General features: G+C 37.4%; 2 protein-coding genes across 2 annotated transcripts; both read right to left on the reverse strand.

Moving 5' to 3' along the window:
• Positions 1-15,487: 15,487 nt before the first annotated feature.
• On the reverse strand, positions 15,488-118,901 carry LOC139739393 (uncharacterized). Its single transcript, XM_071650013.1, has 15 exons — positions 116,812-118,901; positions 102,888-102,944; positions 95,901-96,044; positions 46,300-46,360; positions 42,786-42,861; positions 38,828-38,931; positions 32,959-33,054; positions 25,962-26,045; positions 24,939-25,007; positions 23,214-23,322; positions 21,892-22,029; positions 20,814-20,913; positions 18,876-18,989; positions 16,928-17,033; positions 15,488-15,950 (listed from the first exon to the last, which is right to left on the reverse strand). The coding sequence occupies exons 1-15, from the start codon at positions 118,899-118,901 to the stop codon at positions 15,795-15,797; spliced, it is 3,504 nt and encodes a 1,167-aa protein (XP_071506114.1). The 3' UTR covers positions 15,488-15,794.
• LOC139739349 (uncharacterized) lies at positions 75,355-77,268 on the reverse strand. Its single transcript, XM_071649966.1, has one exon. It carries the CDS (start codon positions 75,854-75,856, stop codon positions 75,497-75,499), a length of 360 nt encoding a protein of 119 aa, XP_071506067.1. The 5' UTR covers positions 75,857-77,268; the 3' UTR covers positions 75,355-75,496.
• Positions 118,902-144,179: the final 25,278 nt, after the last annotated feature.

Genomic DNA, 144,179 nt, shown 5'->3' on the forward strand with positions numbered 1-144,179 from the left:
ACCAAGTTACGGGCGCACTAGAAAACAAAAGAATCATTGCGGCACTATAAGATAACGTCGTAATTAAAGCATAAACTGTCCAATTTGTACATACGATAAGTTTCTATGCGAAAACACGGAGGCCAACAAACTGCTTCAAGAAGTTTTCCTGGGGGCATTTCATGAAGCGTTTTGTCTGTTTTATCTGACAAACTGTAATAAGCTATACTGGAATCCTTTATTACATCTGATTGGCCAAGAGAAAATTTAACTGACAACTTTGTCGGATAAAACGCTTCATGAAATGCCCCCTGGTTTGATAGTTTCTAGTATAAATCCTCATCGATGAACAGGCTTTGACTCTGACTAATTATACTCAATACCTGAAAGCAGCACGTAATGCAACTATACAACTTATCAACTCAATATAATCCCATCAGGGTCACTCACCGATCAGTATTAAAGATCTGCCGTGAAAACAACAATCTATTAAATGGCCAAAGTCAACTGGTCAGTTTGACGTAAACTCATTTCTATACCAAATTTGGTGTGACTATGTGTGAGTAAACTTACAAGTACCAGGAAAGATGTCTCACCTCCCTGCTAGTATACGTTAAACATTATATGCACAAGGTAAAACCAGGGAGGTGGTCTAATCACCTCCCTGGTAAAACACAAACATCATAGTACATGTACAGAAAGATTACAGGCACCGCCAGCAGTTTGTTCAAGCAGTCTATACTGAAACACGAACTCATAACTAGTTGTTATTTATCGATAGCAGCCATCATGGGTGAATGTTTTAATGGCCGAATATTTAGGGTCGAGCTGTGCGAGCGCCAGCAGTGATTACTAGTATCTTCCTCGTGCATGCATGGTGTCATGTGTTGTGGATAATCATGTGACAAGCTGATAGGTTATCTTCAACGTGACGTATTTAGCTATCATATACTTGTAGACCATTGTTCGACCTGACCGTGTCCTATCTTTGCTTGTTTTTGTCCTTTTTTTCTCTCTCTCTCCCTCTCTCTCTCTCCCTCTTTTTTTTTGCGCGCGTAGTGCAACGATGCCTTGCTCATCCAATGAAACGTTGCTGTCATTCCCTCTATAGATATACCTATCATGACATGCAACCACATCCTCTCAAAGTTTAGTCTAAACTTGGCAGAACTGTGACTGAAATAATTATTCCCATGCAGTGAGTTTGCAAAATATTTCCCACGTCCCTAGTACTGTATATCCTATAAATAGTGCACAATCAAATCTGCAGAAACTGTACAATTTGAGCTGTCATGTCACATATAGGTCTAATTTCACCTTCTTTTTTAATGAGAACCTAGCTAACATTTCCTCAACCTCATAGTCTAGAATGTTCTAGCAAGTTTATGCAAATAACATTGTTCTCCAGCCATGCCTTAGAGGAGATCAGTGTTCTTCTGATGTCATATTAAATATTTTCTTAGAAAAATCCTTGCATCTTTTAATGACTTTACCATTGTGACACTGTGGCACAAAATAAGCGTCTGGAAAAAGGCAGCACATTTGAATTAGCCTAAACCTTTAATTGAAAATTCACAACTGTTTAGCATAGTTGTCTGAGTTTCCTCAGATTTTCCCGAGTGTTCCACAAGTATACTTGCATACTTTGAATCCACACACATGTTTTGGGGGCATCCCCATTTGATCATCTGAATGAGACTTACTTCATTCTATACAGAATAAAAAATGACCTAATTGAAATGCAAATCTAGACAATTGATGGAGGTCTTATTTGTGTTTTAGCATTTTTCACTCGGTACAAAATAATATAAGCCTAATTCTTTTTTTTCCCTGTATGAAATAATGTAAGCTTAATTCAGATGTTAGAATCTTCTACAGTAGATTTACATTTTGAGTCTTTTTTTTCTTTGAACAAACTAAAGACTAACTTTAATTCAGCCTATCATGTTACATGGACTTTTTCCCCTTAAAATAAGTTGTTCTCTTGCAAAACTACATATGAGCTTTAGATTTTTGATTAACACATCATACTCACTTTTTGTGAAAAACAAATAATTTTAAAGATTACACCTGACTTGATATATAAATTGTCTTTATATAAAAAAGAGAGTCATAGGCAGTATATTTCTCTATCAGCCGACAAAAACTTGATCTATCATGGAAATATATGATCTCATTTTCTCCTTCAAGTCCTTATTATATGCCCAAGTTCTTTGATATCATTGTATTCAGTAGAACCCCAGTCTCATTAATCACTGAATTGTTGAACACTAAATGAAGAGGGGTAATTAAAGAACCTAGCATATTATACTAGTGTACAACAAACACATTTGACTGTTATGTTTATTGAGACTCCACTTCCCTGCATGCCTTGCTAAACAGATGATATGAAGTGTGTGTGAGAGAGTGTAAATCTGCTTCATACAATCCAGCACATGTCGATCGGGGACCATAGAATGATATTCATCAAAGTGACCATTTATACCTCCTGCCAATTGTCAATATGCAGACAAAGGATCAAACAAATGAAAAAGGGACAAGCAATAAAAAGATAAAGCTGTGGAAAGAGAATCTAATATACAGAGTGGAATGCAGCACACTAGCAGATTGAATACGCATATTGTATTACAACTTAATAGTTTCAGTTCAGTTTTCAGTTTCAGTAAGTTTTATTTCTCCTCTTGTATAGAACAAAAATAAATATGACAATATCAAATATATTCACAAATCATGGACATATAAACAGGAGTTTTAGTGCATAATCATGTAAATAATACATATATTTCACGACGACAAATCTTTAAGTATACAGGTGGAGCAATAAGCAAATAGAATGTAATGTGTGGTATAGGCACCTAAAGGTATATGTGTGTATAATATATATATATATATATATATATATATATATATATATATGTATTATATATATATATATATATATATATATATATATATATATATATATATATATATGTATATATATATATATATATATATATATATATATATATAGAGAGAGAGAGAGAGAGAGAGAGAGAGAGGGGGGGGGGAGGGATGGAGGGAGGGGGAAGGGGGTTAGGAATTGACAGAATAACAGTGGATATAATTATGTTCCTTGGTATTTTAACTGCCAGATTTGGTTCTTCTTGAAATGTGCATTAGCAGATTATACCCCTCCATTAAGGATTTATAGATTTTTGATATTGCTCGTTTGTGCAAATATCTTAGCAACATTTAGATAAGATCTAAACATGTGACTTGCAACAGATAAATCTAATGACTGCCAGTTGTAATAACATAGATTGTTTACTTTTGTCAGATGGCACACTTCAAAATATTCTACCCTCCTTGAGGTACAGAGTGGAAGATTGTGTACACATCTTAAAGAAAAGAGATGCATGTACGTACAACTGGTGATAGTATATTCACGTATGAATAGCAAATAAGAGATAACTGACACTTCAATATTGAATGAGTACTTGTTTGTTAAAGATCATGACGACATGTGAATGTAAATAATGAGTTGGATAAAAGCTAGTCCTTTCATCATATGAATCTTTTAAAACACACACTGGAACAGTGACAGTACTGCTCTATGCTTTGAAGCCTGGGAATGTTAAAGTTGAAGCAAATCAGTTTATAACACTTTTGAGATGTTGTTAACCAAGCTGAAATTATGCTACTATCAGCTACAGTATCGTTGACTTTTAATGATGTACCGGTACCATTATTATGGGTATACGTCCTAATGGCCACAAATTTGTTTGATACTGTGACACAAATCCTTCACTATATCATTTATTTTTTTTTTAGTTATTCTTTTTGTTTTGTCTTCCCTTGGATATACAGATATCTCTTTACTTTTGTTCCTAACCTCAGAAAAAAAAAATGGGCCTTGGAACAAATAATTTGTGAGACAATGAAAGGCATTTCGAAATGGCCGACACTTGTTTTCAGTTGATTACATTGTCTGTGATTCACAAGCATGATTTAGATTTACTTTTTATTTCATCATACCATATATACAGTTGTTGTTTTGTTTTTTAAGGCAGAAACTCTGAGGGGACATGGGAGCAAGACAATCTGGGAACAAAAGAGAGCACACATAATCATGCTCAAAAGAATTTTGTTCCATGACTTGAATATCTCCTAATAACAAGAGTTTCATCCATTTCTGTTTAATTCTTTTGTGAATACTCAAATAATGATAGTTAGGCCTACCATTAATAATATATGCAGCAAGATCTTATGACAAAGATAATGATAATGATAATGATAATGATAGTATTATAATGATCATCATACAGATAACAGCAATGGCGATAATTATGTAAGGAAAAGAAGAACAAGATCAAGAACTATAGGAGAAATACAGAATGGAAGAAAAGATGAGATGATGAACCACACCAAGAAAAAAAAAAGAACAAAAAAAAAAAAGACAAAGAACACCTCATGGCATCTGTCATTGTGATAGCAGTTAAAATTTATTAGTGATAACAATATTGATAAGATGCATGTTTCCACAAACAATATGTGACCGTGCCCCACAAAACGAACAAAAAGTTTGGGATCATAAAATGAATAGGAAAGTGCATATTCGGCAGTTATTCTACAACCCTTTTTTGCAAAGTAGTGAGATTAAGTATGCCTTAGAGGCCCCTTTTCATTTCTTCATAATTCTTTGCACACTCTTCACTTTCAATCCTGATAACTTTTGAAGAGATAATGCTACTGCTTTGAAAGTTGGTATGGACAGAATGTGTTAATAGAGCATGCTCAATATCAAATTTATCCAATAATCCCTTCATTGTTGTTGCTCCAGTGGTAAACGTCCTGTTTTTTGTCCCACTCATTCCACAGCTAGCACGGTTGGGTATTCAATTCAATTCAATAGAACATATTTCCAGATCAATTCCTGTAAAAACTGTTAACAATTCAGTAATGATAAACTGGAGGTGACAACTCAGGTAAAGATTAAGCACTTGAATAGACAGATAGACCCTGTACTTCACAGCCTCTTTTCTCGCTTCCCACTTTTCCAGAGTGTGTGCTTTCTAACCAATATTAAGATAGGTTAGGAGAGTCCATTTCAGTTGAGCTATACATCATTGTATAGTTTATAGAGTCTGCTCTTTCAGAATCTGCCCTTAACTAAAAATCCATGTCTGGCGAGTTTTTGTTGGTTTTGTGATGCAGGGTTACATATACTGATACCAAGCTATAACGGACGATCATTCAAGTCTTCTTGAGTTTGACACAAGATCACACATCACTTCAGCATCTTCTCTTCACTGTCTGGCAAGCATTCTTTACATTTCTAACACACATCAACAGACTCATTCCTTCCATTACACAGCTTTCACAAAAAACTCAACTCTCTGAGAAAACTCTCATCTATACAGTGACTATAAATGGTTGTTATATTCTTATGGCACCATTTTCCACTGAAGGTCATTTTGCCTCACCTAATTAATTCTAAAATAGAAATCAGAAACTTCCTTTATGAGAGGTTTAGTTTGGTTTGGTTTGGTTTCATTTTCCATCTGATAAGATGGCTGGATAGTCCATATCCTGGATTCCGCTGCATGCTGGTTTTCTGTGGGGGTCTCCTTACAAGTACTTGGGGCATACCATTCCACTGGGTTATACACCCTGCTCTTTGTAATGACATAATGAAACAGTGTCTTTTACTTGCGTGGGTTGTCACTCTCACACACACAGCACACTCCATGCCTACATGATGGCATGCAAATTTAGCCACTAGTTGCACAGAGCGTCTAGCACAAAATGTCATTGGACCGATCATCCACACTTTTCATTAAATTCATTTCAGTTTTGCCACTCCAGACACCATTTTCATGTGAGTAAATCTGTGTTCTATGACATTCTAAAAAGAAAAAAATGCAAACGAATAAACACATATAATCATTCTGCTCTTCGGCTACCATGAATGCTAAAATGTTCTTCTCTGGATGCCACATGTGCAAATTTTCAACTTTCAACTTGCAAAGCTTTTTGAATACCCCCAACTCACATTAACACTCATACCAAGTTTTGCTAGAATTTGACTATCACAGTTAACTTTCCACTCTTTTCATCTCATCATATCATGTACCAGCACACAATTTCTCATCACAAAACACACACATTACACTTATGAAATAAACTACTCAAAAGATGCGCTATAATCGAGATGACAGAGCGAATTCTCTTTGTACATTTATTTCTTGAAAAAGCTTGCACTAAAGTGCAGCACGTGGCACAAAACATCACTCGATAGACATTCTGCTAATGTCTGAAATAAAGAGCAGGTAGGACCAGCCACTGGTAATAATTCCACTACAGAGTGGCTTCACCATCATTTTGTAATTACTGGAAACACACTCATGTCACAACATCATACAATTCTTTATGTCAAACATAAAAACTGTGTATGCCTATTCAACACTTTATCAGCACGACAAAATGACTGGCTACATAAAATCTCTGCTTCAATGGATACACACAAATCTCCTACAGTATAAGCCTATCCTTTCACTTATCAACAAATGAAACAGTAAGAATTACAAAATCAAATAAAGTAGCAAACCAAGATACAGTCGTAAGTACAGTTTTAAGTAGTGTTTTGCTATGGCAAAGTGAAAAAAACAAAGTTGAGGAAAAAGAATGCACACTAACTTGAGCCATTGGGGGCTTCCTTCTATGTATCAGTGAATGTACTGTGGTTGATTGTACTCACTTCGAGTGGCAATGAAGCAAGCTACGGCTCCATTCAAGCATAGTGGGTCCTATTTCTTTGTCCCCTCTCGTGAAAACACTTAGGGTTTGGCCCACAGACTCATATCTCTCGCATTACATCCTACTCCTTTGCCTGATTCACCAACATATAGGCTAGCATCTTTCCACAAGTTTGAGTCTCTTTTTTCACAGCATAAATGAAGAACTGGAAAAAGAATATCTTTGGATGGAAGTACAGTACATGGGCTATTCAAAGAATGATTACTGAAATCTTACACACAAGAATGTATTTCAAGCAGGCTGTATTTGCTTCTGAAGCTAAATCATCAACAATATAATAAGTAGAAATTCCCCCAAAAATTAGAATATCAAATGTCATTTGTCACATCAATTTAGCCTGAATATGATCTTTTTAAGTTTGTGGTTTTTCTGCATTTTTCCACTTTAATTTGACTGTGTATATAATGTATATATTTTTCTTTTGTTTATAAATATTTGTCTAGGTAAGACATTTTTCTATCTATCATATGTCGAAGCTCCCTATAAAATAACATATGATAATGATATGGTCTTCCTCATCCATGGTAGCCTTTTTAGTCTTGCCACTGCTCTGACAGAGGGCCCTGCCATTATCATAAGCCTGTACAATCACTAACCAAAACCCCTTGCATGTGAATATTAAACACAATCATGAAAGAAGCACAGATCAGACAGAAACAAAAATTCTACACAACTTTCCATTTACAGCTGTCACATCAAAATACTTTTGGCAGCTAGTATTTTCTCTATTGCCTTTATAGAAATCTCTTACAGGACCTTACTATCTAATCCACGAGGGATGGCACAAATCACCGGAAATGTTATTTCAGTACAGTCCTCTGAATGACCACTTCACTTGGGGTACAATGACAATAATACAAATGTAAATGGTATTTCAGTGAGGTGCACATGGTTCAGTCCTAACATTCTCCCTTCTTCATTTTAGCAGTTAAACATGAAATCATTCATTTTTTTTTTCCTGTTTTAGTGACATTTTTACATCCTGAATCCTGATCAGTTAGCTTCACCAGACTTTACCAGAAGAATCGTTTTAGATCTGAATGTACAGAGCTAGAGATTTTCATAGGTTTTCTTTGCATCTAAAGAAACTGATTGACACAAGAGGTCGCTCTGATTTTTGTGGCATACAGGAGGTTAGCTGCTCTTTCCCGTACACTTATTTCGCAAAATGGAAAACTAGTTGATTTCTCATGTCACACCAATACTTCCAGAAGTGCAAAACAGTTCTAAGCAGACCTCAATATTACATTAAATTCTCTGTCCTTCCAAATAATGGAGAAACAAAGATAAAAGTGCTTGTGTTACATACTGAAAACATGAGGAATGGTTTTCTCAATACAGGTAATACTGATTAATTCAACATGACTCTTTCCTACTTTCATAAACAACAGCAACGAATTTCCAGAGGAAAAACTCTTACCTCACAAACTCTGTGCCTGAGTCTGGAGTGAAGATAAAAGGAATTGTCATCAGAGCAGAAAGCACACTTACATTGACTGTTGTAAGTCTGTGAATATGTGTTAAATGTCACGGATTCAAAACATGGCACATATTGGTTCCTATAATCACTGACTGTAAGATCCCTACAAGCGTGTTGCCACACACTTCATACTATTTAAGGCTTCTTTCCTGATAGGCCGTGTATGATTCTTGAAACTAGGCATAGAACTATTGAAAACTACAAACTACTTATAAAGTGACACTTTGGAAAGTAACATAATCTTGATGTGACTATCAAGCATGTATTTTGATAAAAGCAATAATCCTGCAATCAAGTGGAAACAGCCTGTGGTTCTTTGAATTTTAACAAGCCTACAGGTATAAACTGCCACAGACAAAAAATGTTTTCTGCAGTAAGCACTCTAGAAAACAGCTAAATGTGATTGTCATAGTAATGTTTCATTATGTTTTTACATGACAAAAAAAAAATCTCTATCTTCCCTCTAGATAGAATATGCTCAAGAGTCTTACAAAGTATGCAGTTCATCAGTATAGTTATAAATTGTATAATTCATACAAATGATATCTACAGTGTATATTGCATGCACTTACTCACATAATTCTCAAGAGAATATCCTTTGACATTACTGCTGGGAGCACATGCACTATTCAAAGTAAGATATTACTGTTCAGAAGGAGCTTCATCATTTCACTCTTTATTGACATTTTCACAACACAAAGATTGTACAATTCATGATGCAGTGATATTCAAAGATTAGTCTATCATAAAAATATTCAATCGATTTTAAATTTCCTTACAACACAGTCTGCCATAGACTTACACTTGAAATCAACTTTATAATCGATTTTAACTCTTCATAAAACAGGACCCTGGAATTTAAAATAGAAAGTCATTGATGCACAGTCCTATTTTTACATTAATATTCTTGGCTGCACTGTCTGGCTTTACTACTAGTAGTACTTGACCGTAGACTATGTGTTGCTATATTTTCCAGTGAGAGGCGTGATGATATACAGAAGAGGTTAATGTCATACTAATACATTTGTTTTGTTTCTTGTTTTTTTTTCAACATTTCTGTGTATATTTACTTAACATGGAGGTTTTCAGACTCCACTGGATGCAATAACACAGATCATTCTTTTCCAAAATTTTCAGTGATGCTACATTTAAAGATGAAGACAAAAAGAAACAAGAGACCCGCGGGTCACGCGCTCACCTGAGTATCGCAATTTCACCTTCCATGCATTCTTGCACACTCTTACCTGAGAACATTGGAAACTTAGGTCTGCATATGGATCCCCCCCCCCCTCAACTCCAGGGTGGGGGGGGGGGGGGGGGCAAGCAGCCCTGGATCTGCAATGAACAAACTTGGAACTACACGTAAAGTCATCAATGTACAAACTCATGGTATTAACTATGCTTTATCATTTCTGGTTCTAGAGTAGAAGATTTTAAATATTCCTTAATGTGGGAGGGGGGAGGGGGTGGGAGGTGGGCCCAATAGGGGCCCCCAAGAGGGACATGGTGCCCATTTGAAGGAATTGAGATTCTATCCCCCGAGGGATGCTACCTGCTAAGTTTGGTCAAAATTCATCATGAGGTTTTTAAGAAGAAGATGAACGTGTACAATTCAGGCCCCATTACAACTGTAGTGTAGGACTTCTCTCCATCCCCTCTCCTGGGTCCCAAGGGAGGGGGGGGGGGGGTGGTACCCCTGATTCCGCCAATCCCATGAACAAACTTGAAACTACAGTCATCAATGTACTAACTCATAGTGTTATCTAAGCCCTATCACTTCTGGTTCTAGAAGATTTTTAAAGATTCCTTAATTTTAGGGGGTTTGGGTCCCCCTGGGGGCCCTCCAGGTGGGCCATGGTGCCCATTCGAACAAATTGAGATCCTATCCCCCTAGGGATGCTACCAACCAAGTTTGGTGGAGATCAGACATGGGGATATCAAAGTGAATATAAAAATGTACGATTTAGGCCCCATTAGGACCCCTCCCCATCCCCCTCCCCTGGGTCCCAAGGGGGGCACCCCTGATTCCCCCATGAACAAACTTGAAACTACAGTCATCAATGTACTAACTCATAGTATTAACTAAGCTCTATCACTTCTGGTTCTAGAGAAGAAGATTTTTAAAGATTCCTTAATTTTAGGGTGTTTGGGCCCCCCTGGGGCCCCCCAGGTGGGCCATGGTGCCCATATGAACAAATTGAGATCCTATCCCCCTAGGGATGCTACCTGCCAAGTTTGGTGAAAATCGGTCATGGGGTTCTCAAGAAGAAGATGAAAATGTAAAAAGTTTATGCACGACGGACGACGGACGACGGACGACGCACGACGCACGACGCACGACGCACGACGCACGACGCACGACGCACGACGCACGACGGACGCCGGACGAAGAGCGATCGCAATAGCTCACTTGAGCCTTCGGCTCAGGTGAGCTAAAAAACACATGTAAAGTAACTGCAGAACTAATACATGTAATGACCACACACAATGAATCCTTGCCACAATGTACAAAAGCCAGTGACCAATTTGAATAAATTTGTAGATAAATTCTAGAATTGCACAAATAAAGAGGCATACATTAATGAGCTACAGTGTTCACAAACATCAATCCAAAACTGAAATGACATTTAACAACCAATGAATATATGCTAATAATTTTTCACAAATGACTCAAATCTGTAGAAAAATACGTGTCACAAGTTAGCAACTTACACTTTAGAGCTCTAATCTGAATTATAAAAACAAATGCAGAATTTGCTTGGAGCATACATGATATATGAATATATATTTCTCGTAATTCTTTCAAAGATAATTAAAATGTATTGTCATTACGTATATCAGGTAAATCAAAAAGCATTTTCAAATATAGTATTCAAATATTTTTTCTATTAACAACTAATCTGATTCGTTCGATAATACAATCTGTGATTATATAAAAAAACTTTCTCTAGCCATTTCCTATGTATGATTTGAGAGTAATTCGTAAATGGAAATGATTATGAAAGACTTTGGCAAATTACTATCATCCACAAATGGCACGAATTCCTCCCATACAAACTCAACATCCTGCTCTTTTAAAACTTGATTCCACACCACAAAGTAACAATGTCATGTAATTTACCTCATTGATTGCATATCTTGTGCATACTAACTGCAATGAAGATAAGAATTGAATAAGTATTTTTTCCCCTTTTGTCGCTATGTCAAAACCGGAGTTTTATAGACCTGATGGTAATTGCATTCTAGCTTAACTGTCGTTATCAATGATGAAAACACATGGAATAGAGGTGGGCTTGCAGTACGTGTCATCTCCCACAACACTAACATCATGTTTAGTTTATACCACTAGCTCTACACCAGCAGTAGCCTGAAAGGTATATATGTGAGTTTGGTAATCACAATGCTAAATCACGAAGACTTCAAGCATGATGATACAAATGAAGAGGGAGTGACCAACCCCCGGCTCACCAGCCCATGCGATCATCTTTGCCAGACATCATGACAACAACAAAAAAGTACAACTTAAAGTGAACCTCAGGGTTAGCAGTCCTTGCCTGCACCAGAAGTGAGAGGAGCCCTTTAACTCCAAATGGTTATCAGGAGTGCAGAATCTCATTTCAGAAACGTTCCATTTATAACGACAACACCGATTCCATGGTAATTATGTCAAACATCCATATGACACATGACTGGACACCCTTAAAGACTACACAGGGAATAACAAAATATTCAAGGAATGCAATCTTAACTCAAAAATTTTGACCAGAAATTGATTCCAAAACATGATGCATGCAATTTTCATGCTCATTTTATCACAGAGAGATGAAATATTGAGGCAGTCTTAAAAAACAGCTCGTCATACTGTGTAGGTTAAACCTGTTAACAAGCATTTCACACATCATATGGGACTGTTTGGTACAATGTCATACTGCAACACATATCCACTGCATGGAGTCATATGGAGGCATTTTTTGCTTTATGTTTTCTATTTTATTCATTCTATGCTGTTCTCTTTATTTTGTTTTGCTTTGCTATGGAATTGTTTTGAAAAGTACATAAAATTGTTAAAGAACTTAATAACGAACATGATGTTAGCCTTTCCATGTAACACATTACATAGGGTCTGACAACAAAAAAAAAAGTCAAATTTTGTGGCTTGATTTGATGGTAATTACTGGTCAATGAACTTGTCATTCAGAAGCTATTCTATGATCCCAATGGAGCACTAAAACAGAAGGGGAAATATCGTTTTCAAGAGAAGTATGTATGCAAAAATGTCATGGCCATTACACATAGAGCAAATTAATCTCACGTTACGAGTTGAATCTGGACACAGTATTCTCACTCAAAGTATCATTTTATTTAGACAAAATGTGGCAGAAACTGGGAAAACTGCTAACAAAGGGTTTTCCATTTTAGGTGTACAGATGATGATGATGATGATGATGATGATGATGATGATGATGGTGATGATGACGGTGATGATGACGGTGATGATGACGGTGATGATGACGGTGATGATGACGGTGATGATGATGGTGGTGATGATGATGACAATGATGACGATGATGACGATGATGGTGATGATGATGGTTATAATGATGATGATGACAATGAAGATGAGGAGAATGACAGTGCATGATAGTGACGAAGACAATGATGATGCTAATGATGTTAGTGTGAAGACAGTTGAATGGAATATCGGAATTTCATGTGAACTGTCATAAGACATGCACCCAAATCATATCATAGATAATATGAGATGCAATATTGGTACAAGACTTATTTCATGTATTGATGCACTGCATGTCTCAAGTGCAGAAATCATCGCAGTGATTATGAGTGGAGTTTTTCATATCAGAGTGCCGTGACCTGCGAAGGTAGTGCAAGACACTATTTCTATGACAGATAGAGAATCAAAAATGTTTTGGTTATATTACATTAAAGATTAATCTAGAAGATTCTGATTGAATAAAAACTGAAATTCACTATATCTGCACAGCAAGTATAGCACAATGCATCGATAATATTTGCTATTTGTGACATTAGAATTTAAGAGTAAAGAATTGTGTAAAAAAAACCAAATATCTTCCCTTGAATGGAATGACTGCTCACCGTATCACAGAAACATTCATATAGTAACCACCCTTGATTACAATGCTTATTTTGTATATGTATATCTACATCCAGTGAGTTGTGTATTTCAGAAGTTTTTCTGGCTAATAATGTAGAATTTTTGATTGCATACAACATCACAGCATACACTAATGAATAGTTAAGTAGCTCTTTTAACTTCATTACTGACTCGTATGTAAAATAAAGAGCATTCAAATATATATCTTTGCCAAATCTTTAAGTGCAGCTGGAATTTAAAAATGATATGGTATGAAACAGTTGGCTGGTAGGTTAAGGAAGGGCCATGCAGTATAATTATAACTTTTGTGGTCACATGGCCAAACTCTTGCTACTAAAACAGGTAAACACGAAATTTGAATACAGGAGAAATCTTGTGCATTTGTGACCCACATCAGATAATTTCAGTAAACACAATTGATCACTGTTCGGAGGAGTCAACATTGCATCCAGTCATCACAGCGAACATCACAGTATCTACTCTACTGAGAACTACCGACTTCTCTAATATGCTGACAATTGATGCTACATCAACATATCTCTCTCTGGACTTGATTGAAGCGGTGCACAAGAATTAAAAAAAAAAAATGCACTTGGACCTTATGTCTGTAAGTAAGTGGCATTCTCTTCATTTAAGTAGGATGAACAATACGTACTTTCATTCCAAACATAGAACATTTCTTTGATGTTTACTTCCCTTGTTTTTTTCTCTCTCTCTTTTTCACAGCACATTAATTTATATGTTAACTTCTGTGAATAAAACAGAAATTAAGACATTTGTTTTTCTTTTTTTTTAAGGAGAATTTTACATCCCAGCTATATTTGTCCTGAGCATTGCCCAAATGAAAAAAAAAAGACAAGAACTAAACAAACATTAACCCAACTAAAACTTGATGAATACACGTGCAGCAGAGTGCTGTGGCGTCTGTGAATCGGGGAAGTACATGAGTGCCAAGCATTTGGGAATGCATGATGAAGTTGAGGTCAAAATATGTGCACAGGACAAAACTGATTGTTGCAACATCTCTCCCAAGCCAACAATATTTCCAGAGTGTAATTTCACCTAATGCTGCTCCAATTCCTCCTACATGATTTGACCCTTTGTGTGTAATTTGCACAGAAACACCATGGCATTGTACACACTGTCCAAAGTTATGACATAGAAAGGGTTAAAGCAAACACAATTTTCTCATCATATACACACAGGAAATACGATGACTGCAAATGGACACATGAAAACAAAACTAAATGTCGTTCAGTTACAGTACTTAAAAATACTGCTCTAAAAGAGAAAAATGTGCATACTTCATAATATAATCAACTACTACACTACACAACGACTGTTGCTGTGTGCAGATTTTGAAGTGAGAAATAAGACTGTACTGAAGTTCGGCCAGTTCGCTGACAGCTTGTTGATTGAAAGGCCTCATAGATAAGTTTCACCACTTATGATTGTGATAAATGATTGTGATAAAATAGTATTGCACAAGAATATTTGTTGGCCATTTTTACTTGAAGTCATCATCTTCATATTTCTCTCACCCAAACAACACAATGCACACTTGAACGTAAGTAACTAAGGCCTGTTTGATGACACGACATGACAAATTGTCTCGTATGTGACACAATGAGAACATCAAAACATCATGAAGAGGTATGAAAAAAAAAGAAAAAGAGCTAAATATACACACAGAAAATTTACTGTACGAGCATGTGAATTGAATCACAAAGACTTTGTGTATGATAACATGGTAACAAGTCTTCTGGCTTTTCTGAGAGCCAATTAGAGCGATCATTTATCACAAGAAAGTCCATCAGACTCAGGCTGGCTTAGCAACCCCTACTCAAATACTGTCCATCAAATGCTGCTGGTATGGTGCTTTCATATCATACTCAAATTACTGCCATCGTCCATTTGTATTGCATTGCAAACTATTCTGATAGTACATTAGAGAGAACACACGATGGGCAAAATTGCTGATCGAATAATACAGAGTAGTAGCACCGGATGATTTTTCTCTAAGACATGGTGCGTACAGTACAGTGAGAATGAATGATTAATCGATCATGCATTCTCAAAAACAAACAAACAAACAAACAAACAAACAAAGACAAGATATGATCTCATTTGTCAGGCAAATATGACAAAATCATTAACCATCCACGGCGGGATTGCCGAGAAAAGCGTCCATGAAATGCAGAGACGAGAGCTTTGTTTACTCCTCTGCCTCCATACTCTGTGTGACCCAGAGTCTCTGAAAAGGCGTGGTGGTCCCTTGCATGGACTCTGTGACGATCGGTGGGATTGGTAGGTGATGGTGATGGTGGTGGTGGGAGGGGGGGGGGGGTGGAAAGGGCATATGTTGGATGAAAGATGGGCCCTGTAGCAAGGCCACAACCTTGGCTATAAGTCCTCCCTTAACCCCTTCTGTGGTGATGTTGAAGGTGGTGGGTTGACCTCGCTAACTCTCCCCGGGGCCTCTGTCCCCCCTCCTCCTCCTTCTCCTCCTCCCGGATCACCTTGAGGCCTCTTGTGGAGACTACTCAGAGAGGATTGCACCTGGGCAGAACAGTAGAGGGAGCATCATCACATAGGGTCATCAAATGATATAGCTTCTTCATTCATTGCATGACATTACGCAGGCTCTCAGCATAATCAATGGCCGACATTAACAACAGACAGCTGTCTTGAGACATGCATTTCTCCTAAAACTTGAGTCAAATTTCCCACTGGATTTGATTATTTCTACACAGCTGTCTGATATTAAAAACTTTTTGTCACTACTGGTTTTTCATGATTAAAGGAAACATCATTTAGAAAGATTCAATCTGTCAACTACCTGCACTGAGCTTTTATCAACAGATTAGCTCACCCATTTACTGCTTTTATTTTTTTTTATTCATTTTTTTTTTGAGGGGGTAGTTGGCATTTGGCAGAAGAGACATGAAATTGACTTTCAGTAAGAAGAAATTACATCCTGATGTACCTAATTGCACAAAAAATGGTATGCATATGGGACTGTCTATTTGGTGTACCAAAACTTACTTCTGTGTTGTTTTTTCTTTTATTGGTTTATTTGTGGTGGTGTTGGTGTTTCCTCCTTTTATTTGAACACTGATTTCTTATCACTGGAGGAGATGTTGATTGGTATGAAAAACAGAGCCTTCAAAGAAGGTGTCTGACAGGTGGACATCTTATTCACAATCAAATATACCTATTGGCACAAATGCAAAGTATTTTCTTTTTCTTGTTCTTTATACCACTTTTCTTGAGGGGTATTGTAACCACTCATGCCAAAGTCAACACATGATCACTAAATCTAAGCTTAATGATCTATACAAGCTTTAGGATTTACTGCATTGACACAGAACTCGTGATAGCTGTGGTCACATGCTCTTTTGTACACTAATCTGCTTTGTAACATGTCATGGTACATCGCATCACAGCTCTCGGAAGTCGTATGCGTTTTTATATTCATCAGCCCAGCCCTAGCCCTCCTTGACCACTGGGGGGAAGTGTTGGTGTAAAGCGCTCACCTGTAACAAAGCTTGGAGGTTTGCTGTCAGCGTGTCCTGTATGTGGGATACCTTCTGCTGGTGTTTGTGCTGCTCTGCAATGAACAGATCTCCCATGTTCCCCATGCTGCAGTTGAGATGAGAATAAATAAAAAACAGTGAGTGTATTGCCATGATCGAGGGTGTGGGCGGCATCAAGATTTGACGCTATCAACCATGATGAAAACGGCGACTGGTGGTGGGAAAGGGGAACTTACAAGATATTCCCTCTGAAGGGTTTGAAACACTTTTTAGGGACTTGTTGCCTCCTTATTAGAGCACCATTTCAAATCATGACATACATAATTCCAGGCACCATAGGTCACCATCTATCACACTGCATGGGCTAATATAGTCACATTATTTTGAGAACAAATACTCTCAACACCAACTTTCAGTGGTAGCCACTTCAATAATCACATCTACACTAGTCTCCAATACTTGAAGACAGTCTGGAGAAAATGCTTTATTTCCAACCAAAATCTACCCAGTTGTGAACAAAGCATTGCTTTTGAGCCTCATACCGTATGTCCAAAAAAAAAATTACAACGGGGCCCTACGCAATGATATCTTTAAAGATATTGCATCAATCTAAATACAAATTCAGGGTATGAAACTATAACTCATTTCCCACATCTTACAGAAAACTCCATTCGATTTGCTTCAGTGGTCAAAGAGAAATGAGGAATTTTGTAGAGGATGTCGAGAATCTCTTTTGTCCAAGTTCTGTCTATTGTTCACACACCAAATCATCGAAGTGCTAAACTTGGAAGAATCAGACTCATGACATGCTTTACTACAATCCCCATTTCTCTGTAACCGCTTAATCAAATCGAATGGGGATTTCTGCAAAATAGAGCTAAGATGTTATATTTTATGACCCTGAAGTAGCATTGAAACAATAATCATATTGGATGTTATCAATGCGACAATCTGATTATAATTTTTGTGGGACATACTGCAGTATGTCCCTCAAAAATAACAATCAAATTTTCGAATTGATAACATCCGAAATGATTGACCTGTCAAAGTGCTACTTCAAGGCCTTAGAATATAACATCTTAGCTCTATTTTGCAGAAAACCTCATTCAATTTGGTCAAGCGGTCACAGAGAAATGTAGATTGTTGTAAAGCATGTCATGAGTCTAATTTTTACAATTTTAGCAATTCGATGCTTTAGTGCGTGAATAATAGACAGAACTTGGACAAAAGAGATTCCCGACATCCTCTACAAAATTCCTCAATACTCTTTGACTACTGAAGCAAATCGAATGGGGTTTTCTGTAAGATGTGGGCAATGAGTTATAGTTTCATACCCTGAATTTGTATTTAGATTGATTCACTATTTTTAAAGACATCATTGCGGGGGGTCCCGTTGTAATTTTTTGGGGGACATACTGTATACTACATTCAACACATGCTCCTACGATGAATCACATATAATTTCTACTGGCATCACTAATTTCCAGTCGCTTGGTTTATGACATTAAACAGAATACAAACAATCTTATCTTCTTTTCACTGAACTCCTACATTGTATAACTGTTCTATTGTGTAAAATCATTTTGCATTTGTTTACAAACAAATTTCCTACAATGAGAGAACATTATGCATGTTTATCGAATCCCACACATGTACCTGACTATTTATACCCACATAACATATCACATTAAAGCATTGCTTATCAGAGCTGGGTACATCATGAACAAAATCTATCAGACTTCTAGAATCTCTTGAGTAGAAATGAAGATCTGTGTGTTGTTACATAACTATAAACTACAAAACTCAAAACTATCAATGATTACATGATACATGAAAATACCAATCTTTTTCTCCTTTTTTGTGTGTAAATTCATATAACAAGAGAAAAAAAAATAAAATGTTTCATATTTGACAGTGGGGTACTTGTCGAGCAGGTACAATAGCTCACCTCTCAAGGTGGACGGATTCGTGGGGCGAAGTCTGGGGGAGGGCAGTGGTGTGGGGCTGTAGACGCCAGATCCTGATGGTCAGTACTGCTGCTGAGAAGGTCAGGCACAGGAGACTGGACAGAACAGAGGCAAGACAGAAAGACAGAAAGACAGACAGACGGACAGATGGACAGACAGACAAGCAGAGAAAGAGAATTAAAATGGAGAAAGATGAGAACTACAATGAGTAAAAGAATACTTACACAATACTGTAGCACAAGATAAAAGAGAGAACTATTGAGCCATAGTCCACATGAATGCATGACAATTTTGTCAGTATCCTAGTTTCCATATTTCCAGTATTGATTCAATAATTCTAACAATCTATGCACTGTACATGTAGCTAAGAAGTAAAATTTGAGAGAGTTAATTCGAAAGTAATGTTGTTGTGTGAGGCTGGGTGTGTTCTTTACTATCAAGCAAACTTAAACACTCTTTATCATAATACCTTTAATATTTCCCAAAACAAAAAAATTGATCCGTTTATGAATTTGGCATAAAGATAATATGCAATCAAACTTCATATCTTATACTGCATCATAGTTTGGCATTTATACCTAAAATGATAATAAAGAAAACAAAAACACACACACAGTTTCTTTCTTTTTGTTTGACAAATCTTGGATTTTGTCATGTTCAAGTTATCAGAAATAATATCTTTCCTCATTCAATTACTAATTGCCATGATTATTTTAATCAACTGATTTCATGCCATCAATATCATTGGAAAAACTCTAATTGAATTACATTCACACACAAAAATATGTATATCTTTTTTTTTCTTTTGTCAAATCGCATCCCATGAGCAGCATGTGTGAAATATGAAGAGTTCATACTATCTTGAATGATATTTTACAGCACTCAAACCCCATGCATACTTCTGACGGACAGCCGGCTAGTTGTATTGTATATAGATCGGCCTGTCAAGGTGTTTGCAAAATTCTGACAAATCTTTATGATATCTGAGGGTCACTATGACAACTACTAAGACTACATCGCATAAAAACCAACTGATGCATTTGCAACTAAGATACATATTCATAATATGCAAAGTAAGCTGGGAGACGGTAAATTTCAATCACAGTGTCCTTACTGTGAAATGTATATTGTGCTGACCACAAGGTTGAGGTATCATCTTCCTGTACATTACCTTTAATGTCACAGCATATGATTTCACGTGAGTCTTGCATTCACGGAATCCTAATGCAATTGCTACGTGCTGCGTTGGACTCTCTTTTGTCACTTTTCTCTATTAATCCATGTCATTTTGTACTTCACCTTTCCTTTTTTGTTTTTGTTTGCTTCTTCATTAGAAATGCATGCACTAGTTTTGTAAACTTCAGGGGGATATCAAAACCATAAATCTCTTTACATGTGGACCCTTCACACTACACTTGATGCCTGGCCATGTCCTCAATGTGAACCCAGGCTTTCAGTCATGAAAGAGCGAGCTTTAATTCTACAGGTTATTGATGTCAATTTGCATGTGAACAACTTTATTGCACATTAGTTACGTGTACATTCAGATAGTGATCTTAACCTCAAGGACAAGCTTGTAGTAAAGTATGGGGTGCCAAGTGTTGCATGGTTTCTTTTATCACAAAATTATTTTTTGTGACAACATCAATTTTGGTTGGAATTGTCATTTCATTGACAAATTGCAATTTCATTGGCGAAATTGACGTCACTTGTCAATGAAAAAACAATTTCCTGACAAAAGAGATCATGTGACACTTGGCTACAAGCTTATCCTCAAAGTTACCTAATCATTGAGTTTAAAAGATCACCATCTGAACAGAACTAATGCCATGCGCAATGTGTTCTGACTTGTCGACCCGACAAGCAACAACGATATCCCTCATGTAGTAAACCACAGTGATACGGCGGAGACCACTTACAGGATTCCTATGAGAAGTAAGAAGGGTTGGTACTGAGGTAGCCTCTTGAGGGCGCCCCCCATTCTCATGATAGACTTGAAGATGCTGACTGAACACAGCACTGGGGAAGGAGAAACAAATGGAGATAACAATATTTCACTAAAGGGAGGAACTTTTAGGAATTTGTTTTAGAAGAAAGATATTGACAAGACCACAACACTGTGCCATTGTTAGCAGGTCACTCCCGATGACTGCTGCTGAATTATTTTGTTTGATAGGATTTATGAAGATGAAATACATGCATTTTAACACAGGAGATCTATACATACACACACAAAAACACTGAAAAATTATTATCATTATTATTATTATTATCACCATTCTTATACAGCGCAGAAAGATGCTACTAAATCATGACCATGGCAAATGATTACAACCACTGTGGTTAGTATGATTATATAGTGTCATTTAAAAAAAACAACAGTTAAGGATTTACACATTTGGTAGTGAATGGTCAAATTTATTCACAATACATTATGTAAAGTTCTAAAAAGCAAGAGAAACAAGCAATACTTCCAACCAGCAAAACTATGGGTGTGAAGGTGAGTTTTTCACCATCCTGAATTTGATATTTCATCATATTACTTCAAACCACTGCTGTTGATATGTCCACACAAAAATACACTTCAGGACGGCTAATCACGATGAGAACATACAATCTGGTTGGCAAGCGAAGCCATATGTATTATATTCGTCCGGTAATAAGATGAAAAAAATGCAATGATTTGCGGATGATACAAAAATGGTGGAACCTTTTGGTATCAAATCATAACAGGAATAGGGAGCAGCAAAAACAAAGACTACATATAAACAGGATGCAAAACTGTAACTGCACCAGGAACTGCCACAAAAATAAACGAAGGTGACTTGTTCTGTTATTTCACACTCCTTTCAAAAATGTTTTTCTTTTTATCTGCCCTTTATCCCAACGGCTCTCTGTGGCGACCTCAAGTCAACAGTGAAACTGAAATCTGTGTGTCAATGCCACAGAACATATCACTGATGGATCCAAGGCACTGGCATGTGGTCTTCCACTCACTGTGAGCGAGATGGCGGTGGCTGAAGCGAGAGCACCGACTACGCCCTGCCAAATCTGCCATGGAATGTGGGAGGTCGGAGGTCAGGCGCAGTTGCCGCGGACTACTGTGATGAGAAGAGGACAAGTCGCTGCGGAGATCTGCATGGGCGGGGTGGAGGATGACAGAGAGAGGGAGAGGATGCGGGGTGGAAAGAGGATGGGAGGTTTGAAATGGAAATGGATGTTGATTCATTACTGCGTATTATGTCTTCAATAATGACAAGTTACATGATCATAATGCCAAGTCACATGATCAGCATGCTTCTGTAGGAACATTATACCCTAAACATATACCCGGTATGACAAACTGGGTCCCATTTCATAAAACTTGTTATCAGTGACAACTGCCACATTTCTATGACAAATCTGCTCTCAGCCAATCAGATGCAAGGATTTCAGTAGCTTATACCAACTATGACAATTTGACACTGATAACAAGTTTTATGAAACGGGGTCCACATTGAAAAGGGAAAAAAACCCTTGATGTAATGATTACCCAAAAAAAAAATGATACAAATGATATTAAAAAAAAGTGTTACTATAAAGCATGGAAATGACTGAACATGTTGATAGATTGATTACATGACTCACAACCTCCTGTGAAAATGAGATTAGTGATGAACAAGCCTCCCACCTTTCCAGGTCTCTCGATCTTTGGGCAAATGATATGGCAAAAGTGAAACATTTTACTTTGGACAGATTTATGAAATGCTCAAATAAAGCTGTCATGGCACTCTTAAAAAGGGAAATTTCATCCAGGCAGTCATTATGTTCCTTTGTATGAAAACAGAAAAGAGAAGCAGATCAGTGAAAACTTGGGACAAAAATTGGACTTATAAAAGAGTAACAAATTGTTGAAAAGAGTATTTGGGATCAGACAAAACTTATCCTCTGGGGAGGATATGCCAAAAATTATTTCTCTAATCATAGACCATGAACAGGTCTGAAGAAAAATTCTCTCAAGAGCAAAATGAAAATTGGTGAATTTTTGAGTACAAGCCACATGGAGAGCCTCTTAACACCTAGATCACACACAGCTACCAATTTGTCCTACTCTCCACACTTTCAAAATATATATATTTTTTTACTGTATCTAATTTTCCCCAAAATTCGTACAGGTCTACTTCTCTGATTTTTCTGCCATCTTACAAAGCAACGTGATATCAGGATGAACTTTCCCTTTAATCGGTCATCCTCGCATGCATGGGGGAAAACATGAGATGGACCCCCAACTGGAGGATCATCCTCCAGTCATGAGGAGAGTGATTTGTAGCACCCCTTACCTGACCGCCTGGGAGATTCCCGTCTTTGGTGACCGCCGACCGACGAGAGCATGCTGCCATTTTGGATCTCATTGGCATTGCCGTCTAGACCATCATCGCTCTGTGAACTCTGGAAGAAGCAAAGTGGAACATAAAAACAAAGCGAGAGAGAATTGAAATAGAGTTCCAGTACATACATTTTATTGAATAGAAGTGAATTTGTACCACACTCATATTTGTACTGTCAGCCAGTTTGGCGTACATTCTGTGCATGAGCAGATACATCACCTGAGAAAAAAAAATAACATGAGACACAGAATTGTAATATGAGTAATGGCATGGACAGTGCCTGACTTCTACTACTGGTAGTTTCTCAATCTTGTAGTGAAGAACATCTTTCAACATCCAAGGAAGCTTGTTTACATAAAAGCGAGTTGGAATACATAAATGGGTGATATCTACAAACTTTATAAATGTTTGTTTTGATGGTGTAAAATTTAGGGTCATTTGAATCATTCATTGCTCACTGATGAGTGATGGAGTGACTTTTAGTTGAAGTTTACAAATTAAAAGCTGAAAGCCTTACTGAGGTCCAAAAAAAAAAAAAGAATTCAGCAGTAGCTATATATTGAATTGCAACTGACCTGCATAGAGGTTGAATTCATGAAAACTCAATTCAAGCAATAGTCCAAATTGAGCAGCATAAAATATACACTGGTATCGGTTCAAGTTGTGGACCAAATGAAGTTGAGGTTAAAATGAAATTGAGTTATTGTTTGAATTGATAAATACTTTAAGCATTAGTTTTCACATACATGTCAATGAAGGTATTTAACAAATTTTGAATATCACTGAAATGGATGTACAAGATGTGGAGCAAACAATGTAGGTTCATCTAGTACAGTAAACCTAATCAGGGTGTATGTTTCAATTGAGTAAAACTGTACTTGAGTCAATTATCTGGTCATGAACTTAGGGGTTGCATGGCATTTAATCGTTGTTAACGGCATTACCATCTTCTAATAATGCTGGAAAATACTTTTGTTATACTGACTATTTCAACCAATCGGGTGATTTCAAGTTTGGTGCTAGTGCTGGTATCAGTGTCATTGAAACACTAGCACCAACAATAATCCTGAACTGGAAATCAGTCGGTTTTAGCAGGATGACCTCAAAATTATGGTGTAGTTTCAGTAGCTGGCTTGACTCAGAGCTGAATGTCATCTGCTGAAAAAAGCTCCACCATACTTTTTCAAGATTTTTTTTTTCAAAGCACACCACTACCCAACACATGGCCATTGTAAATCTATGCCTGGAAGAAAAACTCAGTTTGTCGTATTTCAGAGATGTTACAAAATTAGTGGCAATTTTATTCTAATTTTCCCACATCACTTGCCTAATACAAAGCATTCATGGCTCTAGTTTTTCATATTTGACTAGAACCAAGTGCAGCCGTTTTTAAATTGTGTAATTCCTACGCAACTTTACAGTGGGAGAAAGATAAGACTAGTGTCGGGAATCTATAATTGTGAGTGGTACCACTTGCATTAATATGACCATCTGTATTGGAGCTTCAATTTGAGGCAGTCGCTTGGGAGATAACATCAGTGCCAGCACTAGTACCGAACTTGAAACCATTCCACCTCAACAAGAGGAAAAAGAGTGATACTGCAAGCAGAACCGGTACATTTGATACACGCTACACCTATCGCATTCCCATAACCTTTGGAAATGCCCAAAACTAACCTCGTCACAGTTATCAGGAATGTCGTCTCCATCACTCTCGCCTTGCTGGCTGGAATCGGGGGTCATCGACTGGTCGATCCAGTCATGCGTGGAAGAGAGAAGAATCAAACAATGGCAATTTTAACTCTATTAGAAATGTTTGTAATAATGAAACAAAGAATCTTAAACCACAAATCCTGAATCTGTAACCTGATTTTAAAACCACGAAGCTATAAAAAAAAATGTTCTGATAGATGTGTAAATTGTGCTCCATGCCAAGTTTGATCACGTTCTATTACTTATCACACTTCTGGAGTCTCTGTGTTGATAAAACGTACGGTTTTGCATGTGAAACAGCATCATTTCTGGCTGGTTATTTCTGAGTACTGCAGTTGAGAATACATTTTAATTCAGCAAAGAACATACCTACGTATTGTAATACATGTACACTGACTTCATGGACAGAAGAAGAGATTATCACATATAACAAAATATAATTTCCCTTAGAAGTTTGTGGGTTTAAACAGAACAGCAGGGAATTGATTTCTAACCTTTGACTCACCCTGCCACACATGTATATAACAGTAAAATGATTCATAGCAATACCTATTACAGTCGAACATCACATTTCTAATTTTGATAAGATTTTGGCAAATGCTTCTTCTGTTGCAATAAAGAAGAAAATCATGTGATCAGAGAGAATTGACAACCATAAACAATGTCCCACTCAAACCTATATGGCATTCTACAGAGATTTTACAGAACTTTTTTCTCCTAACAGCAGCAATAAAATCATTTCCTTTTTTTATTTTTTGGGGGGGTTTCTTCATGATTATAACATGACAGACGTAATTCATAGAAATTGATTAAAAAAACAACAACAACGTTCCACATTTCTATACTCATCACTGCCTTTCGGCAACTTTTTAAGTATAAACACATGAATTCCATCGACTACAATCCAATCTCAAGGAGTGGGATGCCACTGTCTTAATTGCACCTTGCCAAGCCTTACTGTGGGCAGGACAATCTTTTTCCAATTACCTCTGTCTCTCCCTTGGCATTCTTCCAGACTCTGTACAGGAGTTGATAGGTGGAATGTCTCGAAAGTAGTGATCCAAATATATGCTGCAGCAGAGAGACAATTTAGGAGAGAGAACCAAGCAAGAAAAGAACAATCAGAACGGTAATCTTGTAGATCTCCACTCAGACACGCCTGCAGATGATTGGTTAAATGTATTGAAAGTAGTGATCTAAAAATACGTGCCAGCTAAAAAGGCAATAACACTAGCGGGACATTAAAAGACAAGCACAGTATTAAAGACGAGTCCATTCGAACATGTTTGGTGATATTAGTCGGCATCACCTTTTGTTAGGTGCTGGCCACCTAGATAGTTGTGATGTTGTGTGAGATCTTTAGCAAGATGGTGCAATCATATGTTTACAATGTTACCCTGATAGGGTAGCAGAGCTTTACAACAAAGGACTGCAAAAATTGCAGTGACTTGGTGGGGGGGGGGGGGGGGGGGGGGGGTAGAACTTGATACTCGATCCAGAATCAAAAGTTTGTTTACTTTATTTAAATACATCTGCTCTAAATTTATTTAAAAAAAAATGTTATGCAGCTTGAAACTCTTATGTTTTTTTTTTCTTTTTAAGCATGTTACTAAACTGTCTCTTTGATTTGATCTCTATATGCTTATCTCGTCTCCTGCTAGCTTGGCTGAATCTTTGTTCTTTGAACTTACGCCCCTATTTTTTTTCTGATGATTGGATTGTTTTCTTTTCCTAGCATGTTCATTTTCTTTATAAAATTGGACACAATGTTTTTCACAGGAAAGCTTGGAGTATGGAGAATTCAAAATATTGTATCCAAATCACAACATCTATGCTTTATCAAACTTTCATAGAATCATGACAAATCTACAGTATGTGGATTTGCCATGTGTCAAGATTTATATCTTGTAATTCTGAGAAGTGGCTGCAGGAGATCTTAAAGCGCGAATCCAGAACATTTTACATAACTTTTAATGAACACACAGCACAACTGTACAACTGGAAAGGCAGAGTTTTAGGGAAATTGAACATAAGATAAGAAAGAAAAGGAGTTTTAAAGTTTTGCATGATCCTGAAAAAAAAATAAACAAAAAGTTAGAGCTATTATCAGTCCTAACCAGGCATATGCATGATAGATGAAATGATGACATCACCATCTGAGATCTCTCCCACTAGTGTGCACATTAAAATATCACTGAAGTTATGCCCTTGGAGAAAAACTTGGCAACTATATATAACCCTTTTTAATCACTGACTGTTGTCTTTCCCAGATTGTTACAACACAACAATGATTTTATGTGAACGATACAAAGTTTGTTTTGCTGTTCCATTCAAAGAGAAAACTTATATAACATGAAAATTCTCTGCAGGTCATTCAATGGAAAATCAATTAATTCATCTAATATGCATGCATATTTGTGAGTAATATCACTGTCTTTCTAAAAGAAAATGTGAGAAACCAATACAATTTCATTACATCCCCAATTCAAGTTTTTACGAAAATCTACCATTCTGATTCAAGGACAGTTTCACTCTTCACAGAGTTAAATTTGCACAAGGAATGGAATCACACTCCATGGTTACAATCTGCATACAGCTATAGATTTACGAAAAAAGGGGGGATATGCAAGAACATGTGGTGGGCTTACATTTACATTGCAAATGGCTTTGATATGAAAGGAAAATGAACATAGAGAGCCGAGGCATACAGTCGGACAAAACAAACTACTGTGCAGAAAGAGGTGCTTTCAAAGTATTCCATGAGCAAGCACAAACTTTATATTTAATCTTAAATCATTCTGTACAGGTTTGCTTTGTTTCATTTTGTTAAACAAAAAACATCAAACACTGTTGTGCAAGTAAATCCTTTCAAATGGTATTTATTCCATCTGAATGCCTTCTGCTGCTTTATGCTAAAGATGAATAATAACTCCTGAGAAATTTTGCTGTCATTTCTGATTTTCTAATAAATATCTAATGTCATTTCCAATAAATTTCATCAGATAAATAAGTCTTTCCCTCATTGTGTAACTTCCATTCTGTCAGAGACTGCTGTCCTCTGCATTTTTAATACCAGCTCTCGGCATTTCCAAGTAAATTTAATAACTTGACACATTAGATCGAGGGGGGGGGGGGAGGACATTTCATGATTTTGCTCGCAATTTTTCTCACAGTATCTTGCTTCATTGCATTGATTGACAGAACTTAATGAAAATGATGTGAATGATTTCATATGTTTTTTAAAAGAACAATTTCCCAGAATAGCACAAAAGGCATCAATACATTATGACAATGCACTGCCCATGTCTAAATGCATTATTTATCTTTAAAAAGAAATAATCATCAAAGTGGCATAAACACAAACGGTGCATGTTGCTGCAACCAACTGCCTAATACAGAAATCCAGGGGGTATTGTATAAAAGTCTAGGTGGGGATCTTAAAACCTGGGACTAAATGGGCTTATAACCAAATGAGGAAAGAAAAAAGGGCCAAGATTTAGTCATCAAACAACATATCAACGTATGGCTAGTTCATATTCAATAACGTCTTTTCCAAAGAAATTGACAAGTCTTTCTAGAGAGTCGATTATATTAATTGTTATACCAATCTATCTTGGATCACATGTGCAATTACATATCACACACTTATAATGACAAACTCTGAATCAGAGTAATCACCATTATACTGGTATGTGGTGCAAGGTGAACATTTTCTTAATTTTCATTGTGTAAGAGTTTTCTTCTGTAGGATTATATTAAATCCACAATTTGACATCTTCCTCTATGAATAATCAAACATAGAACTTTTTCGGGTCTATAAACTGACTATTCAAATATCTATGGTCCTCATATTCTTGTAACTTTAAAGGGACTTTACAGTACTGGTTGAGGTAGGGATTCATGTTTTGAACATTCCTAAGTGAGATAATGAAAAGCCTCTTATGAAATATGAAAGAGCATGTAATTTTAAGAAGGATTCAACGTTTATTTGATGAAAATTGGTTTTCAAATGGCTGAGATATCAAAAAAAAAGTGATAATAATAGAAGGCGACATGCCACAACTTTATTAGGATTTCTTTGTTTCACCTTGTTTTTGGATATCTCAGCCATTTCAAAACCGATTTTCATCGAATACACTTTTGATACCCCTTAGAACTGCATGCTCTTTGACATCTCATAGAGTGGTTTTTGAATATCTCGCAAAACGTTAAAAGCTAAATCTTCACCTCGACCAGAACTGTACACACTCTTTAAAGCTTACATTCTCCATTATTGAGAGTTACATTATACGTAAAATTGTATGTATCTATCAGATTCATGAGACATCCATTAATGCACAATCTACATATGTAATAGAGATGTTTACCGATGTTTGCCATGCCCCCTCAGACAGGGTCAACCAAAGTTCAAAAAACAAAAGGACATTGTCAAATACACACCTAGTTGTGCTCTACATTTGAATAATTCTAGACACCAGTCATAAATCTTACAAAGCAGAACAATGATGTTTACAAAGTCTTTTTCCTTCTTATTGCACCTCTATTGAATATACATTCTCCACACCGCAGTGAAATATTTGAAACCATTAACCACAAATGCACTACTAGGGACTTTCTTTCACACATGTTTATCTTTGGAACTGAAATCTTTTGGTTAAAAAAGCTGATCAAATTTAACAATGAGGGATGCCTGACAATATTTGATATCACAATAGCAGTCTAACATCATTTTGCACACAGGCAGTGTGGTGGTCCATAGCCCTCATCACTAATTTGAATTTTTTGGGATATCAACAATGTGTGCTTGTGTCCTGAATTTAATCACAGGGTGAAAATTTTCTGAGGCGAAATTTAATATCAAAACAATCAGAAACTATGCATAGCGATATTTCATGTTTGATTTCCTTTTTTATCATTATTTCTTGAACAAATAAATCTTTAGGCGACAGGGCCAGATGAGGAACTCATGCTTAATGAGATATAATGACATACCATAGAATAGCAAAAAGTCAATTGCAAACAAATTATAATAGAGTTTCATACTACACAATGACTCCTTCATAACAAATTTTCTCTGAGGAAAAAAAAATTAGACAAATCAGCATAAATGGTCTAGTGTATTGTTCTGCTGTCTGCTATTTCTGGGTGAATTTGAGTTCAAAAATGCAATGAGTCACATTGAGGTCACACTACATACTGTGAACCAATTAGAGAGAAAACTGCACTAGTCTGACACCAGATTGATTTCCTTTTTGACTGACTGTGGCCTGCAGCCTGCATGTCAGTTTGAATATCATGAATCAAAAGAAAACTGCAAGCCCAGATGCATAACATCTGTGCTATTACATCTCTTTCATAACCTACATGTATATATAGGTTTAATATTCAAGTACCACATCAACAATGGACTTGAAAGCAGCCTCCCAGCAAGCAACAGCCCCTCTACCAAAAACAAACAAAACAAAACTGTTTTCCTCCTTCATATCTAATATTCAACCAGGTGAATTCATCCTTTTTGATTCTTGATGGATTTATCACAGATGCAGTGTACCTCCCCAAACTGTTTTTGTTGTTGTAGCTGTTGTTATTGTTTTTGTTGTTGTTGTTGTTGTTGTTGTTGTTGTTGTTATTGATTGTTGGACTGAAGTCCAAGTTCAATAGGTCAAAGGGACAACTCCAAGTCAAAATAATTTTGAGCAAAAGCACCCAGCAAAGGATATGAATGTCAGACTAAAAAGAGGAAGGGGAATGTGGAACTCAGTGAAAAGCTATGTGGGAGGTCAAAAAATGTACAAATTCTGGTCATCGATCAAATTCATAATCTCTCTCTTGAATCTGATCTTGGCAAGCCATTGCAATATTCCCCAAAGTTTCTTCTGTGGATAGTATATAGCTAGCATCAAAACAATACTGGTATATTTTCATTCATCAACTGAAATGATGAAACATGGGTGGACTCATTCTAATCATTCACTTTAAATGTTGACTGTAGGCCCTATCATTTATATTGATCTGCACTGTAGTGATGCATGTTTCCTCATAAACACAACAACTTGTTCATGGATGAAATAATCCATACATACATATGTATCTGTTTAACTTTTCATAGGGGGGGGGGGGTCAGTGAAACCTCATTCATCCACATTGCCTTATGGCTCATCACCATTCTGAGAGCTGCAATTGTTGACAATTAAGGCAATTCAGCATGAGCCATTTGTATCATTGCTTCTTTTCAAACCACTTTCCCAAACACCTAGACAATAACCTTTCCCTTTGCTCTGTAGTAAACAAGTGGGTTATGGAAAGCACAGTGCGACAGCAGCATCTATCAGTGTCTATCTCGTTGTGTAGCAGGCCACTTTAGTTTTTGAAGGTACGAGTAATTATGGCATGCCTGCTCCTGAACCCGTGAGGACACGGAGAAACAATATTGGATATCCACAAGGGATGGGCGGAGAAGGCTGAATTATCACTCTCAGGAGTGTCATTTACAGCTGACTTTATACAAAGAGGTGTACACCCCATCATTGCACACATACAGAAAGTGGGTCGTCAATATCTCATACACACAATTCTCAATACACAGCTGGCCCAAGGGTAGTGTATGTGATCAAAGCACTTTCATGTATTATAGTCACATGATCTGAAAACCTGTTTGCTTAGTTTTGTTTTGTTTTGGTTATTGTTTTTATTGTTTGGTTGTTTTTCTTTTGTTTGATTGTTTTTGTTTGTTTGTTTGTTGTTTTGTTTTATTTTGTTTTTGTTTTGTTTTTGTTTTTTTGTTTTTACATATGTTTCTAGACCCTCAAGTCAGGTGAGATTCTGAGTATCACATTGTTCCTCCCTCCAAAGGCTGAAAATACATTTATGGGGTGAAAGTTTCTCATACCAAATGTAAAAAGCAGTGTTCATGTTGATAGACACAGGCTTCACAGAATGCACTCATTTACTAAACATCAAGAGGGGATTCTCGGAAAGGGGGAGGGGCTAGGGTAAGAACAAATTCAAGGAAAGTTCGTAGCATCTGCAGCTCCTTATAAGGATGCAAACACAGTTTCACTTCCAAACCATTTTCATTTCGAAGCATTATTTGAACTCATAAATCAGTCCCAAAGGCAACTGAAAAATAAATTTCATAATTTCTAGGAAATTATGGGAAAGTCAGTAACCACTTTTCTCTGTTGCAACTGAACCTGACAGCCAGTATGTGGTTTAACTATCGCCTGCTATGTGGCATGTGCCATTTTGCCAAAAATCCGGTGGAATCTAAAGACAGACATTAGTAGAACATATTTAGCAGCATTCACACTTATCACACACAAGTCACAACTTCCAAGGGGCACATGGGGTCATGGACAACTGCACATTAAAATTTGAAAATGTTTCCCTGAAGGTAGACAGCCTATGTCGCAATAACTGCTACTTTCACTCAACTGTCACTTAGAGGGATGTAAAGATGCTATTTGGTATAAAATAACAGCATTTGCCAGAGTTTAGCTTGAATGTAGAACCTTGTAGGGCAGATTATTCTGTTAAAATTCTTGTATTTTATTGGAGAGTCAAATGGTTCTATTTTTTCAAATATCATCTTCAAGTACATGTATATGTAGACAGGTCCACTCTATTAAATAGATATTGTCCCATAATGACAACAAATTCAACATTGCAAAGAAGCTAGTAATCACACTGATGCAGTGTCGGCATATTTCTCGTCAAATACTGCCTCTCCCACGTGTACTAGAGAAAATAAAGACTGTTTCGCCCATAGTGGTAATAGCTTTATAGTTCTCTTGACTAAGTCCATAACAGATATCTCTGAGTAAGTTCAGAATAGATATAACGACTCATCAAAAAGATGAATCGCAATGTGAGAAGGTAAGCACATTAGGAAAGTTCAGGCCAAAATCTGATAAAGGGCATTCTGATTACCAGGAGGGGAGGGCCATTATTTTCTACTGAAATACGATAGTTTTTGTATACCCACCTTTTCTGTATCTGTGTGGATTCCGATGGCATTTGGGACGACAAATGCAGTCCGCTCTTTGGTTATCCTTGAGATTGTTTCAAATCGCAGGGCAATCTGGGAAACAGGATCAACAAAATCATCAAATCAAAAATGCTCTACGGATTTCCTTCCATTCCCTCAGTAAAGTATGGAAGATAAAAGCATGTTCTGTTGTATTGTTTGTTTGTTCGTTGTTCACAGATAACTATCGAAATACATCCATTATGTTGGTGGAATGCTATTAACATAGGCACACATTGGACTGCACACAAACAGGTGTGCCCTTTCTGGGACTCTGTACACTATAGACAAGATAGGTTTAGATTTCATACTGTATCAATAGAAGACAAGGAAAGAATACTGTAAAAGTGGATATTTTTGCGCGACTAATTTTTAGCGCTTCGCCAGATGAAAAGAGTTTTGCATGTTTTTAATTCCGCGGAATCAAGACATCAATCACTGGAACATACGGCATCCAAAAATATTCGTGCGCTTTTATTTTCACGCTTGTTTTTGGTTGCGCGAAATGCGTGAAAATTTCAACACTGCGAAAATTTCCACTTTTACAGTAAATGTGAGACATGTTAGAATCCATTTGAGGTCATCAGTAAGGAGAACAAAATGTCGGCAAATTTTTTACTAATTTTCCAATCGAGCAAGCATGCACTGTAGGTAGGAGGGCTGAGACAGTATGCCTACCGACATACTACAGGTGTAGTTGCACCCTTCTGAGAGCTCATGAAGACTGTTGAGGTTTTCATTTTGGAACTAAAAACTTTAGTGCATGACAAATGGTTATTGCAAGATATTTCACGACCCATGAATGGGTTATGTGATTGTTCTCTGCATACACCATGCAAACAGAATCTTTTAAACTTTGCACCCTTCAGCAGTTTGCCACATTTCCCTTGCCTTTCATAATGAATTGTTTTTCCTACATGGAATGACACATGATGAGACACCATTCCATTACTTTTTTACAAACATAGTAATATCGTTCAAATTCAAATTCATCATACATCATACACAAAAGTTTGCTACGTTGTAATTGATGAATCACAAAATCTTGTTGCACGTCCTGTCCCATGAAATTCAACAATACTGAAAAACACAAACCAATCAACACTAAACCTCCTGCACATTTTCCTCTTGTTGTTGACACTACAATGTAGATAGTCTTGTCAAAAGTCACCCATAAACATTATATTTTCCTCTGAGCATTGAATTTTAAATTTTATCATATATTGACTCTCTCTAACAAATGCAATGATCCCCTCCATCATCATCGACAGTGGAATAAATGCAAAGCTCTAAAGACGGATTCATTTTGCATGTGACGGTTTCGCCATACTTCGACATGGGCTTTAAAGGGGCACAGGTGGTCATAGGAGATGAGCAAGGGAGTAGCGTCCCTGCGCACAGGGGACAAATAATGGATGAGGGGCTCGATGAATAGATGACGTGGCCCCGGGGAGGGATGCAGAGGTGTGATACCCGCATCTCTCCCTTTACACGTGGACTGAGCAGAGGACCAGGCTAGGAGGACTTTCTGATACATCAGGAGGATGTTTAATGAGGATGAGGGTAGGAGGTATAGAGAAGACTCCAACATCAAGGTGGAAAACAATGACTTGAAATACAGATGAATGTGTGCGAGTGTGTGATGATGTGTGTGTGAGTGCCATGGTGTTTGTGTGTGTCATGGTGTCTGACTTTGTGTATGTGTGTGATGGGGTTTGTGCATGCATGTGTCTTGGTGTCTGTCTATATGTGTCATGGTGTTTGTGTGTGATTGTGTTTGTGTGATTGGTGGTGTTGTGTGTTTGTAATGGTGTTTGTATCATGTGAATAATTGTGAGTGTGATGGTATTTGTGTGTGCATGATGGCATTTTATGTGTGCATGATGGTGCATACAGTGTATGTGATGGTGTTTGTGTGTGTGTTTGTATGAGAACTGTCCTATTCTTGAAACACCAGCTAGTATTACAGGCCAATCTTCGTGGTGGCTCATCTTTCTTTCGACCTCCTTGCAGGAAATCTCTGTCTGTGAATTTTGATCTTTTTATCCACCCAAACTTCTTCTTTTAAGTATAGTCCCGCACTTCAATATTGCAGTGGTACCGCATTTCTCGCATATCTTTCTGATATGAAAATCTCGAGATACTGCCTCTTCATTTCTCCACTTACATGCAGCACGCTGATCCTGACTGTAGAGGCCAGGTAAGCTGTACATATTTTGGGGGTAACCTCGAGAAAATGCAAGGTTGACCTCTGCTTTTGTTTCACAATCATGTGACTAAAAGCACAATATTACAGTCCTGCATGGCCAGATTTGAAAGAATATCATTACAGGACTGACATTTTGACAACTGACCTTCTTGCATATTAATTTTCTGTCATAACAGGGAAGCAAATACATTGTTCCTCCAACACCACACAAACATGCCATACTGACAAACAGGCATGTTCATTAATTTCAGCAAGAATTATTAATTCATTCTGATGGCCTCATCAGTCAAGGATATAATTCTCTTCAGCCAAATGGTTTAATATCTCGCTTAGGGGAAAAAATCTTCCATGATGATGAAGGGGTGGTGTGCAACTGCAAAGCCAAAACCATATTTTCACAAAATGATAGCACTGAGGGTTTTTTTCCCAAAGTGATTCACTGTGAATTTTTTAACAGCATGGATCACAATCTATATTTCAAAATGGCCTAAACACAAAAAAAAATATTGGAAGAAGGACAAGCTACAATGTATATCATTCATTATTGGTAGCTGGTAATTTTTGTCTTCAGGCCAACAGGCAATGCTCAATGGCGAAATTTATAGGACATAGATATATTTACTGCCAGATTAAAACTGTATTCTCATTTCCCAAGCCATCAAAAAATAGGAGAAGGTGATATATGTGACCCGCTACAACAAAAAGGTCCTAAAGTCGCGCACGGTCGAAGCCGTGAAAATCGAGTTTGAAGTCAGAGCATTAAAATTGGTCAAAACTTACGATTTTCTGATTTTGATATATTATTGGAGTCTAACATATCTTCTATCATCTGTCGAAATTTTGAAGCAAAATGATCAAAGGAAAGACCAAAAAATAGCGTTTTTCTGAGCCATGTTTTTTGGCGTTTCAACGAAGCAGAAACTGGGTCGAAAATTTGGATTGAGCGCCACAGATAGGTTCCGCCCCTAACAACGACCAGAGTGATCTCATTGGTCAGTTTGCTGCTTGCTGCTAACCGAAGCGTGAAGCTCGCACACTGCCCAGTCGACTGGTGCGTGCGGGCGGGGTGCGCTATGCTCAGCCGCTTCTCACATCCTGGTCACTGATTGGTTGGTGAGGAGACCGCCAGCGCTGATGTGCTTGAATGAACTCTTCGGGGGTTGCTAGGGCTTACCGTCTATTGTCCAGACGTGAAAACTGACTTGCGTGTCCCTTGATCGCGATTGTTGAAAGGAAAACTTTTAGGGCGCTTTTCTCGAAACAGTGATTTTCCAGACGTCTGGACATGCTCTCTTTTAAACATCGATATCTCCGCAGCCGATTATTTGTATAAAATGTGTTATATATCAATTTAAAGCAGAAAGATTAGGGGATTATATCACGCAATTTTCAAATAATCGACCACGCCCGACTTTAGGATCATTTTGTTGTAGCGGGTCACATATGAATAGAGAGACACCTACAACAGATACATCAAGAGTGTAAGAAAATAAGTTAAGAGAGAGAGAGAGAGAAAGGAGGGAGGACAAGGAGATATTATACAGACAAAAAGAGACAAAGAAAGAGAAAAAGAAACGGATGGCTATAAGTATTATGTGTTTATTTATGTGTAAGCAAGGGACAGGTAAAGATACACTGACAGAAACATGTGAACAACCCCTTTAGATGAAAATGAACTTCAGGTGTTTTCATGTGCAGCTGGTAGGTTGTTCTGGGCATATTCAGCAAAGCTTTCCATGACAGCTAAATTGTTGGTGCTTGAGGTTACACCTGCTACAAGCACAATGCGGGTTCATCTGCAATTGTGCTTAAAAAGGGGTGGATGGTAGTCTACAGTTTATTTGAATATTTTCTCCTATTTTTGCCATTTTCAGCCTGATTCTATGGGGCTTGGTGACTATAAGGTTCACAAGGCCGACTCATACTTAATACATTTAACATCTCCAGCTGATCATAGCAGGGGAGCAAAAAGGTATCAACATAATGCTTGCAGGGTTCTACCTTACTCTTTTGGATTTACCACGTTACCACAAACCAGGAAGCAGCCATCTGGGATCTGATAACTTTTGTTCTAAAGCAAGTCACAACATGCCAATATTGTCAGTGTAGCATTGAATTTAGAAATTTCATGTTTCAGTCCAACAGAGACAACAAAATGACCCAGCACTTGGAGTAATTCAATCAAATTAAAAGGACAGAAATAAATTTCATATGGCAATCAATCATAGCAGATATTGAAAGAAAGGAAATCTCATGTACACTGTAGGTGACAAAGTTCATTTTGAATCTTGCTATATTCACAGCCAGTTCTTACACCCACATGAATGTCAGCAGTTGTGATAGTATTGGTATAACCTACAAGAGAACATATTTTTCATTAGGTTTTGTTCATCAAGACAGTCCGGTTGGCTGGATTATGAAATTTTTAAAAATACATCTAATCTTTCCTCCAATTTCAATTCACGAAGAATTAACATCATACATACTTCAATAATTCACTCTCCATCATGCATTTTCTCTGTCTATTTTGGGCACTCCTGTCGATGAAACCCAATCTCTTAGGAAGTCTGAGCAGAGAAAAGTTTCAAGTGGCTGGGACGGGGAATGGTAAGGAACTGGCAGAACAAATCTACCTTCATTACCAGCCGCACTGACAGACAGCCGTAAGATGAGAACATTGAGAGTACAGTCACCCCCTACAGAGATGGGACCATTTTCAACATCATTGGCAGGCTTTGGACCTGGCTAATGTTATGGAGTTGGCAACTAGCATTCCAGAGAGCAGAGCCAGCGAGATTAACATCAGAGACTAATTTTGGGAGACAGTGGAATTTTGCTCTGATACCCGACATGGTATACAGTCAGTGGGGATTAAAAGAAGATTGCTGTGGATTAAGAGATATCTTTTTTGAAACAAGAATGAACATTGAATTGTGGAAATTCTGTACTGCACCAGAAACCGCTGACAAATGTGTATTGATTTACAAGAGATACTATCCTGATAGAAATGAATGACTAGATCTTGTCTGATCGCCACCAGGTCCCCCCCCCCCCCCTCCACCAAGATAATGACATTGCATCTGTCACTATGCAGTGCTCAGCATTTTTTATCTCTTCATACTGTGTTCTGGCAAATCCTGACCTGTCTAAATAAAAAAATAAAAAAAAGCCATGGTAGTGGGCTCAAAAGCAAACCGAACAGTACCGTGCATCACCATGCCAAATTGAGAGCATTTCAGCACTCTGTGGACATATAGCGTATAACTCATGAGTTATGTTTGAATTGAAGTTAAGAGGGGTCACACGCTGTGTAGCGATGGGGTCAGGCACCTGGTCACTGGTGTCCTTAATGTTAATCAACTCTTTGTACTATGACGTAGTGTGTGCTATGCGCATATTATGGCATGGTATGCTTTTGGACCACTTAGCGTTCAAGCCCTCTCTGGCATGGCGTGATACGGTACGCTTTGGGAGCACATCCGGAAGTGGTCCACTTTTGGCACGGTTTGGTACAATATGGTACATTTTGGGAGCATTTGAGCGCTTCTCTGGCACGGGTACAAGTACGTTATGGCATGCCTTTAGGAAAGCACTCATAAAACACACCCAGAGTCTTACCTGCTTTTCATACATGAAGATGTTGGAATGGAAACACAACCAGTTCTCTGACACAAAGAGTCTTCCCTGGAGAAGAATGTCTTTGACTAAGGCACAGGAATACGCTGTAGAGGAAATCATAAAACAGACATAAATTCAGAGTCAAGTAAGATTATTAGCTACATGATTAGAAAACTTCAATGGTGTGATGGATGTAGTTGTATAATATGACATTAACAATAGTTTATATATCTTTCATATAAGTTTGATGCTAATGGTATATATGCATGGTGCTCAAATTAGATGAAAGAAAGTACAAAGATACTTTTAATAAGTGTAATGTTTTTAACTCATATATTTGTCAGCTAACCACGATGAAGTATGATTTAAAGTATCAAGAAATCTTGTCAAAAAAATCAGAGTCTGAAAAAGAGGTCTAATAATAACTTTGAACGTAAAATACATTTAGCCAGCTCAACTTTAATAGGACTGTGCACACAGGCAAAATCGGAGAATTGGGATTGCATTTTAAAAAAAAAAAAATCACCTTCAGCACCCATCCACAAAATGGCAAAACTCTTCCTAGTAAAGCAAGAATGAAGACATGATGGGATAGAAAATGGCAATCATGCACTCATGATTCATTCAAAGCCATGATGCTTAACACATTCTTCTTCTCACCTCATACATCACAAGCCTTTTGCAATTCAAATGCTTGCCACAAAAACTTATGATGCAATCACAATTATGACGCCCACAACTAACATGTGAAAATACTGAAATGTCTCTTGCATTTCAAAAATTCTGAAGTTAAGCATCACCTACTTGTGAATTCACAGCACTGAGGCCGGGGCCCCAGTTCATACATCACCCTTTATGGATAGCATGCTTTATTAATTGCCGTTTCCAACGCAACACCTAGGCAATGGCTTATCCTCACTTAAAATTTCAGTTGATCTAAAGATGCCTGCAGTAAGTGTCTCTACAATACTTGCATTTCCCTCCATGAAACGAGGTCAGATATTTACTCTCATTTCAAGCCAAACTAATGCCTGTTAACTCTTTATGTGCCACGTTCGCACGTCCAACTCAGTCGACAGCGTGCCAACTTCGCATATTCTGCTCAACACACAAAGCCGCTTCCTAAACCGATTGATAAATCGCTAATCCCGTGGTACAATGAAAGCGTTTCTCGTGCTTTTGTTCCTCTCACATACGGTTTGTATTCTATGTGGTGATTAACTATCAAGCGGTGTTTCTAACTAGACTTGCGTGTACATTCTAAGTTTCTGTTACGGTTTTATGTGCAAAAGTCATGCCTTTAAAGTAATGTAGCGACTAGTCATTCAAAAGAAAAACTGAAAATAGATTTGTCATACAATTTATATCGAAGCAAAGTTTGGCATTCCTCTTTAACTTTGCTCACTACTGTGTCCACCTTAACAGAAATTTGTAGAAGTTATACAAATTGAAAAATACCGAATTCTTTCTGAAAGCATGACTACCTTCGTGTCTCAGAATAACGTGGCACACAGGGGGTTTCCACCATGGCACATAAAGAGTTCATGAAAACCCGTAGTTTCAAAAATCAACAACGGATAGAACACTGCAGCCTGGTAAGAGTTACTGATAGTTTGTAGTTGTTGTTTTTTCTCTCCCTCTCCCTCCTCAATTTCCATAATATTTCTTTAACAGGTGACACAGCAGAGACCATACATTCTGGCTCTATAAATGAAAAGAAGACAGACTATTTTTACGTCGATCTCTCTCCTCAAACAGCCGAGACATTGCTTCATGAGCTCTCCTCGATGAAAGTGATTAACATTCTTCAAATCTTAAATTTGCAGATGAAACTTTGGCAATGGCAGACTGGCAGAAATTAATTCAGATTATTTCATCTCTCTCACACTAAACCCAAGCTGTCGGTGTGAGAAGAAGACAAAACAGCATCTCTTATCACTCCACCCGAGAAGACGATTTATCGGTGTCTGAACTCTCATTCTCAGTTTACAAGTTGGCCGTCATTTTGCGGATTATTTCTGATATTTACAGTCCGTCTTTGTGGGGCTTACAGAAACAAATTGATCAAATACCTCCACATGACCTTTCGAGTATAATGACTTGTGCTATTTGGATGGCTGAAGTCATTCGTGTGATAGCTACAGATGGGTCTTTTCTGAGCTGCGAGGCAATTTTCATCAGTAGGAGATAATGGCAATGCTCACTTTTCAACTATGGGGTGAAATGAATCAATAACCATGGTTCCCATGGCAACAAAGAATGGGCCGCCTTTAGGTCACTCGGTGATCAAAGAGGCACGCTACATTTGTTCAGAATGCAAATTGACAGGTTAAATATGCAAGTCTGGAGAATCTGTGCATACAACCTGCATCAAATGAATGCAGGAGGGTTCCATTCTGTTTCGATGTTGATGTTGTTGTTGTTGTCTATAGAATAAAATTTATAATTGTCTGTAGAATAAAGGTTATATATTGTCAAAAGAAGATGCTGTTGAGAGTTTATGTACAATGTATTGTCAAAACTTTGCTGTGTCTTTAAATAGCCACATGTCGTGTCTTTAAATAGCCACATGTCGTGTCTTTAAATAGCACTTGTAATGAGGTCTCATCTCAAAAATTCCAATGATGGATAATTACAACTGCGTTCATTTGGAAATCGTGACTATGGGATCTGAATGTGATTCCAAAACCTGTTTGTTTGCTCTTTGAAGAATAAAACTGACAGGAAAAAAAATCAATATGATAGATGAATTTATCTGAACAAATAAACAAGGCATTGAGGTGAGTTGTCATCCTTTTTACAACCATCTCATGAAATGTGTATGTTGGAGAGATTAACCACCACAACGTCCATCATCTGGTCTGGATTTCTTTTTTTAATATGGAAACAAAATCAAATTTGTGGCCATGCATTACAAATAAAAAATTAATGCAAAAACACTGATGGTTCTTTTGGAATATTTGGATTTTACTTCAAAACTCATCAGCCTTATATAGCACAATACAAAGAGTACACTGAAGGTGACCTACTTTTGACAGCCAAAACAAGGGAGAATAATCGGGCACACTCCAGAAACAGAATGCACCCTAATTTCCTTTGCTCATAACACAGCTGCAAGTAATCATACAGTCCTGGCTAAAACACTTGTCCGAAGTTGCCTCTGACACGCAATGTGACAATATACCTGCCGCCGTTGTCGCTAACGATGCAAATTTTGATAAAAAGTACCCTGCACAACTGGCTCTTGTTCATATCCGTCAACAACTGTTCAAGTGTTTGATGACATTTCCTACAGGCCAATTTCCATATCAAACATCAGGTATTAATTCACTCTTTTTACCAACAAAAAAAAGAAAAGCACTTACTGCTGCCTTTTAGCTTACAGTGTATGCATTTATTCATTAACAAACCTGATCTACTTTCTTTTCTTTCTTTTTTTTTTATTCAGGTCCAATATCGCTCCGAGACAGACAGCTTGAAATGGGTTTCAGAGTAACTGGTGCAATCTGGGCCAAAATTGATGCCAGAAACTGATGATTTGGTTGGTACAGTATTATAACTTGGGAAATAACATTTTGTTACATGGAAGCTAGCTGATTAAAATAAAACAAAACAAAAACAAAACAAAACCACATAAACAAAAGCATTGTAATTATAATTGTTTGTACTATTGACTCGGTACATTTCGTTCACCAGCACCTTACTAGAAATTACTCTGATCTCTCTCTAGCTCTCTCTCTCTCACACACACACATATCATATAAAATTTTACATAAAATATAGTATGTATGTTTGTGGGAGACAGAGAAAGATAAACAAACTGCTGCATCCCATCTGATATATTGGGATAGTTCCATTTATTCTTTTTTTTTCCCTGAAATATGTAAAAACTAGCTCTAACACAAAAAAAGGTAAAAAAAAAACAAAGAAAAAACAAGATGACAGAGTAAATACTTACAATTTATGACAGGTTCTGTGTCGGGAACACAGGGGAACAACTTGTGGAATTGTTTGTTGCGGCTATCATGGCCCATCTGTAGAGAAATGAGGCAAGAAGTATTGGTAAAAAAAACGCCTTTAAACATCACTCGGCTGGAATTCACTATTCCCTTCAGAGCACATTGAGCGGCTCTTTGGGACTGTCTATACACAACTCCTGCCGGTAACTGATCTGATACATCAAGTCATCAGTATGAGTGGAAATGGATTGGTCAAAGCATGCTGAATAGTAAATGGATGTAACATTCAGTGAGTAGAAATGAGCCATTGGTTTCATCGCATTATGACACTGAATGGACCGCATCCTCTCCGTAGCTGTCTAAGCACGGATACATCAACTCTCAAAACACCATGGCACTGACACGAGCCTATCTCTATCCACTAAATAGGAACTGGGTGCATGTCTGTGTCACGTGTCCATCACTACATTCATCTGTCTCTCTGTGCCAAACTCACTGATCATTCCATCCATCCATCCATTCATCAATCTATCCACACATTCATTAATCAATCTATTAATCTATCTCTTTATCTATCCAGCTATCCATCCGTCCATCCATCCATCCATCCATCCATCCATCCACCCATTCATCCATCTATATCCATCTATCTCTCTATCTATTCACCCATATCTATCTATCTATCCATCTGTCTGTCTATCCATCCACCCATCCATCCATCCATCCATCTATATCCATCTTTCTCTCTATCTATTCACCCACATCTATCTATCTATCCATCTGTCTGTCTATCCATCCACCCATCCATCCATCCATAAATCCATCTATCTATCCAGACCTATCCAGCCATCTATCTATCAGTCTATCTATCTATCTATCCAGACCTATCCAGCCATCTACCTATCAGTCTATCTATCTATCTATCCAGACCTATCCAGCCATCTATCTATCAGTCTATCTATCTATCTATCCATCCATCCATTAATCTATTCATCTATCTATCCACCAATCCATGTACGGCTGTATCTATCTATCTATTGCTATATCTATTAATCCATTACTCTACTCATCCATTCATCTATCTGTCTATCCATCCATCCATCCATCCATCCATCCATTCCCTATCTTTTCTGTCCATCTCTCTGCAGTACGCTTAGCCATATTTGCATTTATCCATTAATCCACTTTTAAACATACTATGATTTATTTGGAACACTGCTAGTTCTCAAAGAATATGAAAAAGAACTATATCACATTGCATCTGGTCTGCTTGACTGCACACCATTCACATTTCTCAAGGTCTCCATGGCGACTTCATACCCCAGAATATGAGCCCCGATGATGACAGTATAAACATTTCGATTCCAATTCTACATACACAGATAATAACAAAAAGGAATCTACAGTTTCTCGATGCTGTGGACTTGACAATTCTGCTTCGTCATCTTTGAGGTGTCATCTTCAGCTCTCCACACAGTCAAGCCCAGGATCTCTCTGACACCCAAAGCTTTTCAGCAAATAGACATCGAGGCTGCCATTAATTTTCTCTCACTGTTTTTATCACTGGATGCTCTTCTCTGTTTGCGGATGAGATTTACTCGCGTCATCCCACATTGATCTGTTAGATTGATCTGGTTTTTGTTGTCCGGTGGAAGCACAAATATTTTTAATTAGCTTCCATAAGCACTTCTACCCTTCACTCCAAAACACATCAGATCAGTATCTTGGGAACTATTTGCTCATTTCCTCTCCCAATGATCATTTTCTCCTTCTTTTTTTTTCTTCTTTTTTTTTTTGGGGGGGGGGGGAGCTAGATTGTGATACTGAAATACTGCTAACTACTAGAGTATCACTGCAAGTATTAGTGTCTGAAATCTAAGCTAGCTTGTTATACAACAGCACTTGCAAAGATACAAGAATGGCAAGCTAGTTTTATCAGCCACAAAGGCTGTTGATTACAGACTTTAATACACATTGATTCTCATGGCAAATGACAGTTGAACTTGCAAATGATTGACAAATTTCCCTGCATTGATATTTGAATAAGCATCAATTATTTTAGACAGAAGTCACCATGATAAAAATTCATACGCGTACATAATCGGGTTGGACTCGAACTAACGATCTTAATAGACACATGCATAAAGTACAGCCATGCACAGACACACACACACACGCACACAAACAGTCAACTGACCTCACTATATGATGCAGTATTTGGTACCCCACTGCACCAACTGAAAATTCACCATTTTCCTGAATTATCTTTTTTTTTCAGTGCTCTACCCTAGATCCACAAAAATCAAAACAAATCTGGTGAAGGTATTTCTTTTGCACTTTATGGAAGGAAATTCAACTGTGATAGTAATCTTAAAGCAATAAAAATAACACTAATTTTTTTTCCCTTTCTCTGATTACTGTACTGAATAAATGGTATTATGCTAAAAGCCCTGCCACAAGAGTAGCAGTATAGGCAGTGCATGCACCATGCAGCTTAGCAGCAGCACTCAACAGCAACATCAGTACCACAGCAGTATGCAACATCTGTCCAACACCTGTCCACGTACATAGCTGGTGGATTTAATACAATGGTCTCTATCTGAATGACTGGCTGAAATTACAATAACACTTTCTGAAAAGATCAAACAATTATCATTATTGTAATTACATACATTACACAACATATAACAGGAATGAATTGTGATTGGGATCGCTACCATTAATCACTGCAATTTGGCTGCTATGACAGCAGTGGACAACTGTACATTTTAACCCCTTCCTTACTGAATTCCGAAATCCCCATAGACTTAATACACAAGCCACCAGGTTCCCGTATGGAACGGGTTAAGAAAAGGAGGTGGTCTGAGAACACGGTAACCAGGGGTACATCAGTAACCCGGGTTATTAGTATGCCGAATCATGGGTGTATTGCGTGCATGTACAATGTTAACTCTTTATGTACCACGTTCACATCCCCAACTCAGTCGACAGCGGGCCAAGTTGACACATTCTGCTCAAATGCACAAACCTAGCCAAACTGAGTGATAAATTATCAAATGCCAGAGTACAATAAAAGCGTTTCTCCCGATTCTGTTCCTATCACATGTAGACACTTGTAGCTTCCATTTTATGTGGTGATTGAATATCAAGCGGAGTTCCCTACTTAAGAGTGAATTCTAAGATTCTGTCACTGTTTTGGGGGAAAAATTCATGCCTCTTCAATAATTGACTACTGGACGATTGAAAGAAAAATAATTACAGATTTATCATATAATTTACATAAAAGCAAAGCTTTTTCTCTACAACTTCGCTCAAATTAAATATCCACAGTAACAGGAATCATAAAAGTTACATAGATTTGAAAAAGAGAATGTTTTCCCATTGAAGCATGGCTACGTTGGTGTCTCAGAATAATGTGGCACACAGGGGTTTCCACCATGGCACATAAAGAGTTAAATGTCTTTTGAGATCATGGCGGTGGTGAGAGGGTTAAACAGGAAGAAGTCATCTTACCTCCAGCTTGGAGACGGCATCAGTGAAAGCCTTGGACACCGAGTTACCGAACGACTTGGATCTGGGTAGCAAACAAACACAAGATAAGAAAAAAAAAAACACAATGTACGGCAAGTCTTTGATAAAGTGATGAATACTCTAACTACACGTAGGCAATGGTATCAATGTTTGTCTCAGACCACAGACTGAAAACATCATTTCTCAGAATCTACGTTGGAGGAAACGGAAAACACTTCGCTGCAAAAATAATTTCAGTTTTCATATTAGTAGAAGCTCATCTGTATTAGAAATATCTTGTATTGAGATCAAAAGTTAAACAACAAAGTCAATTTCAGTTTTCATTGCATATTATTAAACATAGAAACAAAAACAAAAAAAGGTGCAGATCAGGGATTTTCATCGGCAAAATATGGCAAGGTCATTTATGATGCTCATGAAACTCACCCCTTTTGCAAGCTACCATTTCCTGATCGTTATGTCAACAAAACCACCATTCAGATTCATAACTGAAAATTACCCATACCCATTTTTTTATTTGAAACTGGATGCATTTGAAGTCATAGATATAAAGCTGATTCCACTTATGGATATGCTCTATGCCCACAGGAATGCATAATTTTCTTTAAAACATTGAATTACAATCACCAATGCTCAACTGGGAAAACTCAGGAGCAAGACCAGTGTCCAAATAAAGTGACTGTCCTCAATAATAATAAAAAAAATAAAACAAAAAAATAAGAAATTTATTCATCTACATACTCTGGTACCCAAATACACACACAAACACATCAAACCCAAAACTTGTACACCCACAAATATCACTGACAATCCCAGACTATGTATGTACTCATATATGCATTCATCAAAGACATGTATGTGTTTATATCAAATCTGTAAAAATGGCAAACTTTGCTTCAATTAATGTATACAATCATCCAGGCCATCTCTAGACAAAAGGATTACACAGTATCCGTTGTATACTCAATTCCGTCAGTTGCTAGTGACAATGTACATGACGCAATAAATTTCAAAATGCATCATATTTCTTTGATTTGCCAACTCTGTTTAATTATAACGTACAGCCACTGTCCTACCGTCTGAGCACAAGATATTATTTTCAAGACAGGTTGAACAGTAGAGGTACAGAACTTTAGTAGTTGTGCCAATGAGCTTGGTTGTGTATGATGCATTATACGGCACTACATTCTGGGCTACTGGCCAATGGGCAAGCAGGCACATCTCTGAGCAAGCACAATTTGATTATTGAAATTAAACTATTCTTTGGCTCAGAGTGGCCCAGGTAAGATTTTGACTACTAACTGAAGAAGAGTTTTCATATGCAATGACACTTTTGATCACTGAAAGATATTCAAAAATGCTTTCATGTTCTAAACTTATCAATGTTAAATGCCATGTGACTGCATAATGCACATTTTTCTTCTAAAATTTTACACCATGAAGTACCAGTTTGCATCATACTGTGCGCTTTAAATGCAATTTTCTCATTAACTTGGGCCACTAATATGTTGGGATTACCAGTGGGTCTGAAAATGTTGCAAACTTCACTGACCCACATGGGTAAATCATTTCTAACAGCTAAAAAAGAGGCTGGCGATAAAGCTTATTCAGTCAGCCATACCTAAATACAGGGTATCTCCGCAGGGTGCCACATCTCACCAAGAGAGGGCGAAAAGAAACTGCAACCCTGGGGCCGTGGCGGGGCAGGACTCCATGACTTTCAGAACCTCTCCTGCTACTAACGAACATCTATGTACAACACTTGAATAGTCCTCCAGGCTACTCCACAAATGCTGCCTCTCCAAAACAAGCTGACTGCACCAGCACACACACTACGGGGCATCCCCCTCAATTCCTGCTAATTTCACTCCAGCAGTTCCACAACTAAGCTCAAATATGCAGGAGGGAGGAGAGGGCAAAAATGATCCACAACACTCCCTTAACACAGCCGCTCCATCAATGCTGTGAAGGTAGCATTGTCAGCCAGGGTATCACAATAGAATGTTGCATACAAATTAATCTTCGCTGGTTTCTGACAGCCCATAAATGCTGATGAAAATATACATAATGATGAGGAGTTCTCTTCCGCATGCTAAATATACGCATGACTGCCGCACGAATTCCTGGTACAGTTCTGTACCACGCATCATCCCCCCAGTGCAATATTGGCACAGTAAATAGAAGCAAGAGAGATGACTGAGCGGAACTGAGTAAACATAGTGCCAGTATTGACATGTGCCTGTATTTTGACAACCATCGCCATTCTATACGCTATCATACCAGTCTTACTGCTCGTGGAAGTAACAAACTCCCATCCACCCCCACCCCCTTTGTGGACAATTGAATATAACGGTAATATTTTTTTGTTCACTTATCAAAGCAAGATTGCTGATCTACAAGAGGCACCAAAAGGAAATACAATTGGGTTCTTTTAATTAGCACTTCTACACTGACCCCATTTCTACCAGTCTGTTCAATTCTAGCAGCTAGTGCTGGATAGATTCATTACATCATCAAGTACCATGTATCTAAATTGTTAAATGCATCAATCTTCTTTATGCTACAAAGCTCTTTATAATTGTGACATGTCTTCTCCAGTGGGTTCAGTTATGCAAACAGGTAGTATGTATCAGACATGGGTTCTGACTTCATACAAGGTTCGGTTTTGGAGGTGAAATTTCCCTTCCTAACCAAAACTAGTATGAGTACGAACCCTCCTGTGGAATAGTTTGGGATGGTCTATGTTTCATCCATTCAAAAGGGATTTAATAGAGATATGTTTGGTTTATGGTGATCCCTGTATACTTTCTTGGCATGGTGAAATTGATCACTTTACCTCACACTCAGAATCACAGAGTGCCACGCCCCAAGGGGTGGAGCGCACATGTGTCAGGAGTCTGCTTCATTATACTTTGTGTATGCCATCCCAAAACCATGGGTTACAGCATGTATCATGTGGAGATTTCTTTGAACTGCATTGAATCTTGTATATCATCAGAACTGCAGATTATGGGTATAACCAAGCCCACAGCCCAGCTCAAGCTTGAGATGAAATACACCTACCTTCAGATCGACCTTCCTTCAGATCCACCAAGTCAATCCCCAAGCAAAATCAATGTGAACATACTTCTATGCTTTGTTAAAGACAATAAGAACTACCTTATGGTAAGCTTTTAGTCTTTCTAAATGATGAAATGCCACAAACACTAACAGGAAAACAGGTTTCTGAGCATGAGCAAACTGTTCAGTACACCCAAACTTGCACACACTGTAGCTCTATTAGAATCATAAGTCCCTTTTCCTCCTTGACAAATAAATACCTTGTCTACATAGTCACAGCTGATCTTCTTCCCATTCTGTGTTCCCATCATGATAACTCGGTTCTCTGAAACTCCAGGAAGACATTATAAAGACATGATGTTTGTACATTCATTGTGCTCATTGGCACTCCACTTCAAGAGCACGTTGACCAACAAGTGTAAGCTGCCAGCTGCTTACATGCACGCAAGCCTTGCGATGTTGCTTTGTGACCCTAGTCTAGGGTAAGGAGCATCTGTGTACCATGCCGATCCATCTCTTATGTAATCCTGAATCCACCCTGGACAACCACAGTGACTCTGCACTCTCATTGTGACACCCCCCCCCCCCCCCCCCCCAGCTCTGTTAGTCTCAAGTTCTAGACCTTGTTGTGCAATATTGCAGCATGGGTTCCCAAAGGCATGCTGTGATTATGGGAGAAAAAAAAAACTGTGGAATGCAGCCTGCCTATGGCACAAAATGACAACAAGAAGGAATTAGGATGTGAAATTATGTGTTTTGTTTTCTTTTTGTTTTTTGTTATGGTATGAGAAGAAGTAAACAGTAAAACAGTTTTTCTGACAATTGTGCTGTCATATCACAGTACAAACTGATCAACATCCATGGATAAATGACATTTTCTTCCCTACTAATTTTGTGACCTAAAAGAATTGAAATGGTAAGCACAAGAAGAGAAAAAAGAGAAAATTGGGAGCAAAATACTGTCATAGGTGCTTGCATAATCCCTAAAATATTGGTCATAGAATTGACAAGTTTTAGGTCTTAATCTCTTCAACAACAAAAAATGGAACAGTTGTTTCATCAAATAGTGTTTACTCATTTGGCATTCTTCAAGTTTTTGCTAAACATTTTTTTTTTTTTGCTTTTTAGATATTGTTGTCCTGAGTACGTACATGTTGATAAATATCCGAGTAAGATTTTTCCCAAATATCCTTCTTTGAACAAATTTTCAAAAGAGAAACACTCAAAATTGGTCAATCTGTGTACAAATATGCCAATAAAGCAGATAAAAATCATTGTCACAGGAGCAGTGCAGATATTCAGTGACATTTACAAAGAATGTCATGATACATGCTTTACTGACATTCAAGAATTTGCAACTTGGCACTTTGTCTGATATGGCTCCAATCAGTGGTAGGTGATTTCACCAAATATCAAGATTGGGTAGGTCCTTCCTAGGTTCCATGACATTTGTTCCTTTGACAACTGCTCCCATGGAATATCTGCACGCTTAGCCAAACAGAAAACCTACCCACAAATATAACCCTAACCCTAATCCTAATCCCTCACATCAAACTAAACCTAAAACCCTATAACCACCCTAACCCTAACCCTAAGTCCTTGAAGAAAATAACACTAAGAGCAATTGTCGCAGGAGCACATGTCATGTCACCCCTTTTTAGGACCATACTAACATCCAAGAAAGAATACATGGTATATGTGACCCTGCATCACAAACCAACAAAAAGTCGCCAGACATGGATTTTTAGTTATGAGGAGATTCTGAAAGAGCAGACTCTAAGCTTTAAAATGATGTATAACTAACTTTGTAATTCAAATGGACTCTCCTATAACAAAACCTATCTAAATATCGGAAAGAAAGAACACACTCTGGAAAGTGTGAACTGAGAAAACACGCTCTGAAGTACAGGGTCTATTCAAGTGCTTAATCTCTACCAAGCCATGCTAGCTTGGGATGAATGGAACAAAAAACAAGATGTTGACCATCGGAGCAATAACAATGAAGGATTATCAGATTAAACTGAAATTAAGCATGCTTCATCAACACATTCTGTAGATGATAAATGTCAACTTTCAATGCAGTAGCATTATTCTTTCTAAAGTTATTGGAGTTGACAGTAAAGAGTATGGACTGGGATTTTAAGAAATGAAACAAGAGCTCTAAACACCTAATCACACTATTCCACCAAAAAGTGTTCAAGAAAATCTGCTGAAAACACAAGTTCCCGTTTGTTTTATGACATTAAACTTCAACATACTGTAGAAGAAGACTTGCTCTTTCAGAAAATATGAAAAACTAAAAATTGGTTAGGTTGACCCATTTCACCTAATTTCAGTCCTCATACACAATCACTGCATGCAATTTTTTGTTTGTTTTGTGATGCACGGTCACATATCATACACCATACACAGTGAAACCACTCACCACTATTAAAAGAAATGGTCTACCACCGTGGAAACTTTCAAAGAATGTATGCATTACATACACATTGCTGGTTTATTTAGCATCAACTTTCAATAGGCCATTTGGCACAAGTTCTCTGTAAATCCAAAATATGACATGTTTTTGTAATGTGACTCTCTTAAGATACGGAAAACTTCTGACATGTTTTCCCGAAAGGTAAGTTACACTGAATATGATATCATACAGAGAATGCACAGCTTATGAGCAGGCCAAAGTAAACAGCTATAACACTTGTCATCACATTATTATGTACCTTTAAAAGGATTGACACAAAAAGGGTGTATTGAGCTTTGAATCATGGATATTTTCCTTTATATTCCACATGCTAAGAATCTTGCTATAGGATTGGTCAAGAGCTGATCAGGTGATAAAACGTAGTTTTGCCCATCACATCACCTGAGAAGAAAAGTTCGTTACACTCTATGATGACAGTCATTTTGTTTCGCTGATCTCTTAGTCCACACAGTCCTAACGCGTGATATAACTTACAATTTTGAGTATGCGCGAAATAAAAGTGTGTTGCACTGTGGTCTGTCATTTGACCTGGGTCAAGTGATAGACCACAGTGCAACGCACTTTTATTTCGGTGCCACGCGCGGGGCGTGGAGTAAATGCATTGTTTTGTCATCTACGCGCATACGTCTAAAGTAAACTACGTAGCCTAAGCCCTGAGGATACTCTAAGACAACTAAAACGGTTTCAGATGTGAAATAAAAAGGGAATATCTAGGACCCTAGATGTGGAATATAAAGCAAACTAGAGATTGTAATTTGTCATCACTGACAAATTAAGGTGATCCGATCTTTTTTTTAATCAATGATTCGAGTCCTGATACTGCAAAGTCTCAGCTACAACATATTAAAATCTGAGAGAAATTCACCGAAGCATAAGTAAGATAGTGCTCGATAAAGAGAGTCATGTCAATTTTCACATCTAAAAAATTCCCTCCCATAGAGATAACACGTCATAGCAAAGATAGAAAAAGAAGTACATATGACCTTTGACCCCACTTTGCACAGACAAGATGGCATCTGAGCAAAAAGTGGTTATTTTATGAAATGATCCCTGTAACATGGTCTTTACGTGTGCAAAATATGGGAAAGATAGGACATGTATTCACCAAGATACAGGATGAAACATCTATGACCTTTGACCCTAATTTACATACCCAAGATGGCGTCTGATCAAGTAATTGTAATTTTATGAAATAATTTTCGTGACATGAACTAAACATGTGCAAAATATGAAGTTGATAGGGGCTGTTTTTCTTGAGTTATTGCAAAGAAAGTTGCAAAAAGAAAGAAATATTTCAATACATCGAAGATAAACTTTAATTTCAACCAAGTTTTTTCACGTAATCCCGACAACATATGAAAAAACGAAGGGCACACTCACGATAGCTCTACATCTCAGCTACAACATATTAAAATCTTAGAGAAATTCACCGAAGCATAAGTGAGCTAGTGCTCGATAAAGATAGTCATGTCAATTTTCATTTCCATAAAAATTGCACTCCCATAGAGATTACACGTAAACTGGTCAAATTTGACAAGGTTACCTTCAATCCATTTTTTCGAGGTGATGTCGTCATCAAATCAAAATTGTTCAATTACATTTATGAAAGAGCATTTCATAAGCTACAACATATTGAAATTTGGGTGAAAATTGGCAAAGGATTAGTGAGATACGCTCGAGTGAACTTGAAATTTGATGACGTCATTTTGAAAATTTACTTTTTTTACTTTATTAAGAAATTTGATATCTTTTAATCATTTTATCAGCATAGCCAGCCCATGAAATGACATGTACAACTCATCACCTTTCAGAATATGTAAAGAAAATGGGGGGTCACCGTCCATCCTGACGAGTAAAATCCGATTTAAAATTGGCGGTTTTTTGGCATAGTTGCACTGTGTATCCCCATTGACGCACGCGCGGAATTTTGAATTTGACGGGCCCGTATGACGTCATATTGAGTCGGATCGACTTGAAACTTGGTAGAAATATTCCTTGAAATTTCGGACATCCGATCCGTGTGAAAAAATTGAAAATTTCTATTTCATATTAGCTGTGCGTGCGTATATGTGAGCGCGCGTACGCGTCCGTCCAATTTTTTCAATTTTTCAAAAAATGCTCCAAATGGTCTGAAACGTGTGCAAAAAAAATTTGAGCTGGATTTGAGCATACAAATATTTCAACGCGCGCGTACGCGCGCGTTTTGAGATAAAAATGAATTTTGAGAATATGAGTAGAATGCGCTTGACTTGAAATATATGTGACGTAAATTTCATTGAAATATTCCATTCCATTAATGAGATATGCATGAAAATGTGTTTTCATATAATGACGTCATAGTGACGTCACGGTCGACTGATCACTATGATTTTACTTGCGCTGTCGTCTTTGCGACATGATACATATATGGTATAAGTCTGACATTGAGAGGCAATGCACTTTCTGAGCTAACCTCTGCACAACTTTTGAGGAGAAATAAAGAAGAAGAAGAAAAACAAAGAATCCGTACAGATACAGAAGGTGATCCGAGAGGATACTCGGATCACCTAATAATCAACTTTTAGTTTCAGGCAATGAGACAAACTATCACTTCCTCGGCGATCTGAATGTGTACGCTATCTTTCCTCAGCTGCGCTTCCGAAAGATAGCTACATCCAGATTGCCTCAGAAGTGATAGTTTGTCCCATCACTTTCACCAACATTGATTATTTGCTTACTATCAGTGTACCTCATGTTTCAGTAATATAATAGATTTTGTTGTGGTTACTATATTATGTCTTCCTTATCCTCATATCCTCATATTTTCAACAGCCTTTTACTGCATACAATGTATGTTGGTCGGTCCAGCAAACTGCTTGTGATTTTAACAGCATTCACCATCGCTGTTCTACTCTGACATCACAAATTGCTGTAGTCTTCCTATCCAACAATAGCAGTACCAAAACTTTAAAAATTAAGACCTTCTAACAGACTGTTGGATTTTCCTCAAACTTTACTGCTTCAATAACATTTCTGCATTCATTCAATCCAAGCACATATGCATGTACATACATATACTGGGTTTCACTCCCTTTCAAGTGTGACACGTACATTTGTGTGTTCATGGACCTGTGACTACATTGCATTTGTGTGTCAAAGGCTGCATTTATTATCTTTCCCGTGTTTGAAACGCGTTTCAATATATACCCACTATCAAAACACATTCACAAAGGCCTTTCGGATTGCGTTTCTCGAGTTGGTGCATTTATCATCACTATCATTAGTTGAGAGGGAGGCCTTGTCACTGCTCAGCTCCACTGCGCAGTTTGACCTGAGGAATGAAGATGTGTACGTAAAGCAGTGGTTGGCTTGGGCAGGTCCGGGCTATAAATGCACTTCAACTACAACTTTGCATTCATCATTTCCACAGAAACACATTTCTGGCTCAAATGTGTTTGCGGTCATATTTTTTTTTCTGTATTCTAACCCCATAATCAAATCAGCTTCGCATTTATTAACAACCCAAATCTTCCTGAAAATTGTTTGGGAACCTTAATTCTATGCCAACAGTGAGTTGATAAACGTACCCAAGAATCATGCATATAAGAGCAGTGAATCACTATAGGTCTAAGATTTGCCTTCTGAAGTACTTTGAGTATAAATAATATTTTTAAAATGCCAAATATTTCATGCCTACAATACTATGCAAATTGGGAGATTGTAAACCAATGTCACCAGTGGTTGAATTCATGATCAAATATCACACTGACTGAGCAACACATAAAGCAGTATCATTCCTCTTCAGGAAAAAAAAATGTGATTTGTAACCTTAAAGACAAAATAAAGAGCATTTTTGTCACAGGAGGCAATATTTTCTCACTGTCTGATTTTGCTGAGATTTGATTTCACGTGCAGCTCTGTAAAAGAAATATTTTGCTTAAAATAATGCAAGTAAAAAAATTCAAAGAAAATGAAACTACAGCTACTCTCTGGCAGGACTCAGTCATTTTGTCAAAGATCAATTGCACAATAAATATTCTCAACATTGACAACTTTTCTTTTAAAGACACAACTGAGCTGCAATAAATTAGTAACAGTCACACTCATTTTACTGTACCAATGTGTGACAAGAGTTCGTAGAGCAACCTGCTTGCATTGTGTGTACGTGTGCCAACAAAACTCATACTCAGGTCAGTCATTCATGTATACCGGCTGGTTATGTAACAAAACAAAGAAAAAGAGATGAGAAAAGGCAGTGATACATCAATAATTCACGTCCCACTCTCAGCTTTCTGCTCTGGTGTCTATTCATACACACAGGGTTGATTACAAAACCAAGGTGTCAGATAATGACAGTACAACCACACTTTAACTACAAAGCAATGCACAATATAAACTTTGTAATATAAAAGTTTTATACAATGGGTCACAAAGGGCAAATCAATTTCTAAAATTAGAATATTGACTACTGGCTTTACTCTCATTCTGTTTTGCCTATTAAAGTCATAATATTGGATTGATCTACATGTATCTAATCCCAAAATATTTGACACTCTCAGTCAGATATCAGCAAAGCCTATGATTTGAGCCAGTATCCTGATACTGAACACACACACACACACACACACACACACACACACACACACACACACACACACACACACACACACAAAATCCAGCCAGACGATAATTTGTATTTATTTGCATTCATATCCTTTATGTGATGGCATCTATGTGAAAACAGCACTGTATATCATGATCCATGTATGACAAGCTCCATTTTATTTCTCTGTACAAATATTTTTTTTCTCAATTTGTTTTGAAATAAGCTGGACCAAATCAAATGCAATGAAGAGAATCAAATGACATGAAGATAAAGCAACTACATGTGTGTACTACACTATACAGGGTTCCCCTATGGGTCAAAGTACTATTTCCCTCTTTTTTATGAAAATGGACTCTTCGCACTCATCTTTTTGCACATCTCATCATAGCGGTCAGTAGAAACATGAAAAAAGCGATGAAACAATGATACACACTGCTCGCAATTTTGTCAATGAACCACTAATCCTAGAGATGAAACAAATACTGTATACGCCATATATTTGGCGAGTCTAAATTTTTGCAAATCGGGACTTCCCGACGATTTCGCGAGTGGTTAAATTCGCGATCATGGAGTACTGAACTGAACGGAGAAATGTACGTCACATTCATATCGAGATCAGAGTCAATTTTTTTCTTGTGTCTTTAATTTCGTGAATAGCACCTGACTCGCGAAATATTCGGCGTATACAGTAGTGGTGCTGAAGAATGTGAACTCTACACAAAGATGCAAGATATATGCATAAATCTGCATACCTGGTACACCTGTTGCAGCTGCACTGATATCAATAGTCAAAAGGAAATGTAGCTTGCTCTCATTTCGTTAGATATCTTCAATAGCAATGTACACGGATTCCCACTGTGACTGGCATTAGGTCTATTCTTGTTGGTGAGCATCCATGCAGTGTAAAATCAGTGACTTTTCTAGCCACTTTGTGAATGACGTGTGACACATTGTGGCAGCCGGGCGCCTTTGAATGTTTCTACGGATAAATGACGCCATATAAATGCTGTTTCATCATCATCAGAAACAATCGCAGCCTGAAACTTTTGTGAATTGGAGCTAACAACCTTTTTTTGTGGCATGAAACTTTCGGAAATTGTTGACGATAGAAAAATTATGAGTATATTACATGTAATGGGTTGCATAGACAAAGACTTTTGTATGTACTATTTTACTTTTGTATATCTTGGCTCCTTTTGAATTTCGCATAGGTTTATGGATGTGAAAAATTTCTGGTTTAACAGTATGATGATTTGATGCATTAGTTTTATTGCTGCAACACCATCTCCAATATCTGACAGGGAAGCATGTCAGAACCAGGGAGGTAGAAGCCTGTCAGAACTATGGTTAATGTTTCACTAAAATGACCGTCCCCAAACTTCCTTGCAGTATGGACTTTGACATGTTACTAGCACCGTGAAGACGCCACACTGGTGTACAAACTTGCTGACTCACGCGAGTTGCGTCACAGACTCAAGTATCTCATGACATTGATGATGACATTGAGAATCGTGGGATTAACAATGACATGAATTAATGGGATACAAATCTCGAGATGTGCATCAAAATCAAAGTCTCAGGATTTTTGCCTGTGTGGACATAAAAATTCCACTGAATAGCGTGATCAGCATTGCAATCCAAAGCCCAAGAAATCTCGCTATCATTTCAAACCTATTGCAATGATTTGAGAAATAGTACAATAACTAATGCACACCATGATGTGTGTGAAACACTACTGGAGCAAAAAATCTTCAGAGTTTTATTCCGTCATTCAAAACACACAAGACTGAATAGCGCACAAACACGAGGTCAGTTGGGTCACCATTTCAGAAGATTTCAGGCATGCACAGTTTGGTCGAAAAATTTTGACGATTGGCAATTAGCAGGATATTTTTGTCAATCTGAATGGGTGCAAAATATCTTGAGATCTTCGGATTGAGTTTTGTCTGAGTGAATGCCACCATTAAAACCAAGCCAGAGACAGATACTTGACAGACGGGGTGATTGAAAGGGATACTCTACAAAGTGACTTCTTTGAACACATATCATTTTGCTTTAGACTTTAGACAAACAAAATAGATCATAAAACCTGGCATGGACCAGTCAGACAGACCCCTCAGTCTCCAGTGATCAGTCAATCTGAATAACTACCATGAAGACATACACTATGGATTTCTGCTTCACTTGTCAAACATATTATGACTACATACCAGCCACTGTCTTTATCACGTAAATATGCTCACTAATGACTGAAAGCATACTCTTCTTTAACCCATTAGTCACTGGAACACCAAAAACTGCCTGTCCATTCTATGCTTTACCATTTTCTTATTTTCATATAGATAGATATAAGTATGCAATTTGGAATTACCTATATGACATAATATTCTCTTGTTAAAGTCTTAGGCTTTCAAATGAACATAACTTATAATGGACAAAAATAAACAAACTATATAATAGAGAAAAGTAAACATGCAGTGAGCAATTTCATAATATCTAGAATGTTGTCGGAATGAGAGCAATATTGCTGTACTTTCCAGTGAACCATAGGCCGTTCATGTACAGACAGGCGCGCCGGAAGCAGTTTTGGATTGGGGGGGCAAACATTGGAGGGGGCTCAAGATTAGACCATGCATATGTTACACAATATACACATACACACACAAACACACACACACACACGCACACACATCTATTATACGTATACATATATATGCATACATATATATATATTTATATATATATATGTAAAGTGGCGTACGGTGGGTCGAAACATGGGGGGAACCATAAAGTAATTCTGACGGTCTGTATGCTTGTGCATGTGTGCGTGAGCAATAATGGGACTACAATACATTACGGAATGTGATACATTCAACAACGCAGTCAGTGAGGAACATTGTAAGTTTTCCTTACATGGATTATGGAATGACGGTGTGAAACGATCGACAAATTATATACTGTCAGCAACATAAGGTGAATGGCATATAACAATAAAATGCGAGCGAGCGAAGCGAGCGAGCTTGAAAATTTTGATATTCTACAGTTCCAAAACTGGAGTTTTAATTGTAGCTACATATTTCGCTTTGAAATAAATGGGGGCGCATCGGGCGCAACTGCTGGCAATTATTGGCAGCAACATTAGGAGAATGGCATAACGATTCAATCCGAGCAAGCTTGAGAATTTTGACATTTTACAGTCCAAAAACTCCCGTTTGTAGCTTATCTTTCGCTTTGGAAATTAAGGGGGGGGGCATCGGACGCAACTGCTGGCAATTACTGGCAGCAACATTAGGAGAATGGCATAACGATTCAATGCGAGCGAGCAAAGCGAGCGAGCTTGAGAATTTTGACATTTTACAGTCCCAAAACTCCCGTTTGTAGCTATATCTTTCGCTTTGGAAATTAAGGGGGGGCATCGGACGCAACTGCTGGCAATTACTGGCAGCAACATTAGGAGAGTGGCATAACGATTCAATGCGAGCAAGCGAAGCGAGCGAGCTTGAAAATTTTAACATTACACAGTCCCCAAACTCCCGTTTCATATTTATCTTTCGCTTTGGAAATTAAGGGGTGGGGGCATCGGGCGCAACTACTGGCAATTACTGTAAGCAACATTAGGAGAATGGCATAACGATTCAATGCGAGCGAGCGAAGCGAGCTTGAAAATTTTGACATTCTAGAGTCCAACAACTGCCGTCGTAGCTATGTTTTTCGCTTTAGAAATTAAGGGGGAGGCGCACCGGGTTTAACTGCTGGATGCGAGCGAGCGAAGCGAGCGAGCTTGAAAATTTTGACATTTTACAGTCCAAAAGCTGCCGTTTGTAGCCATATTTTTTCCCTTTTATTCATATATATATATATATATATATATACATATTTTTTTTAATTTTCTTTGTTTATTCATTTATTTTTATTATCATTATTATTATTTTTGGGGGGGGGGCTTTTTGGGGGGGCAAAAATGCGTTTTGCCCCCCCACTTTTTGGATTGGGGGGGGGCGGCCGCCCCCCCCCCCCCCCCCCCCCCCCCCCCCCCCCTGCCCCCCCACTTCCGGCGCCTATGTGTACAGAATCTTCAGTGGTTAAAGGGTTAAGTTCATGGATGTCATGATCATGCAGAACATGGGAATTTGCATACGGAAACTGAGAGGGACTATGCTTCCTTTTCTTTTTTTTTTTGTATAGAAAATGTTCATCTGCATACTGCAACAACAATAACAAATGATTTGAGTCAACATAATAATTATTCATCAAAAAGGAAGTGTAATCTGATCATTTTTACAAGAATATTTGAAGGAATTTTTCTTTCATTCTGATTAAGAAGCATTGAAACTAGATCATCTCTGCTTGATTTGTGCTAAAATCAATAACTAAACCATTCCTGGACCACTTCAGATGAAGAGTTTAATGTTTTCTTTGAATGAAGCAAGTATTGGTTGCTGCCACAAAAGAAACGGTTTTCTTTACATCTCTATTTAGTAGTATTAATACGAGGAAAACACACTATTCACCACAGCCCCTAAAGCCCAGCAAGTATATTCACTCACACACACTGATTAGAAGAATCTTTCGTTGTATTCCCCAAGATAAATCATCTCCCCCTGTATAGTATAAATAAATTGACACTAAATCATTATATTTCCTTGAAAGGTGCATTTCATTCAAGACTCTGCTATACAGGCTGGAAAATATGTTCCGCATGTCTACAAATGAAGCAGGGTTTGGCATCTAATAGGGAAAACAAATGAGGTTTTTATAAGTGACATGGGACTACAATACATACATATTATGTGACCATCCAAATGATGCTATTAAGGTAGAGTGAACGACAGTCAAGGGGTTAATGTGAATATAGATTTATTTATTTCCTGTGATTACGTTTGAATGATGCATAACAAATTATGACTTGTACCCTATATTTCACTAATCTAAATGTACTGGCTTCCTTTGGTGGTATATCCTACAAATTTGTAAGAACAGAGAAGAGTTATCATTTTAAATAACAAACTATATGCACAAAACTCATCTTGACAAGTGAACATGTTAACATATATGCCATTCTTTCAAGAGATTTGGAATAGAGCTCTGTAAAATCTTCATCAATGGTAAAGTTGAATAATCTTGATACACTGTTAGTAGTTATGGCTACTTCCTGTATGGGCATGTTTGTACTTTACAGCTTCCTCTTTATAGCACCGTTTTTGTGCCTGTTTACAATGCTCTCTACTAGTTCAATGCCACTGAAAACTGACAGGATTCCTCCACACAGGTGAAAGTGAATCCAACAAAAGTGATGTCTGCATCATGTTACAGTGCTCTGTTGTGAAGCAGCGCAACAATTTTGTCAGAGGAAAAAATATGTGGAATCTCCCTAATTATGCATAGATGCACTGTGTCAAGTGAGTACAGTTTCCAAAGCACAATACCACCAAAACAGCAGCATACACAGTAGAAGAGACTTCTGTTCCTTAAATACAAGTTCAAGGTCGACAAATCATTTAGTACCCCATCCCATAACCTATGCTCTACAATCAATATGCTTAAGACAACAACGGAAATACATTTAAATCTTAGTTCAAGTTTGAGAATTAACTTTTTTTTAAATCAGTCAGACCTGGACAGGATTCAGTTTCTTCACTGATGTCATTTCTATTTGAAAGCTGATAGTCTGGAACAAGTGGGCTAAAGCACTTGATAAACTCTGGTAGGCAGACCCACCACCCTTCATACGGATACATCAAGAATTGAATATTCAGTTTGCTAGCCTTTACCAGACAGAGATAACAATAATTGATGGGATTAGTGTGCAAATGGAGTAATGAAAATACTTGCTTTTTAGAGAAAAGCCTTTTCCGAAACCTCATGGTGTGCAAGACATCCCTATCACTGGGATCAAGCTTGCTCTTGGTGTACACTCAATGACCTCCTTAACCTGTGTGCCCAGGTAATCCCTCATCCATCAAATTTGCCAAGCTTTTTTTTTCCTATTAAAACATGCAATGACTGTCCCTTCTCCCTCCTTGACCTTGTTTGATGTAAGAGAGTTCATTCAGGCATAACATCACCTCATTTCCACAAGAAGACCATAGAGACAGGATAGGGGTTTAAGGGATTAGATTATCTCAGCCTATTCAATGACATTTCACAGATACCTGTGCCAACAGGTAAAGACAGAATGCTCCTTCAGCGGCCAGGATATGTATCAATTGGTGACTGATGTAAAGTAAGGGCAGTGGAGTATTTAAACTGGGTAGATAGTTTGATTTAGTTTTATTCTCTCTTTCCCTTCTTTCTTTTCTTTTCTTTTTTCATAAGAGCCAACTCCAATTGCAAAAGAGCTCAACTTCACAAGAGGCCATTGGTATTTTGGGGTAGGGTGAAAGATCATGGATAAACTGCCCTTGCTTCATGGCATCTTGGCACAGCTTGAATCCAGGACCTACCAGTGAAACGACCAGGTTGTAATCAACCTGAAAAGAACTATCCTGATTACAAAACAAGTGCTTAATTTGGTTTTTCCTATCATGATTACCTACAATTAGGCAAGAATAACTCAGCAACAATGTCCAATTATCACCTTACTGATTACCCTTTGTCTATTGTAGTATAAAGATAGGCTTCATTAGCTTGAGATTTATCTTGAGATAATATGCCAGTCCATAGTCAAAATTTGTCCCAATCGAATCAACATGGTGCCCATGCTCCAAACTTCTGGGATGATATCCCGATTGATCGTCGTTGAGCGAGTGAAGATGGATGACACAAGTTTCAAGATAACTGCTCTATCCCAATCAGATATTGTCTTGAGCCAGCAAAGCCTGACTCATCCTTATCAAGTTTGAATATACATCTTATGCATTGAATGCATGATTTGTGAAGCCAATCTCTGTACAAGACGAAAAGCTGGACATGAGAAGACAAAGAATTGACTAACATGAAAGCCTTAAAAAACATATCGAATACTCACAATCTCCATTTACGGTTTTTCTTGTGATTTCTGCCAGAATGACTAGTGTTCTGTACATCCTCATCATCCTCCATCATATCGAGGATATCCATATCCATGATGACTGACACTAATGGTCAGTGTCCAGCGGGCACTCTTTTAAAGGGACTTGGGATGAATATTGTATATATTCTGATATAAATGCTGCACGGGTCACATCGTCCACATGCTGATGGTCAGCTGGTCAAAGATATTTGAGTGTTTGAAAGCCATTGGCATGTCTATGAGGTCGTGAAGATAGTTGGTGAAGCGAAGGCTGCTATGGCAGCAACATAGGCTGAGCAGACTGTCAAGTTTCAATCAACAGCTCCTGAAGCATAATATTCCCTGTTCAGGTGAGGGTGCGATGAGAGAATGGAACCGGATCAAGATGGAGATCACACCAAGCTTCACAATAATGAGACTACAAATGCGTCCAGTCAATGGTTGCAGACGTCTGTGCGACCCTCTCTGGAGGATCTCAGCCCCAATGGAATATTGCTCTCAGTAGAAATTAAACTAATCAAATGTGATTTTGGTGCTGATCATGAGCAAACATTGGAAGCTTTACTCTTGGTGTCAAGCAGCTATGTAAATTATGAAGAAATGATGAATTTTAGAAATGCCAGTAGTATTTGTGGAAGAAGCTAAACATTGTATAGCCAACTAGTATTGGCATCAAATCAATATGCAACTATTACTTGTCATATGAATGGACTTATTTGGCCAAGTTCACCCATTCTCTGGATTTCTTTGTCCAACGCTAAGTCAAAGTAAGATTTAAAAATATCAAATTCCAATGTCGAACTTGTAGAAAATCACTGGAACTTTGGGGGGGGGGAATGTGTTGCTCCTTGCACCTCTAAGTTCACTGAGTCTTAGAAAGGAAAGAAAAAGTGTATCACATCAAAGATGATGATATTCCTTCAAAGGTCTCCTGAAGATTGCACAAGGATGGCAAAGCAGAATTCAAAGTATTCCCAACTCCTGGCCTGACACAATGCTGCCGCACCTTGTTTTGGCTCTACTGTATATACTAGCTGCACTGGCAGCAGTGTGCCATTTGGCATGTCCTCTTAATGAAGATAAGTAACAAACTCTGCAACACCATTTGGATGCTACAAAATTAATGAGTTACTTATTGGAGACAGAAGTAAACTAACTGGATAATCCACTACAAGTATGATAAGCACTTCTGTTTAAAGACCCAGAATATGACAGTTGAACAAAGGTCATTTAGCTTCTACCAAGCCTCTCTCTCTCTCAATCTTTCTCTCTCTCTCTCTCCTTTTCTGCTCCTCCCAGAAATATCAATTTGATAAATCGGGTTAATAGTCAGCATGTAAATGGATGCGCTCAAAAAGCTAATCAGCAATAGCATGAAATATCAGAGTACTCTGATTAAATATTAATCTGCAATGATGCTAAAACCGTGCATATGGTCATTTTTAATGCGTGCCTTGGCACCCGACAACTTAACTGCGGGACATTGCACTGCATGACATCATCACGACAAAAATATTTGTTATGTCAGTCCTTTTTAACCTTGTCAATATAAAGTATGAAGTAATTTAGTATGAAGCATTGCTTGTTATTGTGTGTTTGTTTGTCAATACATATCGCTCATGTACAGCAATAGTACGATAAGGGCATTTGAACAAGACAGAACCAACCCTCAATACAATGACATTACCTGTGGGACCATGTGTGCTCAAAAATATGAGTGATTTCAGGTCTTATCCAGCTGTGTAAAGAGTCGATTTGCTTAAGGAGAACATGGAACATTGAATGATCGCTTAAGACAAATTACACTATAGAGCATTTTTACTTGAAAATAATTACAATGTTGCCAGTCCAAATGAGTTATAGTCTGATAAGAAATAGTAAAATATTACGACTTCAGCGGTATGATTTTGATCACAATCGGTTCCGCTTATTTTTGAGGAAACAGTTCTTGAATGGTCAATATGAATATGCAAATGGCAAAGTGAACATGTCATCCCCTCCCAACTTGCCATATAGTTTGTACATAGAATTTTGAAATATCCAGTTTATCATTCAAACGCAATTATGCCCAAGGCTCAAATCCTGATATACATCTATCTGATCACTATTCTGAAGTCATTTAACCAGGAATGAAATCATGTTTCAGACTTCAATGACAGAAACATTGAATTTTCATCATTTTTTGTACATGATCAATGGAAAATTATGAGGGTATGACATGGTCAACTCACTCATTTGCATATTCATATCGATTGTACAAGAACTGTTTTGCAGAACTCAACAAAACTTCAAAATTTCATAACTTCTTTATTTTTCATGCGATTTCTGTCAAATTTTTACCATTGAACTCGTAAGATATTATTATTCTTTATCAGACTAACTTATTTTTGGACTGGTTTTCCCCTTTAAATCCAGTGGGTTTTTTTTTTTAAAGATTGTATGTGTACTATCAGCTGCCATTTATGCAAAAAAATACAACAACAACAACATTTCGATTTACTACAGTAAGGAAATCACAAAATTCTGCACATCCCCCCTCCCCCCCCCCCCAAAAAAAATGAATTAAAAAATGGATAGAGCCTGTATAACCTGGTGATTTCTTTTCTTTTTTTATGTGTAGCATTGCTATTTTAGTTTGGCACCTCTGGAGTGAAGGCACACTAGATGAACAGCTCAATAGTCAGATGTGATTGGTCCAATAGCCCCGAAAACTATATATTCAGTTTATTAACATTGTTGAAATATCTATTTCAAACATTTTTTCTCATTAGAATCTTTACTTTGGAAAAAAAAATGTAAGTACTTCCTTATAAATTTGAACCAAGTCAGCTGGAGTGTTTATCATGCGCATATCACATCAATCAATCAAACTCGCTCCGGATATTTCATTGAGCGCAGTTCTGTGAAAGATTGCTTTTCTACCTACATTTTCATGGTTCTTAATGATAAATTTGGCTCACAATCACAGATATAGATCGAGCTACCTTATAGCAAAAATGCACCACCATATCATGCTATAGACTAAGGACTATAGGCCTAAACATTACCTCACTAAAACCTGGAAATCAGATTTGAAGCTTCATGCAAGTTTGATTTGCCATGAGTCAAAGTGGGCCAGAGTGCAATCACAATGCAAATGCTATACGAGGCATCCCTTAAGGCCCTTCCTTCTGAGAAGTCACTGTCACTCATTATTACATCACACTGTCCCCCCAGTCCCTTTCTGATGTCCTTGTTCATATTACTACAAGCAGACATTTTCGGTGCTCCAAATTCTCCACTGTCACACAAAGGGACGATACCTAGGATACATATAAAACGAGGAATGTTCGCCTGCATTCTAAGTTTGCAAATTTTGCGGGAGCCGAGTTTTGCGAAATTGAAATGCAAGCTTAAGATCTTGTCTACACTATATCCATTGAATGTTAGAGGCAACTCATATAAAATTTCATGCTGCAAAAAAGGCCATCGGCTCCCATTTGCAAAAATTTCATGCTGCTTCAGCCCCGGTCACACAGCACTCCACGTCTAAATCACGCACAAAAAGTTATGAAAATCTGGTGGACGTGGTCGTAAGTGGTAATTTTTTGGTCAATTTTGGTTTGGCCGTGCTTTGTACGGGGTATGACCGTTGGCGGCTGTTCCACTGCTTAAGCGCTGCCTAAGCACGGCTAACCACATCCAGCCACGTGTGTGTACGCGGAAAAATCCATTTGTCAGTGATAAGCCGCTAAACACACGCTATTTTCCGTGATACCAACGCGTAACACACGTCAGATGACCGTGCTCAGCCCGTGACAGATGGCTAAACTTTCACGTCTTACCGCGTCTCCCCAAGTTTTAATCACTGCCGGAACACGGATTATCACGTGTGTTTCACGTGTGTTTCATGTCTTTACCATGTGTGCCGTCCGTGGTTGTCCGCAGAATAAAATTTTGAGCAGTTAAAAACTTTTTACCACGTCCGACACCATTCCAATTTTTCCCCGCGTCCTGCCACGTCTATAAATCGACCGTAGCTTGTCTTAACCTCGACATCAATGCGAAAAACATCGTCTGCTTCACGTGAAACCGCTTTTTGACATGTTTTGGCCGTGATTAAGCCGTAAAGCGCTGTGTGACCGGCGTTTGAAATATTGTTTTACAGCATCAGCTTACTATTCACATTTCTGTAATAACATTTTTGTAATAATGGAGGCAATGTCGGTAACACTGTAACAAAGGTGCAGAGACTATGTGCAACCACCGAAATCAAACCACTCATGCTGCAGAAAGGGGCAGTTATATGCACTTCTTACGTTTGCAACTTTGTTTCATCAGTATAAAAATGTTACATCTCAGCCCATGATCAACTTTCAAAACTACGTGCAAGCGTGTAAAAAAAAAACTGTTCAATTTAAATCTCATCTCCATGTGGGTTTCATTTTATAAAGCAGCTTACAGTTCATTGTGATACACAACCACTGCAGTCTCCACAGTACAGCAGGGGCCTGTCTTACAAAGACTTGTGATAGAAATCAATCACAAGTTTTTTGAGAGCTGCGATGCAAGTTACAATTGATTTGGGGACTTGTGATTGATTTGAAGGCTTTATAAGACGGGGCCCAGGTTGGTGGTAAGCAATATGAAGAAAGAAAAAATAATAACCACAGGTTTCATTCAGATTTGGGTTCCGTTCACCACTGCAGTCTCCACACTATAGCAGGTTGGTAAAAAAAAACAATACGAACAATTTTTTTAAAGGACTTTGATTCAGATTTGGGTTCCATTAAGTTTTGTTTTTGTGAATATCAATGGGCCTAATTTGCCAAACCAGCAATATGTGTGCCTTGAAACCCTTGGACAAATAACCTTTACCCCTTCAGCTTCAGTCACATTATCACATACAGCATTGTTCATAATCTGAGAACTCTGTTGACAGTATACACCAAAGTTGGCCTTTAGCAAGGTCACTAAACTCTAGGTCTGCGCATTCACACAAGAGAATCATCAGTCTAAGGATATGGCAATGCATTAAAAAAAGTGTTGTTTACACACATGTGAGGCACATTATTTTGCGAGTTTCAACAAGAAAATATCAACATATAAGGTCCATTTTTGCAGATCATGACAGTTCAGGATTTTTTTTTTTTTTTTTTGTCCTTACAGAAGAATTATCAGTTTCTGCAGTGTACTGCAAATTCAATTCTTTATACCAATATATTCTATGCATGCATGTAAACCAAACAAACTTCCAGAAATTGATAGTACAATTGATCTGAATTTAAAAGTATCTTCTTCTTCTTCTTCTTCTTCTTCTTCTTCTTCTTCTTCTTCTTCTTCTTCTTCTTCTTCATCTTCTTTTTCTCTCTCTTCTTCTCCTTCTTCTTCTTCTTCTTCTTCTTCTTTTTTTTTTTTTTTTTTTTTGGGGGGGGGGGGGGGTGAATAGACCATCTGTTATTTAGTCTGGACTTACATGTCTTAATCCCTCTACGATGTTGTGTGGAGCAAAGGGCATTCATTTACATGTTTGTTGAATGCCGAGTTCAGTAAGCTTGCATGCTATAAACATGAGTATTGCCACCACCTTTACATCAAGACAATGCTCTACAGTGCAGTACCTGATTCACTCTAGATAGTTACGAGAATATAATTCTGCCCTTTCCTGTTCTATTACAGGGATATTACTGATACAATATCTTTTGAATAAAAGCAATGAAACAAAAGCAATTTCAAAGAGCAAAGTATAGACATCTATGCAAATTTTAGTTCACATCATAGCGGCAAATAATGGCACTGCTATGACAGTTCTGTTGTTTGTTGGTCTTCCAAATATGTCAGTCTGCTAAAACCTCAAAATAGTGATCCTGTTTATATTTGCGTGATGTTACTTGACTTGCTTTTGTGGCTGCTTAGCAAACTGTGATTACAGGAACAAACAAGTCGATGGGTTGATAATGCAGTGTATCATCACTGTGTGACCGGGAAAGAGATATATCGCTATCATATCTCCAACTTCTGCCGCTGAAATGATAATGTCAACAACAAGAGGTGCGTGCACGAGATAGGGCGTCTACCCTCTCACCTCGAAAGCTGCACAGCCAAACTTTGTATGCCACTTGGTAGATAGAGAGGTGAACAGCCTTGCCAAGTCATAGTTTTGCCACGCAACACCACATTTCAAGATTTCAAGAGAAATGATTAGATATTTCTCTTTCCATTTGAATGAGAAAGCACATTGGGGAGAAGGAGGAAGGGTAGGTAGGCAGGTGATTAAAACAGGGTGGGAGAACTCATATTGTTGTCTTTCAAAATAAGTATACTGAGTTTGTAATTTGTCATCTTGATATTAAAAAAAAAATATGTACATAACATGTATAAAGTATAAATTTCTATTCTTCACCAAGAATATCATTTGTATTCAATTTCATTTGCATGGCATGTCATAATACATGATACAGTCAAATTTCCTTGTAAAAAAAAAGGATCTAATTTCAAGCATTGATGACTCCTTTCACTTTGGAGTCATTTGATTTATTTTGGCTGGAATTCAAAGTCCCTAGCTAGTACTAATAGTGAGGCACAATAAATGATTTCTCAGCAGTTTTCATAAAAGGCCATCTAACATGGTGACATTCTCCTGACTTTGTGAGTCATGGTTCTATTCACAAGACTGAAACTTGTTCCACTACTGATTTGTCATCTATAGGTTGATGTTTTTCCCACGCACACAAGGTACCTTTTCCAAGCAGTCTGCTTCTTTTTTTTTCCACAGGTATGTACAGGAAAATATACAGTGTAGGAAAAGGTCACTGGATAACACACACACACACACACACACACACACACACACACACACACACACACATTTACATGCAAAAAGAAACATTATAGTACATACATTGTATATAACAGAACAACACTACAAACAATTGAAGAAAAAAAATCATTTCTTTGGTTTTTGTTTTAGAATGCTTGATCTGCCTTTGCCTTGATGGTATAGACAACTGTGGTTGAAATCTTGCAACTTTAGTAAGAATCAAATAAAGATATAGATACATACATACATACACAGATACACAGATAGATAGATAGATAGATAGATAGATAGATAGATAGATAAATAGGCAAAAAGATAAATTAATTGATAGACAAAAAGAACATACTGAGTTTAAAAATGAATCTAAAAACTGACATATCATGACTAGAAAAAAAAGTGACAATATTTGCCCCTAGCTAGAGTTGTTTCCTCTAAAACTCCTCAAATGAGAGTATGAACTGGACCTTGGAGATGACATCAATCAACAGAATGCAGCCATTTCTATGTTGAGCATAGATACACCTTCTGTGAGCATAATATGTGACCGTGCACCTCAAAACGAACAAAAAGTCGCACACACTGATTTTGCGTGAGGACTGAAAATAAGTGAAATGGGTCAACCTAGCCGAACTCGACTTTTTCATATTTTCTGAAAGAACAGGTCTTCTTTTACATTATGCTAAAATTTGGTATCATAAAACGGGCAGAAAAGTGTGTTTTTTAGAAGTTTATCTCGAACATTTTTGGTAGAATGGTGTGATTAGGTGTGTCTTTAGAATCCCTTTTTCATTTCTGAAAAACCTTGTCCACACTCTTCACTTTCAACTCTAATAACTTTTAAAAAGATAGTGCTAATGCTTTGAAAGTTGGCATTAATTACAGACAGAATGTGTTAATGAGGCATGTTTAATTTCAGTTTAATCTGATAATCCCTTCATTGTTGTTACTCTGGTGGTTTACTTCCTGTTTTTTGTTCCATTCATCGCCCAGCCAGCACGGTTTGGTAAAGATTAAGTGCTTGAATAGACACTGTACTTCGGAGCATCTTTTCTCAGTTCACACTTTTCCTGAGTTTGTGCTATCTTTCCAATATTTAGATAGGTTGGGAGAGTCCATTTGATTTGAGTTATACATCATTTTAAAGCTTAAAGTCTGCTCTTTCAGAATATGGTCTTAACTAAAAATTCATGTTTGGCGACTTTTTGTTTGTTTTGAGGTGCAGGGTCACATATGATGTTTGGGGCTGTAGCAAGTTAAGAGGACAATGCTGAAAAGGCTCCCATCACTTTACAAAGGGAGGTGATTTGACTCAGTTGTGAGCGCGTATGCCTCCAAATCCAAATGGCACGGGTTTGTTTCCCGAATCTAGTTGAGCAATGTGTGTCATTATACCATCCCCTCTGGCAATGCAGATAAAACACTTGGTCCCTTGCTTGTTGGAAAGGACATCAAATGGAGGTTCTATGTGTGAGTTATTCATGACTCACGCATGTAAAAGAACCCACTTCATTCATTCATCACAAAGAGCAGGGTGCTAGCCAAATGATGAGGTCCACCTACCTACCCACACAAGAAAGATGGGCGAATGACGGCAACCCCTCATGGTTCACCCTAGGTGACTAGCAATAGTCAGCAAAGTGTATCAACCAGGTACATTGTACGATATAGAGAAGAAGATTCTACAAAGATCCTGCAGAATATCGAGGTCATTAGTGAGAGCATCAGCAGGTGCAATCACATTGGACTTACCATGGTCATAACCCTTCCTCCCACAATTCTACAAGAGCCTCCAATGCCCCCAAACAGGATTATTTTTGCAGGTGGACAGAGAATTACATACACGTTGGTAATCCACCTGTGCAAATACAAAGTACTCAAAAAGTGCATGTATCCCCTTTCCACGGTCAACTACACGTGCCATCAAACAATGCAAAATATTTAATCAGGCGCGAGATATGAATAGAGCGTGTGCTGATGGGTCCACAAACTCCTTTGTTTTACACAAAAGAGGCACCTGAATGGAATCGGCATAAGTCAGAATCAACTGAGCTCAAATTTGGTGGCTATGTACATCTTCATACAAGTTTGATAGCAAAATAAGTGCACACTACATTGGAAAAAAAAGGCAAATAATACTGCAATACATGCAGTTTTCAAACAGAAAGAAAATAGATATCGATAGAAGAAACTCTAATCTTTATATTAGAGCCATTTTCCTAGGCAGCATGACACAAATAAACATAAATTTAGGCCACAAATGCAGGCACTCTCGTCTAAATTTTGGGAACCTGGTATACCAGATTCCTCAGTTGACGCTATGGTAACCTGGTATACCAGGTTCACGTAAGGAACGGGTTGAATACCGAGGTAATTTGTTATCACTGCTCTCATTGACAAAATATACCAAAGTAATTTCCTTGGTACCATTCTCATTCATAAAATACTGCAGTATTTCTGGTAAGCATTGCACATGGGCATATATCTCCAATGGGAATAGACACTATTAAAGTGTGTCAGGTCACATAAGAAATACACCAATGGAACAATGTATCTCATGACAAGATTCACACTCAAATCTCACAAACATGTTCTGTGATGTTTGAATTACCACCCAAATACCACAGTATTTCACGATTTTTTTTTTTAAGGTAATAGCATTCACACTATGAAATAATGCAGTATTTCACCCTCAATGTGAATGTATATAGTGATATCAATTCAAATCTTTTATTCTGCTGCTTTGCTGCAAGATCTCCAGGTTCTTTCAGATTTGTCATGAATATTGGATATGCCTTCTCAAAGACTTCCTCCTTTGTGTACGAATTTGCTGTTCCACACTGTACAGGGATGCACAAGAATTTCTCACCATCAACAACTAAGCACTAAATTCAGATACATAATCATTCTGTAAAGAGCAAAACTATAATGCCGTTTTGTTTTCACTTTTCATCTGCAGATAAGCCTGAATAAATGCTCCTGGTGGCGAAGACAGCAGGATTTACAGATCTGTGCATAGCTCTCAAAACATTTGTCACAATCTTGTGTAAATATCCCCAATGCAGTTGTATCAAGTCACAAGTTTCCTGAAGAATCTAAGTTGCAGGTGCATATCAAGATACAGAAATAGAGCACATCCAGCAAAGTCAATGCCTAGGTACGTTTTCTGCCTCGATGCACACTCTTGATATTGCCCTGCACGAGAGAAGAGTTTTTCCTAGTAGATTGAATTTGAATAGAATTATTCATGATCAAGAAGCTGCTGCTTCTAAAATGTCACTTTGTGCATTACATGGACTTCTTTGGAAATGAATTAGATGAGTTCCATCCCCTGGAAACACCTGCATGGCAGCGTGACAGCCAATTTTAAACATGTCTACAGAAAGTGATCGCGTACATTGAGTTGATACAAGTCCGTCTCCTCCCAATCTCCCCCATCAAAAAAAAAAAAGAATATCATATGGTATGTTACTTCTGAAAACATACCAACTTCCAGTGATCTTACTCATCACAGCTATAATAAATATTTACGTCCTTTTCCAAAGAGTTGAGTCATGGTTTAGCAATGGGCATAGAATGCACTAGTAAATGAAGCACAGGCGCTATATTGATCAGTGTAACCATGAATAACATGCAAGTAATATGTACACACATACAAACATACACACATATAAACAGATTCATACCAGAGCACTCGCTCAAGCTTTCGTAATATGAGGACCTGTGAGATGCACTTTTGTGCTGCTCTTCTATATTACTTGTTTGTTTTGTTACCTATCTATTTTTTCTAAACAACTGAGACTTCCTGTACATACAAGACATGTATTTCACTCGTAACTATTAGAAGACGAACATCATATCTTGGTAAAGCTGGTATAAGGTCGAGACACAGCATGTGTGGCACAGCCCAGCCAACTAGACATGGACCCAGAGTATGTTGTACAATTACCTATAAGACAGCTATCATTATTTACTGAGGATGGAGAGGGATGGCACTGAAGAAAGGGATGTTAATCCCTTGAGGACGAGTCCCGAGTATACTCGGGCAGGTGTCTATGGGAAATGCGTGTTGTAGCAAAATCAGTCCGTCCTCAATGGGTTAAGAGAATAAAGCACAGTGGGGAAAAAAAGTTGAAAAGGAGACAACCCATAAATAACAGACATACTACACTCCATCACTCTCTCTGAAGCCATATCTTGGTAAAGCCAGCAAAAGGTCAAGACACAGCATTTGTGGCACTGCAAAGCCAGCTAGAAAGAAATGGACCCTAAGCATGTTCCACCTATATTACGTCTTGCCATCTACTTTTTATTACACCTCAGGGTTCTAGTTAGTCCTCACCATCTCATCCCTGGGAGAGGAGAAATATTTCATGTGCTAAAACGGTAGAGAAAATGAGCATAGCCAAATCAGAAAACTTCGCACTTGCATTTAATTCTACAAATCACACTCATCTCACTGCCCAATAGAGTTTACACGTACCCTAATCAAAGACCCAGTTTGTAAGCTGTCTGCAGTGGGCACTCTTCCAGAATAACTTTTCTCCCTTCATTTTCATGACTAAAAGTTAAACTATCTATATATGCATGCAGATATTGACATACGTACAAAGGACCGAGTTGGAAGGTCCCATTTTCATGGCCCTTCATTTTATTCTCCTCTCTCAGCTCTCAAGAACCTCTTGGAAAAGAGCTATACCCAAGAAATTAAGCATTTCCTTTGAAGACTTGTTAACTGTACCACAATGAACTCTATACCACATCAAGCCCAGTATCATCTTCTACCTGGACCACCATCAGTATGCATGAAACAGTCAACCCATTTTCTATGCTTCCTGAATCAATGCTAATTGAGGCTTCTCCATGGCATCCAGCAGCTGTCACAGTTCGCCTAAGGCTCATCCAGTCCAGCAATATTTCATTTCATTGATAATAATTATGGATGGCTTGTCTTTAAATTTGGTATGAAAATATTCAAATTCATTGTATATTTTACAGCGAAATCTATCCAGCGAGTGTATAACTGAATTTTCATATATTGATCTATGAGTGTTTTTTTGCAAATCTGAGTGCCATGAACACTTTATAAGGGCAAGCCTCTCATAAATGATGAAATTTCTCTCTGACTGATGGATGCAGTATGCATATACTCAGCATTTCAAAAAAAGCTTCACAAAAACCTCTTTTGTCTGAATGGCTGGTTGCCATGGAAATTCAGAATCTTTGTGGTGGGAGAAAAAGAGCAATTTAATGCAAAATCAAATCCCATCAATTAGTCACAAATGGCACAAACCTTCCGTTGACCGGGAAACAAGCAGCCGACAGATCGGGAGAAAGTTCCTCCAGGCTGAAGGCGGTCGGCAGTCCTGAATTGTTGATGGCAGAGGAGATGGTGAAGCACGCCATGTCGGGGGATGTCGTCGCAAAGTCCAAGAGCACATCATGGAGGTCATTGACCAGCACAACCTCCTCATCCTCATCTTCGTCGCCTGTCTCGTGAGGGCGTGGCAGCTGGCTGTCGTCCGAGGCAGGGAGGGATAGGTGCGGGAGGGATCGGGGAGAGGAGATGTCCAAATCTGGAATGGCCGTGTGATCGATCATGGCTTTCAAAGTCTCACATTGTATCATCACTGATAGCACCACCAGCTCAGTACTAAATCATTGCTGTCAACCCTAATCTTCAAACAATTCACGCGGCTTCCACCATCCAGGAAAAGCTGTTAATGTTTGAATTCTGACAGAATGAGTCTTCTTACTTTTTCAAACAATTTAGCACTCACTTAAAATTCTGCACTTTTTGTCCAAGTAAGTTGATCTTCAATTCTGCTGACTCAAGATTGTAATCTGTTATAAACATGCCCGTTTGCTTTGTTATGACTCACATAAAACTCAGCACATACAGCTAGAGTCACAGTTCACAGTGATAAGGTACATGACGTCGCTTCCAAAGCAAATGTTACCCTCAGAAGCACATCTGTTCAACAATGACCTAACAGCTGCCTGAGCGCCGCCCTCCTGGGTGTGACCAATTCACTGCAACGAGTAAATATAGAACATGACCTGATCCACAACAGAACACTGGGGTGCAAGATCAGAGTATCTACGTTAATAATCCCGCAGTCCAAGCAGTAACAGCCTCACTCTCGTTCTGGAAATGTATCATTTGATCACAGAATTTTTCAACAGAGATCAAATTAGTTCTTACCACTTTGAGCAGAGACACCTGTGATATGAATTATTTTTTGTTATCCTTCGGGGTTTCCACATTAATTAAAGCGTCCTCATTATTCATGACGTATTCAAAGATGTCATCAGAACCATGGAGTTGCGAGAAACGTTCCTTTTCCTCAGATACACATTCAAGCTTTCCTTCCAGTCAGAGCTGGCATGTAGTCCCGCTGTATGTGCTTCTGAGTAGTGGCAATTTGGTGTGGTGATCGAGCACTGAAAAAGTCCCTTCTACCGCAAATGTACATAAATTGCTCGGCCGAGTCCAGACACTTCCTCTCCATGAACAGTGTAGGTTGGGAAACATTCGAGACCTTGCTTGCTGGTTTAACCCGCCACTTGCCAGCAGTCAATGATTTGTAGGAGTCGAGCGACGTAAACGGCCTAATGCAATACTTCCCTGCTTTCCTGCCTGCAGAGAGCCAGCGCTGTGCCTCAACCTGACGCTGTCTCATTGGGGTCTCTCTTCCTGCCAATATTAGTCAGCTACTGAAAGTGAATTTCAGCGAGGGCGACATCTAAAACTGCACTGTCCTTTAAACAACGTTTTTCCCGTAACATTTCAACACAATAGTATTGTTTCAAAGCCCTGCGATTAACCCATAAAAGGTGAAAGATGCTATTTTACTCTGTTGCTTTCCTCTTTTCAATCTTTTCTTCCTTTTATTTCTCTATACAGCGGTACATGCACACCAACAAAGTCAAGGCAGGAAACATAAATTATTCTTGACAAATTTCACGCCGTGTTGTAATTCTCAGAGTGTAATGCATAAAGTTCTTAAACAATGCCGGCACGAATATGTGGTCCTTGTCATCTTTTATCGATGGTGTGCAGGGTATAAGTTCGACACAAAAGAAAGTAAAACCAGACCCAATAATCCAACAATCACCAGTTGATCTTAAGCTCATTCCTTTCCAGTTTCCTTGTTTCTTTGCAGTATACGGAGATACTCAGTGACATTGATGACTAGTGCATGATCACTTCACTCGGCAGTCAAAAGGGTGAAAGGAATGGGGAAATCACATTGAAATGCACCTCATTGTAAGTTGGCATGGACGTCCCCTCTCACAGAAAATCCAGGTGTCCTTTTAACTGACTCCCACAAGCATGCCACTTGGCATACTGCCGATGCTTACATCTGGTTTAATGCTGCATTCACAGCTCGGTATTTGATGTTTCAAAATATTGCTCAGTGTCTCGAGAGCAATACCAATCTTGATACATGTAAGCTTAAAAACTCATTGTTATCACTGTGTCCGCCATGACACATTGAAAAAAAGAAAAGACCAAAGAAATTGATGACAAGAGAACCAGCGCATATCCACTTGATGCTAATTGAAGTAGAATAGAAGGCAATTTGTGGAAAATGTCAATGTATGAGGCTTTGCTCTGTCCTCATTAATGATGCAGCCCTACTCTTGCCTGCATTACATTTCTCTCTCCATTACCACACACTGAGTACGATGCTGAGGGTCTGCAAATTGAATTTTGTGATAATGAAATTATGGTCTGATAGCGGGTGTACAGGCTGGTGGGAGTGCACCAAACACACACATACACACATAGTATCTGTGGAAGCATCCACTAACTGATAATCAGTCGACACGGGAGATCAGCATGAGAGATCTCATCAATCACCATCTCCGATGGCTTGGCTTGGCTGCCTCCGTGCAGTGGTTCCTCATTTCCACACTGATCGTTGAATTTGACCGGCTCTCCCATGTGACACGTAGGGGGACGACCCCAATGCGCAGAATTCCTGGCATCGGTGTTCATATCTAATGGCGCGTGCCTGAAAAGCTTGAAGTGATGGGGGGAAGTTGCCTTCATCAGCTGTGTGGAGGTGTGAGCAGCAGCAAAACGAGCCAGCCGGGAGCAGAGACGTCGACTCTGTGTACAGACGAATGCTCACATATCATCAGCGGCTGATCCACCCTGCCCCCACAGCTCACAGCTGCACGTATCACGTTGTTCCTCACTCACACAAAATCCTCCCTACACTGATCATTCTCTGACAATATATGACTGCCAGAACTAGGGCAGACGAAATACAGCCGAGGCCCCCTACTGTCTGTTGTAACTAGGGGGTGCAACGGGGCACGCTTTACCTTCTCTGCTGACTTCTTGACAGGAAATGATGGTATAGAGCCATGCAGGGTTTCCCAGCCTGAATGTAAACATGAGTGCTGCTTGACCCGATGTCTAGCTAGCGTACGGACGTGCCTGCCTGTGCGCTGGCTTTCACCCACTCAAAGAAAGTTTGGGTTTTTTTCTTTTCCATGACAGCATGCAAATCTAAGTACAAGGCACGGAGCACCTCACGGGGCTTTACACATGTTTCAAAACGATGGATGCTAAAATTAGCATGCTGCTCTCTCTCTGTTCGAGATCGTTAATGCATGAAATGGCCACAGCTAATCTAATTTTTTCCCCTTCCACACCAATGCACTGAAAAATTACAATATTTCACACAGGTTGGTTTATCTCTCTTTTTTCCTCAGTGAGAATAGATCATGCTTGAACAGGTATATACCACATCTATTCCAACTTGTGTCCAACAAAATGAGAGACTGAAAGTTAGAGAGAATGCCAGTGAGCAAGAAATATGAGTCTTCTTCCAAGCCAATCTTAATAGAGCATGATATGTATGTACATACTCTTCACAAAGCACTGTCACTTAAGGAAAATGACTTAGGGTTTATTATTCTTCTTTCATCTCCCTTCTCATTTCTCACTTACCATACAAGGCCAAGATATACTGTAAAACATGATATATTCGCGGCATGAAATTTTCGCGAATTGGAGCTGACAGCCCTTTTCGTGGTATGAAATTTTCGCGAATTGCCACTGGTGTTCAATGCATGTAGTATAGACAAAAACTTTCGCGTGCATTTTAATTTCGTGAATTTTGGCGCTCGCGAAATGCGCAAAATTAAAATGCACGCGAAAATTTCTCGTTTTACAGTACACCCTGGTCACAAAGTAGATGAACCCTTCCCTCCCCCTCCCCCTCCCCCTCCCCCTCTCCCCAACAGAGGTATAGTTGTACCCATATCCTTTCCAGAAAAGAAGGCATTAGTTTTAGGGAGCAGTTTCATGGCTGAGAAAAAGTCCCATGTGTGTGTATATGCACATAAAAATTCACAAACAAGCATGCATACACTGTTCACACAGACACAAATATTGTAAACATCAATATTTTCACACTTTTTTATTTTTCACAAAAAGAGGAATGACAAATAAACAATTGTGGGTTGTTGAATTCATACCGCACAATTACTTATACTTGTATGTTTTCATCCATTCACAGAAAAGTCGTGCTGTACGATCCATATGAATGTTACGGCCCGCACAGAAACTACGAGTAGTGCGCACACACATGCCATAGGATACATGCACACATACACACATACACACATACACACATACACACATACACACATACACACATACACACATACACACATACACACAAACACACACACACACACACACACTCATACCAGAGATGCATTACCGACGAAGCCTAGATTCAATTTGTTCAGAATGTGCAGAGAAAATTAAGAAGATATTTTTGGCGGTTCTAGAATTCGTATAAGCCGAAGGTAGCGGGAAATATGCAAAAACTACAGCATACCGCAAAAATTTCCACATCAGTACCAGCTGACAGACACAGAACTCATATAAACACATGCATATGCCACCTATACACACATACACACATGTGCAATTGTCATTATCACATTACACATAACCCTTTTACATCATTCATAATACCATCCTGGCACAGGGCAGCTGGCTGGCCCACCACTCATCATCAAAGTGTCATCAGTATCTCCCCCGTAGGGCCGGGCAACTGATCAAAGACCAATCTCATGAATAGCTAAATATTTGGCAACTCACGTCGAACACAGGCGCACACGAAAGGCCTCTGCTGCACTCCAAAACAATTGTAGCTAGTACAGCAATTTAATCAAAATCGTGACTTCAAACTCAAATATAGGCTTAGGTTGGTGACTTGGTCACATCAGTTATGATATATTCCTCCCTATGCATTAAATTTGTTATTTCTACTACCAAATGAACAACAAGAATTATTTCAGTTAAGGTTTGATGTAAACACACAGTAAGCAGGAAGATTACTCATTGTTTCTCATTGTAAGGTAACTTGCTAAATGTTAATTAGTATCAAAATGTCATACTCTATTGGGCAAACACATACATGACTAATGTAGACTGTTTTCAACACTGTGTGTCCTCTGCAAATATTCTGTTACATTTTATTTTCGGTTTTCATTTAGGGGCTTGGCGATACGATGCAATTAACCCACCAACAGCTTTTGTCCTTGCTGCCTAATTTGCCCTCAGTAGACTTGGCATGTGCACATGTTACATGACACACTTTCTATTTTTTTTTTCTCTCTTTTTTTTTTTTTTTTTTATGTGGCTACAAAGTAGTTGTACAGTTGTATGCAGAGCACATTTTGATTCTAATTTCAAATTATCGAAACAGGCTTTCTCTTGTAATAGAAAAAGATATCACTATTATAATTCTGTCCATTTGTTATCATTGATATTATCACAGCTATTAACTATTATAATTACTATTATAAGATTATTATTATCATGATTATTATTATTATTATCATTATTATTACTATTATCATTATCATTATTATCATTATTATTATTGGTATTATTATTATTATCATTATCATTATTATCATTATTATTACTATTATCATTATTATCACCATCATCATCATTATTGTCATCATCATTATTATTATTATTATCATCATCATCATTATTACTACAGTTCTGTTGATAAGCATGGCAATGCAGCATCAAAGTATAGACATGCTTGAGATACAATTGCTTCCCACTGATTAAAGGTGTCCTTGATCTAGTCTTCCAGCAAGCTAGTTTCAGCTGACTGCTGAAGGTAACCAAAGGCCATGCGATAACACAGGACACGTAGAATTAGGCCACATTACATTTGATTGGCCGCTGGAAATATAGAGAGTGGCGTGAGACACAAATACACCATCCATTATCAAAGTGTGAGTTATGCAGGGAGCTTTCATTGACATTTATAGCTCTCTCCTATAACAACAGCACAAAAAGGTGTGCCAAATTTTATGAGCCCTGCTACTGTATATATGATGATTGTCAGTTTATATGGGACTGTGTAAATGCACACATCCCTCTAATTCATTACACCCATACTAAATTCAGGGATCATATATAAAAATTCCATGCAGTATGCATGTTATGGCTTTATCCATCTCCCCATCAGCTATAATTATAATGATTGTCAGTTTACATAGGCCTATGTACATGGGACTGTGTTATGCACACATCCAACTATCAAATTCATTACAGCCACACCAAATTCATGTCACATGTTGGAATTTGAAGCAGTAAAATGCATCTATGGAACCTTACCATCACAATGACAAATGACACACTTCCACTTATTTTCATCTTTCTATAGATCTCAGACTACAAACTTACAGTCAAACATGCATCTCTGGGCAGCTTAAGCCATAAACATTACCTGTATCACATCAATCAGACTTCATATGTAGCAAGGATATCTCAGTGCCATGTGTAAAATTAGTTTCAATGTAAATCATTGCCTAACAGTATATACTAATGGATTTGGACATCTGAGAAAACATCACTTGTAACAAAAATATGCTTTAATTATCATAAATATGTGAACGTACCAGGTCACCTCATCTTCAGAACAGGGGCAGTGAAAGTCCTATATACTTCCACTCAAAACATCCATTCAAAATCGATTCGCCACCTTCGTCCCACCATTTGGAATTCACAGGAGCCCAGCATTCGAAAGTCACAATTTAACAGGACGTTCTAAAAACAATTGAAAATATTCTTTTTCAATAAATGCTAAATGTTAGTTTCAGTTTGTTTCACACTTGATCCGACACCTGTATGATTTACCCAACAAGCGTTGCAATTTCTGTCATTCTCATGTGCATTCCAACTCTTTAAAGCCAGTGTGATCAATCACTGCTAGCCTTTGAGGATTTTACAGGACACCTTATCTTTCACTTTACTATGCTTCTTTTTTCTTGTTCTTTTTGTTATCTGATTTGCTACCGCCTTGTCATGATGAACTATGTCATCCCTTTCTTGTGTGTTACATGTGAATATGCTTCATTTTGTCTTTTTGAATTGCATATAGTGTAAACATGAAAAAAAAATAAAGGAGAGTTTTATGATCTCGCAGTCAATATCAAATAATATCACTCATATGGCCTGCTTCTTCAGATGACATATCACTTAAAATGGGAAGATGCTATATCACAAAAATGTGAACACACCAACAGTTGCCTCAGCTTCAGAAGAGGGGCAGTGAAAGTCCTACTTAATATGACCTACTTCTTCAGATGATCTAATCACTTGAAATGGGAAAACACTTTATCACAAAAGTGTGAACACAACAACAGTCGCCTCGGCTTCAGAGAAGAGGGGCAGTGAAAGTCCTCCTTGATATGACCTGCTACTTCAGATGATATATCACTTGTAATGGGAAGACGCTATATCACAAAAATGTGAACACAACAACAGTCGCCTCAGCTTCAGAAGAGGAGCAGTGGAAATCCTACTTAATATGACCTGCTTCTTCACATGATATCACTCGTAAAGGGAAGATGATATATAAAAAAAAAAAAATGTGAACACAACAACTGTGGCAGTTCAGCTTCAGATTTATAACAGGGGCAATGCAAGTCCTACTTACAGTATATGACCTGCTCCTTAAAACACATCACTTGCAATTGAAAGATGCTTTATCCTAAAAACTGTGAACACACTAGCAGTCACCTCAATTTCAAAAGAGGGGCAATGGAGGCCCTAAATGACCTGCTTCAGGCTTGAAACTGGGCTCAGGAAATGGATGGAAACTCTTTTTCGTTTCCCGTCATCTGTCGCTGTCTTGTTTCCCTGTTTGAATTCTCGGCAAGATGAATATGGCCACAAGGCGAATGGAAATGTCAGAAGGGTTCATGAGCTCTATAAAAGGAAATACTAAACACACACACACACACACACTCGCACATACACTTTAAGGAAATTACATCATCTCCATATCTTTGACTCTCATTTTTGTTTTGTTGATTTTATCAGACCTTGTACAATACATCTCTTTTCTGTTTTACCCTACTTTTTGCTTCATATATCGACCTGGCTGTACCTCATTTTCCTCGGCAGAGATTTACAAAACACCTATGTAACTAGTTAGCTTTCCTGGTCACTTGGAATTGCACTTCAATTCAGTAAACTAGCTTAAACATTTCCAGGCTTGGTGAATTATTTTATCATGTGTTGGCTAATTCAATTTTAAGCAAACTCGCTCTCTAAAATAAAGAATAAAAAAACAAAAGATTAAAAAAAAACATGTAAGCTCATTCTGAAAGCCCTAGAAAAGTTATAACATGGAAAGTGATTCGCATGCTTGAAAGATCTTATTACTATTACTGCAGCATGTACACTGGCACTGGAATGTCATTGGTGATACCAATGAAATTTGTCATTGGCTTTCTTGGTTTAAAAGCCAGTAACATTGGACCTGTTCAAACATAATATTAACAAAATGTACTGTTTGGACCATGATACAAATGTGAATGTTTAGACTGAAGCTCACTTTCTACTACAGTGTGTTGTTTTCTAACATTCAAATGCAAGTTCAAACATCCATAGTCAAAACCTTTAACCTTTAAAGGCATTGTTTACCATTTGCATATGAAACAAAAACCCAGCTTTAGTTCTTCAAAATAGTTCTGAAACATGAGTTAGGGGTAGATAACAGCCAGTGTAAAAAGATTAATCAGTATAATCAATGTTAAGTATTGTGAAATATACAAAATGTGAATAATAGTTATAATAAACTTGTTTCTAGACTAAAACGTTTACAGTTACAATATGGTTTAATGAGAAAAATAGTGATATTTCTTAAATTTTAGGCTTTACTGGAAAATGTTTATCTGGTAGGATGTTTTGTGATACAACTGACCTACACATATGCACCAAATGTGATAACTTGAGCATTTTTTAAATCACTACTCACAAAGGTAAACCGTACCTTTAAGGCATATGTGTGAATAGGCCTAATAAGGTTATACGGGTATTAACCTAAGAGAACATCATTTTGTTGTTGGTTGTGCCAAGTGGAGGGTTCTGGTGATCAAACAGCCTTTCCTCTTCACTGTACAAATACCATTTGCCCTGACGGGTTGGGAGGAAGAGACTGACGGAATATCATGGCATGACGATATATTATTACAGCTCGCTGCCTCTTGATTATACACATCTTTTAAAGTTCATACTTCTAGTATGTGAGACTCAAATCTCTCTCCTTCATCTCTATCCATCCCTTTCTCTTGCCCTGTCTTTCTTTCTATCTATCTATCTATCTATCTATCTATCTATCCTCTTTCTTGCCTTGCTTTTTTTCTTTTTGGTAATTGTACATGGAATGGTCATACATTGTGATGCAGTATTTAGTACCTATACGTATAGAGTACCAAGTGAAAATTTGCCATTTTGTTTATCTTTTTTCCATTTTTCCATGAGATGTGCCTCAGTTACCCCCCCCCCCCCTTAAAAAAATAAATAATAATAATAATAATAATAATAATAATCATGTGTGTAGGTTCATTTTAAAGCTTTAATGCAAGAATATTTTGTCATGTATAAAAGTGATCTTAACACAAAAATAAATGAATGCTAAACATCAAATAAGTCCTGTAATCTAATCACAAATGAGATGTGCAATTTTAATCATACAGAACAACGTGTGGACAGTTTCACTCTAACTTTCACGTAACAAGACAACTGACAAGAACGTTGGTCATAATTCATTTCATATCTTTCATAGATTGTGAAAAGAAAGGGCTTCTCCTCTCCACTACAACAGGAAAAAAACACCACCAAAATTGATTAATAATCATCTCTCACAGTACAATGGAAAGCATACAGAATCCATAGACTGCTAAATAATGTACTACAAACTACACATAAGTCATGATGAACCATGGTCATTCTATGTTTCTTTTCTGAAATCAAATACTCTCCTATTGGGAAATGAAAGGCAATAATGCTACACAAAGTCCTTTAGGCTACCAACGTGCTTCTTAAGCGTTGATAGAAGGACACAATATTCCTCAAGTGATAAATTCATCCAATCAGCGCTCAATCTATAATACACTGTATCCACTTACAATGATACTTGTCATAGGCTTGTCTAACAATCAAAAAAAGAAGAATTTTATATCAATTGATCTAATATCTTCTTCTTGATGCATATTGCATTTATTCGAATGATTGGTTGGTCTCATCAGTGTTTGCTGGGATTATTGAAAGACTTCAGTTCCAAGAAAAGAAAAATAAAGCTCAAACTAGAGAGCAACAGTTTGTAAAGGTTCTTCCTATATGATACAAATACACCAGCCAGCCTTTGTAACTTCTCATATTCCTATATGAACTGATGAGCACTAAGCTTCAAACCAGATGAGGAATATAGCATGTATTAGTCATAGGAAGAGTTAAAGGTCCTGTTTACCATTGGGAACAGTGATTTTAATAATTTTCAAGATATGACATTTGATGCATATGTGTTGGTCTGTTGTACCACAAAACATCCTTTCATAAAAAATTTTGCGATAAAGCCTAAAATATAAGGAAATATCTGTATTTTTCTTAATCAATCGTAACTGTAGACGGTTTAGTCTGGAAATATTTTTATAATAACTAATGTTCTCATTTTGCATATCTAACAATACTTAACATTGATTTTACCGATTCGAATTTTTACAGTGGTCGTTTCTATCACTAACTCACATTTTAGAACTCTTTTAAAGCACTAATGCTGGGTTTTTGTTCATCTGCAAATGGTAAATTATGCCTTTAAGGATGCTGTCAACATTCTATGCAATTACTGCCATTCCCCATGAATGTGGAACAGCATGGACTCTTATTGTGGTAGGTTCCATAGTGAAAGTCGTATGTCTTTGTCATCTGTGGACTAGAACACCCGACTGATATATGATGACGTTCATGTTATTTTGGTGATCGATCATATACACTGAATGTCCTGAGCTATCCTCACACCAATTATCAATTCGAGCTGCAATAAATGTGCTGTATTCTCTTTTAAACCTGTCATATAAAATGCACTGCAAATGACGGTTACTGCTCTAGATATGGTCTATGAGTCTTTAGTTTCATTATCACTTGGACAGTACAAAGACACTGGAAAGATCTCTGTCTAGAGCCAGTTTGCAACTGATCATGCAAGTAGGTGATTTTATACAATGTCCAAGTAGATCCTTGTAATTTGATTGGAGGATTGTTGGTGACGTGATATTCAATAAGTACTCCATTCAACGCGCCGTGCAATTTTGGTTCTATTTTTGCGTGCAACTTGGTTCGATTTTTTCGTTCTATTCCACGGTTTGAGAAATTGTACGGTGTTGCATATTGAGGATCGCGTGCAGCTAACGCAGTGTACTTGAGCGGTACGTGCATGCGCGTACGTAGGCCTATGTAGTGCTAGTGTACGTGTATGAGCGCTAGTATAGCTGTAACCTGTATCTACACTGATTGCACAAGCCAGAAAGAGAATCGCAGTGGATCCACATGTAAGTATGGCTATATTTTTCATACATATATAGACTTCTAGGCCTACTTAGACCTACCCAACAATCCTCCAACCAAATAAAGATCTACTTGGACGTTGTATATATCAAATAGTGTATGGTCTTTACTCGGATGAGGCGCACTATTCAACTCGGCTTTGCCTCGTTGAATAGAGCTCCTCTATCTTTCACCTCGTGCGAAATCTCGTACCATTGCATTCGTGACCATTCACTATTTGTATACTATTCCCCACGCAGCAGTTATCTCACAAATTTTGATCTGTACGTACAAAAGTATTATCATTTTGCATCTCTGGTAAAGAAACATAAACTTGCTGTGCACATCAATAATAACTACAGAAGTGATGACATCCGCAGCAGGAAAATTCATTTTGATGATGCAAGAAGATGATGATGACTATGATAATGAATACGTCCTTGATATGCTGGGGTCGTGGCTCTCTACCACTGAGAATATAGACGTAATGTCATATTTCTGAAACATTGTCCTACATGGAAAGGTTTTCCCTCTTGCATTTGAAATTCAAACAGAGCAGATATACTCTTAGGGGTTCTTCTGAAATTCCAGGACCTTGCCTGTCAGGGCTGAAGGTCATGACTACTGCACCCACTTATCCCTGCCTCCCTGACAATGTGTGGTGTGGCGACACCCTGTCCTGTCCACCCCTCCCCCTTCCAAGGGACACCTTGCTTCTAGATGAGCCTCTCTCATTAAAAACACGAATATGAAGTGATAGAAAGTTCAACACTCAGGAAGACAACATCAGCACGTGAAGCAGAGAAAGAATGTGATGACAGTTAAAACAGATGCCACATCATATGATATTGATGTGTTTTTGACACTTTCTTCTTGGCTGCTTTTCACACTTCAGGCTTTTTATAATTCATGTTTTCTTAACTAAGTTGAGAGTAAAAAAAAATAAAAAATGATGGACCAAAAAATTCTTGTACATTTTTAAAAGCATTTGATAGCACACTTGAGGCCGATAAAATCATGATGTGGAAGATTAATGCGACATTTTTAGAACAGCACATTCTTGAGACTAATGCCACTGAGATGATGCATGGCTATTTTACCCCCACTGCATTCAAATGATATTTCCACAGTGAAGAAGGCCTACTATATAAATGCAACGAATATCAAATATCACACAAATCTTCTTGAATTTTTAAACCTGATGATATCATGAAATGTCAAACCCTCTGAGATCTATTTTGTTCATAGAACATGATTATCATTTTTATTACTCTTAAAGGAATCATTCCTCAGACTCCTGATTACTATTCTTAACGAATTACATCTTACTTACTAATGGGTCATTACTGTCAGAAAAATAAAGAGTCACTATCATTGTTATCCCAACTGTCATTTTTATAAAGGCAATCCCATTATAGAAATATACACAAGTGAAATCAGCATGATGGCAATTGATGGTATTCTGTACCTTTGAAATCAATTCCTACATATATGTTTGATAAATGTAGCACTGTGGCAGCAATGCAATGACCCTTAACTGTGGCATATGGTTCATTTCTATTTTGTTTTGGTTTTGGTTTTTTTTTTGCTTTATTTTCTTTTATAATTTTTTTTTTTTGGTTGCTGTGATTTGCTCATCCTTATACAGTGACTTCACATCCAAGGTAGATAGCAGTCACCATTGATGCCCCCTCCCCAGAAGTGCAAGTTTTTTTGTTTGTTTGTTGTTGTTTTTTTCCTATATTTTGCAATAAATGTGGACAACTGAGCCATATCCTGCTCCAACAGAAGACTGCTGATACCCTCTGGCAATCATATTATGTTCACACAAACCACTTAGCTCATTCTAAGCGTGAGTGCGTTTATTTGCTTCAAAATATATCTAAACATTGCAGAGTAGATTAACAAATCTATGTACTCCCCAACCCTTTTTCTGCTTAGATTATAAATTGGAATAAGTTAATGCTCCACAAATAATTCTCTACGCCAAAGTCAGTATACATTCTTCTAGAAAATCTTTCGTCTTGTTTAAACTACCCATACCCAGGGTATAAGTGTTGTATCTGCAGCTAGAAAGCATTCACATTTACCCACGGTTGCACAATTGCCGACTACTTTTATGAGCAGGCCGAAATCAAGATTTGATGCATTCAATATTGTGTGCACATGGGCAATGATATGGAAGACAAAAACTTTAAGCCTGAAGGCAACATGATTGCATGATCATTTTGTTGACTCAACAGAAGAAAAAAAAAGTTCCCATACTGCTACTTTTTTTTATGTTACAGCATCATTTCATGTTATCATTCTTGAAACGCCATACATATTGCCAGCATAACATTCAAAGTTAAAAAATACAAGAAATACTATCCATTCCAAGAGCAAACTTAATCATTCCCTTCTTCAGAAATGATGTTCCACATGTTTGTATCAGTTGACTACAAAAAAAAAAAAAAAAATTACACCACTGCAAATAATTGGCATGTACAATATTGGTTAGATAACCGAAACAGGGGCTATACCGCTGGGGTATTTTGTTTGTTTGTTCATCTGTTTTGTTGCATTTGGTTTGAAGAGTAAGAGAAGTGGAAAAAAAATCAAATGCTAATCCAGAGAAGAAACAAGATTTTCTCTCTACAAATGTAGATGAATGTAAAAAACAAATACACAGAGTAGCACACACTCATTCTCAACATCTGATCACCTTACATGTGCATTTCTCCAACAGGAAAAGACACACAGTGTGCAAAGTCACATGAGATATACACCGGTTTACGATCAGCGTTTATTTCTTCACAAGATTCACACTCAAATCTTGCATGCTTACGTGGCACAAAGTTTGAATAACCACCTTAAATACGATGGTATTTCAAAGTACTCTGCATTTCATCTGTGTTCAAATTAAGAAATACACATTAAACTGTGGTATTTGGCCATACATGTGAGTTTATTATGTTTAATGTAAATGTGAATGTAAATGGGGGGTAGGAGCATTTGCAACAGCTCAGGAACACACAGTTAGTCACAGTGATGCTATCTTGTGTGTACATTGTGCCTGCACTGTCACTTAAATTACGGCAAACTGATGTGCAGTTCTTGTTACTGTAAACAAAGTCAGGCAGAATATATCAAATTCCTGCCTGTGTCAACAGGCTTTGACAAACATGACTTTTTCATGCAATATCTTCCGCATCAGACAAAGTGTGTTGACACTGGCAAATTTCAGTCCTTCAGATGCTTAACTTGATCTGTGTGTTTTTTAAATGTTTGGATATCAAGTATAGATAAGAGGTAGGGAGTAACACACTAGTGTTAATGGAGACTTCTAGATATTTTAGTAATTAACTCTTTATGTGCTTGACTCAGTCGATGATGGCATGTCACCTTCTCATATTCTGCTCAAACACATAAACCCACCCAAACAATCGATAAATCACCTAAGCACAGTAAATTGAATTGTTTCTTGCGATTCCATTCCTTTTACATATATATATACCTTGAATTGTATGTGGTGACTGACTAGCAAGTGGTGTTCCCTACTTTATTTGCATGTAAATCATAAGTTTTTGTAACTGTTCTGGGTGCAAAAGTCACGCCTGTACAGTAATGTAGCTACTGGTTATTTGATAGAAAAACAATGTCATACAAATTGCATCAAAATAAAGCTTGGCATTTTCTCTACAAGTTTACTCAATACATGACCAGCTTGACAGAAATCTGCAAAAGTTACATAGATTTGAAAAACAAAATGTTTTCCCAAAGCATGACTATGTTGGTGTCTCAGAATAACGTGGCACAAAGGGGGTTTTCCACCATGGCACATAAAGAGTTAAAGTGTTCATTGTAAACCTGCAGAGTTTTCCAGGACTATGTATCGATTGCTGTGCATGACAGAATTTCATAGAAGCACTGATCTCGGACAGTAGGAGACGGCTGATACATAAAGCAGCTTATTTAGAGTGCTAATCATCCAGCATGTGGATGAATCATGGATTCACGGTAATCAAAACCCTAATTACATGTCCCAAGAGTCCCTACGGGTCTTTCAGATCAAAAAATAATGAGGCTAATGTCTGAATTCTGAAAAAGGTCAGGTGAATTAAGCTGAGGAAAAATTATGTGTTCTCCGAAAAGATGAGAGTGGCTACAATGTGCACACACAGGTCTGGCATACATTGTAGCAGCAGAAAATCGTGAGGTACTGTGCAGTGTATATATGCAGAACATTTCGCAAGGTTTTTATTTTCACGCATTTCGCGAGTCAGGTGTTATTTGTGGATTAAGAGACACACAAAAATATTGACTCTAATCTCAACATGAATGTGACGTGCACGCATACATTTCTCCATTAAGTACTGCACTCCACAATCGCACCTTTAACTACTCGCAAAATTGTCAGGAAGTCCCAATTTGCGAAAAATTAGACTTGATAAATATATGGCGCATACAGTAATATGATACCCAATAGAGAGCTGCTTTTTCCTATTATATGCTGCATTACAACATGTGATGTCAATGGAGTATGATTGATAAACACTGAGCCTGGTTATACCACATTCAGAATCATACGGGTGAAATATATAATTCAGTATAATGTACGTGTATATGCTACTATGTGTAAGATGAAGCACTGAAACAAATCATGGACATTATACCAGAGTGCATATACACACAGACCAAAGAAATATAAGCATATCTTTCCACCAACAGTTAGAATAATTGAATGTGAATTCTGTCCTGATATCATGTTGCTCAAGTATGAAAACAGACAAATCAGAACTGTAGATCACGGAACATTCATTTCATTTCATTTCATTTCATTTCTTTATTGTCCAAATTATGTTTAAAAACATGGCATGGAAATTTGATTTTGTCACACATTCATAAACACATATTGACAACAGATAAAAAGCAAATAATATTACATTACATATAAAACATCAAGTGAATACTCAAAAAATACAGGGAACCAAACATACATCACAACATTGACTAGCATCATGTGTTTAACGTGCAGAGGGGGAAAATAAATATATTTGTGTACATACACAGAAAACTATGGAAAAATCAATTGCCGCAAAAAGTTGTATAACCACAAATTCTAAAACACCTTACTTTACACAGACCACTCCAAATATCATAATCCATAAATTATAACACATATTGCACATATTCCTTACACCCCACCCCCCATACACACAGCTAAAATCTGCTTCGTTTCACTGAATCCCTGACACGCCCGATGTGCACAATCAGACAACTATTGCACATCAATCTTAATTCACTTAAAAGTTATTCTATTCAAATAATTACAAACCATAAAATTCTTGTGTTTTTGATAATGCACAAAATACCCCCCCCCCCTGCCGTCATACACCAAACCAGCTACAGCTCTCCCTTCACTTTATACAAAAATCAGCGGTTGTTATTACACATCCTGATTGCGTATGGAACAAAGGAGTCTGCATATCGATTTGTACGACATTTCAGAGACCGTAGTCTTCTGCCTGATCGTAGGAATTCAAAATAATCATGTAGCGGGTGATTCTCGTTTAACATAATACCATTTGCCATATTGGCGATCCGATCTGTACATTCCTTTGTAAGGTCGTAACTTTCCCCAGTGATTTTGCTAGCCTGTCTCACTATGGCTTCCATTCTCTTGAAGTCTTGTTTCCTGCAGACCCCGAACCAGATGACACAGTTAAACAATACAATACTTTCAACAAGTGATTTGTAGAAAAGATTGAGAATAGTTCTATCAATGTGTAGTGATCTCAGTTTTCTCAGAAAGTACATACGAGTCCGGGCTTTTGAGATAACAGATCTACACTCTTCAGTCCAAGAAAGTTTACTGTCCACCGTTGTCCCTAGGTATTTGTAACTCTTGACTATCTCAATATCTGTACCACCAATATTTATAAATTTTGGCTGTGGGGGCATTTTCCGAAAATCAAACACAATCTCCTTAGTTTTGGTGAGATTTAACTGCAGACAGTTCTTGTCACACCAAGAGGTAAAACGTTTAACCTCGGCCCGGTAGCTAGATTCATCCTCATCAATAAGTCCTAAAATGACAGTGTCATCTGCATATTTCAAAATGAATACATTTTCCCTTGCTGATTTACAATCGTTCGTGTACAGAATAAACAGCAACGCCGACAAAACACAGCCTTGTGGAGCACCTGTGTTCAAAACGACAGGGTCTGAAAAGCAATTTTGAACTTTCACAGTTTGAGACCGATTACATAAGAAATCTTTTATCCATAAGATCAGATAAGATGGTACATTCATGTGACGCAGCTTCTGAAGAAGAATGTGAGTCTGCATAGTATTGAACGCCGAGGAAAAGTCTACAAATAAAGCACGTGCATAGCGTCGTGGTTTATCGGTGTGCTGAGCGGGCTCATGAACGAGTGTGAGAACAGCGTCATTCACAGACTTTTTAGGTTGATATGCAAATTGAAGTTTGTCAAGAAGATGGGACACTGATGGATAAAGGAACTGCATTATCAGTCTCTCGAAGCATTTCATGACAATCGAGGTAAGTGCCACTGGTCTGTAGTCGTTAAGCTGTGAAGTGCGATTTGTTTTCGGCACCGGAATCACGATCGCTGATTTCCAGCTGGCCGGAGACATACCTTCATTCAATGACATTTGGAAAAGTTCACAGTAGGGAGTTGCAAGCTGTTGGGCGCAGCATTTTAATAGTTTAGCATGTATCTTATCCGGGCCCACTGCTTTGTTCACTTTAACCCGTTTGAAAAGAGTCGCGACTGTTTGCTGGTCAACGCGAGGGGGTGTGACGCTAAGCTCTCGTAGCTCTGAACACATTGATGTGACTTCGGCAGAGAAATCCATGGTGTCGAAACGAGCATAGAATTTGTTAAGTTCATTCGCTGTAATAAGGGCACTGTTTGACACAAATGCAGAAGCCTGTTTCTTCTTCTGATTAGATCCTGTTAATGTATGTAAACATTTCCATGCTTCCCTCGTGTTATTTGATCGAAAACACTTTTGAAGTTTCACTTTGTATTTCATTTTCGAACTTGCGATTTCTTTCGTCACTTGTTTGCTTATTTCTTTCACTTTATCGAAATCTCTGTTTTGAAATGCGATTTTCTTTGCATGAAACAGCGCCTTCAGTTCTTTCGTCACCCATGGTTTATCATTTGGATAACATTTGACCGTCTTGTTGGAGACATGAAGCTCTTCACAAAAAAGAACGTAACTGCTGACAACATCAGCTGCTTCCTCTAGATCATCAGCACTTCCTATAAGCATATCCCAGTCAGACAACTCAAAACAGGTTTGTAGCATTTCCATAGAATGCTCATTCCATACTTTAACTTGTTTTGGGGTTACTTTATCTGATTTCAATTTACTTTTATACTTAGACATCAAATGAACAGTGGAATGATCTGAGTTACCAATGGGGGAACGGATGTTAACTTTATAAGGATCTTTCACTGAGCAGTAGCATTTGTCAAGAACCCGATGTCCGCGAGTTGGAATCTGCACACACTGCACATAGTTGGGCAGTGCGTCCTCTAATGAGCAATGGTTGAAATCACCAAGTATAATCTTCGGTGAATCAGGTGACGCCGTTTCCATGGCATTCACGGTATCCATGATATCTCGAACAGCTGCATCCGCGTTAGCGTCGGGTGGTATGTAAACAAGAAATATGTCTACTTTGTTGAATTCTCTTGGCAGATAAAATGGTCGGAACGAAACACAGAGAAGTTCCAAATTTTGGTGACAGATCTCGTTATGTACTTTGTAATTGCGACACCATTTCTCATTCACATATATTGCAAGTCCCCCTCCTCTAGTTTTGTTCGTTTCTGCAAAATCTCTGTCACTTCGAATCATGTCGAAACCGTGAATGTCAAACGCCTCACTAGGTGTATCTGGGTTTAACCAAGTTTCCGTAAAGCATAAAATTCCAGAATTTCTGAATTCATTGTCATATCTCACTTTTCCACGAATTTCGTCAATCTTGTTTCCAATTGAACGAACGTTACTCATTGTTATAGTAGGCAGGGCAGGTTTGAACTTTCGTAGACGTACCTTTTGTCTTATTCCTCCCTTCTTACCTCTGCGGCGTATTTTCACTCTATCGTTTGTCTCACCATCCTCGCGTAGTGGCACCCATTCCGGCAAGCCGACCGGTTTGAGTTTCGAGGCCTCAGCTGTAGCTAGTTCGAATATGAAGTTGCGTTCATATGAAATGTTTGGGGTGTGGCTCTCCAGACATAAAAAACCCGGTGAAAGCAGAACACAGAAGGTTAAAATCCATATCCAGGGCATACTGAACGTTTGCACTAACATGATGACAAGGAACAGTTGACGAAAAATTTCACAAGAAAAAGTAAAAATGGATAAATTGTAGACAAAAGCACAGGACTAAAAAATGTGTGACTTGGTCGCCACTGAGCAGCGCCCTCATTCTGGGAGGAAAATAGACACAAAAGAAGCTATGAACTTAAAATCTAGAGAGCAAGAAAAGTTTGGTAATGCTGTGTGGCAGAGATGTTGAGCAGCACTCAATTCCATTTGTAATCAGAAAGTCTGTTATTTTTTTTTTTGTTGCTTTTTTCATACAGAGCAACGCATAGATCAGGATGGACTTTCTCTTTAAAGCTTGTAGATGATAAATAAATCTTTCACACACACACACACACACAAACACACACACACAAACAAACAAACACACACACACATGTACACTGATACAAACAAAAGAAGACAATATACTCTGTCAAATCAACGCACCTGTCCAGTTCTTGGTGCTGCCGTCTCATGTAGTGAAATGTCTTGGCCATCAGCAGATTGTCCTCCTCCAAGTTCTCATCTGGGTCCTGGTACTGAAACGGGACCGCATCACCAAATCCTCCATCTGCAACCTCATCAATCTCCCTGAAATGATATCAATGGGGGGAAAAGGGCGGGGGTGTAATGTATGCACCCACTTAAAGGAGAAGTCCGGACGATTTTGAAAAAAAAATTAACCAAAATCTACATAAATAAAGGACCATAATGACAAAGTTTCATTGAAAAAGACCCTCCCAACTCGCCACAATCGATTTTTTAGCATCACTAATTTTGAATCGTAACCGTTCGATTTCTGTACGCCGGCGAGAAAGATCACGTGACAGCGTGACGTATCCTCCTCACATTGCTTTTTGCTTGGAGCGTCAGCTGGCTCGGGGGAGCCCTGCTTGAGCAACGGTGATACGGGCCAAGCAAGCGGTAGTAGCGTACCGCTCAACAGTCTCTGACCGCACAGCGGATGCACGCGGCATGATCTATTGCTTCATTAAAAAAATGCCGATGTGTCAAGTGTTAGGGTGTTGTCAATACTTCAACTTTACTAGTAAGTCTTCAAATTGAAGAAATATTTCGATTTTAAATTGATATTTATCCACGATACTACCTTATCATGATCCTGAATGCTACAACACACAGCCCCATTACGCTGTGTGTATTGGGCTGCTGGTCGTAGTTACCGGCGCGGCGGCGGTACCAAGCTGGCGCTGGCGTTTCTTCCGTGGTTCAAGTTACATGTATACTGTCGTATTTTATCACCGTCAGACACACTTTTCAACAGTCTCGGACAACAAAAGAGGCAATAATTCTGACATTGACAGACTGATTTCAGATTGTTCACACTCAGAAGTCGAAAAAAACGATCGCGGACTGTGATAGCACTTGGCAGCAGCAGACGTAAATGTATGCCTGAACAGCCCGACAACAGCTAATGCATTGTAAGTGATGGGGTGGACACTAATAAGTACGGCAGTATTATAATACATACATATTTCAATTTAAACGAAAATGTTATAGCATTGCAACTATTTTACATTAATCTTTGAAGATTTTATATAGATATATAACGAAGATTATTTGAATAAAGGAATACAGCGTTTGGCAACAGCACTTGTAAATCGGTGTACGGTCTCCTGCAGTAGCGCCGACAAGGCACACCTATGCAGGCATGCAGATACCGCCCGCAGTCAGCAGTGCAATGGGAGATCGATGCGTAGCTGGGCTTCACTCGCGGTGCTCTCAGCTGAGGAAACTGCGCCCGATACGTCATGCGCAATGCATTCTGGGACAGATAGTACGAAGGGCTGCTCGCGACGGATTCGAACATGAAGAATTATCTTATTTTTAAAAAAAATCATAGTAAATGTATCTGATGGTCTTTTCTCGTCGGGAAAAGGGTAATAGGTTCATGAAATATTGTTCTTTACACACGAAGCGGCTGATAATCGTCCGGACTTCCCCTTTAATATCTAATGTATCTAATATGTATTTTAAGTCTTTCTGCTTTGGTGTAAAGCACCTTTAGCATTTAATCAGAATGGAAAATGGGGTTATGGACATTTAATGTATTATCATTACCATTATTATCTACTACACCATTTTTTAACACCATTTTCTAGTTTTCAATCCACTTAAAATGAGAGATTACCAGTATAAGTTTTCAGATGATATATTGTCACGCAGAAGCACGGGTGTTGAGTAATATGTTAATCTTTGCATTAGATGATTGAAGACAGAAGTGGAAAGGCAGCGGTGTACAGTGTGTGGGGGACATTTACTGCCACATTGGGGAGTGTTATGGGAGATCTGCTGCACATCAATTAGAAAATTAAAAGCATGAAAAAAAAATTGAAATCCTTGAAATCATGGAAATATCAGAAGACAGAATGGTGATCGGCTAAACCTATCAATTCACGGGGAAATTCTGCTTCAGAACTGATCATGATTGTCCTAATTGAATTTGCAACTGTGAATTATGCTGCACTGGAGAAAAGGTCGATTAACTGCACCTGCACAAAATAACAAGGACAAATGGATACTTCCCAATTTGAGAGAGAGAGAGAAAAAAAAAAGAAGAGAGTTTTAATTTTCTAAAATATTTTGTCAAATTTCAGAACTGGTTATAAACTTAGAGATTTAGGGGCTTATTAGTGATGATAATTCTGCAAACCGAAATAAATGAAGGTGTATGACCAAAGCTGGCTCAAAAGAGAGACAATTTTGTATATTACCTAATGAAATACTACATGTAGCAATGATTTATGATCAGAATGGAGAGATTCATACTTCAACATTGTGCTTTCTTGGACTTCAGTAGAACTCCAGTGCAGTGCATGATAGTGATTTCAGCTTGTGCATGGCATTGCTGTCAGTGGCAGCGTATGCACCTGGCATTTGTCGTGAAATAATCCACGGATTCAGCCAAACCAAACTCTGCCACGGAGCTTGAGAAACTTCCTCTCTTAACTTCCTCTAATTTCTGTGTGTGTGTATGCTTGCTCCTACCTGGGCAGGTGCACCCAGGCCTATAGGCATCAAAATCTCTCCCAGTCAAACGTTCAACAGTTACCTATAATACCTGGTAACAAATTTATGTAAAATTGTTTATTAAAGAGAAACACTTCCTTTTAAGATTCCAAAAGTTTCTTCAGAGTGCACACAAAAAGAAAGAGTTACTGTACGAGCTGAAATTTTCGCGGTGGTTTTATTTTCGCCAATTTCGCGAATTGCCTTTGAACTGAAAAAAAAATACCAACGTGCGAATAAGTAAGTTCAGGTAGACCCTCGCAACCGCGAAATTAAGAACACACGAAAATGCCTTCCAAGTAGCAATTCGCGAAAATATCTGTATGCAAAAATTTCAGCTCGTACAGTACACTTTGTACGGTTTTGTAATAAAGTAAAAGGGCCAAAGAAACTACACTAAATATATTTTCACTCATTGCAAAGAGAGGCATCATGGGAGAAGTTGGTTTGGCTTGCATGATAACTGTGCAAACATGATAACTTTAACTTGTGTACATAGCACTTTTCTTCATTTTACAAAAAAGACAAATATATTGAGTAGAATGATATAGACTCTTGCACAAATAGAAATGCAAACATTTCCACTTCTACAATGAGTGAGAAATGAGTGAAGGGTTAGAGTTTAATCTGTAAATCTTAGCTTTTAATCCCTTTGCATCTACTACTGATGATAAGAAGTGTTCTTTGAATTTTGTTCACTTTTGCAACATATTCCAATGCACACAGGAGGATGTATTATAATCTAACTCTAGTGATGCTTTGTATTATGTAATCACTAGCACAAGGTTCTGCATGTAACTGTTACTCTGCTGCTACCTCAAAGTACCTTCCAATCACCAGGGGGAAAAGAAAATATATATTATTTTCCCCCTGTATCAATTGTTTAGTGGCCATGAATAAAAAGCCTTACAATCTTCTGATAATCTACCAACCGAGTACAATCACTTCATTTGCAATTGAGACCTTGTTGAAGGAGATGTCATGTATTACTTCGGCAAGATTGTTCTTCAACCCTTAGGCAGTAAGTAATTTCTTGCAACATAAACAGTCTATTCTCCAATAAGAAGAAATAATAAATTTCACAATACAACAGGAGATTATAGTATAGAAGAGAGCAAAACAGGGATGATTATAAAAGACCCAGACAAAGAAACACAAACATTATATACAAGAACACCTAACTCACACACACACACACATGTATATACAAACATGAATAAGGGTAGGTAGGATGGCACAAGGACTAAAAGTAAGTGATGCTCAATGTAGTATGAATATTACCTTAATAAGCAGAGAAAAATCAATCTCTATTGTGTGTTAAAGGCAGGTTACCAACACAAATTTAGTGTTGTGCAACCAGGACACATATTCAAATCAATCTTAAATTTCACTTTATTTTCAATTTTTTTCAACAGAACATAAAAGTAAAGAACTTTGGTATACATTGGTTGATGGCAAGATAAAGATTAGTTGAGGTAATTAACAAATTCACACATGCTATAGTGTTTGCAACTGATTGCTACAGTGTTTCAAACCTGTTTTGAATATTTCACATGCATATTGAATAGTTCAAAATATTCATTATATTACATAATTTGAAAATCTTGAAAAAGAAGTAAAAGCACTCCGCAAGCACTTGCTTCATTTCAATGCTGAAACTATCTGCGAATCGTTCAAAATATAATACCTAAAGAAGAATTGTCCACTAGTTTCTAACCAAGAGGTCATAAAAATGTATTGTAACTACAGCCAATAACAACTAGGAATTCTCATTTCAAAAAATTTCTTCAAGATTTTCATTGAAAAGTGTTTACATTTTGACTCTCTAATTTGGGCAGGAGAGAAGAGGGGAAGGTTTATCAAAGTCCAAATAAAAGTCAAGATAACAAAACCAAACAATGTGGGGAAATACACTCAAATGTGAGTCAGGAAAATACACAAAGTATCTTTTGTGTATCAACTCTTTATGTGCCACGTTCACACACCCGACTCAGTCGATGGCGTGCCAAGTTCTCATGCTCAAACGCATATAAACCTGCCCTCGACAAATCGTCAAATGTCACTATACAATGAAAGCGTCTCTTGCGATTCCATTCCTGTCACAGGTAGCTTGCATTCCATGTGGTAGTTGACTATGAAGCTGTGTTCCTACTAGATTTGTGGGTAAATTGTGAGTTTCTGTCACTGTTTTTGTGTGGAAAGTCTTGCTTAGAACTACAAAATGTAGCAGTTACTAGTCATTTGAAAGAAAAGCAATCATAGATTTGTCACACAATTTAGATCAAAGCAAAGCTCAGCATTTTCTCTAAAACTTTGCTCATTACATATTCAGGGTAACAAAAATAGATAAAAGTTACATAGATTTGAAAAACAGAATGTTTCCCAAAGCAAGACTGCATTGAGGCAAGCACTGTCTCAGCATAATGTGGCACACAGGGGGTTTACACCATGGCACATAAAGAGTTAAGTGAGATCTACTCCAACATACAGGAAATGGAAGCTCATTAAACCGTTGAGGACGGACTGATTTTGCCACAACACACATTTCCCATAGACCCCTGCCCGAGTATGTTCAGGACTGCTCCTCAACAGGTTAATGTGATACTTGAATAGTTGGACCAATTCTTACTTCTTTCTGATAAGTTATTCTAGCATTAGTTTGGTAGTATTGTGCATAGTTGTTTATCTGCATTGGATTAGAGAGACAATTATGTGCTCTACAAATTCGAGTATTAATTTTCCCTTCTATTTTTGCAATTCTTTCTTTCTTTTACTGATGATAAATGTGTATCAATATCAAGCAATGCATTAACATGTCATATTTTTCATGATTAAAAAATCATCAATTACTAATGCCATGATAATGGCATAATCTAGCCGCTGGATGATAGGTCGTGTCAACCCTTTTGTAGGCTTGGGTATTAATGTGATGGATTTATACGTAATGCATTGGACACTCCCTATATACTTTAAATGTGAAAAAAAAAGAATAGATGTTGAACCTTGAAAAGTCCATTACACTAATTGCAATGTGTTTGTTGTCTATTCGATTTGAGGAGGCTTCCCAGGATTCTGGCTACACAAAAAAGAACACTTTAGCCTTGGTTATTTCAACAAACACATATACAAACACACACATTATCCTGTTTATTTTGCCAGTATGTTTGGAATATACTGACTTGTTTACGGCAATTTCACAAGTGGCTGAATACACAAAATAAGAACCCCGGTGACAGAATTAGGAATAAGAGATATCCCTTTTCATGAATTAAAATTTGTCATTCCAAATACTAGAAAAGATATACAAGCAATTGTGGTAAAGGAAGAATGGTTTTTGTGAATGTGTGCCCACTTGTAAAATGTGTGATAATAAAAACATTGCAAAATATACCATATATCCAGTGAACAAATACTAACAAACATCCATAATCGTTGCATTATCCACTAGCAGATCATTATTATTCATTAATGGCAGTACAGTAGGTTCTGAAATGGTTTTCCTTGACAGGTGTTTGATTTGCAGGTATCTTTTTGTTAAAGCAAAATTCATTCTGATGACAGAAATGGGTACTTATCAAAGAATTTGTTTTCACAATTGCTGCACAGTCATACACTCTCAAAACATCAGGATCTCTAAAATGTTTTGTTTTTTTTAATCTCATCCTAGGTAGCAAATTATTGGAAGGCATGCATTACTTCTATCAGGGTTTGGGGTAAAACTTGAGTTTTTGATAACTTCTTACAACTTTTCTAGAGAGTTGGCAGCTTTGATGGAAGTTTGTTTCATTCTCCCACTGATACTACAGCAAATTAATACAGTTAAGGAGTGCTTATAAAAGAATGAAAAAATAAATCTAATGAAGTGGCAACAAAAGGAAATATTTTGTAAGAGTTAAGAAAGCAATCTTAGAGGTGACACAATTCAGTAAGTTTCTTTTTGTAGAAAGAAGACATTCAAATTACCATAAACCAGTGGTACAAACATGTCAGATTATGGTCAATGTTTGCCAAGCTGTTGATGGTCTTTTGACAGCCTTGTATAACATTATCATCAGCTGAGAAACAAACAGGTGTTATCACAATTTTGAGGGGTACTGAGTTATTGGTAGCACATTGTAGAGCTTGGGTGTCAATTTTATATTATTTTCATTTTCACCAAATATTTTTTTTTAAAAATCAATACCACAAGGGCACAATTTTACCCAATAGTTAGAGCAATGCTATGAATCTACTCACTTTTGATTAAGTAAACTTTTTGTTTCATGAAAATTGATTGTTTTGTTTTTTTATCTATACTCAAATCTTAGAATGCAATAGCGCCTTTCTGGCTCTCAGCTGACAATATCAATATATCATCTATCTTCATATCTATTTTGGAAACAATGATAAAAAAGCCACAAAACTTACCTGTCATCCTGGGAGAATCTCTCTGACACGGATGAAAATTGGAACGATCCCGATGCCCTGGAATGAAGAATAAAATGCCTCATAAAGTCTAACAGAAAATTACATTCATTAACACTTCATGCCATGTGTGTATGCTTGACTCAGATCATAGTGTGTCCAGGCCATATATATGGTCTACTTGGACACTACAGTGCATTTTAAAACAGTTGATAAACAAGAGAGGGCAGTACATCATAAGTGTTATGTAAAATGCTCATTCATGTTCACCGCACCTGCAGTGCGTGAAACAGCTGTGCATGCAGACAAGCAATACTATGAGAAATATGCAATATGTATTATAGTGACAGTCCCACTGATGTAGCATTGACAGGATTTTATTTTGAAGCACACACAGCTTACAAAACACGAATCAACAGCAAATGCAATAACTGCACATACAGTATATTATGCTCGCAATATGAAAATAAATAAAACATATTTTTTGTTTGTTAAAATGTTAAATTGTGACATGTTTATCAAAGTTTAGATCAGCAATTGCAATCTTAAAATTTGTAAAGATGGTGATAATTGACTTTTTAAAAAAAGGAAAAAAATCAGCCATGGGACATCTTTTGTTTGGGGAGGGGGTAGGGGAAGGGGTCTATACAAAAAGTGGCAATCCACACTTCTCACAGCAAAACCATATGGTAGTCTGAGATATATACTTGAAATCATACATCTTCTGGTACATTTCTTGAAGCCCTAGATTGCTTGTGAAAGAGAGTGAAGACCTCTGGAGATCACCTAGTAGCTTCATTATTATAGTAGATTTCAGGTGAGAAATGTAGCCATTTTAGCCTTTACCAAGCAACTCATTTCTCACTTCATGCAGTTATCACTATCAAATGATTATGTAATCATTACATTGACAGAAACAATGTTTTATTAAAGAGGTTAATTTAAACTTCTTGAAATCATTTTGAAGTGCAGCAATATCGAGGCAATCCTACGCTTTACTAAACAAGTTAGAAAATGATAATGTGCAAATACTATTGGGATGTAGTGGCATCTGACCAAATCCTTTGACCCACAGTTTGATTCACATGCAAAGTTCACTGAAATTGGTCCCGATCCAAAATTTGATCATGCAAAGTTTTTATTTCTGCAGTAGTTTTCTTTCAAGAGAACACTACCTAATTTCACCAATGCTTGTTATACACTCAGTCTTATGTGATTACGTCAATCTACACATATCCCAAGCAAAAGTTCCATTCAAAAAGAAGAATATCAACCTTGATATCAATTCACTCAAATTTCTAAACATTGAAGAAAGTTGGTACATTGTTTGTCCGGGACTGGTGATTAGAATTTCAACACTATGCATGTTTTCCAGGAGAACACATACTACATGTACACTGCATACAGAAGACTTACAGGGGTAATGGCACCATCGGTTTCAACCTGACAAGTGGAGCCAAAGTCTAAAATGTGTTAGCACTCTAACAGGTCTCATCCCATACTTACATTAACTGTATCTAAAGTTCTATCTCATGAAACAGCACATGCACTGACTGTGTTTACATATGCAATTTTATTGCTGGTTCATATATCTGCCACCATAAATTCATATTACGGCATATCTTTATTCCACAAAGCTAAGAAATATACGTGTTTCTGACGTGACCATGACGTACATGTACGAACTTGCTTCTTTCTTTCAGAATAAGCAATGTACTATACCATATTTTGGAAAATGAGGAGGTCATAGACATTTTCGCCAGATGTTGTTTTCATGAAATGACACCGAGGATACTGTAATGCCATAGCGCATGGTGTGGCGTTTTTTTTTTTTCACGTGTCGTTGAATTTGCAGGTTAAATGTGATTTGCGAAATTCACGAAAATTAAACCCTCGAGAAAATATTAACAACAACCAAATTGTTTCAAATAATTAAAGTTGGTTACTTTGCCTCACTTTAGTACATTTTCATTAAGATTCTAGTCAGGACATTTCAAATATGTCTCCATCTGACAGAATACATCTATTTTTTTTTTAAAGACTATAGAAAGACAGGTGTGTATGATGGTTAAAGGTCCTAATTACCTTTGGGAGCAGTGGTTTTAAAAAATTTTCAAGATATCACATCTGATGCATATCATGTAGGTCTGTTGTATCACAAAACATCCTACATATAAAATCTTTGCAATAAAGCCTGAAATATAAGGAGATATCAGTATTTTTATCATTAAACCATAACTGTAGACGGTTTAGTCTTGAAACATTTTTATTACAACTTTTGTTCACATTTTGTGTATTTCACAATACTTAACATCCATTATACGGATTCAAATCTTTACCATGGCTGTTTCTATCCCTAACAAATAGTTTAGAACTATTCAAAAGCACTAATGCTGGGTTTTTGTTTCTTCTGCAAATGGTAAATTATGCCTTTAACCCATTGAGGACTGGCTGATTTTGCTACAACACACATTTCCCATAGACACTTTCCCGAGTATACTCAGGACTCATCCTCAACGGGTTAAGGTCTTTTGACGACTTCAATCTTAGAGGGTACAGCTTACAATAAGTAATGCCATTTTACAGAATACAAATAGCATCCTTCACAGATGCCTATATGTAATGCAATATCAAGATGAATTGCTCTGAAGCAATATGGTGGTAATTGTCGCATCTCATGTATATATTCTTTCCAAAATACTCAGAGAATTATTCAGAGAAATGTTGCTAATGAAAACAGCTTGTACAGTGTATATGTATCAAAACACAGTTACTGATTGATCGCTGATTTTCTTGTTTCGTTACCTTCTCAGCCATGCAAAAATCAACCAACATAATACTCCCTCTTAGAAAGCCGACCCAGTATAACTCAGCATAAAGAAAAACTAGAAATGTCGCTATGGCGACTGATGCCTCCGCCATAATGCATGATTCTCCCAACAGGTGTATAGTATAATGTCTTCACATTGTGTGATGACAGTTTCACATACCTGGCAAAATGTTGAAATGACAGGTTTGTCAGAAATATCTTGAATGTTCACTTTCTTTGAACTGTGTTTGCTATAATTGTCTATTAAAGAGTGCAGGTACATGCATTTGGGGAATTGAGGATTTTTACTTGACTTCTGACTGACCCTTTTATAAGTTTATGCATTGAGTAATTTTCAAGGTATGAAAAAAGAGTGGAATTACAGTATAAGATATTTTTTTTTCATGTAAACCTGGCCTTGACCCTTAACCTTTGACCTTTGACCTTCTTGCAGGAAATTTCCAAGAGAATCTTTATTAGGTAATACATGTATATTAAGTTTTAAAAATAATAATACAAGCATTGCATCTATTAGTATATGAGGGAAATAGTAAAATTTTGACGAGTTGACCTTGACCTTTGACCCCCTGACTATTGACCCATGACCCCTAAATTCCCTAGATAATTCCTGCCAGTCAGTACATGCGTATGTACCAAGTTCCATGAAGATACATTGAACCATTTGCGAGAAAAGTGAAATTGTCACATTTTCACCTAACCTTTGACCTTTTGACTTTTGACCTTATGACATGAAACTCTCTGGAGAATCTTTATGCAGTAGTACATGTCTACACTAAGTTTCCAGAAAATACCTGCAGTCGGGCATTGCATGGATATGGGGGAAATAGCAACAGTTTTAGCATTTTGACCTTTGACCTCTTGCCAATGTCACTAAAATCTACTCAACTAATTGCCCCATCATATATCATCCTTGGACCAAGTTTGGTGAAAGCTGCTTCATCCAGTTTTGACTTATCACGTAAACAAATAAATTCTAGGATTTGACCTTGATCTTTGACCTTTGACCTCAGTCCGATTTAACTCAAAAATTAATCAAGTAATTGTCCCACCATACATCATCCTCGGACAAAGTTTGGTGAAATTTGCTTGATCCAGTCTTGAGTTATCGCGTAAACAGATACAATTTCATGATTTGACCTGAACCTTTGACCTTTGGCCTTCGGCCGATTTCACCCAAAATCTAATCAAGTAATTGCCCTATCATACTTTATACTTGGACCAAGTTTGGTAAAATTCCAGTCAATATTACTCAAGTTATCACGTAAACAAATGCGGACGGACGTACGTACAGATGTACGGACGGACGGACAACCCGAAAACATAATGCCTCCGGCACCACTTTGTGGCAGAGGCATGATAAAACACAACCAGTTAAAAGTGACTCTTGTAAATACATGCAAATCCATGTAAACGTGGTGTAAGTACCACAGTATGTTCTTCATCAAAATGTACCAAAATAGCCAAACACTCAGGGTAGAACAAAAATAAAATGGATGATTTAAGTTACCAAAATATGAAACACACTGATTTCCAGGGACAATGCAAAAAATAATAAAGAATTAAATGCATACACATATCATGCACTGACAACAAACTAAAAAATGGCATCCCACAATTTATTATGAGCTTCAAAAATACTCACGCTCAACAAAACTCAAACATCAGAGACAAGACCATGCGTGCACTACTACCAGAAGCTTGATTATGACTGATCCACGTTCATGGAGGGACTATATATTCTGATCTAGACAACACTTAACGGCAGGCAAATTTACAACCCAAAATATGGCATGGAAAACAGAGACATATCAAAACCTGATGGAGTTTGCACTTCGAGTTTCCTAGCAACTCATTGAGGTATGATAGTTTCAGTGTTTGCATTTTGAGCCCCATAAAAAAAAAGAAGGAAAGAGAAAACACAAGAGACATCAGCAAGATGAGATGGTTGGAAAAGAAGTAGGTATTCAAACACACGGTATACAGCTTGGTCACATGACTTAACGCAAAGTGTGGTGGAATAGAAAGCTGGGGTTTAATGTTGACAGAAAGTCTAGCACACAAGAGGCATATAACCCTCTCTAATTTGCATATGTAAATATGCAGAGAGTTTGATGGAGCCCCTGTGCTCTCCTGATTAAATATGCCCACAATGGACAGTTCATTTTACAACCACCAGTCACTATCCCTGCTGGAAGACTTGAGTAACTTATGTTCTTACTCTACACTTCATCAAATTACATATCTCATACTCTTCTTGTTGCATATCACATGATGTGGACAGAAATTCCTCCCATGAATGAAAAAAATCATTATGGCATACTCTGTACATGTATGTTATTCCACTTAAGTGCATACCTGACATTCAACCTCATGACATGTCGCTTTAATGAAATTAGATTATTAACCCATTGAGGTTGAGTCCAGTGTATACTCAGGCAGGTGTCTATGTCAAGTGCAAGATGTAGCAAAATCAGTCTGTCCTCAACAGGTTAAAGTTGCAATGCTTTGGTGGCAGCTTCAAAGCTTAAAAGCACTCTATTTCATGCTTTCATATCAATTTCAATATCAACATCATTTCTTTAATGTAACAGTTCCTTAAAATTGACCTGGGTATTAATATCAATAATTGATGCCCAAGAGAAATATGATCTAAAATCTAAAATGTTACTTGATTGTAACACATCTATCCTGGTCTTCTATTTCATGTAAAATGATTCTATGTTTAAGCTGATTTTGTCAAATACAACAAAATAGAAATTAAATAGAATGAAATAAAATCTTACGCCCACGGGAGAGAGAGAGAAAAAAAAACAGAAACCCTAATGAAATAAATATTAATACCAACCTGATTACAGGTTTCATTTCTTCTCATATACATCCATCCCTATAGAGATATATTGTACTTTAGCCCTTCAGACAGCTTCTAATCAGAGCAACTGAATGTTGTCTATGATGTAAAAATGAGTATGTAAAAGACACCAAAAAATCTACCTCATGTCTTCTTAAATCTCATCATGGAAAAACATAGCAGCTCTCCTAGATTTTATATGCATTTAAGGCATTATTCACCATTTGCAGATGAAACCAAAAAAAAGTTTGAGTGCTTGATAGTTTTAAAATGTGAGTTAGGGATAGAAACAACCAAAGTAAAAATGTAAGTCAGTACGATTATTGTTAAAAGTGCAAAATGTGAACAGTACTCATTTAACCCAAAAAAAAAATACTGTTTCCAGAAGAAATCATCTACATTTATGGTTTATTGAGAATTGAGAGTGAGATTGAGAGTGATGTCTCCATATAGTTGAGGCTTTGTTGCAATTTTTTATATGGTAGGATATTTTGTGATTTGATCACCTACAAATATGTATCAAATGCGATAACTTGAACATTTTTTTTTTAAATCACTGCTCCTAATGGTAAACAGTACCTTTAACCCCCTATCAACCACTTCAGTCCCTCACAGTATTCAACTCACTCTGAGCTGTTGTTTGATGTTGACAGCCCAGTTACCATCAGAAGAAAAAAAAAAGTAAAAACTCCTAAAATTAACGAACACAGGAGATGGAGTAACAGAAGTACAAATACAAGAAGCTCCAACCTTGCACCATTTCTGACAGCACCAACAAAACCCTCAGGTCTTATCGCAATGAAAACTCCAGAGATGAAATATCAGGAGTACAAATTTAAAAAGGGAGAAAAAAAGCTCAAACCCTCCATTGTCATGGCAACATCAATAGAACCCTGGAGTCCAATAGCAGTGATGCGCTGTCACATGCTTTGGCATCATCACACATCACATAGAAGCCAACTTCCAGAGTGCACCAGACGGCAATATTTCTTTCTGCCCTGTTGCGAGCACTCACTGAAGACAGAGATTGGAGATTGGGGATTCCTGGCCACAAGAGGGGGCAGTGACACTTTCAAGAAGCAGTTAACTTTCAATGCCTTGCCTAAAGAAAATACAAAACAACACTCAACGGTATTGCAGTTGATTATCCTCTGCAGACACACATATGCTACTACTACAAAAGAAAAACGAATGAATTGCAAACAAATTAAATGTCTAAAATTGCATGCTGTGTGTCATATCTGTATAAACAAACTTGATTCACTCTAGTCCTGATTTACATTATTTGTGAGGATATCTAATTTCTTTCTTTCTTATTTTTTTTTTTCTGCTCAGAGGTTTTCATAGGAAGTCTGTGGTTTCATCATTCACAGTCTGCATGTGTTTTCTGAGTCCATACTAAAAGGAAGTCCCTCTGAATTGAGCAGACATACAATGCAGTACATAGCTTCAAAATGACTCACATTTTGTATAGGACTTTCCAAGGCCAACCAAAGTTAACTAGTTCTAGTCAAGCTGATATTTTGATCTTCATGAATTTTCCACTGTCTATTCAATTATTGTTGACACCACAAGATCTCAATGGGGCTCAGGATGGTCCATTCAGTACACAGGTATGAGATATTCTGGGCAATCTTCCAGAATAGAAGGCACATGACTTGGCATATCCAAACTTGCCTACATCAAATACACAGTACATGAAATCTTTTATTGAAAGTGGGGTAGGTATGGTAACATCTCTCCTTGTATTATACCATCATACTAATAAAATGACGCTACAGATCACGTGGGGGTTGTGATTTGCCAAGGGGTGTTCACCAATGAATAGCAAACAGCCCCAATATCACCAGAAATAATTCTCATACAAATATTCCACACCCACAACGTTCGAAGCAATGTCCTTCCTAACTAATTTCTGACATATATCAAGAAAATGATCAACAAAATTAGGAAGATTTCTGAAGCACATACATGTCAAAGCCAGTAATTCCTGTTTCTGTCTCAAACTGAAATGTAACTCTGATCATACTAACATCTAGCTAATCTAAACACATAACTTTTGGTTACATTTTACCCAATGCATTACCAAAAAAATGTATATCTTAGATTTGTTCATCTATATCATTTTTTTATCAATATAAGTGTTTAAACTATATGTTAGGAGAATGCATCCAAAGAAGAGATTCAGTTCATAACATACACAGTGAAACCATGCAGCAACAGCTGATAATAAAGTGCAAATTTTTTATCAGACAATACATTCTAAAGGAGGGCAATTCAAGTTCACTGATTCGTTGCCAGGGGTCATATGATTGTGAATTATGGTTTTCATGCCACTGCAACAGCTGCTCTTATCACCCCATGTCTTTCCCACAGGCAGGGATCTCTCTGTGCTGTGATGTGAATGCACTGTACACACCACACCACCATTCCAATTTGTAGATGAAAAGAACAAGGGAAAGTGACCAGCGGACAGAACCAATTCCCAGACAGACATACATGCATGCCCTTGGAGAGTCTGTGCGCACTGTGCATGAATGGAAACACTCTAAACTGGCTGAACGTGACCAAAGCGTCACAGCTTCTACACTCGAGTCAATGAATGCATGTAGGTCGTATATAGTCCCACGCAACACTCTGTGATTCGTGTGTCCCATATGGTTAAATGCACCACTTCACACATTCTCTCAGTGCTTATTACTGGTTTCTGTTTCTTCTATTTTTCTCTGACAGGATGGTAGCACATGTGAGTCAGCTTAAATCTCCTAATTCTGATGAAGTAATTTGCAGGTTTACTGTTCACAGTTTCAATCAAAGACAAATGTCTCGAAAAGCAGCATTATCAAGCTAGATATCTTTTAATAACGGAAAACGTTTGGGCAAAGGAGAAAAATATTCATATCTTGTATGTGTGAGTAGCTCAAAAAAGATCCCTAAGCATCTGTCAGGTGATTTCCGTCATGAGACTGAAACCATGTCATCTCAGAACTATTACTCATTATGTATACAGTAGCTATGAAATAAAGATTTTTTTTTCTCATTACCACATTAAAAGGGGAATTCCAAACAATTTTCATATTTTCACATCATGTAGTAACTACAAATCAATAGTGCCAAATATAGATTTGTGGAGTTTATTGTGGTTCTTGAGCAGAGAAACCAATATCTGAAAAACCCAAAATAAATCACACTGAACAAGGATGATGACATAGGAGACTCACATATTCCAGCAATGTAGCAATGTAATTCCATTACAATACCACTTGCTTAACAACTTCACCTGTGTAGTATTCATGCATGCTTTCTTCTTTTGTTCTGCTTTTATGAGCACCAAATCCTGCATTGTAATGGTGAAGTTCCTTTGTCATCATCCATATTCACTGTGATTTGTTATGAATTTTGAAATTATTCTTATTCCATATCCCAATCACTATAAATTCTGTAATTCTGTACCCAGTGTAACCAATTTATAGATGTTTCAATGCAAAAGTCTGAAAATCATACAGAGTTCTTCTTTAACATTACTTTATGTATACTTAGCACAAATCCTCACCTTCATATCTAGTAATAGAGCACCACATGATGTGTGATATCATATTACTAAATCATTACCAGTAATTGGTAGGGACATTGGCTCTAGACAACCTCACCTTACCAGAATTCCATAAAGATGGGGCACAAAAAATTATATATATATATATATATATACAAATATATATATATATATATATATATATATATATATATATATATATATATATATATATATATATATATAGATAGATAGATATAGTACCACTACCTGGTTTGATTTAAATAGCTGACAAGCAAAAAAAAAAATAACAAAAATAACAAAAACAAAAACAAATTAAAAAAACTGGTGCACCCTCCATCACTCCCCCCCCCCCCCCCCTTTCCCGGATCCACCACTGGCAACCAATCAAGTATCAGTATGGTTCAGATCACCTGACTATATGTTAATGAGCTCAATATTTTTCAAAGAGTGCTGTTGGAGAGGTTTGTCATGCAAAGGAAGAGAATCAATGAATTTGTGATGCAAGAAATGAACAAGGAGAAACACTGGAATATACTCAAAGACAACCTTTATAAACTCAACAACAGGATGTGGTTAATATGACTTTTATACATTACAGGATCAGGACACACGATAAATGCACTAACCTACAGTATATGACGTTATTTTTGAAGTTGCTAGCAAAATCCAATTACATGTCATAAGTTCATAAATGCAAATTGTATGTGTATCTATCTACATCATGCATCTACAAAATATATTCATCACATTTACAGATTCTAAAGCTAGTACTATATTACACGAGGTTATTTGAACAGCCATTAAAAGGTAAATCATCATTTCCTTTCTACGGTCCAAGGCATATTCCAACAAAACTGCAAAATAAAATAGAGATTATTTCCTGCTACCACAATGAAGACTTAAACATAATTCTTCGGGATGTCTTCTGGTTGGTTGGGTTGTGGTATGGTTTTTTTTTTCTCCCTGAGTCATTCAGACATAATTGTTAATGGTCTTATTCATACATCTATCACTTTTCATTTAAAAATCATTTGACAACTATTGTTGAGGTTTTAAAATTTTTTATTTGATGTTTCTTGAACAAAGTCAACAAATAAGACACTGGATGAAATTTCATTCTTTTTTGTTGAGGTTTTAAAATTTGGATCAGATTTAAAAAGTAAAGCTATTCATCTTTAGATAAAACAATACATCAACATTGGCTTCTCCTTTCCAATCTGTACAGGACATGTGGAAGGAAATCCAACTTTCTAAAAGTCATACTTTCATGCAAAGGGCTTTAAGTTAATGGTATACTGTTCAAACTGATACAATCACAAACAAACAAACACATACACACCATTGTCACTCAATTCAATTGCTTGCAAATTTCAGATAAAAACACTAAACACTGGAGGGATGATTGTATCCAAAGAATAGTGAATTTCACAAGTTACTGAACTTTGTTTTTTAACACATATACCCACTGCCATTTATAAGGTCAATTCTTTGGTTTATTCATGAACTCTAACAATAATCATGATCAGATTGTGATATTCTACATGTGAAAGTTAAGGTTTGGCAGTTATTCTTTCTTTCTTTTTCTTTTCTTTTCTTTTTTGCTATTCTTAGTCAAAATCCAAAAAGAACTTGTGTTATGTAGTACTTTCATCTAGGCACCCTGTATCTCTACTCTGTGTATCATTGTCATTTACCCTAAATTTTCATCATTGTCCTGGGCAATGTTTCACTGCAATAATATTGTTTGATTTTGTAGTGTTATACACCTTTCAATACTTTCATTTGCTGTTTGACAAAAGTAAATACAGTGATAATGTATTCACTTTAAAAAAATACTGAAAGCTGGAAATTGGCAAATTATGTGGACATAAGATGCATTGCACATGATACTAAAGTCCAACAGGAAATTGGAGCCTTTAGATTTTTTGTGTGTTTGGTGGCAAAAGGTCACACATAATCCTTGATTCTCCATTACCATGAGCAATTTTCTATCTATATTCCAAATTATGCTTGCGTTATCAAGCCTGCTACATTGAAGGTCATATGCGTGCACATGCATTTAAGCAGTCTGTTGATGTGAAGCAGTGAGATGTTGAAACAACTGCACCAAGGATCCATAATATCACTAAATGAAACCTCCCATTATCTCCCAATTTAGACACTTACATTCCTAAGGGCAATACTAATTTCTTGACTAAAAGCAAATAATGCAATAAACAAGCATGCTTTGTTAAATAAGTATACGTATAAATAACTCAACTCAGGGAGAAACCACAGACAGCAAAAACATTAGTAATTGAAGCCCTGAAGATGAGAATGGCCCAAGTTGAAATTTGGCTGTCATTTCTGGTGAATGTTTGTGAAGTAATGCAAATATTCTGTGAAAATCATTCAGATAACTGCTTTACATTTCAATCTGTACGCACAACACTACTTGAATAATTAGAAATATTAGGATGTTATTGTTGGTGTTTTTTAAGTTTCTCAGAATTCTCTCTGATGGACTTAGGTCTTTCTTACATTCAGGTATTCAATTGTATCGAAACATGCCATTACGGTTTATATGCTTGTGCACATTGCGTGTTGATGATTGCTTTTCTATATGTGACCCGCTACAACAAAAAGGTCCTAAAGTCGCGCACGGTCGAAGCCGTGAAAATCGAGTTTGAAGTCAAAGCATTAAAATTGGTCAAAACTTACGATTTTCTGATTTTGATATATTACTGGAGTCTAACATATCTTCTTTCAACTGTCGAAATTCTGAAGCAAAATGATCAAAGGAAAGATTAAAAAATAGCGTTTTTCTGAGCCATGTTTTTTAGCGTTTCAACGAAGCAGAGACTGGTTCGAAAATTTGGATTGAGCGCCACAGATAGGTTCCGCCCTTAACAACGACCAGAGTGATCTCATTGGTCAGTTTGCTGCTTGCTGCTAACCGAAGCGTGAAGCTCGCACACTGCCCAGTGGACTGGTGCGTGCGGGCGGGGTGCGCTATGCTCAGCCGGTTCTCACATCCTGGTCACTGATTGGTTGGTGAGGAGACCGCCGACGCTGATGTGCTTGAATGAACTCTTCGGGGGTTGCTAGGGCTTACCTTCTATTGTCCAGAGGTGAAAACTGACTTGCGTGTCCCTTGATCGCGATTGCGTCGAAAGGAAGACTTTTAGGGCGCTTTTCTCAAAACAGTGATTTTCCAGACGTCTCGACATGCTCTCTTTTAAACATCGATATCTCCGCAGCCGATTATCTTTATAAAATGTGTTATATATCAATTTAAAGCAGAAAGATTAGGGGATTATATCATGCAATTTTCAAATAATCGACCTCGCCCGACTTTAGGATCATTTTGTTGTAGCGGGTCACATATCATCCATCATTCTCCTTCATTCCGGCAGGTTTTGCTGTTTAATTGTTTGATTTGGCATCACTTTTCTGCTGTGTGAAACCAGCATTTTCATTTATGGTACTTTTGAAAACATGACAGGGAACATAATGATATGATTTTGTTCAAAAGAATAGAAAGGGACATGAACAGAGAATGGGTTGCTAAAATATGTCTGACTACATCCAGACTATTGGCCACATTTGTACAACAATGACATATCGTCGGGTGCCCGTGCATTGGCCGCTAACGCAATACAATTTGTATTGCGTTAGCGGCCAATGCACGGGCACCCGACGATATATGAATACAAATGTACCTGTGATAATGTAAATAAACAACTTTATAATCAACAAAAAAATATACAATTAAATCTGTACATCCTCATATATGCAAAACACACATTGTTATTCAATACCAATCAGCATTCAACTTCACACGGTTAGAGCTCACAAAGTGTCTAGGAAACACAACAAGGGCCTTAACTGATAGGCTCTTTGTACATCTTTGTATTTAAACAATAAAAAAACATATGACACAAACTCTAGATGAACTGTGCAAAATATAGATGACCATAGTGATAACAACAAAATTAAATGGGGCAAATCAGAACATACATTCATTTTCCCATGCTTAACTACAAGGCAGTATGAGGTTAAATCTTGCATTATAATCTGAAAATAAATAAGGTCTTCTAATGGAATAAGGTGGCTATAGTGCATCATATAGGGGAATAAAATAGGCCACAAGTCTAGAAGGTATGATCACATTGATTTGTTACAGCTTTTTATATTGACCACATACGGTTTCTAATTCTATAAGGCTGCCTGGTTACATTTATTCCAGATCTTTCTTTTTTTTCTAGATAGAAAGGAAACTTTGTACAATGCTTACATCTGTACAGAACACATCCACTCACAATTATATCATTAATGTAAGGAGACTCACAATATATTTAAACAAGCACAGAACACTATTTTAGATAAGTAGAGGTATATTTTACTAAAAAACTACAGAGTACACGTGAGATAGAATTGTGCAAACTTGTATAAGATTAAGTGTGCAATTCAAGCAAACCAAGGGGAACCTCTAATCCAACGACACAGAAGAGTTAAGTAATTTCACATCAGATCAAGACAAGATTTATTAGAACACAACAACAGCAGTCATTCACATTGCAAGACAAAAAGGAAATCTGATCGCAACAGGGTGGAGGAAATAGTTTGCGGAACGAAAAGAAACAGAACCCACGTCACGTCACGTCACGTCACGTCACTCTTTGAAGGGAAAAGCGCTAGGGCTTGTACTCACAATTTATGATCCACTAGCAGCATGATAGCCAATGTGTTGTTGACAAGGGAAGCTGCTACATGCTGGCTGTAGTTTGGATCTCGTTCGTCCTCAAGGACACCACTTCCACCTGTTAGTGCGTCCTTGTCACCAACAACGTCAGAGTCCCTGCCAACGTCCGATCCAGGGAGCCCGTCAGAGGGGGGACAGGGATCCAGCAGCAACTGGTCCGGGATGGGCGGCAGGGACACCTTGGTCGCCTCCAGCAGAGTGGGTCCTAAAAAGCTCTTTGTGTCATCCTGGTTCAGAGAGCAAGATTCCTGTTTCATGTCAGGACTAGGGCTTTCTTCATTGGGACTGGCAGGGTTGTTGTTATTGTTGTTGTTCTCTTCATTTGACTCTTGGTATGTTTCAGAGCCTACGACTGCATCTCCGCTAGTGTCTGCACTGGTTAATTCTGTCACACCAGAAAGTTCTGATTCTGTGCACTTGTTCATGGGATGGCACAAGAGATTGGTGTCTATGTCATCCAAGCTACACAAATAGGATGACGCGTGCCCCTCTTTTGCCCCCAGGCCAATGGTGTCATAACTGATGGCTGCCTCGTGTTTGTTTAATGATCTGAATTCATTATTCATGGTTTGGGCAGAGAGTGTAGATGTCAGCCCACAGTTCGCCAGCTGAGCCTCCTCTCTGCCGTCACCATCACCACCACTACCACCACTGCTGGACAGACCTGTCAGCAACTCCACATTGAGGGCAGCATAGCCTTTATCCATCACCTGGTCATTAAGTGCTGAGGGACTATCGTGTGTTGGCAGAACTTTGTGGGATGAGGTATCTGGTGAATGTTTGGAGAACTTTAACTCCTCTGCATCTGACATGGCATGACTGTCAGTCTCAGTGTATTCCTCCTGACTGCTCTGGTGAAAGAGTTTTTGTGAGGCCAAAATACCTTCCTCATGAACCCAGTTTATTGGCACATCTGTCTCAAGTTCACTGACCTCTTTCTCAATCTCATCCACATCAATTTCTATTTCTGGGGCATAATTTTGGCTGTCCTCTAGGCCACAAAGTTCAGGAGAAGAGGATGCCGTCGAAAACTGGGATGGCATCAGGGGCGATGTGTCAGACGATGATGAAGAGGAAGACACATAGCGTTTCCTGGAATACCTGGTGTAGGACTGATCATGTGGGTAGCTTTCACGCTTCTTGAAGACCGCTGACAACTGCGTTTGCAGTTTTTTTAGCTTTCCCTGACTAGGAGGTTCTGGCATAGACATAATTCTGGTCTGTCTTGTATGGCGATTTCCATTTGTCTTCCACATTTCCAGATCTTTACTACAAACCTCGTACTGAGCTGCCATCTGTGAAGAATTCCTTGCCTCCGTTGTGTCCAATTCGGGATCAGACTTTATGGGTCTGAAGGCTCCTGCCGGGGTACGGTCACCACCATCCTGAGAACCAATCGAAGTCATTGTGCTGGACTTTGGTATGGTCAAAGTTAGTGGCTTGGCTTTTACAGGCTTGTCCTGCTTTTTTAATTTGTTCAGAGTATCTTCCATGCTGTCAACATATGTCTTGCCCCTTTTGAATCTACTTGGAGCCAGAGATGTCCACATTCTTCTCTTTTGCCCCATGTTTGTCACTAATGTTAATTTGTCAATCTGACAGAAATACTGATGAGTCCAATATTCATCTGCTTTCACGGGATCATACATATAAAATCCTGTCTGGATATCACAAAATGCTGGAAAGTCTATAGAGTCACAGCCTTTTTCACAGAAGCGCTGGCAATCACCATTGAGATCAAACAGAATGTCGCTGATCATGATGCTCAAACCACGAGACAAATGCCTTTTCATCGCGCCCAAGTTCTGAGGTAACATTTCTGGCATGCACACTCGCGGTTCATCCTCGCGGAAGGGATCGTACACGTGAACAGAGTCTGATGAAGTGTTTCTGTGCCATACAGTGCTTGATTGAGCCTGGGGGCACACGGATTGCAGGCTGTCAGTTTCATCACCCTCTGGGTATTGCCGTGAGTAAGGCTCTTCTCTCCCAAGACTCATGCAGTCTGAGGGCTCTCTCTCCGTGGCGTTTTCACCCATGCTTCGTGCCGATCTTCCAAAACTAGTCTCATATTCCAGACTTTACCTTGACAGCTTTTTTCAAAAGATGAAATGCCGTCCCTGCTTCACACTTCTCTCACTGTGGCATGATCAAAGATAAGTGATACAAAACCTAAGAGTGAATTACTTGCCTGGGGTTGGCAACGTCACACACAGAATGCCAGCTCATTAAATGTTAAACTTGCTGGAAACGCAAATATATTCACTTCAAAGAATAATCCCCAAAATTCTCCCTTCATAGGCAAATTTGCCAGCCACTTCTAACTTTACAGACTGCCATTGTTTTTATTTGTATCGTGAGCTTTGTTGACCATGCTTGTCTTGCATGTTCTGCAGGGTTGTGATCATATTACCTGCTCATGGTTTTTGGCAGATGAATTGCAAATGAATTCTGTACTGGAAAACCCATACATTTTAATTGATATTAATGATAATACTGTGTTATCAACTCTGAAATATACCTCTATGCAGTTGAGAAAGAAGAAAGGAAAGATGGAATTCTAGCTGGGAATTAGTCTGAGGGAGCAATTTCTATACTATACCCTATTACTTGTAAGTAGGTCAAGTAAGCAGAGCCTAACCTCAATGCAGATCTGCTTTATTAGATGAAGAGACTGAAGATGCATGGTAATAGGTTATTTTCAACTGTGTGCAGTATAAGGAAATTCACAGAGAGAAAAACATTTAAACAAACATAAAACACAAATACATAGTACTGCTACAGTAGCAATTTTCATCTCATTAAGTCTTTCACACTCAGCTTAAGATGATGAAGATCATGTGTTTTAATTTGTTCACTTCTGACATGCTTCTAGTCATTACATTAATTCATGTTGAAAAAAAAATCCCAGTGAACAACATAGTTGCACTATTTTGGCATTACCCTAAATGGAAAAAAAAAGAGAAGAAGATAAAATCTGACACTGCAGAATTCTGTACACATACAAATTTTTAGTTTGTTTTTAAAGATATCATTAACTCAATAGAGGTTAGCAATCCCTATATTTAAAAAAAATCATGATTCCATAAAAAAAATGAAGACTACTCGAGCAGCCATCATGATAAATGATATAAATATCATACCAATAGCTTATACTTCTGATGTCTGCATGAAAAGATAAATCAGTCTTATTTGTAAGAAAATGTTTGTATCTGGAATGTTAGGCCTTTCAAACACTATGTTTTTATAACTGATTTAAAAAGAAAAAATACATTCCTGAATTGGAATTGCATACAGACCCTAACAAAATTTTCTTTTCTGGACTTTAACATCTAAAAAATCAGGGCCTTTGCATCAACCTACACTGGAAATGAGGTGAATACAAAATTATCTTCTTCTTCTTCTTCTATCTTCTTCTTCTTCTTCTTCTTCTTCTTCTTCTTCTTTTTCTTCTTCTTCTTTTTGTCAAAGGGAAGCAACAGATGCTTCATTATCAACCTCTAAATATTCTACTTTTCATCATTTCTATGTACAGAGCATGAGAGTTGCGGGATTTCAATTCTACATCATACTCATGTAGTCTAATTTACGTCACAAATTTGTGGTCAATGTCATTGTTTTGGTAAACTGTGGTAAAATTTCAGAATTTGTCTAGATTTAGTAAAAACTCTCTGTGTTACATTTGTTTGGCTCTAGATAATTTTTTTTTGTAAATTAAAGCCATCATGAATACAAACAGCAAATTCATTTTGGTCATACAAAGGTATGCAAGACTTCCTGCTGGCTAAGTAATAAACAGTCTTAGCATTAACCTGTGTGCTTCCTGTCTTCGCTCAACTACTCCCAACTCACCCACCTCCTCTCCCATGTGCCCCCCCCCCCCCCCCCACCCAAAAAAAAAAATGGCTAAAAGTCCTTGCCAAAATAAATGTCAGTGCAGCCCTAAATCAATTTAAGAACTAAAAAAAGTATGGAAGCTTTATTAGATTGCATCCTGTATGCCACTTAGTATTTCGTGCTAATGGACGTTCAATGCATTGTGAAGGGAAGCGAACACAAATTTATGTTAATGCACAACCTTCTTGCAGTTTGGACACTGGTCATACTTTTCTTCTTTGTTTTAGTTTTATCCTTCTTTTCCAGTAAATGCCTTTGTATAAAACCAAGCAAGCTACTTGCTTTTCCCCTTTACATGAATGCAATGCCAATGACTATAGAATAGTGGATCTACACACACACAAAATATAGAAGATCCCATAAATTAAATGTAATTAATTTTTTGGTCTCATCAAATTATGATTAAAAGGAACAGAAAAAAATATATATATATGAATTATGATAAAATGCGCAGTTCCTACGATAATTTGTCTTCCCTCTGTTATTTTGCTTATGTAACAAGTCAGTATCACATCTAACAAACTATTAAATGCAGCACATATTCTTGGTTTGAAGAGCTCAATCTTATTTAACATTATATGTCTCATGGCATCAGGCAAGAAAATGTGAGCATTAAGCCAGCAAACATTTGAAAATGTTTTTTGTATTTGAGAAGATAGCCTGACATTTGATTTATACCATTATTTATTTCAGAGAGATTTACCTTGTTTTCACTTAAGATATCAAATAAAATTGACCCGAACTCAAATTTAAAAAAAAAAGGTTCAACAAGAAAAAAAAAATGAGGCAGCATAATTTATGTAAGAGTGTATCATCAAATCATTTGCTAAATATAATGCTTTAGTAATAGCATCCTAATCAGGAAAATGCTTATTCATTCACATTTCTGCATTTTGCGTTTTTCTACAGCCACTAAATAGAAAAAAAATAATATGGCATCTTTACATTATCTGTCATTGCAGTCATCTACAATTGAAAGCACTTGGATAAGGATGAATTAATTCCTGTATGTTGCAAAAGAGCTGAATATTGCAACAATGGAAACAGGTTAATAAATCATGTTAAGTCAATATTGATGAAATTACCCAGATAAATTACTGTAAAACACGATATTTTTGCGGCATGCAATTTTCGCGAATGGGAGCCCACGGCATTATTCGCAGCATGAAATTTTCGCGAGTTGCCTCTAACATTCAGTGCATATGGTGTAGACAAGATCTTTAGCGTGCATTTTAATTTTGCGAAACTCAGCTCTCGTGAAATTTGCGAAATTAAAATGCACATGAACATTCCTCGTTTTACAGTACTTCATAGGTGTTTCACCAGGATTAATTTTCATAAATTTTGCGAATTACTGTTGGGCCACAAATTCAAAACACACGAAAACATTGCCACATACCAGGGTGTACTTAGATCTTTCTGCACCTACAACAGCCTTGTGTCAAATCACAAAAACAACTTCTCACAAAAATGATTGATCATGTGACTCCCTCATTTACAAAAATATCTGTATATAACAATGAACATTAAAGCTTTTACAGCAGCACAGTATATTCCTACAAATGAAATATGCCAATAAATAGACCAGTTCAGTTATTGATGGTTCAAATGACCCCAAATTTTAAACCAACAAAACAAAATAGTCCTGAAGCTAGATATCACCTACTTACTTAATCCAGCTTGTTTTTATATCAACAAGTTCCCGTTGAATTTTCAAAATGTTCTTTCACTGCAGCGGAAAGAAACCTTTCAGGCGCTGTCCAAGACAGTGTTCATTACAACTCTGTGTCTCTTTGTTTTTCTCTCTGCACCTTTTTCTACTCATGCACAGAATGTAAAGTTCTGGACTGGCTTACTGTAAAACTAAACATTTTTGCATGCATGAAACTTTTTGCAAATATTGCAAGGAGCCACAATTTGTGAAAATCAGATGCACGTGAAATTTCTGTCTACACAAGTCAGTAGGCTACATGTAGTATACTCATAAATTGTCCATGGTTTGCAAAAGTTTCATGCTAAAAAAAAAAATAAAAAAAAAAAGTCAGTTCCAATTTACGGAAGTTTCATGTCAAGAATGTTTTTGGTTTAACAGTAGTATGTGGAGTCACTGCTTCTTGATATACCATCTTTATTTTCCAAAAAGTGATGCTAATTCATTCATTTACACTGACCAAGTTCAGATTTATGCATTATTAGCAAGGAAGGTGATGAGAAACGATTAGGATTGCATGTTCATATAAAGTTGATAATTTTTTTTTTTTTAACGTCACGTTCCTGGGTTTTGTTCTGTTTTTTCATGACTGGCATTTTGACGATACTATTGTTGTAAATTATAGTTTTAAAAAAAATGCAAAATTACTTATGTTACTAAAATTCTGTAACACAGTTTTGACTTTCAAATGCATCTAAGGCTATGGGAATTTTAAAAGAAGCCTAGGTAAAGATAGTCAATTAATGATTAGTGCCTAGTGTTGCTGCCTCAAGGAATGTTGGCAATGATAGAAATGCCTGCACATACAGTTGTACATCTGCAATGAAAATGTTTTTAACAATCACTGCACTATTTGTAAACATCAAATTTACCATCCAGCCATGTTTCAATCCTTCATATGCCACATTCAAATAAACTTGCCACCATCCCTCCCCCCCCCCTCCCCCAAACAAAGCCCATATTCATGTTTAAGAAACATACAGGGTACTACACAGTGTTGTGGCACCAGACATGTTTTCCCCACAATTGACAAACAGCCATTGTGCATGCTCATTGATCATAGTGGATGGTATTGTATGCACAATTGATTCTTTCATACTCAGATCAGTCCAGGGTCATGTTCTAACTTGCAGCCTGAGAAGTTATCTTTTTCTGTCATCTGATGTCTCTTCATAACTTTCCTACCAGAAAACACCACAACCTATAACCCTCCAACCCAAAATAACCATATTTCCATCAACATCAGTGAAAGACAAGATATATATAACGCTGTAGAAATAGTTGCATGCATATGATTTCATGTACCTATTGAGCACACTCACTCACATTGTCTAATGAAGTCTTGAGTCGGCTATCACAGGTGCATTCAGGCATGGCGTCACGCTTGAATGCACACTGCCTAAATGCTTGGGCACATATGTCGCCAACGATTCATGACTTCCCGTATTTGATATTCATCACAGAGGACAGGGGATGTAAATAAGCAATGGCTGAGTGCAGATATGTTGGAGTCTGTATGGGATGGGGGGAGGAGGGAAGATGGCGCCATTTCTCTGCTATTCATCATTAACACCCGTTTGAACACGGGGTGTGATGTTTCTTTCGGTGATCAATCTTCTCGCAAGTCCCCAAATCAAAAAGTCATCACTATGAGAAGACATCAAGAAATGGGGAATCTACTGCCCAAAAATGATTCATAATGAGAAATAAACATACCCTGCATCTAATCGGGGGAAAAAATAGATCATGACTAAAATTATTTTTGAGCCCCATATTCTTGAATAAATAAATGACAGAACTTGGCCGAGACTTTACAATAACTCAAATGCCAGGGGATCTTTACAAATAAAACATCCAGCTACTAGGATTTTTTTCCTTTCTACAATTGTCATTGCCATTGTCACTGTCATTGTCATTGTCATTGTCATTGTCATTGTCATTGTCATTGTCATTGTCATTGTCATTGTCATTGTCATTGTCATTGTCATTGTCATTGTCATTGTCATTGTCATTGTCATTGTCATTGTCATTGTCATTGTCATTGTCATTGTCATTGTCATTGTCATTGTAGTTGTCATTGTCATTGTCATTGTCATTGTCGCTGTCATTGTCACCCTTTCATCTCATTTGCTCCTCTCATATCAGGAAAAGCTCATGAAGCAATGTTGGCCTGAAACCAGCAGAGAGAATATCAAAATTTTAACCTGACCACACATCCTTGCACATTGTAGCACTCTTTTGGCTGTTCGCATTTTGGTATTTTGTTCAGGACATGTGGTACAATGTAAATCATATCTTATCCATTAGCATCCATCTTGCTCACTCAGACATTACATGTACACATTAGGCCCGTTCACACACAACGAAAATTGAAATTACAATCGCGATCCAAATTTCAATTTTTTTTTTCCGACCGTTCATACATATCTCACTTCGCAGCAAGGAAAGAATGATCAGTGGCCACATTGCACATGCGCAAAACTTGAATGACCGAAGACTGGCCCCGCGGTCCCAATAATGTTGACGTTCACGTGCTACGAACGATGGGATTTAAAATACCGATTTCCGAATCTCAATCGCGCTCACACACACCACGCTTGGCAAAATAATCACGATTTTTCTAAAAAATTGCACTAATAGTGTGAGTTGGATCGCGATTAGGATCACGAAAATTAGTGAGATTTTTCTGTCCACACAGGAAAAAATTTCGAAATTTTGATCGCGATAAGAAAATCGATTTTTAAATCTCACCTTTTCCCTTGTGTGTGAACGGGCCTTCTGATCTATTTCCGATACTTAAAAAAGAGTAATCAAAAAATATCACAGCCCTTTGGTTTCCCTACTCAGTACTCATGGTCATACTGAAAATGGGACAATACCTCTAGGTATTATCTTCAAGCAAGGACAAACGAGAGCAAAACTTTTGAATAGGTGGGTTGTTGATTTTTTTTTACAGTAAGGAACAGATTAATATTCTAAGGTATAAATATACATTACTCTTTACTACAGGAGACATCCCTTGCAGAGATGTTTTACTGGGAAATTGACTAAATGTTAACTGATCATACAGTTTCCTAAAATCTGTAGTGGTGAATGTGGTCAAAATGCATTGGATTTAGAATGTATCAAAAACAGAAAAAAAAGCAGTATGAGCAATGAATACTAGTGGATTATCACAGAGCAATTCACTTTCATGTGATCTTTCTTTTGGCAGCATTATGACTTCCCACCATGAAACAAAGGAGCACACATGGATGGAGAAAAGTCCCACGCGCTATTACACTGGCGAACCACTCTGAACATAACTTTCACTGACCCATCAGGAAAAGTGGTGCTATTCTAGACTACAGCAAGATATGCACACACACACACGAAGAAATATGCACAGACATTATGAATCTTTCATGGTTGAGTCTGACATGTAATGTGTCCCAGTGTTCCTTTGAAATAAATCCCACATAATGGTGTGCTCATGTCCTCCGCCTACACTCTCCTACAGGTCTTCACATGGCAGCTGGACTGAATATTCATTATTTAATCGTATGTCATCCTAGACATTCTGAGAGAGCTCCCACGCACTCCCGGGACTACTAACTGTCAACAAGTAACTGGTGAGTTATATATGCAATATTCAATCATACAGATGGATGTTCGTCTTTGTATGGACGACTGCAGCTTTGTGTTCACCTGCGGGTGTCACTTATGTATTGTAAATAATTTACGCACATTACTTGTAACAGATTCTTTATCCTATTCATTACCATGAAAGAAGAAGTTGTTGTGAAATGCTCGAGAGTATAATATTCTTTTTTGTCACTTCTTCTATATTTCACCTTAGTAGCAATAACATGTTTATTTCAACCCTGTAATGACATTACTTGCTTCAACAACCCATAATAGCAAACATAACAGTTTAAAACTAAAAAGGGGGATGATATTTTTCAATTAGAGAGATCATTATCTAATCAGTTTATATATTTGCAAAAAGAAAAAGATAGTAAGCACATATCTAATATTCTTTACGACCCAAATTCTGAAGAGTGATTTTTTATCATTCAAAACAGAAAAAAAAAAATACCTTTGAAGTTTAGATGCAGCTAAGTGTGTGAGAAGTTGGGCACTGAAACACAACCGGGCAACTGGAAACACTTTATTATCATGCATACAGAGTGAAAGTTTTGAGTTTTACAATATTCCTTGGATATCAAGTACAGACAGGGGATTGTATCATGCATACAGACTGAAAGTTTCCAGTTTTATAACATTCCTTGGACATGAAGTATAGGCAGGGGATAATCAAGGTATGGAAGTTGAGTTTTTGATATCATAATTTTAGCTATTCCATACACTCTGTCAAATCACATTACTCTGCCTTTTTTCTCAGCTTGAATGTCTGCATCTTGATTGGGGTACATTGTATCTTGGTGATAAATTGTTGTAGTACATGACTCCCTTTAAAGAGGAAATCCACCCCAAAAATAACTAAACTTCAAAAGAAAGAAAAAGATATTCCCTACAGTACAATACAGAAATGACAAAAATCAGATAAGAAATAAGGAAGATATGACATTTTGAAATTTAATTATTTTTTTAGAAAACATATCTTGACCAGCCCTTATGAATATTCAAATGAGTGAGTTGATGATGTCATACCCTCATAACATTCGGACTAATTGTTACTTTTAGCTAATGCAAGTAAAAGTATGTTCCCATACCAAGATATATCAGAGGTAACACTTGTTCTTTTATATCCTGGATGGTTTAAAGGCAAGTTTTATATTTATACTGCTGAAATAAGCAATTTTTGTAATTTCTGTATACAAAATGAATAAGAAATTGTGAGAGCAAGCCATCGTCAACTTGCTGATTCAAATGTTCATAAGGATTGGTCACGAAGTGTTTTCCAAAAAAAATGTGAAATCTAAAAATGTCATATCTTCCTTATATCTTATCCGATATTTGTCATTTTTGTATCGTTCTGAAGGAACTATTTTTCTCTTTCTTTTGAAGTTTATTTATTCTAGGGGTAGCTTTTCTCTTTAAAAGATGGCAACTCACCATGCCATGTCTCTGAAATAAAAGCTGTGCCAAAAGTTGTCATGTGTCACTCTAAAATATCCCCTCATCCCAACCCCTGGATGTCTTCCCTTTGACCTCCTTGCCTCTCCTTACAGGCATCATTGTTCATTCTGGACATGGATGCATCAGTCAACCATGGTGAATTAACGCAGAATTCATTTGCCCAGGCCGTCTTCTAGATCCCCCATCAGGCACGGCTGTAATAGGCAACAGAGTGCAGCAGGAGGAGGAGGAGGAGGAAGAGGAGTCGAAACGGAGCAGCGGGGAAAGTTGCCTGAAAGTAATCAATCCTTACTAAAATATTTTTTTTAAAAAAGATCGAATGCAGAGGTTACCACTAACTGACTAAAATATGAAAAAGAATGCACAGGTTATTATGTATTCTTTGGGCACTAAGCCCTATGAATACAGATTTATCTTATCAATGAATTTGCTTTTGTTCTGTGCCCTCTTGAGAAATCATCTCCCCATTCATACCCCACTGCACATATTCCTTCTTATATCTATTGCTGACAATATCAATGGACATGAATACATGATGTCAGAATATATACATTTTCTTGCAGGTTGGCCTCATAATAGCCTTTTTACAAATTTACAGTTTTTTTTTCTTTAAAGTTTCTGTCGTTTTTCAAATATTTGGGCACAGATACAACTTATCAACCAAGGAGGACAAGCAAAAAGCTATTACTTTTATCATTTACCGAGAACAAGTCTGAAATAAAGGTTCAATTTTCCAGGGACAAGAACAGAAATTGGTGAATTTTTATATACCAACCAAATGGCTAGCTGCAAAACACCTACATTACACAATCATCACACAGAGTTGACAATTTCCCTGGCTTACTTTCAAACATTGTACAGTTTAAAACTGTTTTTGTGTGTCTGATTTTTCAAAAATTGTTACTGATTTCATTCCTTTTACTTTTCTGTTTTCATACAAAGAAACTTAATGTCAGAATGGATTTTCCTCTTCAGGTCTTAATCAAGATAAAAGTTATGTTCATGCAGAGGCTAATCATCCATAGATGATGATCAATAAGAGGTTACCCCTTAGACTGCAATGAGCATCCACATGACACATACAAATAGTATTACTCTTTACGATTTAACTTTCAAGCTAAAGTCCCATTCAGTGACAAAAACACAAAACCAGATATGGCGCCATGACCCCAGTCCTAACACCACATGAAAATACATTTGTGCAACAGCAGCAATAAACAAAATGATGGCATTGATATCACAGTGTTCTGCACACAGGGCATGTGTACTGCATTTATGTTCTGGAGGTTGATCCAGAACTATTAAACAAAGGGGAAATAGGGTTGACAGCTCTAGGGGTCACACTAACTTTCAAGTTTGTTGAAAATTGTAAAACCAGAAATTTTTGCATGCATGTAACTTTCACACATTTCATTTAGGGGCCAAAATTCGTAAAATCAATGCAAGAGTATAATACTCAAACTAAGGCTTCCCATTAGGTCATATAAAATGATGCATACATTCATAGACTACCTACTACTTCCACACTGCTCACCTAAGCCCTTTTTACACTTGTGTTTCTTAACCCCGTACTTTCTCTGACCCAGGACTATCGTTAATCCTGTACCAATTTTTCCAGCTTTTTACACTCGCCAATAAATCCCGTACCAAGCTCTTGTCCTGGGATAAAGAGAAAACTGACCTTTTTACACTCATATTTCTTAGTCCCGTACTTTCCAAACCAAATGAATATTCATGATTATGCTGTGCACTGTACAAGTACACGCACGCACCGGCAGCACTTGATTACCTCGTTTCTGATTGGTCAGTGGGGGTCGGACTTCCTCTACATCGCTTAGCTCGGATTATTTCTTCGTTTTGTTTACACTCGCTTGCTTGGAACCGCAATTGCGGGGTTAGCATCGCAATTTGCAGGGCCAGATAGTACGGGATTATCGGTGGGGCTAGCCCACTTTGGCAAAAACAAGTGTAAACAGAAAGTGGGCTATGGAAAGTCCGGTACCAACGGTGGGGCTAAGGCCCCCCCCCCCCCCTTAACCCCACCGACTCAGCAAAAATTTGCAAGTGTATAAAGCCCTCTAGATATAATCATAAGGTGCAGCCTTTGAGATGTTTGGATCCTTCACCACTGTAGTGGACTAAAGGATACTGATAAGAATTAATATCAAACTTAATCCCTTTTCCCCTCCCTCCCCTCCCCCGAAAAAAATATAAAACAACGTGAATCCTGTACTACATGAATCTGAGCTGCATGTATAATGCTCTTTAGATATCTGAATATAAGATCTGACTAGTACCACATAACACAAACTAAAACAAACAAATGTTCTTTAGATAGAATGAGCCTATGTATTTTGCAAACAAGTCAGAGTTTCTTAAGGTTTTTAGAATTTATACTAATTAACATATTTATAGTAATTAACATATAGTATGCTAAGTCTGATGCTGCCCCTGATGCAACTTTTTAAGACTGGTGTAAGTTAAAACTTATAATCTAGTAGCTTCACGTGCCCTGCTCGTTCACTTTGCTATATTTTGAACATTTCTCACTCCAGTACAATAAATCTGCCTTTAAAGGACAAGTTCACCTTCATAAACATTTAGGATTGAGAGAATGTAGTAATATTAGTAGAACACATCATGGAAAGTTTGAGGAAAATCGGACAATCCGTTCAAAAGTTATGGATTTTTGAAGTTTTGTGCAGTAACCGTTGGATGAGAAGACTACTGCAGTGTATGAATAACTTAGCTGTCACATGCGTACAACAATATAAGGAAAATATAAAGAGAATTTCACAAAATTTCATCTCTTGAAAAAATTACACATTCCCCTGACTCATTACCGACATATGTTACGGGTAATATTATTCCCCCTGCCTTTAGAAAGGGGCAAGTCAAGTGCTCTTTTATTATGCGAAAAAAGTGAAAATATGTTGAATTTTCTTTACATTTTCTTTATACTGTTGTACGCATATGACTCACAAGCTGTAGTAGTCTCCTCATCCAGCGGTTCAAACACAAAAATGTTACAAATTCATAACTTTTGTATCGATTGTCCAATTTTCCTCAAACTTTCACTGATGTGTTCTACTAATATTGTTGCATTCTCTCAATCCTTATGTTTAAGAAGGTGAACTTGTCCTTTAAAGATGGGCCATCCTTTTCGCATTCCTTCCCAAATAGCACAGAACAAGATATTCCACCAGAATGACAAGACTCTTGTAAAGCTATAACATTTCTGTGATATTTGAGGGTTGTTAGCCGTTAAAATTCAAATAATGCACCAAATGCTCACCGTAACGTATTCTGTGTACGAGGCACAGCTGCATACACTAATCCTCCTGTGGTTGTAATATGATACTTATACTTCAAACAAAAGATATGCATGGTAAAGTTGTCAGAAAGGAAGAATTCACTAGCTTCTTTTACTTTGTTATCTATGGCAAATAACAACACACCACTTACATGAACTACACAAGTGCATCACACAGGTCTGTAAAACTAGACTAGTAGTTTAGATTTGTAATCTTTTCGCAGTACGAAAAATTATTCGAATCGTAACGGTCAATTTAACTCAACAAATAAAGACCCTCTTGAGTTCAAAATTTACAGGAGGTTTCCAAATAGCGTTTTCTTCAATACCTAAGTGTTCTCATCAAATTGTCAAAAATTTGCATGCAAAAGGGATGATATATCTTTAAATTCAGTGAAGTCTTCTGTTGTTGTTTTTCTCATATATCAAGGAATGCTTATAATACAGGGATTGGGATAAGGGTGCATTTTGCTGAGACATGGTGCATCAGGGTGCATTTTTCTGAGACATGGTGTATTAAGGCAGCAACACCTGAGGGGTCCCGTGAATTCATTATTGATTGGATGCCAGATCAGAAGTAGATCTGAAAAGTGGCAAGGGACACTACAATTTGGCAGCCTGTGTTGACAATACTTTGGCTTGGGTCTACTGAATTCACGACACTTAATACAGAAAGCTGAAAAAAGAGCAGCATCTACAAGACTCAATTTTCAGCATTCTTTTTCATCAGATCAATCTCTTTTTTCTCTCTCCCAATCTCTACTCTCCCCCCCCCCCTCACTTCATATCTCTCTTTCCCCCACATTTCAATATCCCTCTCTTCACTGTCGGACAAACACTTGTTACTACTTATTACTATCTTGAACTTGAATAATCACGATCCGGTCAACTCTCAGGAGCTAGCGAAAAAGGTGGACCAAAATTCACTACGGCAGATGCTTTGTTAAAGGGTCTTCTAAGTAGTATGTAACAGGTAAATGGCTTATCACATATTGCAAAAAAAAAAATCATTTTCTTCATTGTCTCATTTACCATCAGTGATTCTCTTTGTTTTTGTTTTTTAAATATGAAAATATAATACACATAAATGTACCTTTTTTTTTTCAATTGAGTCACCTAAACTATTACTCTCCCTTCCTCATATTCTCCCTTGTTTTAAATAGTACCATGGTTATGGCAACTTGCCATCAGTTCTGTTGAGGTTTTCTAATCATATTCAAACACAGAACAAGTTACAAGGTTCTATGGTTTACTAGCAAACTGAATCTTCTGTTTTTAGCATTTCAAATCAGTCTGTTTTATTTTTTTTAAGAAGCTACATAAATGCCATCTCACAACAATATACTTTCTTCCACGAAGCAGATTGTTTATTTTCACTTATCTTCAGACCCCCCCCCCTCATAAAATATAAGAAATAATGTTAAGACACCCAACTCTTTCTACTTAAGACAATTCTTTTTATAAAATCCTATACACATGACATGTGCACTGACTTCTCAAAGACTGATATACTGATATGATATAGTGTGAGTCTGAATTTTTAGACTCATAGAAAAATCTAACATGTTGCTTGGAAGTATGTTTCAGGTTTGTCTGTCCTGAGCTGTTTTTCCTTTTCTTTTCTTTTTCCCTGAGATAATGTTAAAAGCAGGTATCTCCAACTTATTTCATTGTCTGTGTTGGAGAGTGAGACTCATGATCACAGGAAAAGGTCACATGTTCCGTCACCTTAGCCTCGTGCAATTAAATGAAGCAGGCTGACCTTACCCAGGCAAGATGCAATAATCTCTCTAACGCCCTTCTTCATTTGCCTTCTAATTCTTGTTTATCTGGCTATCAATCTGTCCGTGTATTTATCACCCTGTGACATGGTGTTGATGCAAAATTAAATCCCAAAATAGCTTGCATGGTTATACTTTATCATGTTGAGCATGGAGGTAGCAGCAAATGCATAAAGTTTATTATACAAGAAAACAAACAAACAAATAAATATAAACATACACATTTAAGCAGCAGAAATACCATGAGTGCTAACAAAGGCAAAAATATTTTCATCAGATCAGCATTCTGACAAGGTATACACTGGTTAAACCTCCCGTTTTGGTGTTGCTTTGTAATTGGACCATCAGTTTTATTCCAAGGGCACTTATGGACAGTTTTCATCTAAGTAATTAGTTTTAACTACACAGGACAGTGAGCACATTGGTGCCCTGAGCTATCAACATGCATGCATTGAGAGGCTATGAGGCTAGATCGCACTTCTAACAGGCATTTGGATACATGAATCAGTCATGGTGTTGACTGATACGACAACAGAGGCACTAATGAAAGTGGAAAATAGTTATGCTGTAGGAGGATATTCCATTAATAACATGTAATATCTATAAAAGTACTGGGTAAAAGATTTTCAGTGGTTTTACAAGTAACACCAAATGCCATTTTTTCTTCACACAAAGGAGGAGTACTATGGCAAGGCTACATGCCCACTCTCTTGGGTTTATTTATTTCTCACCTATTTGTTTGAACTTAGACTGAACAATGGGGGTATATGGCAGATAAATTCATACATCATTTCCTTAAATGCGAGATGTCAATATTGTACAATAGCATAAACAATTTATCAGGCTACTGTAAAACGAGGAATGTTTGCGCGTATTCTAATTTCGCTAATTTCGCAAGCGCCAAGATTTGCGAAATTAGAATGCACGCAAAATTTCTTGTCTACACTATATGCATTGAACGCCAGTGGCAATTCGCGAAAATTTCATGCCACGATAAAGGCTGTTGGTTCCAATTTATGTGTGTATGAGACAAGAAAAGAGACCTGTCCAGCATAAATGGATTCAAACCATCATTCTTTGGATAGCCAGAAAAGCACTCAGCCAATATATCACATGATCAACATGATTACCACTTTTGCTTAGAGTGGCATGACTTCCGAACTTAATGTTAATCGCTACTCTTTTGAGTCTGGAAATGGTATTTTAGGAAGAAGCAGAGAAAACATTGGAAAATGTTCTTTTTATGTTGCCTTTATGCGGAAAGGTAATTTGATAGAAGAAAATACTTAGGAACTGTTTGACATACATCTTAGTATTACCATCACTGTCGCTGAAACATTAACATGGATACTAAACATAGCCTTTTGTAGCCAGACCCATGTTAGTATCTGACTAATGTTTTGTTGCTTTAAATGATAAAGGCTAATCTGTAAAGAGGCGCTTTATGATGAACATATTTCAGATTTAGTGCATTGAACTCGTGTAGAATGTATTTATAACAATCCTTTTTGCCGACTTTTTCATGAAGTGACCCGATTACCAAAATTGACCAAAAAAAAAGACTTTCCACACATCTGAGTAATCTAATTGCTATATCAAGATCTATGACACGACAAATTTTTTAAACCTCAATCTCAAGCACAGCGTAATAGTCAGATACAGGTCACTTTGTTGAAAAGCAGACTAAGCGAGTCTTAAAGTGATTTGATCGCATCTCAGTGATGGGTACATGCCGTAAATCAGCAAAAGGCATTATCTCTTTTGCACCGATCAACCGACCTTGTACGGTACATGCATTTTGTAAACTGGCCGTGGCCATACAAAGGATTGCTGTGAAACTCTTAAGGATGTCAGAAATCAATAAATTTACAAATTGTAAATTGGCACTTCATTCCTCTTTGTGTTAAATCCATATATCATACAGTAATATCATATCAATATAATATTGACTATTAGCCAAAAAGTTCATAATGACTGTATTCGACTCAGTCCTGGCTTCATACTCTCCATCAGTATAGTCCCATATTTCAAATTCTGTGAAATAGTAGGGCAGATATGTAGCAAAAATTGCTCGAAATGCTCACATCCGGCGGAAAGTATGAAATTTTGCATATAGGGGTATTTTGGGGCGCTGTTTTCAAATATTGCCGGATCCAAGAGATCTGACCACGGGGTCGGCCGCCATTTTGAATTCCAAAATGGCCGCCATCACGAGACAAATTCAAAGATCCCTATCTTCAGTTCTGAATGACCTGTTGCACCAAAATCTGGTATACAAGAGCGTTTTGACACATTGAATTTGATGACAGATTGATTTGGAGTGTCTGACAAACATCGAATGGCCGCCATTTTGAATTCCAATATGGCCGCCTCGACGAAATATCCCAAATCCCTATCTATATTTCTAAGTGGTCGGTGATGCTGAAATTAGGTGTAAACAAGTATTTTAACATACTGAATTAAAATATTAACTGATGTGATATGTCTGACAAACACAATGCCTGCTATTTTGAATTCCAATGTGGCTACGAAGACAAACATCACGACTAACATTCACGGGCATGTCAAAAAGTGCAGCAAAAAGGAAGCATAATGCACCTTTCACTTACGTCAATACAGAAGCGCTCACTCTATCAGTTACAAACGCGCGCTCAATCAGGTAGCCTAATTTACAAACCCGAGATAGAGATTGTCAACACTCCAACATAGCAACTTTGTATAAAAATTCAAATTGGCTGCCGTGCAGCTTGTCAGACATATCAAATAAGTCTGATATTGAAGTCATCATATCACCATGCTTTTATGTATCAAATTCCAATGGCTAATGTCATTCAAAACTGAAGATAGGGATCTTTGACGGCGGCCATATTGGAATTCAAAATGGCGGCCGACCCCGTGGCCAGATCTCTTGGATCCGGCAATTTTTGAAATCAGTGCCTCAAAATACCCCTATATGTAAAATTTCATACTTTCCGCCGGATGTGAGCATCTTTTTCACATATCTGCCCCACTAAAAGTGGAGATGAGCTGTTCAGTTATACTTATTAAATATTATAAATGTTATACAGACCAGCAAACTAAATATGCAGTGAGGAAGGGCCTATGCTTTGTTTCTTGCCCAGCAATTGAATGATATGTTCTGCCATCCTATTTGGTGAAAATAAACTGTAATTGTACAATTTGAATACTTGTATTCTATTTGGGAATTTAAAGAGGAGTTAGCAGACAGTAAGGTTAGGATGAATTTCTCAAATTCCAGAATCTCCAAAGAGTCATGGAATTTCTAGTTAATTAGCTAATATCAAAAATTCTATCTGGTAGAGGAAAGAAGAAGGAAAAATGGAAGAATACAGAAATTGACAAGTTCATTCAGTAAGTGCCTGAGGTTTCAATTTATATTACAACATCTATGTGGAGCTACATGCAGGTAATAATATCTTATTTATGTCTCTAAACAGAAAATCAATCGGTTTTGCGGGCAATTGTACAAATGTATACATGTGTAAGTGCTTGCAGCATGGAAGGAGAAGAGTGGTGTCCTTCAAAAACATCGCTTTTGTCACAGCTCTGTATTTCATATTGCATTCCTGTGTTTTCATCATAGGCTTTTGCGAAAACTACAAGATACAAGCATACACTTCTTATTTCAATAAAAGGATGCGGACAGGCTATTCTCCAACACCTGGTTGCTAAATATAAATCTGTATATATCTCATAGGTTGGAACAAAAATCTATAAATTTCTTGCTGTAGTGTTATTTGCCTTTATGGCAACAAAGCCCAGAAACAGAGCGGAGTCACATATTGTGATGTTTTTACTGACGGTATGTTTACTGCATTTCAATATCATGGCTTTGGGGTTTTTCTAAAGAGTGGTCAAAGTATCAATGTGAGAATGAAAAAAAAAAATCCTAACACAGGTAATATTTTGTATACATACAGCATCCCAGAACATTATATCTCATGAAAATTGACAGAATGTGAGCTGAATCTCGTTCAAAATTTGAATAGTCAAGATGGAAAGAACTGTGGCAAAATAATCATTTCTGTAAAATTTGCCCTGTGTTCATATCTTACTACAACTATATTTTGATATCAATATTCAAAAATGATAACTACCTGTATGATTGATAGTAATATATATATAGGAGAAAAGCAGTGCAGTGCAAAATATTTTTTGTTTCAGTTTGACACAAAATTTTAACAATACAGGAATTTTTCAAGACGTAACCTGTTTCTCTTTATATTTGTTTTCCTCTAGAACTGCACTATCAAGAAAGCCTGAAATTGAGGTAAAAAAATCGAATTTGTCACAGAAGTTCACATTGACAGGAATGTAGAACAATCTATCACATTACACTGTGAACATATGAAGTCTTCTTTGGGCCTGCACTTGTATCAGGATGACATGCACTGCTTTGATTCGTGTGAAATAATTGAGATTAATGTCAGCAGAAAGCGTAACATCCTGAACACATTTTTCAACAATTCACAGTCTGTTGTTCTTTTTGAAGGAATATCATGGGGCATGAACTTCTCCTTGAATATATTAACATCATTTATCAAAACTGAAATAAATCAGTATCATGAAACAGCTTTCCTCTTATTTTAGTGCACCATCAAAAAATTTACATTTTTCCAAATTGACAAGCTTCCATCAACATTTCACCTCTGTGTTGCATGTCTAAAAGGCATATATCCCAAATATGAAATATAAATCTCAGAAGTATAAAAGTGTGAAAATGTCTAGATAATCATAACACCCTTTAATACATGATGGTATCATGGAAAGCAATCTGTCTCATAAATTGGTCATACAGTATGGATGCATAATGCATCATTTGCAAAGTAACCCTAAACATAAATCACTACACTCAGTGTAGACAGTTAACAGCAGGCCTATAGTCTTTTTTTTTCCTGTAGTAAAGTTCAGTCTTTTGTATTTCTATGCCATATACATGTTCATAGTGCATCTTGCATCTTGCATGAGGCAAGCAACAAGAACAGGAATAGTGGGTAATTTGGCAATATAAGCAAATTGTTGATAAAGGTCATCCATGGAGTATATAAATGATATACATAATGGGATCATACTACTCCCACAAGTGTATGTGACAGAGAACGTTATTTGTTGAAGTCCAAAACAGTTATTTATAGTCATGAGAAGAAAAATAATTTCTATCAGATTGCTATCATGGTAAGAGGCCCGTCTACATCATACATCTTGGGTGAATTCAAGGTCTAGGCTAAGATATCTTTATCAAGCTAGCCCAAATTAGAACCACAAACACTGTACCTGAAAATTCACTTTTTAACCATGCTTGCCCAGTATACCTACATCCTGTTTGAAATTTTCAGTAAACATGGTCTGCGGAAATTTCCTCATGATTTCGTTTCAATTTCAGCAGTTCACATGACCATGAAAGCAGTGGAATCTCTACACAGTCAACAGCCGAGAAGAAACAGTCTCCACTATCTCCCAGACTGTACTGAGATAATGCTGCGGCCTTCATCTCATCCTGTGTGTTACTATTCAGCACATACTATGTGATCTAGCAGTCACAATATAAACAAGTACTGTTACTATAAGTTGTTATTTTCGAGTACTGATATTTTTGCAAATGAGGAGGTCTCAGACATTTTCATGAGATATTGTTTTAGCGAATTGAAATCGAGGCTATCGTACGTGTAGTATAACCCTTGCGCATGGCGACATTTTCGCGTGTTTTTTAAATTCGTGGTCCTACAGTGATTCACGAAATTCGCGAAAATTAAACCCTCGCGAAAATAATAGCTTCAAATGCAGTATACAGATTCTTTAGAGCTTTGATTTAATTGAAACTGTTGGTAATATCATACAGAAAATGCACGTAATATTGCATTTTTGACAATTACCATGAGGTATCTGCTGGCATAGCACTCAATAAAAATGCACATGCGATTATCAACGAAAGTGAAATAGTCCGTTTTCTAAAATAGAATGTGCACAAATGCACCCATAAGCACTAAGATACAAATAGCATTCAAAATTCATGTGCTGACAATTTATTTGTATGTGCTACTTGTTCCATTTTTTTTTTCTCATGATTGAGAAAACATCTGTGTGGTATTAGGACATGAAGTGCGACATTAGGGTACAAAGTGCGAGAATTTTGAAATTATGCAATGCCCCATTGCTTTCATAATCATGGTCTATTGCAGCAGGCCCTGTCTTCAACCTTCTGTAAACATTCTTCCCCTAACTCTCTCTTTTTCCCACTTTCTTTCTCCCTCAGCCCCCCCCCCCCCCCCCCTGCTTGCAATGGAAAGGGTCCAGTTTACTCTTGGCAGTGATGTGTAATAATCCATGCTCCTAGGCAAACATGTCAGTCTTCTACCCTATTTCACCTCGTCCTTGAAGGTAGCCATATATTGCATGTCATATCTCAAATCAAACATGCTCAAAGAGAATGACCGTAACTACAGCTTCTATTGAGCAAGCAATGTTTCACTGCTACTATCATACATGTTCCTTGGCACTTTTCAAATAAACATCGTGAATAAAACCTAGTTAGAGGTGGGAGGATCTGACGACTTAAATGATGGAGAGCATAATGAGAGTTTATGTGTAATTGGTTGGGGCAAGGTTTCAAACTGTCATCTATCCTCATCAAAGCAACAGATATGAGGCAATTACGTCCTCTAAACGCAATTGGCTCATCAGCTGTATTTAGGTCCACGACCTAATTTTATACAGCCATATGTCTCTATATTTATAATCTGACATGGACATTGCAAGCACAGAATTTGGTGAATTGCTTTCCAATGAAACATGATATCTGCTCACTCTTCAAACACATTTCAAATAGGTGCTCCATGTTACAATGTACCTCATAGATTTAGCAATCTCACTCTAGTGCTTCCCAAAAGCATCAGATTGTTTGTTTCACTAGAAACAAGTCAATATTGTTTATAGAGTACCAAAATGTGATGTCTATTCATCAACATGGAAACTGGCTCTATTATACAGCCTCTCCTTGAACAAATGTATGCAAACACTATTGTTACAAACCACGCTTGTGTACACAAAACCTAAGCTATAACAAAAGATTGTGACATCATAATTTGATACTTTATAACAGTACCATCTTTTTAAATTATACAAAACTAGCCATAATTCAAACTTTGTGCAGTGACTGTTTTTGACCTATAGAGAGATGTGAATGTTGTACTGAAACATATCTACACAAGATACATTGTACTACATACATGAGATATCTACACTAGGTACCCTATAGTACTGGTAGCCATAAATTCTTTTAGCCCTTCCTCTACCTGGTCTGATAAAGGAAAGCTTCTACTTATCATGTTATTGAGATGAGAACTTTCACTTGATATCTCCTCTTCCTCCCATCCTCCTCCTCATCCTCCTCCTCCTCATCCTCCTCATTAAGTTTAGCTGGAGACAAGTGCTCCCAACTGCTCTGGTGTAAATCTGACATTTCAGTGAGCTGTTCAACAAACACTTGAAATGCTTGAACCTTCCCTAAATAACCCAGTATGTGTTTTGAATGTCAGTTTAACATCGCTCCACAACCATCCAAAGGCTCCCACTGCAAATCAAGAAATTTGCACGTTCCAGGACAAAAAGTTATATCACACAGCGAATTCGCCCTTTGCACTGAGTGAACATGAGCAATGAATTTACAGCGGAATGATTACTTAAAACTTCCAGTGAAAAAATTGTGAAGTTTTCTACTTTGTACAAATTCCTGAAATGGGCATAGCAAAATTGATGTCTTCTGCTTACAGCTAATAAGTTTCATGGCACTTTTCTTTTCTTAGGTAAAAAAACCCACAAAATTTATAACTTCCTTGAATAAAAATGACAAAGTAAGACTATCTACATTGATAAACATTAATAATGGTACTGTCATGTACTTTGTCAACAAGCACAAATACTTGGTGCATTTGATGAGTGCACATTTATAGGCCTATCCAATACCGTATACAGCATGCAGTATGTCTTGCAAGGTTTCATGAATTCATTTCATGAGTTGACTAATATTTGCAATTAACTTGAAATTATTACCTCAAATAACACAGGTGTGCTGTGTATTGTCACTGAGGCGAAAAAGCACTATTTTTTCCAAAAAAAAGAAGAAGGAATAAATCATATTTCTTGTTCCATCGATGAAATTCTTGATCATGAATTCAACCACTCAAAACATAAAAGTGGCATATCCAATAACATGCAAATTACTCAGATGGTACCACAAAGCAAGAGACTTGGATGAGTATTATGCCATAAACACTGTATTTTAGTGAGTATAATTTTTCACGAATTAGGACTTCAAGACAATTTCGTGAGTGGTTAAATTCACGATCATGGATTTCGATACTAAACTGAGATATCACGTCGCATTTTGTGTCGGGATCGGAGTTAACACTTTCACTTATTTGTCGATTCAGGATTAGCTCTCGCAAAAGTAATAAAAATGAAAACCTCGCGATATATATGTTGTATACAGTACTGAGGTGCATTCATAGTTTGGTTTGAAATGATCTTTTTAAAAATAATTTTTCTATCTTTGTCCTCTTTTATTCAAACTTTTAACAAATTGTAAATTTGATAGAATGGAAGTGCAAAGCCACCTCATGTTCAAGTTACTGTTAATAAAAAAAAAGTGAAAAGAATGAGACAGAATACTAAAATTTTTATCAAAATCAGACATGATAGAAAGATATGGGATTTCAAGTTCCATACACGTTTTTATGGGGAAGCAATACTGGTCGCCACAAAGCTACAATTATGCACAGATTGCACAACTCTCCAAGTTTGGGCACAAAATATCATGGATATGATGTTTCTGGTCAGTGACTATCAGTAGCTACAGCCCCTTACCCCCTACATGACATCATAGTTAGATCATTCTGACAGTTATTAAATGTGATTTCATAGATGGGCAATTCCGCAGTTAGGTGGACATGACATGGATAAAAGAAATGTGCCTCTTTATCTTACTCTTTAATTTAGGTAACAACTAATGCCATGGATGTTCACCAATCATAAAGGGCTTTCAAATTCAGTAGATTGTATTTTTCGTATTTATTGGTTTTGCGAGATCTGAAACCATCATTTAAAATGTACATGTGGGACTGGGGATGCTGAAATTCGTTTAAATGTAAATTACAGTGGGTTCCTTTGAAAATTTTTCCTCAAAGTTCTGCTAAAGGGTAACAGATGAATACATTTGAATACTCCAGAAGTTATGTGACATTTCGTCAATTACAAAAGGGTGAAATGACGTGCGGAATTACTTCGGACAAATGTAATGTTACTAACCGTAACGTTACTAACCATGCTTTTGGGGGTCTAGCTAATAAATTATCGGTCGAACTGCTAAAAAAATTTGCGTGAACGTTTGTCATGATGCAATAATTGAAATTAATGCAACACTTTCTTTGAAGTACCTTGAATTTTAGCACACTTTTTGTTACAAGACATTGATTTTTTTGTCATGTCCTTTTTTCGTAACGTTACTAACCTGCCCTTTTAGTTGCCATAGCAATTCTAATATTTATTGGATTGTATTCATTCTTTTGTATATCATGAATATGGGAAGAATTAACATATTTTTAGTATGATTTTGACTTGAAATGAATAAATGGGGATTTAGTAGTAAAAATAAATATCTAAATTTGTTTAAATGTAACGTTACTAACCGCGGAATTGCCCAGATGCATTATCAAATTCTTTTTCATAAATCCCATACAGTACACACACATGTAAATGTGGGAAAGTTTTAAATGGCAAAGATTTTGTGTGCAGGTAATCGGGACACTTAAAGGTCCTGTTTACCTTTGGGAACAGTGATTTAAAGGATGTTCAAGATGTCTTTTTTTATGCATATTCGTAGGTCAGTTGTATCACAAAACATCCTTCCATATAAAAAATTTGCAATCAAGCCTATATAAGGAGATATCACTATTTTTCTCATTAAATCATAACTGTAGACGGTTTAGTCTGGAAACACTTTCATTACAACTATACTATTGTTCAAATTTTGTCTATTCAACACACTTAACATCAATTATACTGGTTCAAATTTTCACAAAGGTTGTTTCTATCCCTAGCTCACATTTTAGAACTATTCAGAAGCACTAATACCGGGTTTTTGTTTTATCTGCAAATGGTAAATTATGCCTGTAAAGGCCATGACATAATTCTGTCACATAATTCTGTACAATATACTTGCTACTGACATAACTCTCTGGTAAAAACAAATGGAATTTTAAAATTCCACTGTGATTTTATCGTGGGTCAAACTCTGGCGTGATCTCTACCATTGCATTTGTTGGACTCTACTCTTATGTGTACTATCAATTGACAGCCACTATTGATAAAGCATAGAACTGCATTTGATTTCAAGGACAATTCAAGCACAAAGAAAGTAGGCCCAAAGGAAAGTGGCAAATCAATACTACTGATTAGAAATTGAACTGAATAAGAGACACATATTCCAATAATGGTACAACATGTTCATGTGAGCTGAAACTATCATGACATTGTTTACCATCGCTCTTCCAACATGAGGCATATTTTAAGATTTGAAAAACCAATTAGTGACAGGCAATTTCAAATTATGATCTCCCCCTGATTGTGACTTTTAGCTTTAATTTTGGCTTCAACTTCAAGAGTGCACACAGTGCCCTCTCATTTTTCCAAAGAGTTGTTGATCTGAAAGGCTCACACTATAAGATTATTACATCAAAGCATGCATTGACACATAGAAACATACCAATGCTTTACAATATCTTTCCAATAATATTCTCACTAACTAACTAACTAACTAACTAACTAACTAAATGAGCTAAATTACTGAATAACTAACTCCATCCCTGAGTTATTACTGTATACCCCATATATGTCAGGCGAATTGGAGCAAGTATTAAAGACAACTGACATTTAAATGCAAGTGGTTGAATTTGCGATCAAAAACCGCAGTGACAGAATGCGAAGCGTTAACTGTAATTTGCCATATATTTAGCGATTTAAAGCAAGAAAAGCGTGCACCAATTGTGTTTCCTACCCACTGTTTGTGCACAAATCATGAAGGCATGTTGGGTGGAATGCTGACCTCTACTTCCCAGGTCAAACAGCGCAAAGCAACTGCGCAGTGACAACACTGGAATCTGGATTATAACGATGGTTAGATAAATGCGGCACCCCCAAGAATTGTTTCAAACCACATTCATAAATACCATTCAAAACGTGTATTAAAACGTGATTACCTCTCTCGAGTTTGATAAATGCAGCTATCGGTGACTCACAAAATTTGCAATGAATAAAAATCAATGTGATCTATACTACATAGGTACATTCTATCTATTAAATATGCAATGTAGTCTTCCTGGAAAAATATGTTATTTGCATTAGAGAGTTTGTCCGATACTGGTACAGATAAAGGGCAAAGAGTGCAATTCAATGTCTGTGATATCTACAACAAATTCCGCATTTTATACAGAGTGAGGAATAATACAGCAGTATGGGA

Source organism: Diadema antillarum, unplaced genomic scaffold (assembly GCF_040938485.1).
Source record: "Diadema antillarum isolate AM-2024a unplaced genomic scaffold, OU_Dant_1.0 seq00000798_RagTag, whole genome shotgun sequence".
Classification (NCBI taxonomy): Eukaryota; Metazoa; Echinodermata; class Echinoidea; order Diadematoida; family Diadematidae; genus Diadema; species Diadema antillarum.

What these genes read in the sequence shown, in the direction of transcription:
- LOC139739349 (XM_071649966.1), bottom strand. Translation starts at nt 75,856, where the DNA reads ATGATACAATGTGAGACTTTGAAAGCCATGATCGATCACACGGCCATT.
- LOC139739393 (XM_071650013.1), bottom strand. Translation starts at nt 118,901, where the DNA reads ATGGGTGAAAACGCCACGGAGAGAGAGCCCTCAGACTGCATGAGTCTT. An exon ending in CACAGAACCTGTCATAAATT is followed by an intron (nt 38,932 to 42,785) that starts GTAAGTATTTAC and finishes TTTCCTCTACAG; the next exon opens with CGTATTCCTGTGCCTTAGTC. An exon ending in TTACTTCTCATAGGAATCCT is followed by an intron (nt 18,990 to 20,813) that starts GTAAGTGGTCTC and finishes TGTTCTGTCCAG; the next exon opens with TCTCCTGTGCCTGACCTTCT.